The 144,179-nt window shown below is 43.5% G+C and overlaps 2 protein-coding genes across 6 annotated transcripts in view; one reads left to right on the plus strand and one right to left on the minus strand.

The window, feature by feature from the left end:
* Positions 1-20,882: 20,882 nt before the first annotated feature.
* On the minus strand, positions 20,883-63,178 carry fam168b (family with sequence similarity 168 member B). Of its 2 annotated transcripts, none has more exons than XM_070883353.1 (7): positions 63,044-63,178; positions 33,668-33,752; positions 32,923-33,003; positions 31,000-31,142; positions 28,057-28,234; positions 26,258-26,389; positions 20,883-22,695 (listed from the first exon to the last, which is right to left on the minus strand). In XM_070883353.1, exons 2-6 carry the CDS (start codon positions 33,735-33,737, stop codon positions 26,277-26,279), a joined length of 585 nt encoding a protein of 194 aa, XP_070739454.1. In that variant the 5' UTR covers positions 33,738-33,752; positions 63,044-63,178; the 3' UTR covers positions 20,883-22,695; positions 26,258-26,276. The 2 variants fall into 2 exon arrangements, with proteins under 2 accessions (XP_070739454.1, XP_070739453.1); XM_070883352.1 differs by having other exon boundaries at positions 32,923-33,006; positions 63,044-63,177.
* A 51,853-nt stretch (positions 63,179-115,031) lies between these two features.
* Positions 115,032-144,179, plus strand: part of plekhb2 (pleckstrin homology domain containing, family B (evectins) member 2) — a 43,530-nt gene continuing 14,382 nt past the window's right edge. Inside the window, exons 1-9 of one of the 4 annotated variants that reach the window (XR_011593634.1) lie at positions 115,062-115,104; positions 117,272-117,372; positions 119,719-119,775; positions 123,206-123,358; positions 124,832-124,934; positions 126,489-126,528; positions 127,431-127,523; positions 140,096-140,216; positions 140,518-140,730. Coding sequence is in view for 3 of the 4 variants with exons in the window: in XM_070883355.1 (XP_070739456.1) it covers positions 117,315-117,372; positions 119,719-119,775; positions 123,206-123,358; positions 124,832-124,934; positions 126,489-126,528; positions 127,431-127,523; positions 140,096-140,216 (625 nt within the window). In the remaining variant the exon portion in view is untranslated. Of the gene's footprint in view, positions 115,105-117,271; positions 117,373-119,718; positions 119,776-123,205; positions 123,359-124,831; positions 124,935-126,488; positions 126,529-127,430; positions 127,524-140,095; positions 140,217-140,517; positions 140,731-144,179 lie in introns of all 4 variants that reach the window. The other 3 variants (XM_070883355.1, XM_070883354.1, XM_070883356.1) reach the window with 3 other exon arrangements.

A 144,179-nucleotide genomic window follows, 5' to 3' on the forward strand; every position in this document is an offset into this window, starting at 1 on the left:
TACAATTGTTCACTATGCCTTTGGTACCTGAGCTGCAAATTAGTGCAGAATAATGAGGTAAGGATCTCATCTTTCTCTCAGTTAGGGGTTCCAAGTGAAAACATTTCTTAACATAGCTCTTGTTGGCTATGCACTTATAGCTTAAGATTGCACTCACAATGATGTTGTGTGATTTTGTTGTACGGAGAACCTCAGACTGTGCAACAAATCACAAGAACAAGTAATTCTACAAGGTAAATGCAGCATAAAAATGCAACTTCATGTCTCCATAGAGACCCAGGAAATATAACTTGAGGAATGCAGCAGTGGTATCTTCAGCAAGAATTCTCTTGACAGATCGTACAAATCCCTGGGAGAAGGGCCAACACAGACAGAGAGTTGGGCTATTTTCCCAACTTCTGCCCAGCAAATGCCGTGAAATTCTTATGCCTGGTAAAAGCAGGTTTAAGGTCTGCCTTTACCAGCGTAAGAGTTTTAAAAAACATAAACATAAAACATTTTCATTCATTTATACATTGGGATGGCAGGACTGACATATGAGGAGAGACTGGATCAACTGGGCCTTTATACATTGGAATTTAGAAGGATGAGAGGGGATCTCATAGAAACATATAAGATTCTGACAGGACTGGACAGGTTAGATGCGGGAAGAATGTTCCCGATGTTGGGGAGGTCCAGAACCAGGGGACACAGTCTTAGGATAAGGGGTAGGCCATTTAGGACTGAGATGAGGAGAAACTTCTTCACTCAGAGAGTTGTTAACCTGTGGAATTCCCTACCGCAGAGAGTTGTTGATGTCAGTTCATTGGATATATTTAAGAGGGAGTTAGATATGGCCCTTACGGTTAAGGGGATCAAGGGCTATGGAGAGAAAGCAGAAAAGGGGTACTGAGGGAATGATCAGCCATGATCTTATTGAATGGTGGTGCGGGCTCGAAGGGCCGAATGGCCTACTCCTGCATCTATTTTCTATGTTTCTATGCAAACCCTGTGCAATAAGGTAAATTTATTTTTAGCCCCATTAAAACATGTAAAAAAAATCCAAAACATTACATTTTTGTTTTAAATATTTAATTAAATGCCATTATAATTAATTTTAAATATGTAATGTTTTTTTAAAAATGTATTTGATGTGTAGAGGTATTTTTTATGTGATCCCCATTCATACTTATGGGAATTCCATACATACAGAATCCCTATAAGTATGAATGAGGATTCCCTTCTTTGATTGGTTGGGCTGGCCCACGTGATCCTGGGGCGCTTGCAAACCACCTGCACTCCTGAGATATGTGGGCCTCTACACAGGCCTACGCATAGAGACCCAGGAGCGCAAGTCGCTGAACCTCCCGAACCACCAGGTCAGTTCATGGATTTTTTTGCAGCTCGAAGGCATTCGCCCGTGGGAAGCCTCCAACCGCAAATTCAGCCCCATTGTGTAGTGAAATTGTAAATGTGTTCTTCATAAGTGTGTCAAAAACTTAGTTACACCACGTGCATAGAGGAAATGTTCCCCTCATTTAGCACAGAGTTGTTTATAGAGGAAATTACTAATTTATACGTGCATGAACTTTTGTACGTCTTCCATATTCTTTCCAATATGGCTGCTTTAATGAGCAAGGCATTGACTTTATTTTTTACATGGTCATTTTATTTCAATTCAATGATCAAACTGTCCTTTGAAATATGTCAACTTTACTTTAGGAAACAAATGATTTCTCCCAGCATTAGAAGTTTTCAGTGATTTATTTTGACATTCCATCAACCAATACAGCTATAATTTTATCATCTTACCTTCTTGCTCAATTATTAAAGGGACCAAATTTGCTGTTAAGAAACTGGCCTTTGTTAAAATATCCATTTACACGTCCCGCAGATGAACTCATTGAAAAACAGCTACGGCTATTTTGCACACAATGATAAGAAACAGCAATTGACCATTACCGGTGACTGAGAATGGTAACCAAGACTCCTTTGCAACGTCACCAAGACTCGTGCATGAATCTCTTGACCATGAATTGTGAGATGGGCAATCCTGATAAAGGATAATGCAATGAGTTACAAAAAATCTGTTGTATTATTGCCTAGAAGTTAAGTTGCTAATGAAAAGAAACCCAGTGACCAGGAACTATAACATTAATATCAGTCAATGGTTACTCAGGTTCTAGTTACAGGATACCTGTGAATCAATCTCAGAGCTTTTCAGATAGTATATAAAATACTCTTGGTTATGTCGTACAATAGCTCAAACAACACTCAGACTACAGGTATTAAATATAAGACGTGACTGCTGCCAACGACATAAAATCGTTGCGCATGCGCAGTTCCAATGGTCTCTTGGTTAACATAAGAACATAAGAAATAGGAACAGGAGTAGGCCATACGGCCCCTCGAGCCTGCTCCGCCATTTAATAAGATCATGGCTGATCTGATCAGGGACTCAGCTCCACTTCCCCGCCTGCTCCCCATAACCCCTTATCCCCTTATTGTTTGAGAAACTGTCTATTTCTGTCTTAAATTTATTCAATGTCACAGCTTGGTTGTTCTTGTGCCCCCCTGTGTAGCAGAGTCAGCCACGGTGCCATGAACTTGGCTGCTGCTGCTCCCCCCTGATGAGTCATCCCCCTCAACAGTACCCAAAGCTGTGTATCTGTTTTGCAGGGGGATGACCACAGGGGACCCCTGCACTACCTTCCTTGCACTGCTCTTCCTGTTGGTCTTCCATTCCCTATCTGGCTGTGGACCCCACACAGCAGATGAAGTATAATGTGGATAAATGTGAGGTTATCCACTTTGGTGGTAAAAACAGAGAGACAGACTATTATCTGAATGGTGACAGATTAGGAAAAGGGAAGGTGCAACGAGACCTGGGTGTCATGGTACATCAATCATTGAAGGTTGGCATGCAGGTACAGCAGGCGGTTAAGAAAGCAAATGGCATGTTGGCCTTCATAGCGAGGGGATTTGAGTACAGGGGCAGGGAGGTGTTGCTACAGTTGTACAGGGCCTTGGTGAGGCCACACCTGGAGTATTGTGTACAGTTTTGGTCTCCTAACCTGAGGAAGGACATTCTTGCTATTGAGGGAGTGCAGCGAAGGTTCACCAGACTGATTCCCGGGATGGCGGGACTGACCTATCAAGAAAGACTGGATCAACTGGGCTTGTATTCACTGGAGTTCAGAAGAATGAGAGGGTCCTCATACAAACATTTAAAATTCTGATGGCTTTAGACAGGTTAGATGCAGGAAGAATGTTCCCAATGTTGGGAAAGTCCAGAACCAGGGGTCACAGTCTAAAGATAAGGGGTAAGCCATTTAGGACCGAGATAAGGAGAAACTTCTTCATCCAGAGAGTGGTGAACCTGTGGAATTCTCTACCACAGAAAGTTGTTTAGGCCAATTCACTAAATTTATTCAAAAAGGAGTTAGATGAAGTCCTTACCTCTAGGCGGAGCAAGGGGTATGGCGAGAAAGCAGGAATGGGGTACTGAAGTTGCATGTTCAGCCATGAACTCATTGAATGGCGGTGCAGGCTAGAAGGGCCGAATGGCCTACTCCTGCACCTATTTTCTATGTTTCTATGTTTCTAATTCTTCATTAAGATGGAGAGTGACACAGTTAATTCAAAGACTTAAAGAAAGGAAACTTCGACAGTATGAGACATGAATTGGCTAGGATAGACTGGAGAACGATATTTAAAAGGTTGATGTGGATAGGCAATGGCAGACATTTAAATATCACATGGATGAACTACAACAATTGTACATCCCTGTGTGGTGTAAGAATAAAAAAAGCTGGCTCAACTGTGGATAACAAGGGAAATTCGGGAAAGTGTTAAATCCAAGGAAGAGGCATATACATTGGCCAGAAAAAGCAGCAAACCTGAGGACTGGAAAAAATTTAGAATTCAGCAGAGGAGGACTAAGGGTTTAATTAGGAGGGGGAAAATAGATTATGAGAGTAAGCTTGCAGGGAACATAAAAACTGACTTGAAGAGAAAAAGATTAGTGAAGACTAATGTAGGTCCCTTGCAGTCAGAATCAAGTGAATTCATAATGGGGAACAAGGAAACGGCAGACCAATTGAACAAATACTTTGGTTCTGTCTTCACTAAGGAAGACACAAATAACCTCCCGAAAATACTAGGTGACCGAGGATCTAGCGAGAAGGGGGAACTGAGGGAAATCCTCATTAGTCAGGAAATGGTGTTAGGGAAATTGACGGGACTGAAGGCTGATAAATCCCCAGGGCCTGATAGTCTGCATCCCAGAGTACTTAAGGAAGTGGGCCTAGAAATAGTAGATGCATTGGTGGTGATTTTCCAACATTCCATGGACTCTGGTTCAGTTCCTATGGATTGGAGGGTAGCTAATGAAACCCCACTTTTTAAAAAAGGAGGGAGAGAGAAAACAGTGAATTATAGACCGGTCAGCCTGACATTGGTGGTGGGGAAAATGCTGGAATCAATTATTAAAGATGTAATAGCAGCGCATTTGGAAAGCAGTGACAGGATCGAACCAAGTCAGCATGGATTTATGAAAGGGAAATCATGCTTGACAAATCTTCTAGAGTTTTTTGAGGATGTAACTAGTAGAGTGGATAAGGGAGAACCAGTGGATGTGGTGTATTTGGACTTTCAAAAGGCTTTTGACAAGATCCCACATGGGAGATTAGTGTGCAAAAAAAAGGCACATGGTATTGGAGGTAATGTATTGACGTGGATAGAGAACTGGTTGGCAGACAGGAAGCAAAGAGTGGGAATAAACGGGGCCTTTTCAGAATGGCAGGCAGTGACTAGTGGGGTGTCGCAGGGTTCAGTGCTGGGATCCCAGCTATTTATAATATACATTCATGATTTAGGCAAAGGAATTGAATGTAATATCTCCAAGTTTGCAGATGACACTAAGCTGGGTGGCAGTGTGAGCTGCGAGGAGGATGCTAGGAGGCTACAGGGAGATTTGGACAGGTTAGGTGAATGGGCAAATACATAGCAGATGCAGTATGATGTGGATAAGTGTGAGGTTATCCACTTTGGTGGCAAAAACAGGAAGGCAGATTATTATCTGAATGGTGACAGATTAGTAAAAGAGGAGTTCCAACGAGACCTGGGTGTCATGGTACATCAGTCATTGAAGGTAGGCATGCAGGCAGTAAAGAAAGCAAATGGCATGCTGGCCTTCATAGCGAGAGGATTTGAGTATCGGAGCAGGGAGGTCTTACTGCAGTTGTACAGGGCCTTGGTGAGACCACACCTTGAGTATTGTGTGCAGTTTTGGTTTCCTAATCTGAGGAAGGACATTCTTGCTATTGAGGGATTGCAGCGAAGGTTCACCAGACTGAATCCCGGGATGGCAGGCCTGACATATGAAGAAAGACTGGATCGACTAGGCTTATGTTCACTGGAATTTTGAAGAATGAGAGGGGATCTCATAGAAACATATAAAATTCTGACGGGATTGGACAGGTTAGATGCAGGAAGAATGTTCCCGATGTTGGGGAAGTCTAGAACCAGGGGTCGCAGTCTAAGGATAAGGGGTAAGCCATTTAGGACCGAGATGTGGAGAAACTTCTTCACTCAGAGAATTGTGAACCTGTGGAATTCTCTACCACAGAAAGTTGTTGAGGCCAGTTCGTTCGATATATTCAAAAGGGAGTTAGATGTGGCCCTTATGGCTAAAGGGATCAAGGGGTATTGAGAGAAAGCAGGAATGGAGTGTTGAAGTTGCATGATCAGCGATGAAGATATTGAATGGTGGTGCAGGCTTGAAAGGCTGAATGGCCTACTCCTGCACCTATTTTCTATGTTTTTCTGTTTCTATGTAACCTCAGTTTTTCGGCGCAGACCTTAAGCTCCACCCACAGAGCTTAAGGACAATCTGCGATGTTCCAAAATGAATGGTTATGCCGGCGAAACTTGGAACTTTTTTATTTGGTGCAATCGGGCCACTAAATAATCAGATGTACCTCTACAACTGCACCAAAAAAATATCCATGTGGAATTTTGGGCCTTGCGAACTAACCTATTTTTAAAGACTAAGAATTAGCTTAACAGAAAAAAAACACTCAGCCACTACTCACCAATCAGCTACTTCCCTTGTGCTGATGTCATTTTTAAACTCTGACATCCCTTTCGAATGTTGCCTGTTGAGCCTTGCTTTTATCCGCTCCGCCTTGCCTCTGCTCCCGCTGCTGCTCCCACGCAGATCCGCTGCCTTTTCTGTTGGGCCTGTACTCACCATGCTTTCTTTCTCCAGTTTCTCTCCGATCTCCCCTCATGCCCTCTCCAAGTTCATCCTGTCCATGAGACCCATCTCCAGCTCCCTCAACCCTATTCCCACCAAACTGCAGACCACCCAACTTCCCATCCTGGCTCCCATGTTATCTGATGTTGTTAACAATCTCCTCAGGCATTGTTTCCCCCTCCCCATGAAATCTGCCGTCATCACCCCTTTCCTCAAAAACTCCCCACCACCCCATCTCCAAACTCTCTACCCTTTCCAAAGTCCTTGAGCATGTAGTCGCCTCTAAATCCGTGCCCATCTTTCCCACAATTCCATGTTTGCTCCGGTAAAATCATGTATCCACACCTGCCACAGTACTGAAACGGCCTTTATCAAAATCGCAAATTACATCCTACATGCATGTGACCATGATAAACTGTCCCTCCTGATCCTTCTCGGCTTTTCTGCAGCCTTTAACACCTCTCTCCACCCCTCCACTGCCTTTGATACATCACACTGCTTGTCTAACATCCCGTGTTAGATGAGCAGAAATTTCCTCCAACTAAATGTTGGAAAGACTGAAGCCAGCTTTTTCAGTCCCCACCACAAACTGCGTTACCTATCCATAAATTGCACCCCTCTTCCTGGCAATTGTCTTAGTCTGGAGCAGACCGTTCGCAACCTTGGTGTCGTATTTGACACCAAGCTAAGCTTCCGACCACATATCTACTTCATTACCAAGACTGCCTATTTCCACCTCCATAACATCTCCCAACTCCGCCTCTGCCTCAGCTCGTCTGCTGCTGAAACCCTCATCCATGCCTTTGTTATCCCTGGATTTGACTATTCTAATGCTCTCCTGGCTGGCTGCCCAATTTCTACCCTTTGTCAACTGGAGCTCATTCAAAACTCTGTTGCATCTTAACTCACACCAAGTCCCGTTCACCCATCACCCTTGTGCTCGCTGACCTAAATTGACGCTACAATGCCACAATTTAAAATCTTTCATCCTTGTTTTTAAATCCCTCCATAGCCTCACCCCTTCCCATCTCTGTAACCTCCTCCAGCCCTACAAGCCTTTGAGATCTCTGCGCTCCTTCAATGGCATCTTGCGCATCCCCGATTTTAATCGCATGCCTTCAGCTGCCTCCCATAAACCTCTCCACCTCACTCCCTCGATCTCCTCCTTTATAATGCTCCTTAAAACCTCCCTCTTTGATCAAGCATATGGTCACCTGTCTTGATATCTCCTTCTGTGGCTTTGTGCCAAATTTTGATTAATAGTACCCTTGGGGAGTGCAGTGGAATGTTTTGCTACATTAAAGGCACCATATAAATGCAAGTTGTAGTTGTGTGTTTTGCAGTCAGTTTCACAGTTACAATTACAGTTAGTCATATTAAAAAAATCATCATAGGTAGATAGCTTGTATAAATGCAACACTAAAGGAGACTGATGTAAGGAGACTGATGCCACTCTATGAATCACAAACCCTCAATGGATTTTGCACAGTATCATCTTCTGTAGGCATCATTTGTGATGAGGTGATGATGGATTTAAGATAAACGGCTTGTATGCTCTGTAACACAGCTGTTTGCTGACACCCACAGAGCATCAGTAGTACTGCAGCTGAAGCTGTGCAAAAGATACTCTGGCTATTTTACGTTTATGTACATGTAATTGCAGGACAAGGTGCAATCTGAGAGAATTTCAGCTGAAGTTCCCTGAATTAGACGCCCATCGTTGCTGAGAGCAGAGTCACCAGACTGCCGACAATTTTCATCTTCCACAATCCTATCGGCCAGCAAATGACAAATTCATTCAAACTAATGGTGGGGTAATTTCACACATAAGAGAAACACTACGGCTGAGCTTCTAGTATTCTATTGTTTGATCCAACTACAGGAGGTCTTTGAGGCATTAACATGGAAGTCTGACATAACCGCTGTGGACACGTGATGCTACTTCCTGTGAAGATATGGCAGGGCGGCAAAAGCAGATTTTTAGTTGGAGAGTAGATTTTGGTGTTGATTGCATTTGTTGAGTTGATCTTTGTGGAGTATGATTGGGCCATCCACATCCAGTCAACTAACCAATTTGGACTGGTTCAATTGTCCCACATCATGTTTTACTCCTGTTGTTTACTACATGTTGTTCTTGACAAGGCTCTTGCCATCCTTGACCTTAACGTGGACGATTGCATTGATATTCTGGCTTTGACTGAAACGTGTCTCATGGGTGGTGACACCTTACCCCTTGCTGATGCCTCCCCGACCGGCAAAATCTTCCATCACCTTGCCCACCCAAACCTCTGCAGTAGTGTGGACCTCTTCAAGTCACAACTCAGTTTCTCTGCCTATTTCTCTGGTACTTTGTCCTCCTTTGAGCACCTTAACTTGTTGCACTCCTCTTGTAAAATCCACATTATCTACCAAGCCCCACCCCAAGTTTCTCATTAAGATATCCTCCTTCATCAGCCTCTATACTGAGCGATTTCTCATCCTAGGTGACTTCAACCTTCATCTCAGCTCCCCCAGGATGATCAACCACACCATCCCACTCCAACACCTCTTCTCCACCTCATTGAGACTGCCCTATCCAATCATAGCCAGAGCATTTCCTTCTCTTCCCATTCCCCACAAGAATACATCCTTAGTCCCTTCCTTTTCCTCATCAACATGCAGCTTCTTAGTGACATCATCCCAAGACATGGAGTTAGCTTCCACCTGTCCACTGACAACACCCAGCTCTATATCCACCACCTCTGTTGACCTCTGCACTACCTCAATGTTGTCCAGAGTTGGATGAACCGCAATTTCCTTCACTTAAATATTGGGAAACTAAAGCCAGTGTCTTTGTCTCCATACCCTTGCCCCCGATTCCATTCCCCTCCATGATCATTGTCTCAAGCTGAACCAGACTGTTCGCAATCTTGGTATCCTTTTCCACTCTAAGCGGAGTTTCTGACGCCATGTCCTCTCCATTACATAACTTGCCTCCACCTCAATCACTGCTGAAACTCTCATTCATGATTTTGTTACCTTCTGACTCGACTATTCCAATAGTTGCCCGGCCTGCTTCCCATCCTCCACCCTCTGTAAACATCAGCTCATACAAAATTTGGCTGCCCATTTCCTATCTCGCTCATCCATCACACCTGTGCTCACTGACCTACATTCGCTCCCAGTACCCCAATAGCTCAAATTAAACATTTTCATCGTGTTTAAATCCCTTCATGGCCTCACCCTTTCCTATCTCCGTAACCTCCTCCAGCCCTATCCAAACTCTGTTCCTCCAACTCTGGCACATCCTCCCTCCACCCCCACCATTGCCTTCAACTGCCTCAGCCCCACTCTGGAATTATCTCCATAAAGCGCTCCCCTCCCCCCAGGATAAATTCACTCCAATTTATGAAAGAGCTGTCCTATTCCTGCACCAAACAGACACAGACTTGGAGTATTGAAGGTTCTGACAACAATGGGGGCAATATATTAGCATGGATTGAAGATTGGTTAATAGACAGAAAACAGAGTACAAATAAACAGGTCATTTTCAGGTTAGCAGATTGTAACGAGTGGGGTGCTGGAAGGATCAGTGCTTCGGGCTCAGCTATTTACCAACTACGTTAATTCCTTAGATGAGGGGACCGATTGTAATGTATCCAAGTTCGCTGACAATACAAAGATAGGTGGGAAAGTAAGGAAGATGCAAAGAGGTTACCAAAAGGCTATAGACAGGTTAAGTGAGTGGGCAAGAAGGTGTCAGGCAGAATATGTGGGGAAATGTGAAATTATCCATTTTGGTAGAATAGAAAAGCAGAATATTTTGTAAAAGGTGAGATACTAAATGTTTGTATGCAGAGGGATTTAGGTGTCCTTTTACACAAATCACAAAGTTAACATGTAGGTACAGCAAGCAATTAGGAAAACAAATATATTAACTTTTATTGCAAGGGGTTGGAGTACAATAGCAAGGAAGTCTTGCTACAATTACACAGGGCTTTGGTGAGATCACACCTGGAGTACTGTGCAGTTTTGGTCTCCTTACCCAAGGATATGCTTGCCTTAGAGGAATGCAATGAAGGTTCACTAGATTGATCCCTGGGATGAGAGGGGTTTCCTATGAGATATTGAGTAGAATGTGCCTATATTTGCTGAAGTTTAGAAGAATGAGGGGTTAGCTCATTGAAATGTATAAAATTCTTAGAGGACTTGACAGGACAGGTGCAGAGTCTGTTTCCGCTGGCTAGAGAGTCTAGAACGAGGGATCATGGTCTCAAGGTAAGGAATTGGCCATTTAGGACTGACTTGTGGAAAAATTTCTTCTACCCCAGAGGGCTGCAGCTATTCATTCGAAGTATAGTCAGTATCTTTGTGGATACTAACAGAATCAAGGGATTGGGGATAAGGTGGGAAAATAGAATTGAGATAGAAACATAGAAAATAGATGCAGGAGTAGGCCATTCGGCCCTTCAAGCCTGCACCACCATTCAATAAGATCATGGCTGATTATTCCCTCAGTACCCCTTTCCTGCTTTCACTCCATACCCCTTGATCCCTTTAGCCGTAAGGGCCATATCTAACTCCCTCTATATCCAATGAACTGGCATCAACAACTCTCTGCGGAGGGAATTCCACAGGTTAACAACTCTCTGAGTGGAGAATATTCTCCTCATCTCAGTCCTAAATGGCCTTCCCCTTATCCTAAGAGTCCCCTGGTTCTGGACCTCCCCAATATCGGGAACATTCTTCCCGCATCTAACCTGTCCAGTCCAGTCAGAATCTTATACGTTTCTATGAGATCCCCTCTCATCCTTCTAAACTCCAGTGAATAAAGGCCCAGTTGATCCAGTCTCTCCTCATATGACAGTCCAGCCATCCCTGGAATTAGTCTGCTGAACCTTCGTTGTACCCCCTCAACAGCAAGAACGTCCTTCCTCAGATGAGGAGACCAAAACTGCACACAATATTCAAGGTGAGGCCTCACTAAGGCCCTGTACAACTGCAGTAAGAGCTCTGCTCCTATACTCAAATCCCCTAGCTATGAAGGCCAACATACCATTTGCCTTCTTCACCACCTGTTGTACCTGCATGCCAACTTTCAATGACTGATGAACCATAACACCCAGGCGTCGTTGCATCTCCCCTTTTCCTAATCTGCCGCCATTCAGATAATATTCTGCCTACGTGTTTTTGCCCCCAAAATGGATAACCTCACATTTATCCACATTATATTGCATCTGCCATGCATTTGCCCACTCACCTAACCTGTCCAAGTCACCCTGCAGCCTCTTAGCGTCCCCCTCACAGCTCACACCGGCACCCAGTTTAGTGTCATCTGCAAACTTGGAGATATTACACTCAATTCCTTCATCTAAATCATTAATGTATATTGTAAAGAGCTGGGGTCCCAGCACTGAGCCCTGCTGCACTCCACTAGTCACTGCCTGCCATTCTGAAAAGGTCCCATTTATCCCGACTCTCTGCTTCCTGTCTGCCAACCAGTTCTCTATCTACATCAGTACATTACCCCAATACCATGTGCTTTGACTTTGCACACCAATCCCTTGTGCGGGACCTTATCGAAAGCTTTTTGAAAGTCCAAATACACCACATCCACTGGTTCTCCCTTGTCCACTCTGCTTGTTACATCCTCAAATAATTCCAGAAGATTCATCAAGCATGATTTCTATTTCATAAATCCATGCTGACTTGGACCGATCCTGTCACTGCTTTCCAAATGCCCTGCTATTTCATCCTTAATGATTGATTCCAACATTTTCCCCACTACTGATGTCAGGCTAACCGGTCGATAATTACTTGTTTTCTCTCTCACTCCCTTTTTAAAAAGTGGTGCTCCATTAGCTACCCTCCAGTCCATAGGAACTGACCCAGAGTCGATAGACTGTTGGAAAAATGATCACCAATGCATCCACTATTTCTAGGACCACTTCCTTAAGTACTCTGGGATGCAGACTATCAGACCCGGGAATTTATCAGCCTTCAATCCCATCAATTTTCCTAACACAATTTCCCACCTACTAAGGATATCCCTCAGTTCCTCCTTCTCACTAGATCCACTGTCCTAGTACATTCCGAAGGTTATTCACGTCTTCCTTCGTGAAGACAGAACGGAAGTTTTCGTTCAATTATTCTGCCATTTCTTTGTTCCCCATTATAAATTCACCTGAATCCAACTGCAAGGGACCTACATTTGTCTTCACTAATCTTTTTCTCTTCACATATTTATAGAAGCTTTTGCAGTCAGTTTTTATGTTCCCTGCAAGTTTCCACTCATATTCTATTCTCCCCCTCTTAATTAAACCTAGTCCTCCTCTGTTGAATTCTAAATTTCTCCCAGTCCTCAGGTTTGTTACTTTTTCTAACCAATTTATATGCCTCTTCCTTGGTTTTAACACTATCCTTAATTTCTCTTGTTAGCCACTTTCCGAATTTTTACTCCAGACAGGAATGTACAATTGCTGAAACTTATCCATGTGATCTTTAAATGTTTGCCATTGCTTATCCGCCGTCAACCCTTTAAGTGTCCTTGGCCTGTCTATTCTAGCCAATTCACGCCTCATACCGTCGAAGTTCCCTTTCCTTAAGTTCAGGACTCTAGTTTCTGAATTAACTGTGTCACTCTCCATCTTAATATATCAGCCATGATCTGATTGAATAGCAGAGCAGGCTCGAAGGACTAAATGGCCACTCTTGCTCCTATTTCTTATGTTCTGAAGTGTTTCCTAAATTCTCTCCTGAATGGCCTGGCTCTGATTTTAAGAAGATGTCCCCTTGACCAAGATCTTGAATTTGAGTGATATGGGTGTTAGATTCCATCGGTTAATATATCCAGCTACTGTAAAAGAGCAAATAGAATGTTCAGTGACATAGCCAGAGTAGTTCAGAGGATTTTACGCTAAAAGTGTTCGAATCAGACCACACCGAGTACTACGTTCAGTTTTTGTCACACCCAAGCATGCGAAAGACTGAAAACAGGAAAAAAACTTCACCTTATCTATCATACCACATCTACCTTCTCATTGTAAGCTAAACCATTGCATCAAATCACATTGTTACATAGAACTGTTAATGTAATTGTGGAAAAGACAAATGGTATTTACACCATTGCAGTTTATAATCTTCAATTAAATGGCCACTTTAGGTACAATGTTCTGATTTTGGAACTGAATTGCTACAAATAAATTACAGGCAATACATGAATTTAAAGGAAAACTCTTTCCATCCAGCTCTTCCGCATAATGTTTGTGTCTTCCACATTCACAGCAAGAGTGCACTTTGATTAAATGGTTTGCAAAAGACTAAGACAGCTTCCTTTGGTGGAATTTTTTTTCTCTTACAGGGACACAGATGATTCTGTCAGTAAAGACACTTGCACTTTAAAATCTAGCCCACACCAATGGGACAATAGTCTCCTACAGAGTTCACATAAACCGGTAATTTTTTTTCAAATGCTGGCAGACCTGTGGTGCATTGCAACAGTTAGTTTCTGTTTCATACATTCACTGCAGAGATCACTGTTCCAGATTGATGGAACTCATATGTAGGCTAGTGTACAAGAAAATAGCTTTATTCTGAAGTCATTAATATATTTGAATTATAATGTATTGAGAGGTTAAAATGGTTTAGATTAGGTTGTTTCCATGACGCAGGGAAATGTTAAGCAAGCAGGTGATATCAGGCTTATGCAATTTATGCATCAAAAGGTTTGTGTAAGAATTATAGCTAGCTTGGAGCCAACATGTCTATGTTTCAGCTGTTATTCTATTAAAATGTGATGTTTATAATTGTGCAAAATTGCCTTATCTTCTACACAAACCCACATCAGCTTCCAGTTAAGCAACATCTCAATTTCAAGATTCTCATCATTTTCAAACTCCTCCATGGCCTCTCCCTATCTCTAATCTCCTCCAGTAACCTCCCCCCCCCCCCCCCGCTCCTTTTGCCTAGGCCCCAAGCTCAAACTCCCTGCCTAAACCTCTCCGCCCTCCTTAAAACATACCTTTGACCAAGCTTTTGGTCATCTACGCTAATTTCTACTTATGCAGGCTTGGTGTCAAATTTCTCAATATTCTGGTGAAGCACCTGGAGATGTTTCAGTACATTAAAAGGTGCTATATAAATACAAGTTGTTGTATAATTACACTTGCATTCCAGTGAGAATGGAGTGTATGCAGTACAACATTGCCATCTATTGGTGCAACAGCATATGACAAAAAAACATGACAATCTCAGAATTGATAGGTTCAGAGCATGTCATCTGATATTGTCCCTCAGTGTATAAAAAAAACCTCCAAGTGTCCATTTACATCAATACATAGAAACATAGAAAATAGGTGCAGGAGCAGGCCATTCAGCCCTTCTAGCAATTCAATGAGTTCATGGCTGAACATGAAACTTCAGTACCCCCGTCCTGCTTTCTCGCCATACCCCTTGATCCCCCGAGTAGTAAGGACTTCATCTAACTCCCTTTTGAATATATTTAGTGAATTGGCCCCAACCACTTTCTGTGACAGAGAATTCCACAGGTTCACCATTCTCTGGGTGAAGAAGTCTCTCCTCAACTCGGTCCTAAATGGCTTATCCCTTATCCTTAGACTGTGACCCCTGGTTCTGGACTTCCCCAACATTGGGAACATTCTTCCTGCATCTAACCTGTCTAAACCCGTCAGGATTTTAAACGTTTCTATGAGGTCCCCTCTCATTCTTCTGAACGCCAGTGAATACAAGCCCAGTTGATCCAGTCTTTCTTGATAGGTCAGTCCCACCATCCCGGGAATCAGTCTGGTGAATCTTCGCTGCACTCCCTCAATAGCAAGAATGTCCCTCAAGTTAGGAGACCAAAATTGTACACAATACTCCAGGTGTGGCCTCACCAAGGCCCTGTACAACTGTAGCAACACCTCCCTGCCCCTGTACTCAAATCCCCTCGCTATGAAGGCCAACATGCCATTTGCTTTCTTAACCGCCTGCTGTACCTGCATGCCAACCTTCAATGACTGATGTACCATGACCCCCAGGTCTCGTTGCACCTCCCCTTTTCCTAATCTGTCACCATTCAGATAATAGTCTGTCTCTCTGTTTTTACCACCAAAGTGGATAACCTCACATTTATCCACATTATACTTCATCTGCCATGCATTTGCCCACTCACCTAACCTATCCAAGTCACTCTGCAGCCTCATAGCATCCTCCTCGCAGCTCACACTGCCACCCAACTTAGTGTCATTCGCAAATTTGGAGATACTAAATCATTAATGTACAATGTAAACAGCTGGGGCCCCAGCACAGAACCTTGCGGTACCCCACTAGTCACTGCCTGCCATTCTGAAAAGTACCCATTTACTCCTACTCTTTGCTTCCTGTCTGACAACCAGCTCTCAATCCACGTCAGCACACTACCCCCAATCCCATGTGCTTTAACTTTGCACATTAATCTCTTGTGTGGGACCTTGTCGAAAGCCTTCTGAAAGTCCAAATATACCACATCAACTGGTTCTCCTTTGTCCACTTTACTGGAAACATCCTCAAAAATTTCCAGAAGATTTGTCAAACATGATTTCCCCTTCACAAATCCATGCTGACTTGGACCTATCATGTCACCATTTTCCAAATGCGCTGCTATGACATCCTTAAGAATTGATTCCATCATTTTACCCACTACTGAGGTCAGGCTGACCGGTCTATAATTCCGTTTTCTCTCCCTCCTTTTTTAAAAAGTGGGGTTACATTGGCTACCCTCCACTCGATAGGAACTGAGTCAATGGAATGTTGGAAAATGACTGCCAATGCATCCGCTATTTCCAAGGCCACCTCCTTAAGTACTCTGGGATGCAGTCCATCAGGCCCTGGGGATTTATCAGCCTTCAATCCCATCAATTTCCCCAACACAATTTCCCGACTAATAAAGATTTCCCTCAGTTCCTCCTCTCTACTAGACCCTCTGACCCCTTTTATATCCGGAAGGTTGTTTGTGTCCTCCTTAGTGAATACTGAACCAAAGTACTTGTTCAATTGGTCTGCCATTTCTTTGTTCCCAGTTATGACTTCCCCTGATTCTGACTGCAGGGGACCTACGTTTGTCTTTACTAACCTTTTTCTCTTTACATACCTATAGAAACTTTTGCAATCCGCCTTAATGTTCCCTGCAAGCTTCTTCTCGTACTCCATTTTCCCTGCCCTAATCAAACCCTTTGTCCTCCTCTGCTGAGTTCTAAATTTCTCCCAGTCCCCAGGTTCGCTGCTATTTCTGGCCAATTTGTATGCCACTTCCTTGGCTTTAATACTATCCCTGATTTCCCTAGATAGCCACGGTTGAGCCACCTTCCCTTTTTTATTTTTACGCCAGACAAGAATGTACAATTGTTGTAATTCATCCATGCGGTCTCTAAATGTCTGCCATTGCCCATCCACAGTCAACCCCTTAAGTATCATTCGCAATTTATCCTAGCCAATTCACGCCTCATACCTTCAAAGTTACCCTTCTTTAAGTTCTGGACCATTAGAGACATCTCTTCTAACTGCAGCAAACAGAACATGACCGGATCTGCAGCAACTCTCCCGATAAAAGCAGGGCGACTTCTCCAGCAAAATGCTGTGAGTGGATAGCTGCAGAATACATGTGTAAAATCAATCCCAGTCACTTACAGCAATGTGGTCTCCAGGCATGATTGACAGGGAAATTACTCAATCATCTCCACTCTGACCAGGAATACTAATGTCACTATATGCAGCGTAAATCAACTCAGTCATTCTTTGGTTGTCCATGCTGAGAACTTACCAAGATTGGTTAGTAGTTCATAGACTCCAATAGATATCCAATTATAGTAAGTGTAAAGAAGTTGAACTTTTTTCTGTCCATATTAATAAAACAAGTTGATATTTCTGTGGCATCTAAAGCTATATCATGTGGATTAATCTATTCAGTTGATCTAACAATTGGCAATGAGTTATGCTGTCCTCAAACTTCAAATGGCATCTATTGGAGTGAGACATCAGTCTCATGAACCAGAGCATAAATAAATTCACAACACAACAATATAAGCAACACAAGTCAATCTTTATTGAAAACTTAAGTATTAATACATAACAATTCTTGTTACAATAAACATGCCTTGAAGTTTCTTTTTAAATCTGAGCTCATCTACTTGTCAGATTGCTTTTAAAAAAATAACAATGTATGAATTTACACATAATTGAACTGGCTCAGAAAGGAAATGTCAAAATTTCAGGTTTATGTTATCCAATGTAAAATGGTGCTTTAAAACTGATTTTCGGAAGACAACACTGACTTAGACTAAATAAGTACCAAAATAATAGTTTTTTAATTAAGCAGTGTTCAAAAGTCAAATCTTTAAAAAAAAAGTGTGCCTTGAACAAAAAAGGTACATAACTCTCACTGGGGTGATTCTGCTGTGTCTGTGTTGCATACGCTCATTTGATTTTGAACAGAAACGCTGTCATACAGCACTACACTGCACACCAACAAACACAATCTACTCATCCTGTAAAATTCTGCAATTCAAAATCTCAACTTTATTTTTTTTTAATTAAAACAGGGGAATATTTTCAATCACATCCACCTTGACTACTGTTGAGCAGCTGACAGAGTGCATCGACTGACATTGGGCCTGATGAGAATACAAGCACATTGTGGGGGTGGGGGGGGCACGATTCTCAAACAGATGTTAACTCCTTTATGCTTTAATGGTTCTTCAATTCACATTAGGTTTTGTTGTCTGCTTCCCAATTAATGTTCACAATACAAAAGGGAGAGGGGGTGAACACATCCTCTACATCCCTACATAAAGAATACAAGAAAAACAACATCCAATTGCTTAGCAGGGATCCAACGTTTGTGCAGGGTCAGTCAACCCAGTTGTTAACCATTTTAAAAGAACATGCAAGCATACAAAAAATGTATTAAAAGAAATTTTACCCCATGGATCCATGTTGACTGCTGTTATGTTTATTGTACTGTTCTTTTCTTTGTCTCAACCCAATATTTGGAGCAGTATTTAAGTTGTACACTGAACTGCATTAAAGGAGCACAGCCAGTCCGAGTGTGAGAATTGTTGTATTCGGTTAAACACACATTACATACAGTATTCATGAACCATGGTGAATTACACAATTTTTAAACTCAACACAAGATAGTCGTTCTCAATCAGTCCCTGAGCATATGGCATACTTTACCTAAGCAGCTTGGAAATATTCTGAACTGTCAAAGTCCCAAAATTGCATGAGGTGATCAGATTTTGCACTGTATTTTATTAATGTAACTCTACAAATCAGTTAATTACTGTCTCTGAATAGAACCTTGAGGGGAGAACAAATAGAATTAGTCTGCCAAGCTTGCATGTTCCTTTAAAAATGCAACATCAGCCCAGAATTAAGTTGCATGTTTCCCAAAGTGCAGAAAGTTGGATGACCATTTGTGAATGTCAAACTTGGACCCCCAAAAGTTTCAGGATGCTAGAGACTGAAATTTTGGATTCTCTTCCACTCGCCCTTTTAAAAAAAATTGTAATCATCCCAAGTACCCACCCGAAATGCAAAAAGTAACCAGTATGAAGGGGTGGTTAAAGCACCAAATGAGTGATTAGTCATAATTTGTGCAACAAAGCATAATTTGGTCTGCCAAGTTTTTTAATACAAAAAGCAACTAAATTTCAAACTTAACATAAGTTGCTGTATTTTAAATGAGTGCATGTACAGCAGTGTAACATGAAGAAACTCCCAGATTTAAACAGTGCTTTATATTAAACATTGCTCACGACAGGCTTCCATGGTTGATTTTTCTTCACCTCAGTACCCATTATTTTCTCAAGACATACATTAAAGAAAAGGAATTGTGCAAGCTAACTACGAATGCCATCTCAGCAGTTCTGTGCTGTTGACTAAGCGTCCGCTACTTGATCATCCATTAACCACTGTAATGCAACAGTACTACAGAAGTACAACTGATTCCAAGTGACCAAGGAGAGAGTATGGGTTGAATATTTGAAAAGCCACACCGATCAATAAAATGTCCATACTGCACACAGTTATATAGTCCACACTGATGCCACGATAGGAATAAACCTGAAAACATTTCAATACACAGTATAGCAGGTGGGTTGGAGCAGGGAAGAATGTACTAAGATAAGTTTTTAAAAAGAGGAAATTAAAGCAAATAGCATTAGTCCAGTGTACAGTGTTGATTTATAGGCTATTCATTTTAGGTTCACTTTTCCATTCATATCCTGGTTTGTGACTTGAAAATCTTTAAAAGAATCACCACCAAAAACATTTTTCCTTTAGAATTTTTCTATTGTAGTCATATTTGTAACTTGTGTTAAAATTGCAATGCATTTATTTTTGGGAATCTTTCAGAAAGTCAATGTAGTCTGCCACTGTGCAAATTCAAAGATTAAAAAGCCATTTTACAGTACTCCTAAGCATCAGAAATACAGATCACTTCCTGTTTAGTCACACTGGTTTCCAATTCCTGTAAAAGCCAGGTTAGAAAACAGCCTGCAGATATATTGAATACAATTTTACTTGAAAATGAGTGAATAATTCATAATCCAACTCACTTCAAACTGCAAGAGGAATCAATATTGTGAACACTTCCAATTTAAAAACTTTTCTTGTTCATGCCATTTTAATACAGGATTTGTAAAAGACCTCAGAATTCCCTGTCAAAACACACACTGCTATTCTGAAATGGAGCTATTCAGTCAGCCTGCAGAACTCCATTTTCTGTAAAATATCTTTTGCAACACTTCTGTGTTGGGTACACAAATTGCAGTGTGTGCAGATATGTTAAACTTGAGTTTATGTCTAGTAAACAACCCAGTAAGTTTCATACTGCTCCATTTTTTAAAAAGTTAAATGCCTTGACCATTACTAATCCCAGCAGCAATGCTGCTGGCTATCCAGAAATGGGTTGAAAAATTGGTCTTGGGAGTATTTTAAAATGAAATTAACATACATGCTAAATCCATTATAAAAGTTAAATATAGAAAAATGGAATAGGAAAGATACGAATCTAAAAGTTGTGTGCTTGTTCCCCTTGAATATTTCTTTGCTAGCTATCAAAAACAATTCTAATTCATTGACTAATTCCTCTACATTAAATGAAGCGGTTCAATGGTTTCCACAACTACTGCCCTCAATTTGTGCTAATTCAGGTAAAGTTTGACAAGAGTTTGGAAAAAAGTAACAATTGCAGAGAATTTGGATCCTTCCTGCATCATGTATGGTGCCAGCAGCAATCAAATATACTCCCTGCATTTTGAATATTGCAAGCACAGCCAGGAAGGCAGCTGAATGCCCTCAACTGTACTGCAAGACAATCCTAAGCCCCAGACACACCCAATTTCACCACAGATTAGGGGCTATTTCTGCAATGAACTTTCTTGACAATTGAAGGCTTTAACTATCATCAATCTCTAAGCGGAGTTGGAACTCGAGATGGGCAGTGCCTTACTCGGCTTTATTAACTTGCTTCCTATTGTTATAAAAGAATAAGCATCCTATACATTGAAACAATTGTTGCGCAGTTTTTAGGGCCTATGAAATATGAAAGAAAAACTAAAGAAATTCTTAACCAAGATAACCTGGTTGTTTTGAACATAAGTACCAGACAATTTATCCACTTGACTTTTTAGATTTACATCACTGATTTTTTTTTATAGCAATGGACAATTCAAAAAAGAATGCAAGTAGAACATGGGATTTTTACATTGGATACCATAAATCAAACTTCTCAGCTTCTGTTTTCCCTGCAATTCCTCATCCAATACAGAGAGGTCCAGATCTTAACCAAGTCACCTGGGTACAGCAATAAGCCCAAATAGGAAAAGCTGGAGATCAAGTCAAACACACACTATTCACTTGTATCTTCCAACAGCAAGCTCAAGAATGGCATTACCAGGGGCCTGGGAACTAAGAACAACTATTGCTCAATGAACTGCATGTAGAGAAAGCACCCAATATATGCTGAATAAAGAAGCTCTGCCTTTCTTCCTATTTCATCAGCAAAACAATTATTTGACTGTAGCAGTCCGCTGCGCAATTCAAACACGACTGCTGCAGAAACTAAACTATGAAAATCACATTACGGTAGTATGTAATGGACAGATTCTTTAAACCAGCATTAAAAATGTTACCTCCTTTGGTTTTATACTACAGTTTGAATTTTCAGAAGCATTAGTCATAAATGCCTTCAAAAATGTTATTCAACCTTGCTTGACCAATTAAGTCATCCTGTGAGATACACAACCTGGAACAAATCAAAAGTGTGATGAAAATTGTGTGTGGACTTTAAAAACAATGTCATCTATTTTACTTGTGTCCACTAGTGAGCAGCAGCCAAGCATACCTCCAATGCTTTAAAAAAATCAAGGCATAAATTTGAAGAAAATGTTTTATTAGAACTAGTGTCCTCCTTTTGGAAGTGTTACCAGGTACGGAGTGCTTGTCAGGAGCTCGTAATTTAACAGTATATTGTCTATTATCTAAAATGATAACCAGTGATTTGGATTCTACAAAAACCCATGGTGAACGAGACTTGGAAAAAGTGAATATTTAAAGGTTGCCAAATTAAAAGCCTACAAACCATCAAGTGTCATGATTTTAAGTCGGAGGCATTCATAACATGTTACTGCAATATTAAATCAGAGTGTAAAAATACTTATTTTACCCAACAACTACTGGCCATTCCAGACCCATTTAAAAAAATGTCTGCACACTTCCTTCATCCATCTCGTTTTAATCTCCACTGCTGCCTTTCTCTCTAAAATAACATTGAATCTAATGCAGTTTAAAATGAAAAAGGACTGGCAAGTCAATGCCTGCAGACTTGATTTCACGCCTACCTGAACACCACCTCCAGGCGCTGTGCTGTAAATGCATCTGTTACCCAAGAATGTAAATTAATACACTGGCTAAAGAAATTTAACTGTTCTCGTTAAAAAACATCGAGTCCAACAGATCAGCCAGAAGTTTTTTTTCTGGCGAGTAATAGAAATTCACTTGCACAATTCTTTTTTTTAAACATTACATACAATAAGACTCTGCATTATTGAAATTAAGTTGCAAAACATTTTTTGAATTTCAGTTCCTTTGGATTTTGCATATGATGGTTTACATCAGTCATTGCAGGTAGATTTGAGCAAGCATTTTGTAACATGCATTGAACTAGATATGAATCCAAATATACTTGTACTCCCTTTTGTATAATCTATAAAATTGCAAGACAGTCCACAAAACAGGTTTTGCCATAAGACTTGAGTACTGCCGAGTTCCAAGATGCAAGATATGCAGCCATGATAATCTTCCATGATTTTTTTTGGTAGTGTTTGGCAAGTGTTGAGAGCGTTGATGTACTGGAAGGAAGGATCCTGGTTGGAGGCATGTGGGAATCAGCACCAAGTGTTAAGACTTGTTTGATTGCATATCTCCCACCTTTCAACCTGTGAAAAAGAGTGTTTTAAATACTTTGTTTTGATTACTTTTCTTCCACACCGTTGAAGCCAACATTGAACCACATCCACTGCACATAGAAGCCACCTTTCAAACTTAAAAAAAAAAAAATTTTTTAATAAAAGTATTATTTTTGTTCTATATTAAGAGTTCATTGAAAAATTTTCATAGAGCATCAATTATGTGAAATACTGTTCATTCCCAGTGTGGGTGACCCTCCACTTAACTATTCTATGCAAAACCATTCAAGAAAACATGAATTTATCGTTCCACATACTCACACCTACGCTGCATTACTCAAACCATAAGGTACAGTCAGGATACACTATCAATTACAAAACCTGAATTTCTCACTGGAGAACTTCTCACAAACCAGCTCATAAGACCAAACCATGGGGTTTCAATAATTAACCAAGCTGTTCAGTAAACATCACAGGTATCTTAAGTAATGAAAACATCTGACATTTTAGTCAGAAGACTGCCCCAGCAAGTACAAGGGCAGAGGTACCAACGGCAAAATATATTGGCTAAATACGTAAATCTTTGTCCCTCACTGAAAACTTTTTTTCTATACCGATTGATCTCTGCCATCCAAAAGAAACTCTCCTAAAAATGTGTGCAAGTTCAAATAGCTTAATTGAGCAGAGGGCTTAATGAGCAAGAGTGTTCTATCAGCAAAATCCCAGGTTAGATTCCCAGTCTATACTGAATTTAGTTATCTCAGTGGGTGGTAAATTAGAGTTCCATAACTTGCTTAGACACACTTGAGGATTCCCTTGATGTATGCACATTAGCAAACATCAAATTGAAGAGGGACAATGCTTGAGAAGTTCAGAAAGTGCAACAAAGCAATTACACATCTCCTACCTAGCTGGATTATACCGAGTGACATCTGAATTATTTTGAAACTTGATTTTACAATTCCTATGAAACAGTGAAGCCCAGATGGTGGTGATGGGAGTGTGTGTGAGCTGACCATGAAAGAACATTTTGTAATAATCATATATGTACACACTTCCTGTCTACAAACTACTACTTCCTATTGCCATGTACTTGCCACACTTTCGTATCAAATTTCCCCATTATAAGTTCTTATGTCCACATTTATAATGGAAGTGCCTATATAAACTTGTCACGCTGTAATTACACTGCCACCAGTGGCAGTGCTGTGTTAGTTTTGTATCTCCAGGTCTTTAGACTGCACTGTAGAGAAACTCCAATGCTCCAACTGTTGCTCAGAATGTGCCAGTGATTTACTATTTAAGCAAATAATGCAAAATCCAAGTATTATAATAAGACAGAAGGATAGAATTTGCAAGAATAGCAAATCTGGCCCCGAATGCGGTTAGATCGTTGAGCACCCAGAAACTCACTGGTGAATTTGCTGTAGAGCTCATTATAATACACCACAGCGAGTATAGTGGTGATCCGCAAGTGGCATCATTGAGAAATGTTTGCTGTCAATTGCGATTTTGATCATGAACAGTGTCACAGTATTCATCCATTTTTTACCCTGGTTTATAAAAGCGTGTGTTTGACCAGAGTCCTGTTTTGTCAAGTTACCACAAATCTGAAAGTCATGCTGTATATTTTGTTTTCTACAATTGTGTAGATATAACTCCTGGGTTTAATATGGGCAGCACATGTGGCTGCAGGTACTTGAGCTAACTGAAGGCTTCTAAATTGTAATAGTTTCCAGATGTCCTGCATTTTGCAGGGGAAATGTATTAAAAACTCAATGCAAGCTCAAAAGGGAGTAATTATTTAAAGAACTAATTTCTCAGATATTGCTGCCATTAAATTCAGAGCTGCTGCATATTCTCAGTCATCTTAACTCTTTGAATAGATTGATATTCTAAATTAGCTATTGACACTGTTAAGGAACCAGAGATCAGTCAATGGACACATGTTAAATGGCTATCAAAAATTAAATTCCATTTAACGGAACACAGTCCAGTTAGCTAGTATGTCCAAAAGCCAATTATTTTTGAATTAGCTAAATAAATTGGCAACGCCTGGTAAAAAAGACATGCACGTTTAAGAGAAAGCGAGTTTGGAACAATAAATTACATCTCTGACAGGTTCAACAGTGCCGTTCCGGTTCAGTCCGAGTGGCAGCCACAAACAAAGCAGTGTTAATCCAGCAAATTGGACATCGCCATTGATTTTATTGGGGGTGGGGCTATGGAACTCAAACTCTCACCAAAATGGCACGGTTCATAGGGAGCAGAGGGCCCCAGGAAATTTGGGTGTGGCTAGCGCAAGTCAAGACCCAAGTCACTCATGCCACAATTTCCTGGAAAATCGAAGCCAGTCATGCCATAAGCCATAGATGTACCATTATGTCAACGAGGTTTCAGCAAATTCTGGTTCTCAGAATGGAAGACTTAAAAATGGAGACTGAATTTTATCACCCATCCACCCGCTTTCTATCCCGTTTACTTGCTGACTACACTTGGAGATTCTCAGTGCAATGACACAGGAGGTCAACTAATGTACAGGGGAAATGGAATCATTGTCCAGATGCACAGGTGGGAAGCGTTCATTCCCATTTATTATTTAAATGGAGAAAGATTGCAAAGTGCTGCAGTACAGCAGGACCTGGGATACTTGTGCATGAAACACAGAAGGATAGTATGCAGGTACAGCAAGTGATCAGGAAGGCCAATGGAATCTTGGCCTTTATTGCAAAGAGGATGGAGTATAAAAGCAGGGAAGTCTTGTTATAGCTGCACAGGGTATTGGTGAGGCCACACCTGAAATACTGTGTGCAATTTTGGTTTCCATATTTATGAAAAGATATGCTTGCTTTGAAGGCAGTTCAGAGAAGGTTCACTAGGTTGATTCTGGGGATGAGGGGGTTGACTTATATGAGGAAAGGTTGAGTAGGTTGGGCCTCTACTCATTGGAATTCAGATGAATGAGAGGTGACCTTATCAAAACGTATAAGATTATGAGGGCACTTGACAAGATGGATGCAGAGAGGATATTTCCACTGGTGGGAGAGACTAGAACTAGAGGCCACCCATTTAGAACTGAGATGCGAAATTTCCTCCGAGTTGTGAATCTGTGGAATTCGCTGCCTCAGAGCTGTGAAAGCTGGGACATTAAATAAATTTAAGACAGAGATAGTTTCTTAAACGATAAGGAGATAAGGGGTTATGAGGAGCAGGCAGGGAAGTGGAACCGATTACATGATCAGATCAGCCATGATCTTATTGAATGGCAGAGCAGGCTTGAGCGGCCGTTATGGCCTACTCCTGCTCCTATTTCTGATGTTCTTTTCTCCAAAAAAAAAGCCAGACCAACAACTGAAATAGATCTCTCAATTCAATACCCAGGTGCAGTGGCAATTCTGAAAGTTTATTATTCCAGGAATGTACTTTTCTGAATCCACCACAGCACAAATCTGGCTGAATGAGCTGCTCCTAAAGTTGATTTTATCCCCAATTCTTATTTAATATCTAGTATAACCGTGGCATTAGATTTCTTAATCATCTGCTGTTGTAAAGTAATCCTCTCTTAGAACTTGAACAACGAAAGAAGACTTGCATTTCCAGTGACTGGTTGATCACCACTGCGAGGGTACATAGTTGTAGGTAGGTGTTCCTGGAGTCCTATAAGCAGGCATGGAAACGGGATGAGGAGCTACTTGAGTTGGGGAATGAGTCGTCAACAAAGTGCCTGCAAGGAAAATAAATTTATTTAACATGAAATCTCAGTTCAAGCACCAAAAGTGCTCAAAAATATAGACGCCACAAACAAAATCTATATCTTCATAAAATCTGAAGTGATTAATATATTTAAGTAAAACTAAAATACTATTGTACAAGACAGCAGTCATGTCTATACATGTTTTTCCCTCCACAAACTCATAACATAATGGACATCGTACTGACATTGTTGGCCTATAAGTGTGGAAGAGAAGTCTTACATTTAAATCAATTCTGCTTTCCAAAGTAATTGAGAACTGAAGCTCAGGACCCAAGGAAATAGTGATTTGAATGGAAGTCAACTTGTTTTTATAAGTAAGCAATTTCCTAACCATCATTGACCACAATTTTTCAAACAGGAAGTTAAGCTGGTTCAGCTTCCAGAAGCAAGTTGGCCCCGCATCTACAGTCTGACATACCAGAACACAACACCTCAGCAGACTAACTCAAGCAGCTCATACAACTTCATATTAAGGGTTCCAATTACAACAGAGAGACAACAACTTGAATTTATATAGTGCTTTTAACGTAGCAAAACGTCCCAAGGAGTTAGGCGCTGTTGCAGAGATGAACGTAGGCAGTCTTGGTGATGAAGCAGATAGATGGTTGGAAGCTCATGTGTGTCAAATACAACACCAAGGTTGAGAACAGTCTACTTCAGCCTCAGACAACTGTCAGGAAGAGGGATGGAGTCAGTAGCTAGGGAATGGAGCTTGTGGCAGGGTCCAAAGTCAATGGCTTTGGGCTTCCCAATATTTAGTTGGAGGAAATTTCTGCTCATCCATCACTGGATGTTGGACAAGCAACATGACAAATCAGAGACAATGGAGGGAGGTGGTGACGAGGTAGAGTTGAGTGTTGTTCACGTACATGTGGAACCAGAGAGGCAGCATGTAGAAGAGAAATGAGGAAGAAGCCAAGGATAATTGTTGGGGGAAACCAGAGGTCACTGTGGAAGAGCAGGAAGAGAAGCCATTGCAGGTGATTCTCTGGCTATGACTGGAAAGGCAACAATGGAACCAGACGAGGGCAGTCCCATGTAGCTGGAATTTTTGACGAAGGAGGTGCGTTGGAGAAGGATGGTGTGATTAACCGTGTTGAAAGCTGCAGACAGGACAAGAAGGGTGAGGAGAGATAAGTTACCATGGTCACATGGGTTTGTCACTTGTGACTTTGACATGGGCTATTTCAGTACTATGGTAAGGACAGAAACCTGATTGGAGATATTCAAACCTGGAGTTGCAGGAAAGATGGGCACAGATACGGGAGGCGACATCATAAATTTGCAATTAAACTTTATCCAGTATTAGAAGTTGCAAAACAGAGTTGGCAATGTTGCATGTACTGTTAGTTAAAAATGCATTCTTCTGGCTAAGAGTTAAACATTCCCTTGGCTGACTGACACCATCAAGCTGTTGCGCTCCCAACCGCCCCCCCCAAAAAGCTTTTGTTGGACAACCTGAAATATTTAACATTTTTTATGCTGGACTCTCTTATCTAACCCTTTATCATCCATTTCACGCCATCTGCAGCACACTGTGCATAATATAGGGTTGACTGCCAAACCCAAAACACACCCATCTCAAGAGAACTGAAATCCACAGTGCAAGAGTCAGTTTGGCTTATGTAGATACCCACCTGCTGACATTGCCATAGTGGTCCCAGCTACCATTCCCATGGCAACACCATTTGCTCTGGGTGATGGAATTGGTTGTGGGTACATGGCAGCAGGCATTCCATTAGGCTGGACAACTGTGGTGTGATGAATTACATGAGGTGGTGCTGCATACAGTGGCTGTGTGTAGTAAGTGCCTTGCTATGAAGAGGGGAAAAAAATTGAAAGATACTGTTGAGACAATCCAGAGAGTTAGTAAACAAATTAGCCCAACTGGTGGAACTCAAAGAACAAATTCAAATTTCATTCCAGACTATAATTCGCTTTCAAATATCTTGCCATCTCTAGCTGAAATACAGCATTGGTGACAGTGCAGCATGACAAAGTCTATAATCACAACCTGTTCCTCAGTCATATCCTAAGCTGTGATACTCTAACAGCTACTCCAACTTGAGGAAAAAAATATAGCTTTACAGACAGTAAATTCTATTGCCTGGAACATATGGTTTTTTTGAAGGAATGTCTGTATTGACATGTATCTGCAATTTATACCTAAACTTCTCTCACTTGCTTTCATTTGATTTGAATGATTTGAGAAAAGTGGAATGGAGGAGGACAAACCCAATTCTAGGTAAACTTCAGAAGCTAGGAAGTACGTAATTAACTGTACCTGGGTAGGTTTTGGTTCGATGAATGCTGCCATTTCATAATAAACATTTCAATTTTCACTGAAATTCTGTGGAATGTTTTGAGCCTTAATCTGAAGTTATGTGGACCATATCTTAAATATTGCTTCGGCTCTTCCTCAGCAACAGGAAGTAGATGAGAAGTCATTTCTCAACTTGTTCAGTTCTCATCAGAACAATTTACAATTGTAAATTCAGCAGCTACAGTTTGAAATCCAGTTTGCTTTATCATATGTTCATGCTCTTGACCAGTCATGATTGTGGAACTGGATTTCAGAATTTAAAAACTGCTACTAACAGTTTGAAGATTCAGCTTTTATATTGTGATTAGTGCAATCCATGATACAAATCTTACGGTTCAGGTGGATAACTATGCTTGGTTATAGTAAGGTGATTTAGCATCAGCTATTAATCTTGATTTTCTGCTATTTCATGTTCACCATCCTTTTAGGCCCATGACCAGCAGCATGAATTCCTGGCCGACAGGAGACACATGCCTTGATCACTGGCCTTTGCCTAGAGCATTTTCACCAACTCATGTTGCTCCCCAGCACTGTTCAGCATCAGAGAATTTAAGAACCAGGATAGGAACACTGCTAATTCTAAAATACAACGGCTACAACCAACAGTCAATTGTGGTCCTGCACAGGAACATGAAATAGATTGAGCTGCAGCAACTGATTGGACTTTTTTTCTAACTAAGCTGATGCAAAAAAAAAATTAATATTTCTTCGCTGCTGGTGCCTTCAATCTATACAGGAATTCTGCTAACTAGGTACAACCCCAAGGTAGATTTCTTGAAGAAATGCCCAAAGATAAAGGCTTTACCTTAAATCATTTGTTGGAACATAGGCCTGCTACCAAAAAAAAAGCATTCTGAATGGAATTAACAATCTCAAGAAGATGAGGTTGTCCTGGGAATTGAGGGTCTGCAACTGCTCACATTTCTACATCCAGGCCATGAAATGCAAAGGATGATGGCAAGAACACAACCATACATCTCTCAGCAAGCTGAATACATTTTTTTTAAATTAAGTACATTCCTCATCTTTGAATAGTTAAAGCATGTGCCCCTTTCTGGGGTCTACCCTGAAGCATTTTTAAATAAAATGCTGGTTAATCAGCCAACTTTGAAAAAACAATTGTTTGACTCAATAAGTGTGTAATGCATTAACACCATGACGGGTCACCATTTGCTCAGTCTTTAATATACCTGCCTGAAAACCTAGGATTTATTGCCTCAGACTTTAACGATGCACATAAAGGAGGACACATTTATTGATGAATAGTTAAGAAGCACCCGATACCAACTTGGGAAATGTGCTGTAACTGAATTTACAAAGTACAAATGACAGTTCTGACGAAAGGCCATCAACCGAAAACGTTAACTGTTCTCTCTCCATAGATGCTTCCTGACCTGCTGAGTATTCCCAGCATTGTGTGTTTTCATTACAAATTAAATGGTCTGGATTTCTCAAACTCTTCTAAATTGCATAAGGTAAGGCGACAACAACAAGCTTAAGAATAGACCGAACAAATGGTGACCAGTCATGGCGTTAATGCATTACACTTTGAGAGTCAAACAATTGTTTTTTCAAAGTTGGCTGATTAACCAGCATTTTATTTAAAAATACTTCAGGATAGACTCCAGAAAGGGTCACATGCTTTAACTATTCAAAGATGAGGAATGTACTTAATTTAAAAAAAATTTTATTCAGCTTGCTGAGAAGATGTATGGTTGTGTTCTTGCCATCATCCTTTGCATTTCATGGCCTGGATGTAGAAATGTGAGCAGTTGCAGACCCTCAATTCCCAGGACAATCCCATCTTATTGAGATTGTTAACTCCATTCAGGAATGCTTTTTTTTTGGTAGCAGGCCTATGTTCCAACAAATGATTTAAGGTAAAGCCTTTATCTTCGGGCATTTCTTCAAGAAATCTACCTTGGGGTTGTACCTAGTTAGCAGAATTCCTGTAGATTGAAGGCACCAGCAGTGAAGAAAAAAAAAAATCAGATCAGGACTGCTCTAATAATTAATTTGATATCTGTACAACTGAAAACATTGCACATGCATATTTCCTAACTGCAAGTCAAGAGTATCTACATTATAGCAACTGGTAACCAGCTTGCACAAGCCAGTTTGCATTCCACAGCAAAATAATTGGTCCATTATTTAACAGAGATCTTGGCCAGTTACGTTTTAGTGAATTAAGTAGTGTTGACTTTGAAAGTCATGTCATTTCTAATAGGCTTGTTAAGCAGATGGCCTTGCTCCTGACCTGTGCATAAGGGTTCTGCTGTGGATAGGCACTTCGAACCGGGTATACAGCTGTCTGGTAAGGGTTGGGAGAGGAGGAATAAGGTGGCACAGCTCCACTGGTCGGAGAACACGAGACTTTATAAGGTGTGCCTGGTGTATAACCTGAAACAAAACAGAATCCAGTAATATTAGAACAATTGTCAAGCAGGGGTTCACATGTCACTAACAGCAAAATCTGTGGTGGAGATATGATTTTACTTTGCAATGGTTGCAGTTAAACAATGATCCAAGAAGCCACAAGGATGTAATAAATGGAAAAATCTCAACAGTGTTAATGTGGCTCACTGGTTGACCTCTTGTCTTGAGTCAGTAGGCCATGTGTTAAAACTCCAACTTCAGCACATAATCATAGAAAATTACAGCATAGACAGAGACCATTCGGCCCGTCGTGCCTCTGCTGGCTCTTCGAAAGAGCAGTCGTGCTTAGTCCCACTTTTTGTCTGTGACTCAAAGATCTTTATCCTCAAGTACCTGTCCAACTCCCTTTTAAAATTATTTATGAAATCAGCTTCCACCACCTTTTCAGGTAGAGCGATCCAGATCCCAATAACTCACTGGAAAAAAAATGTTCATGTCCTTGATCCATTCGCCAGAGGGAATAGATTTTCTCTATCTACTCATCAAAACCTCTCATCAGCTTGAAAACCTCTATTAGATCACCTCTTAATCTTCTCTGTTCCAAGGAGAACAGTCCTAACTTTTCCAATCTCTCCTTATAACTGAAGTCCCTCACTCTGGTAAACCTCCTCTGTACCCTCGCTCATGCCTTTACATCTTTCCTGCAGTGTGGTGCCCAGAATTGTCCCCAATACTCCAGCTGTGGCCTAACCAGTGATTTATAAAGTTCTAGGCTTACATTTTAGCAAAGTACTAAGGAAGGGGTACATCTATTTGAAGGGCAGCAGTAAGATCGCCCAGTGATCTGGCCAACATTATTGCCCCATCCATGACCATTAAAAATCAAATATACCGGCCATTATCACACATCACTGCTGTTTGCAGGACATGACTATGTAAAATGGCTGCTGCACTTGCCTACATAACAGTTCGTGCACTTCAAACTAATTCTTGCTTTGGAATGTTTGGTGCAAGCTCTTCGTTTCACTCATGAGGTACAAGTGCTCTTGTGCCTTTTGAGCTAAGCTACATGTTAAAGCAGAATAAAGTGAGCTCTGATATCACTCAACTTAACTGGCACATAAATTCACAAACTATGCAGCCTTAAATGATTGGGAGATTTATGACCATTACCTCATCACTTTTAATCTTTTAAGAGCAACAAGACTAAATCTGCATATTCGCAGAATCATCCTGATAGGCAGTCCCTGAAATCGAGGAAGACTTACATCGACTCTAAAAATATGAGTTCTTAGGTGACTGTACAGTCAAATACAGGAAATACAGTGTCACAAGCGGGGCAGACAGTGGTTGAAGGAAAGGATGGGTGGAGAGTCAGGTTTGCCGCACGCTCCTTCTGCTGCTTGCACTTGTTTTCTGCATGCTCTCGGCAACTAGACTTGGTGCTCAGCACCCTCTTCCTCCACTGAGGGCGGTCTCTGGCCAGGGATTCTCAGGTGTAGGTGGGGATGTTGCACTTTATCAAGGAGGCTTTGAGGGTGTCCTCTGCCCACCTGGGGCTCGCTTGCCGTGTAGGAATTCAGAGTAGAGCGCTTGCTTTGGGAGTCTTGTGTCGGGCATGCGGACAATGCGGCCCGCCCAATGGAGCTGGTCGCAGAATAATGTGAATTTCTCAGCACCAGCCCATATTATGATGTTAAGAACATAATTGTGTGCCTTGAAAATGAGTTAGTGCTGCAAGGTTAAAGTTATTTCTGCTGTGTGCGCCCACTTAGAGGTGCATGTAATGATTAAGGTGTGATACCTGTCTGGAAGGCTGGGTTTGTACCAGCGTACATAGTCGGAGAAAAGGCAGGAGCAGCTGCTGCGTATCCCACTGGAAAACCTGCTTCGGTTCAAAAGAGATCAAATAGTCTAATTAGCTCAAAGACAGATTACAAAAAGACAACAGCTCAGCATAAACACAAATTCTTCACAGAAACTGGGTTCCCCATGGAACAAAAATGTAAATATTGTTCAATGTAAAACTAGACTATGCCACCACTAGGACCAACAGTTTTGAGAATCACTGTCTACTGGCAGAAGGAACAAGGCTTTAGACAGGAATGTTATCAGTTCCCCTTCCTAATCACTTCAATGCTCATCGACTAATTATCGTTTTCAAGCAGATTTCTTCAAACCCCAAGTGCTGAGTAGAGCGAGCTTGGAGGAAATGACAAATTGAGAGGAACTTAAACATGACTATGGAAAGGCAAGTCAAAGTGATGAAACTTCACTTCGTTATAGCCAGTCCCAGAAACTACAGTAGTGTTCAAATACACTAGACTATCCAGTCTTTCAAGGGGGCACAGGGGTTTAGTGCTCCTACAGTCAGGCTCTTTAATTGCACCAAGGTATATCCACAGGTAAAGTCACGAGCACTCACTACTTCATTTAATTTTTACCTTCAGTCTCCTCCACCTCTTCCCCCTTTCCCCCCCCCCCACCCCACAACATTAACTATATTCTTCTAAACTAGTCATATTTGAAGCATTAATCTATCCACTTACCTGGGTATCCAATTCCTTTTGCATTTGCATATGGAACCCCTGAAGCGGCTGAACTGTAGACTGGGTTCATGGTGTTTCTCAGGAGCTGTAGAGAAGAAAATACATATTCAGCATCTTTCTGTTCCTACTGGTAAATAATCTAGACACATGACGTATCATTTTTTTTTTTAAATACATTTGGTCAAAATTAAACTTTGGCAGAATAAGGCTTTATTTCTCATTCCTCCTCATATCGCTTCCTGTAAGTTGTTCCTCTACATGAAAAGCCCAAGGCAATTTGAAACCATTTCCAAATGACCTGCAATGGTAAAACAATTGTTTGTAGAGAACTAAAATGATTTTGCCACTAAAAAAGTAAGAGCTGGCATAATGGGGCTTTGGCTAACTCACTTCTCACCATCTGCAGCAAACAACTGGCTCATTAAATAAAACAGAACGTGCTGGAAATACTCAGCAGGGCAAGCAGCATCTACGGAGAGAGAACCACCACTGATGACTGGTTTTTAAAAAAGGCAAAAAAGTACTTGCAAATAACAAAACAGAATGATGAAGGATCCATTTTTGATTTAAGCCTAAAGCTTGATTCACAGACTAAGTAGTCAGAACAGCTTCAAATTCAGTTTGGAAACAGGCCTCGTATTCTAGGGCATACGAGAGGTCTTCACATTTCTCTGTTGCTTGACCAGGGTGTTACTCCAGTTGCTGTATGTCAAGATGTTTTGTTTCTGCAATGCTTTCTTTTAAATACCTGACACTTTTTGAAGTCTCAGACAGGCAGCACCCAGGAGGTGAACAACATTTCCTGGGGATCCTTCAGAGGTTTGAAAACCACTAGTTTCAATTCTATGATGGTGCATTGAAAAGAATCAGGAAGCGAAAACAGGCAAGTCAGTAACTTCATAAATATTTTGGTTCAATTAACTGAAAAGTTTAAACTTCTACACAAAACTTGACGGAAGACTGTGGTTTCCTAATGCATATATTTTCTGACAGAACAAACTGATATTTAACGAACCACCTTTAAATTGAACCAATTGTCACCAGACAATCAGACTCGATCGAACACTCAGTTTTGCAGAAAGTCATGTTCAGGTAAAAATGAAGCAGAATTTCATTGTTGTAATGAGCAATTATGGATCAGGTGTGAGCTCGAAGTAATTTCTAAATCTCTTATTTACTGCATGGATCAGTAAGTTCAAAATTCTGAACGTACATCTACCCGTTTGTGCTATGCTCAGAGCCGGCAAATTGATTAGCTACAGTATTATGGGGAAAAACACAAACCCAGGTTTAATGAACCAGGATTTGCTGTGCCAAGGCTGCGCTAGAAATGCCACTTGCTTCCTTTATACAGAAGGCGGACAATGGCAAGAAGTCTAACATTTGGCAAAAAATTGTTCACATTGAGATAAAAGTTTGGATTGACTACATCAAAACAAATACTAAATGTTCAGCAACAGACTTGGAGACAACATTAAAAGAAATGAAACATTGTATGCCAATTTTCTTGATAATCTTGACCAGTAAGGAAATTCTTTGATTATAAACAACTGAGTTTTGCAACACATCCTTCTCCAAGATAGCACCAATCTGCCACAGTACAACTTGAAGTCTTTTTTAAAATGTAGGTTCCCTTTTATTTTGACAAATAAAATTAAGAAGTAATCCTAATGCATTATTTGCAATTTGGAGCAAATATGAGTCAACTGCTTATTTTCTCTTCATTTCCTGAAGAGCGGGGTGGGGGGCAGGTAGAAGAACAGTTACCAGGCACAAAATTCACATGAAGACCAATTTACATGAGTAATCTTCCCCAGAAGTGTGCTGGCTGCCAATGCCCAAGGCACTCACCCAAAACAAGCATTCGGCTCTTTGAATATGATAATCATGCCCCCGAAAGGGAAGGTGCAACGAGACCTGGGTGTCATGGTACATCAGTCATTGAAGGTTAGCATGCAGGTACAGCAGGCGGTTAAGAAAGCAAATGGCATGTTGGCCTTCATAGCGAGGGGATTTGAATACAGGGGCAGGGAGGTGTTGCTACAGTTGTACAGAGCCTTGGTGAGGCCACACCTGGAGTATTGTGTACAGTTTTGGTCTCCTAACTTGAGGAAGGACATTCTTGCTATTGAGGGAGTGCAGCGAAGGTTCACCAGACTGATTCCCGGGATGGCGGGACTGACCTATCAAGAAAGATTGGATCAACTGGGCTTGTATTCACTGGAGTTCAGAAGAATGAGAGGGGACCTCATAGAAACGTTTAAAATTCTGATGGGTTTAGACAGGTTAGATGCAGAAAGAATGTTCCCAATGTTGGGGAAGTCCAGAACCAGGGGTCACAGTCTGAGGATAAGGGGTAAGCCATTTAGGACCGAGATGAGGAGAAACTTCTTCACCCAGAGAGTGGTGAACCTGTGGAATTCTCTACCACAGAAAGTAGTTGAGGCCAATTCACTAAATATATTCAAAAGGGAGTTAGATGAAGTCCTTACTACTCGGGGGATCAAGGGTTATGGCGAGAAAGCAGGAAGGGGGTACTGAAGTTTCATGTTCAGCCATGAACTCATTGAATGGCGGTGCAGGCTAGAAGGGCTGAATGGCCTGCTCCTGCACCTATTTTCTATGTTTCTATGTTTCTATGACAGAAACTGTGCCGTGCATGGTGCACTCAGTTTTTCCACGATCTACGATGGCCCCTTCAGCGGTTCCGAAAAAGTTAGCCGGTCTGGCCTTTAGGTTTTCATTTACTTCAATGTGGAGTCAGAAGGAAGAATGCTCCTCCCGGATCCTCCTGCAGTCCATCGCAGGAATTACCTGCAGGGCGATATCGGGGAGGACAGGCCGTGAGCTGCTTTGGGATGGCCAATTGACGTTCGCAGCTCGCTGGTACTATGGAAAGGAGGCCAGGTGCTCAATTTGGCACAAGACTCCGAACTCAAGAATTAGGTGCAGGAGTAGGCCATATGGCCCCTCGAGCCTGCTTCACCATTCAATATGATCTTCGACCTCAAATCCACTTAACCGCCCGTATCCTTAAGATTCCCCTAAAGTCCAAAAATCTAGCGATTTCAGCCTCGAATATACTCAACAACCCCTTGGGGTAGAGAATTCCAAAGATTCACAACCCTCTGAGTGAACATCTCAGTCTTAAATGGCCGACCCCTTATTCCAAGACTATGCCCTCTAGTTCTAGACTCTCGAGCCAGAGGAAACAACCTCTCAGCATCTACTCTGTCAATCCTCCTCAGAATGTTACAAGTTTCATTAAGACCACCTCTAATTCTTCTAAACTCCAGAGGAGTATCAGTCTAATCTACTCAATCCCTCCTCATAGGACAACCCTCTCATCCCAGGAATCAATCTAGTGAACCTCTGCTGCAATGCAAATACACCCTTCCTCAGATAAGGAGACCAAAATAAAGCACAGTACTGCACATGTGGTCTCAAGAAAGTGTACAACCATAGTATGACTTTCTTACTCTTGTACATCCTTGCAATAAAGGCCAACATGCCATTTGTCTTCCTAATTGCTTGCTGCGTTTTCTGTATGAGGACCTAAATCTCTCTTTGAACGCCAACATTTAATAGTTTCTCACCATTTAAAAAATACTGTTTTTCTATTCTGCCTACCTTAATTTCCCTTCATTGTACTCCATCTGCCAACTTATTGCCCACTCACTTAACCTGTCTATATCCCTTTACAGACTCTGTCCTCCTCACAGCTTACTTTCCCACCTAGCTTTGTATCAGCAAACTTGGATACATTGCACTTGGTCCAGTCATCCAAGTCATTAATGTAGACTGTAAATGGCTGAGGCCCCAGCACTGATGCTTGTGGCACCCCAGTAGTTACAACCTGCCAACCTGAAAATGACCTGTTTATTGCTACTCTGTTTTCTGTCCATTAACCAATCCTCTATCCATGCCAATATATTATCCCCAACGTCCAAGAGCCCCTATCTTGCGTAAACACTTTATTGAATGCCTTTATCCAAATATCCTAAATCCACTGGTTCCCCTTTATCTGCCCTGCTAGCTCAGGCCTCAATGTGTTCCAAGCAGCTGCCAACTTTGTACCAGTTGCTGGCACAAAACCAATTTCTCCCCCGCTGATTCACGATTTGAAATTTGTGCGGTCACCAGTTGCCTTCTAGCATCGTCCCTCGGAAACCATTCTTCAAGTTAGTACACTAATCTTCATCAGACAGCCACACAAATGCTTTTTCCAGCATCACTGGTTTATCAAGAACACTGACCCTGGCTGATTATTTTTCCCCCTCGATAGCCTAGAGATACCAAAATCAATTACAGTCCTTGCACTGCTGTCGTGGCTAAGATCAGCCGTTTTGCAAATAATGGATTGCTCCTGGGACCTTCCTGGTCGATGTTTTTATATCACATTACACAACAATGCGCTTACATAGTAACCCACTGAAAATGCATCACCATTTATGAACAGAAATGATAGAATACCTATTTTGTATTAGTGATATTCTCGCTGTAGCGCTTGCCGCTGACCTCAAAGAAAGATTCACACAAAGATCGAGTGATCTTTGTGGTGTGAATTTCACCTCTCCTGACCTTCGTTTGAATCTGGCACCAAATCAAGCAAATCCCAGGTGTCCAGCAACAGTGATGTCATCAAGCTGGCTAAGCAGGCTATCACACGGAAGAATTCTCAAACAGCAAACCAATAAGTAAAGTGCACAGATTCTAGTACTCTCTAAATTTTAGAGCAAAATAAATATTTGGACATATTTATGTTGAGGTAGAACCTGAAATAAAAACGTAATTAAAAACTTGTTATTCTTAAATCATATTAATGGAAACAGATATTCTACAAATATAAAAATTAGTTTCTTAGACCAGATTGGTTGTACTGCAGTCAGTATGCCATTAAAAACCCAGTTACACCTTTCAACAAGATGTAAAGTTCGAGGGTTTTTCAAACAGCGATATTCCATTGTTATAGTCCTTGCATGTGATTTCAACTGATTCCATGCTCTGGAGAGCTCAACAGCGCAACCGGTGGAGAAGTGAATGAATGACTGACCCATAATTTCCTCATTTATCTGTGCATGTGCTAAATCCAGAAGCTGAGGTTAGTTTTAGAGGGATAATGACAGCAAACGCTGACAGTTTCGCTGGCAATCCCACCACAATCCAGGCCATGATCGCAACTATCTTACACCAGGGATGCTGCCACAGCTAAATGTTGCCAGTGAATTTGCAACACACAGCAGTGACCAACTTAGAAAGCGATATTACAGGTACAGCGTTGAAAATTCGGAAGCCCCAGGATCGAGGCCATTCTGGATTCTGCATATTTCTAGACTTCGGAACGTCTTTGACATACCGAATCCGGAAATGCCCGAGCCCAGGTTCGGATATTTCCGGACTTCGGAATAAATTTTCCAACGTCCCGAGTCCAGAAACGCCTGGGCCAAGGTGGGGAGGGGAGGGGAGGTCGGGCAGCCAAGGTATTTCTGAGAGTATGGTACTAGATGTATGGAAACTTCCACTCCTTCATATTCCGACTAAAAACAAGCCCAAAACAGGTTAACTTTATTACATTCCCAAACATGTAGCTCATTATTTCAGACTCTTAGTGTTCTTTTTCAATAATCCCCATTCTGGCTAAGTGACAGGTGAAGGTGGTTTTTTTAAAAAAATGGAACAGGTGCCGAGTTTTGTATTTTATTTCCTGAATGTAGCTTGTGCTTTGAGGTGTTGGGGGGGGGGGGGGGGGGGGGGGGGAAAGGGAAGGGAAGAGGGGTGTCGGGCAGCCGAGGTGTAGGGAGGTCAGGCGGCCGAGGGCCAAGGCGGAGGGAGGTTGAGAGAGTCCAGATTTCGGAACATTTTCCGGTTTCCGGACAACCCCGCCACGGATCCACCTGGTGACTGGAGCATTCCGAATTTGGAACTCTGGATTTTCGACACTACCTGTATTCAGTTTCAATCCTTCTGGAAAAATGTGTACAGCATATGAAAATGAAGCCTTAAACAGTTTAATCTGGCCATCAAAGCAAAACAAATTCCTTAATTTATTAAACTGAATGCAAATATGCTTTCTGCCCTATTGGTTAATTTTAAATCCATGTGCCAATCTGAACAATGGAAGTGAAAGAAAATGTTAAAAGCATAGCTGATTACCCAGGAGTAGGCATTGAAGAATTGGAGCTATGCTGCTGATTTTATTGAAAAAATAATCTTCCAAAATTGCCGTGTACAGTCACGTAAAAAGACATTGCATTCATCAGTACAGTGGCTTCAAAACTGAACTCTTGCATGCTGCAGACTCAATTGTAATCCATAGTTAAGGAAGCTGCCCATGCATTGTTAGTATGGGTCTATATTGCAAGTAAAGTCATCCTTATACAGTGTTTACACCTAGATTAAAAAAGTGCAATTAAAAAAGTGGTATTCTCATGCAAGCTGTGACCTTCTAAAACTGCTCAAGCACAAAGTAGGAAAATTTCCCTGCTCAAATTACTGTATTTGAGGCACTAAGGATTAGATTTTTTATCTTGGGTAGTTAGGCTGGTGTCTGCAACTAACAAAAATAAACTGAAACATCATACAAACTAAACACTAGATTGTGAACAAAATTGTAATGACAAACGAATCAAATGAGTCAACTTGCAATCTCCTTTATTCACAAAAGCACACCTCCTGGCCTCAGGAGTTCACATAGTATATATGGATCAGAAACAGGCCGTTTGGCCCAACCAGTCAATGCCAGCGTTTATGTTCCATGCTAGCCTCCCCCCGTCTTTCTTCATCTAAATCTATCAGCATAACCTTCTATTCCCTTCTTCCTCATGTGCTTGTCTAGCCTCCCCTTAAATACATCTATACTATTCGCTTCAACCCTCCCTGTGGTAGCGAGTTCCACATTCTCACCACTCTTTGGGTAAAGAAGTTTCTTCTGAAATCCTTATTTCATTTCTTGGTGACCATCTTAGATTGATGGCCTCTAGTTATGTTCTTCTCCACAAATGGAAACATTCTTTGTATTCACTATCAAACCTTTCATAATTTTAAAGACCTCTATTCGGTCACTCCTCAGCCGCCTTCCCCCCCCCCCCCCCGAGAGGAGACCCCCAGCCTATTCATCCTTTCCTGATCCGTATACCCTCGCATTTCTGGTGTCATCCTTGTAAATCTTCTCTGCGCCTTCTCCAGTGCCTCTATATCCTTTTTATAATATGGCGACCAGAAGTGTGGTCTAACCAAGATTCAATACAAGTTTAGCATAACTTCCCTAGTTTTTAAATTCTATACCTCTAGAAATAAACGTAGTGCTTGGTTTGCTTTTTTTTTTAAAAATGGTCTTGCTAACTTGTGTTGCAACCTTTTGTGAATTGCGTATTTGTACTCCCAAGATCCCTTTGTTCCTCTTCCCCACCTAGATTTGCACCCTCCAAGTAACAAGTGACCCCTATTCTTCCTACCAAATAGTAATACCTCACATTTATCTGTATAAAGACTTTCCCTTTTGAAATCCATGCTGACTATTCATTATTAAATTTTTGGTTTCTAGATGGTCTTCTATTTTCTCCTTTGGTAGGGATTCCATTTTTCCTACCACCAATGTGAAGCTGACTGATCTATAATTCTATCCACCTTCATAAATATAGGTATGATGTTAGCTGTCCATCAGTCCTCCGACAATACACCCTTCTCAAACATATTAAATGTGTAGTAATGCCTCTGCTATCTCGTCCCTAGATTCTTTTAAAATGCGTGAATGCAATCCATCCGGAACAGGGTTTTATTCTCGAGTTTGATTGGTTTATTTAACATATCACTTCTTTTTAAAATGCCCTTATCTCATTGCTAATCTCATCATCCAATGTCATGCCCACCTTTTCTATCTCCCTGGTAAATACTGAAGCAAAATAATTATTTAATATTTCTGCCATCTCTATTGTTACTTGTGGTATTATTCTGTCTATCCCTTAATGGCCCTGCTCCCTTCCTAATCTTTCTCTTTTTAAATTGATGAGCCTGTAAAATATTTTACTATATTTTTGTTTTATGTTTCTCCATGTAACCGACACTCATAATATGCACCAGAATCTAGGTCCATTTTTCAATGGATAATGATATACGTTATGGGCAGATAGACAAACATTAAAATGAAGCTCTGCTGAACTCCTGAACAAGTTTGCACTCCATAAATTTGTATAAGCAGTTACATTTTTTTCAAAAAGCACAGAAATGTCATCTTTTAAACCAATATGTGGCGCATTCTGATACGCAAACATGAGATGGTCATTCACAGTATGAACACAGTGGCAATTCACAGTGCAATGACGTCAGCTAGGGCTCAGTTGGTGACACTCGCCTAGGAGTCAGAAGGTTGTGGGTTTAAGTCCAACTCAAGAGACTTGTGCACAAAAAACTAGACTGACACACCAGTGCAGTACTCCCTCAGTACTGCACTGTTGGAGGTGCCGTCTTTCAGGTGCGACATTAAACCAAGGTCCTGTCTACTTTCTCAGATGGACGCAAAAGAACCTATGGCACTATTTTGAAGAGCGAGAAGTTATCCCCAGTATCCTGGCCAATATTTATCCCAGAATCAACATCACTAAAAAAAAAAACAGATTTTCTGGTCATTATCACATTTTTGAGAGTTGCTGTGCGTAATTTGGCTGCCACGTTTCAACAGTGATTACACTTCAAAAGTACTTCATTGGCTGTAAAGAACTTTGGTAAGTCCTGAGGTCGTTAAAGGGGCTATATAATTGCAAGTCATTCTTTTTTTTCCAGCAAACTGCCGAATATCAGCAAATTACATTCCATGAAACCCATCTCAATACCAAATCGAGAGGGAACAAGCAACAGCCAAGTACTTTCCATTTTGCTCCTCTTAAAATGTAAATAGCAGGGGAACTTAAAGCATAACTGCTACACAATTTGTAAGTCATTCATACCAATGTAATACAAATGACTCACCATTTAGCCCAAGAATTGATGAATATGCTTAATAAAATACGATCACATTATTTCCCGAGATACTTGCAAAGCTGACCTCCAATCACTCAAGGATGTACATACAGCACAACATTAATGCAATGTACACAACTCCATGATTGCTGCATAAAACCCTGCAACTATAACTGCTACCTTGCAGTAACTATGCAGCGCAAAAATATATCCACAGGATGCAATACTTCAAAAGGAAAAAAACACCCTATCTAACATGATTCCGTTTGGCCGTGATCTCAGAAGTAAAGTTACTCCATGCAAGGGGATGGGAAGAAATGAACTGCTTAGGCATAAACATTTTTGAACATGAAATATTTCAAGTTAAAGGATTTTGGAGACCATCATTCATTGCCAGGCAGTGACTCACTGGATAAACACACATGGGGCCCAAGTTTCGGCCTCAGTTGCTCCTGATTTTTTGGAGCAACTGGCGTAGAACGGAGTATCTTAGAAATTCAAATTCTCGGCATTTAGTTTGCTCCAGTTCTAGTCAGTTAGAACAGTTTCACTTTGGAACAGAATTTTTTTTTCCACAAGGGGGCGTGTCCGGCCACTTACGCCTGTTTTTAACATTTCGGCAGTGAAAACTTACTCCAAACTAACTTAGAATGGAGTAAGTGAAGATTTTTGTACGCTCGAAAAAACCTTGTCTACACTTTAGAAAATCAGGCGTAGGTTACAAATCAGGCGTAGGGAATGGGGGGGGGGGGTTTAAAGGGAAGTTTACAAACATTAAAAACACTTCAGTTTTACAAATAAAGAGCCATCATCAATAATAACTATATAGGGTATTGGTAAAGCCGCACCTGGTGTACTGCGTGCAGTTTTGGTCACCTTACTTAAGGAAGGATATACTGGTTTTGGAGGGGGTACAGACACGATTCACTAGGCTGATTCGGGAGATGAGGGGGTTACCTTATGATCATAGATTGAGTAGACTGGGTCTTTACTCGTTGGAGTTCAGAAGGATGAGGGGTGATCTTATAGAAACATTTAAAATCATGAAAGAGATAGACAAGATAGAGGCGGAGAGGTTGTTTCCACTGGTCAGGGAGACTAGAACTAGGGGGCACAGCCTCAAAATACGGGGGAGCCAATTTAAAACCGAGTTGAGAAGGAATTTCTTCTCCCAGAGGGTTGTGAATCTGTGGAATTCTCTGCCCAAGGAAGCAGTTGAGGCTAGCTCATTAAATGTATTCAAGTCACAGATAGATAGATTTTTAACCAATAAGGGAATTAAGGGTTACGGAGAGCGGGCGGGTAAGTGGAGCTGAGTCCACGGCCAGATCAGCCATGATCTTATTGAATGGCGGAGCAGGCTCGAGGGGCTGGATGGCCTACTCCTATTCCTAATTCTTATAAATGATAAAAACATCAATAAGTCAAAAAAAAAAAATCAATAATTTTTTTTTTTAAATCAATAAAACAAAACATTTTCTACTTACCGACTGCAGCGTGCTGGGATGCCTCCCCCCACCAACCCCCTACAGTGTGTCTCTATCGCTCTCAGTGTCTGTGTTTCTGACAGTGAGGGGAGGCAGAAGGGAAAGGAGAAGAAGGGAAAGGGGAAGGGGGAAGGGGGAAGGGGGAAGGGGGAAGGGGGAAGGGGGAAGGGGGAAGGGGGAAGGGGGAAGGGGGAAGGGGGAAGGGGGAAGGGGGAAGGGGGAAGGGGGAAGGGGGAAGGGGGAAGGGAGAAGGGAGAAGGGAGAAGGGAGAAGGGGAAGGGGGGGGGAAAGGAGAAGGGGAAGGGGGGGGGAAAGGAGAAGGGGAAGGGGGGGGGGGAAGGAGAAGGGGAAGGGGGGGGGGAAAGGAGAAGGGGAAGGGGGGGGGGAAAGGAGAAGGGGAAGGGGGGGCGGGGGAAAGGAGAAGGGGAAGGGGGGGCGGGGGAAAGGAGAAGGGGAAGGGGGGGCGGGGGAAGAAGGGGGAAGGGGCGGGCCCGGCAGCCGGGTCCAAGACTTCGTCCCCAGCACCAGATGTACAGGTAGGTGGCGTTGGGTCGGGTTGGGTCCGGGATCTGGGGCGGGGGGGAAAAAAAGAGGGAGGAAGGTGGGAGGTCGGTTCGGGTCGGGTCGTGGGGTGGGGTGGGGGAGGAAGTGGGAGTCGGGTTGGGACAGGAGGAAGCAGGAGCTGGGCGTGGGAGGCAGCCTTTTCCACGCAGCCCCAGTGAGGCCATTCGGCCAGGGCTAGGGGCTGCGTGCTTCGGGCCCCTCCCACACAGTTTTGGGCGCCTGGAGCTACTGCACATGCATGCCCACTGTAGCGCACATGTGCAGAGGTTACAGCACTGTTTTCAGCGCAGGGACCTAGCTCCGCTCCCAACTGCTCATGCTGCGCCGCGCCGAGGGCCAGCAGGGAGCCGGAGAATCTGGAAGTTTTTTTTAGGCGCACTTTGTAGCGCGAAAAACGGGCGTCCAGGTCATGGCTGCGCCGTTCTTGGCGCGGCCCGAAACTTGGGCCCATGATGTGGTCCTGAGCACTGCGGAGTAGAAAGGTTCCCGGTTCAGTCTGTTCTTTGCTCAATTTACCCAGCCAGATCAAGGGTGTTACAAATTAAGCAGCATTTCTGTCTGCTATATATGAGCATTCGTGGACATTTGCCAAAGATAAGACTCAAAACAGTGCTATCACACCTCTCCACCATCACAGCTGAATTACCCGCTGACACTCACGGTCTAGGCTTACATTTGAAGGATGGTCTTTTGCATTAATGGGCTGGCTGCAGTCATCCACTAAACTATAGCCCAGAATCTGTCGTTACAAGAAAGAGAAATTTGAAGAAACCGAATTGTTTAAAAAACTTTCATCTTTATTCCAGAATACTTGAGGAAAAACTGGCCAACAAGCCTTGTAGATTAGAAGACAGAAATACTGCACTGCAGAAAAATATTTAGCAATTCTCAAATTATTACTGCTCCACCCCCAAGAGTCTAACCGACAGATGAAATTCAGTTGAAAACTTCATGAATTATGGTGTCAATATCCACCAAAAATTAAAATCAAAGCTATGATATATATTATGAATATTTTTTATTTAAGTGACATTCATTCTTGTCATGCCAGTGGATCATAACTCAACTGCCTGATCGAAATGGCCAATCATGAGAAGATTTACAAGCGCCATATCCAATAATTTAAGAAATAGAAATCAGAGGCAATCTTAGAGCAATCAATGCAGCACATGACCAAAGAACTCCATCGATTTAATTGAGTTAACAGGCAGTTTGAAGGGCTAATGGCAATTAAACATAGAAAAGTAATGCAAAATACAGTGCCTGTTTCAATTTCATTAAATACATTTTTAAAATTAATACGGTGTTTATATAGCAGTGCAAGGAATTCCAAATTCTGGAGCTAGTCCAGTTATCTAAATAAGTACATTTTCAAATGAGCTTCCAACATATTTTTCCACATTGTTAATACACCCCTATTATTTTTCTGCCCTCATGGGAGTTTACAGCCATAAGTGCTGCATTTAATGGCTCCCAGACATCTACCAAAATCTCCTTACACATTGCCAAGGGTTGTCCACAACTGATTTGATGCCACCCCCTCCCTCCCCCTGCTTCCTACCCCCTCCCCCCCACCCCCCAAACCCCTCCTGGTTTTGCCTGGAAGCTCACATTGGACAACTATTTCCAGTGGATCATTATTGAAACAAGTATATTCCTTGCCACTCAGTTGCCAGAAGCATCAATAGCCACATTCACAATACACTAATTTATTTGAATTTGATTTGTGTATTAAGATTCAAGAAAGAAATAGAAAGTAGTATAGACCACCTACTTCTCATCTATTTCAAAATATGACCAGAGCAGGAGTGTAGGATGAGTTTTGAATTACAGTGCGCCTGCTCTTTACTAGAACAATTCAACTGATAGCTCTCTGCTATGCTGCAAGCTCCAAATGTTCAGACTAAGTTCACAAATTTAAGTGTGTCTGGCAGTCAAGACTAATCTCAGAAGGTGCACCCTTGAATTGTAAGCCATAAATTCACTAAATTTGAATTCTCCAAAATATAAACCCATGAACTCTCATCTAATGTTTTGACAGCATACATTTGCAAAGCATTAACTTTCTCAAACACCTTGAAATTGAGAGTTTACGGTTACAATTCCTTGAGGCATAGCCCTCACCCTACCTGCAGCACAAATATATTTTATCTGAGATGCAGCTTTGTATAACTGCTGATAAATTAAAGGGTAATTCCAGCAAATTTAAATCATAAACCAATTTAGTAGGAAAACAGTAATGCAAATGAAATATTTTTTCTACATTCACCATAGCAAAGTACGTCAGAAATTGCACAACCTTTTATGCTGCAAACATACTCCGACTGTTACAAGTGACTGATGAGCAAGGTGCTAAAACTTACATTTCTGCTGCAAAAAATAAATGGAGCTTCACGAAAAAAATTCTTGTAACACTCAAAATTTTCCCAATGTGGGATATATTGGATAGAGCTTCCACAATTACCTTATACACATAGCACTGGAGACTAAGTGAAGAAACAGCAATTTGAGTTAAGCCCAATAAAAGCCTCCTCTGCCATTAACGAGTAGGATGATCCACAGAGATACTGTATCAACTTGTCTTATTTCAATATGGGGCGTCAAGATTTTAAAATAAATACTCAAGTGGCTGGAAATAAAGTAATTATCAGGTTTTTAAAATATTACTTGCGGATCACCGGTGATATTGCTCACGAGTCCCGGGGGGTGGGGGGGGGATGAGAAAGAGTTGTATTTTCCTTGGCGGGGGTACAGCAGAATGATATGAGGGCTTAAATGTTTAAGTTGAAGACAGGCTGCATAATATTCCCTTGCGTTTAGAAGATTGAGGGATGATCTGATTGAGGTGTTTAAAATATGATTCTACAGGGAAGATAGAGAAGCTATTTCCTCTGGTGGGGCAATCCAGAACAAGAGGGCATATCTTAAAATTAGAGCAAGGCCATTTATAGGTGCAAAATCAGGAAACACTTTTTCCAGCGTGGTAGTGGAAATCTGGAACTTGCTCCCCTAAAGGGGTGTGGGTGCTGGGTCAATTGAAATTTTCAAGACAGATTGATAGTTTTTTATGGGGCAAGGGTATCAAGGGATATAGAGCAAAGGCAAGTGAATGGAGTTGAGGTACAAATCAGCCATGATCTAACTGAATGGTGGAATAGGCCCGAGGGGGTACAGTAGCATAGTGGTTATGTTACTGGTCTAGTAATCCAGAGGCCTGGACTTAATGATCTGGAGACACAAGTTCACATCACGGGAACTGGGGAATTTAAGTTCAACGAAACAAATCTGGAATAAAAAGCTAGCATCAGTAATGGTGACCACAAAACTACCGGATTGTCGTAAAAACTAATGTTCTTTAGAAAAGGAAATCTGCTGTCCTTACATGTGATTCCAGACCCACAGCAATGTGGTTGACTAACTGCCCTCAGATGGCCTGGCAAGCCACTAGCAAACCAGTTGTACAAGGCGACTCACCTGCACCTTTGCAATGGCAATTAGAGATGGGCAATAAATGCTGCCTTGCCAGCGATGAATTAATACATTTTAAAAAGTTGAACGGCCTACTCTTGTGCATCATTGTCACCGATTTACAGCAACAAAGTCAAATTCAGTTTTCACTTTACTGGTGCGCAACTGTGGCATTGCTCAAGGCGAGTCAGAAGTTAAGTTGTTTTGTAGCAGGACCTATAAACAAAATGCAAGCGTCAAGATAAAGCTAGCGTGACATTTAAAAGTGCACCAGGCTTGGGAATTTTATCAACGCAATGAAGATCAAATTCTGCAGCTGACAGTTTTCTTGTTTTAAAAACTGTAAATGAGTGGTCATACATTCACCTATTGTATTTTCTTGAGATTTGGAAGACAACAGCAAAGCCCATTTCTAGGTTTTAAAGGCATTAAAAGTCAACCACCCAAATTTGGCCCCCGGTTTTTTTCGGCACACTCACGTGAGATGTGCTGACTTCCTACGATCCAAACAGCGGCAAAAAGATGTCCCGGGATTCTGGCCCATCTGCAGATTCTCCCGGGGCTTGGCGCGGCATGGCAAGTCCATTTGGGGGGGGGGGGGCCCCAAGAGCTCGGGCCCTGCGCCCAAAAGAATGCCGGCAGTTGTGCGCATGCACAGTAGCTCCTCCCATGATTGATGCCTGCAGCGAGGGATCCAACTCGCCCCGCCCCTATCCCGGGCCGAGTAGCCGGCCGCTGCCTTCCCACGCTGAGGGCTACAAGAAACAGGTTAGTGCAGGGAGACTTGATTTTTTTTTTTTGGGAGGGGGGGGTGGGGGTGCGGGGAAAGGAGAGGAGAGTTTTGATCCAGGAGGAGGAAAGACGAGAGAGGAGTGATAACTGTGTTACCAGTAATTTTTAATGAGCTTACTCAAGACTTTCCTTAACCCTATTAATGAAAATACTTTCCTACGAGCAGGAAGTACTTCTATTTTTTAATTGGATATTTTGAAAAAAATTATGTAAATATAAGTAGTTTAAACTTGAATGCTTCTGTTATATAGTAAATTAACTTTGCAAAGTTTTCAGTCCTGTATAGCTGTTTGATCCTATTCACATTCTTCAGTCAAGTCATTATCTACCCGTGCTGATTTCTTAACTCTCCAAGGGTTTTCTGTGCGGCCTAAGTTAGTTTGAAGCAACTATTAGCTGTGCAAACTGGCTTAAATGGCCAAAACGTGTGTAGGTGGCTGGAAACGTTCTCGTTTGGAAAAAAATACTTTTAAAATCCTAACTAACTCACTTACACTGACGCAAATTAAATGTACAGAGTGGGGATTTTTAAGATACTCCAGAAAAATCAAGTTGCTCCAAAAAAAAGTGGAGCAACTCCTGCGCAAATTTTGGCCCAATGTCTGGAGTCACATGCAAGCCAGGCTGGTAGGGATGACAGGCTCCCTCCCGGTCCTGAAGGACTCTGGTAAACCAGTTGGATTTTTAGCAACATTTCAGCAGTTTTCATTGTACGAGGTAGAAAAAGCTTTAAGGCAGCTTAAAACAACAAGGCTATGGGTGCGGATGGAATCCCTGCTGAGGCATTGAAGTATGGCGGAGACACACTGCTGGTGCGAATACACAATCTCATCTTGCTCATCTGGAGGGAGGAGAGCATGCCGGGGGATCTCAGATGTAGTAATCATGGCCATCTTTGAAAAAGTGGACAAGTCCGACTGCGACAATTACAGAGGAATCTTCCTGCTATCAGCCACTGGGAAAGTCGTCGCTAGAAACTTCCTCAACTGTCTTCTTCCTGTAGCCGAGGAGCTCCTCCCGGAGTCAGTGTGCGGATTTCGTCCCCTACGGGGCACAACGGACATGATTTTTACAGCGCGACAGCTACAGGAAAAATGCAGAAAGCAGCACCAGCCCTTATACATGGCCGCCTTCAACCTTACAAAGGCCTTTGACACTGTCAACTGTGAGGATCGATGGAGCGTCCTCCTCCGTTTTGGATGCCCTGAAAAGTCGTCACCATCCTCCATGACAACATGCAGGCAACGATCCTTACCAACGGATCCATCACAGACCGAATCCATGTCCAGACCGGGGTCAAACAGGGCTGCATCATCGCCCCAACTCTCTTCTCAATCTTTCTCACCGCCATGCTCCGCCTCAGTCAGCAAGCTCCCCGCTGGAGTGGAACTAATCTACAGAACCAGTGGGAACCTGTTCAACCTGCGCTGTCTCCAGGCCAGGTCCAAGACCACCCCAACTTCAGTCGTCGAGCTACTGTGTCTTAATGCAAGGAGTATCCGTAATAAGGTGGATGAATTAACTATGCAAATAGATGTTAACAAATATGATGTGATTGGGATTACAGAGACGTGGCTCCAGGATGATCAGGGCTGGGAACTTAACATCCCGGAGTATTCAACATTTAGGAAGGATAGAATAAAAGGAAAAGGAGGTGGGGTAGCATTGCTGGTTAAGGAGGAGATTAATGCAATAGTTAGGAAGGACATTCGCTTGGATGATGTGGAATCCATATGGGTAGAGCTGCAGAACACCAAAGGACAAAAAACGTTAGTGGGAGTTGTGTACAGACCTCCAAACAGTAGTAATGTTGGGGAGGGCATCAAACAGGAAATTAGGGGTGCATGCAATAAAGGTGCAGCAGTTATAATGGGTGACTTTAATATGCACATAGATTGGGCTAACCAAACTGGAAGCAATGCGGTGGAGGAGGATTTCCTGGAGTGCATAAGGGATGGTTTTCTAGACCAATATGTCGAGGAACCAACTAGGGGGGAGGCCATCTTAGACTGGGTGTTGTGTAATGAGGATTAATTAGTAATCTCGTTGTGCGAGGCCCCTTGGAGAAGAGTGACCATAATATGGTGGAATTCTACATTAGGATGGAGAATGAAACAGTTAATTCAGAGACCATGGTCCAGAACTTAAAGAAGGCTAACTTTGAAGGTATGAGGCGTGAATTGGCTAGGATAGATTGGCGAATGATACTTAAGGGGTTGACTGGATGGGCAATGGCAGACATTTAGAGACCGCATGGATGAACTACAACAATTGTACATTCCTGTCTGGCGTAAAAATAAAAAAGGGAAGGTGGCTCAACCAAGGCTATCAAGGGAAATCAGGGATCGTGTTAAAGCCAAAGAAGTGGCATACAAATTGGCCAGAAATAGCAGCGAACCCGGGGACTGGGAGAAATTTAGAACTCAGCAGAGGAGGACAAAGGGTTTGACTAGGGCAGGGAAAATGGAGTACGAGAAGAAGCTTGCAGGGAACATTAAGACGGATTGCAAAAGTTTCTAGAGATATGTAAAGAGAAAAAGGTTAGTAAAGACTAACGTAGGTCCCCTGCAGTCAATCAGGGGAAGTCATAACGGGGAAACAAAGAAATGGCAGACCAATTGAACAAGTACTTTGGTTCGGTATTCACTAAGGAGGACACAAACAACCTTCCGGATATAAAAGGGATCAGAGGGTCTAGCAAGGAGGAGGAACTGAGGGAATTCCTTATTAGTCGGGAAATTGTGTTGGGGAAATTGATGGGATTGAAGGCCGATAAATCCCCAGGGCCTGATGGACTGCATCCCAGAGTACTTAAGGAGGTGGCCTTGGAAATAGCAGTTGCATTGACAGTCATTTTTCAACATTCCATTGACTCTGGATCAGTTCCTATGGAGTGGAGGGTAGCCAATGTAACCCCACTTTTTAAAAAAAGGAGGGAGAAAACAGGGAATTGTAGACCGGTCAGCCTGACATCAGGTAGTGGGTAAAACGATGGAATCAATTATTAAGGATGTCATAGCACTGCATTTGGAAAGAGGTGACATGATAGGTCCAAGTCAGCATGGATTTGTGAAAGGGAAATCATGCTTGACAAATCTTCTGGAATTTTTTGAGGATGTTTCCAGTAGAGTGGACAAGGGAGAACCAGTTGATGTGGTATATTTGGACTTTCAGAAGGCTTTCGACAAGGTCCTATATAAGAGATTAATGTGCAAAGTTAAAGCACATGGGATTGGGGGTAGTGTGCTGACATGGATTGAGAACTGGTTGTCAGACAGGAAGCAAAGAGTAGGAGTAAATGGGGACTTTTCAGAATGGCAGGCAGTGACTAGTGGGGTACCGCAAGGTTCTGTGCTGGGGCCCCAGCTGTTTACACTGTACATTAATGATTTAGACGAGGGAATTAAATGTAGTATCTCCAAATTTGCGGATGACACTAAGTTAGGTGGCAGTGTGAGCTGCGAGGAGGATGCTATGAGGCTGCAGAGCGACTTGGATAGGTTTGGTGAGTGGGCAAATGCATGGCAGATGAAGTATAATGTGGATAAATGTGAAGTTATCCACTTTGGTGGTAAAAACAGAGACAGACTATTATCTGAATGGTGACAGATTAGGAAAAGGGGAGGTGCAACGAGACCTGGGTGTCATGGTACATCAGTCATTGAAGGTTGGCATGCAGGTACAGCAGGCGGTTAAGAAAGCAAATGGCATGTTGGCCTTCATAGCGAGGGGATTTGAGTACAGGGGCAGGGAGGTGTTGCTACAGTTGTACAGGGCCTTGGTGAGGCCACACCTGGAGTATTGTGTACAGTTTTGGTCTCCTAACTTGAGGAAGGACATTCTTGCTATTGAGGGAGTGCAGCGAAGGTTCACCAGACTGATTCCCGGGATGGTGGGACTGACCTATCAAGAAAGACTGGATCAACTGGGCTTGTATTCACTGGAGTTCAGAAGAATGAGAGGGGACCTCATAGAAACGTTTAAAATTCTGACGGGGTTAGACAGGTTAGATGCAGGAAGAATGTTCCCAATGTTGGGGAAGTCCAGAACCAGGGGACACAGTCCAAGGATACGGAGTAAGCCATTTAGGACCGAAATGAGGAGAAACTTCTTCACCGAGAGTGGTGAACCTGTGGAATTCTCTACCACAGAAAGTTGTTGAGGCCAATTCACTAAATATATTCAAAAAGGAGTGAGATGAAGTCCTTACTACTAGGGGGATCAAGGGGTATGGCGAGAAAGCAGGAATGGGGTACTGAAGTTGCATGTTCAGCCATGAACTCACTGAATGGCAGTGCAGGCTAGAAGAGCCGAATGGCCTACTCCTGCACCTATTTTCTATGTTTCTAAGTACGCGGACAACGCTTGTGTCTGCGCAGAGGCTGAACTCCAGTAAATAGTCGACGTATTTACTGAGTGAGGCGTATGAAAGCATGGGCCTTACGCTAAACATCCGTGACACAAAGGTCCTCCCCACCAGCCTGTCCTCACCGCACAGCACTGCCCCCCAGTCATCAAGATCCAAGGCGCGGCCCTGGACCACTTCCCATATCTCAGGAGCCTCCTATCAACAAGAGCAGGCAACGACAACGAGATCCAACACTGCATCCAGTGCGCCAGTGCAGCCTTCAGCCACCTGAGGAAAAGAGTGTTTGAAGGCCAGGCCCTCAAAACTGCCAAGCTCATGGTCTACAGGGCTGTGGTAATACCCGCCCTCCTGTATGGCTCAGAGACATGGACCATGTACAGCAGTTACCTGAAGTCGCTGGAGAAATCACCAATGATGTCTCCGCAAGATCCTACAAATCCCCTGGGAGGACAGGTGCACCAACATCAGCGTCCTCATCCAGGCCAACATCCCTAGCATTGAAACCCTGACCACACTCGATCAGCTCTGCTGCGCAGGCCACATAGTTCGCATGCCAGACACGAGACTCCCAAAGTAAGTGCTCTACTCAGAGCTCCTTCAGGGCAAATGAGCCAAAGGTGGGCAGCGGAAACATTACAAGGACACCCATAAAGTGAGACATCGCCACTGATATCTGGGAGTCCCTGGCTCAAGACCGCTCTAAGTGGAGGAAGTACATCCGAGAAGGCGCTGAGGAGCTCGAGTCTCAACGCCAGGAGCATGCAGAAATCAAGCGCAGGCAGCGGAAACAAAGAAACATAGAAAATAGGTGCAGGAGTAGGCCATTCAGCCCCTCGAGCCTGCACCACCATTCAATAAGATTATGGCTGATCATTCCCTCAGAACCCCTTTCCTGCTTTCTCTCCATACCCCTTGATCCCTTTAGTCGTAACGGCCATATCGAACTCCCTCTTGAATATATCCAATGAACTGGCATCAACAACTCTCTGCGGTAGGGAATTCCACAGGTTAACAACTCTGAGTGAAGTAGTTTCTCCTCATCTCAGTCCTAAATGGCCTACTCCTCATCCTAAAATTGTGTCCCCTGGTTCTGGACTTGCCCATCATCGGGAACATTCTTCTCGCATCTAACCTGTCCAGTCCCGTCAGAATCTTCTAAGTTTCTATGAGATCCCCTCTCATCCTTCTAAACTCCAATGTATAAAGGCCCAGTTGATCCAGTCTCGCCTCATATGTCAGTCCCGCCTTCCCAGGAATCAGTCTGGTGAATCTTCGCTGCACTCCCCCAAAGAGCGTACGGCAAACCAGTCCCACCCCCATTCCCTCAACGACTATCTGTCCCACCTGTGGCAGAGTCTGTGGCTCTCGTATTGGACTGTTCAGCCACCAAAGAATTCACTTCAGGAGTGGAAGCAAGTCTTCCTCGAGGGATGATGATAATGGTCATTTGAATTTTTTCATCTTTTTCAAATTCCAGGACACACAGGAAGATGATCCACAACAGCTGGAGTTTAGCAACAGCAGGTGCAGGATTGTGGGGTTTTGAAGCTGTTATTGGGAAGCAGTGCCAAGCTTCAGTCGCATTAGTGGGTGGTTCTGGATCTGGCAATGCTGCAGAAAGTAGACTTGTGTAATAAAATGGTGGAAGAAGTGAATAATTTGAGTGGGGTGAGTAGGATACCAAGGTCTATGTGCGCTGGCAGTTTGGGGGTTGGGGGGGTTTGGAGTGAAAGTTGGTGCTTGGATGTGGAGCACAGACGATGGTCTGTGGGAGCATGGCACTGGGGGTTGGGGTAACAATATTGCTATATTGGTGGAAGTGTTGCAGTCTGGTTGCACTAGTGAATTCCAGGGTTTTGGAACATGAGTCGGCCACTCAGCCCTTCGAACCTTTTCAACCAATTAGATCATGCCGATCTGTATATTGACTCCATCTACCCACCTTTATTCCACAACCCTCAATACCCTTGCCCAACAAAAAATCTATCATTCTCAGTTTTGAACTTTTCAATCGACTTAGCCTCAGCAGCTTTTTGGAGATTTTCAGTTTTCCACTACCCTTTGTGTGAGGTGCTTCCTGATATGACCCTGGACAGTCTAGCTCTAATTTTAAGGTTATTCCCCGTTGTTCTGGACTCCATTGGAGGAAACAGTTTCTCTATCGACCTTGTCAACTCCTTTAATCATCTTTAATACCTAAATTAGATCACTTTTTATTTCCAAGCCTAGTCTAGGCAATCTGGTTAACCCTTTAATCCCCGGTATCATTCAGATGAATCTGCGCTGCCCCCTTCTCAATGCCAATATATCCTTCCTGAGGAACAGTTCTCAGAACTGAACGCAGTTTTCTAAATGAGATCAAACTAGAGCTTCATATAGCTAATGTAACTACCACTCTTTGTATTGCAGCCCTGGAGATAAACCTACTAGCTTTGAGATATCTGTACATGGTCTTCTAAATCTCTCTGCTCATCCATATTTCGCAGTTTCACCATTTAGAAAATACTCAGATCCATCTTGGGTCCAAGGTGGATGACCTCACACTACCCCATATTGAACTCCATTTTTGCCCACTCACTTAATCCAATGTCCCTTTGCAACTTTCTGCTCCCATCTACACTATTTATTGACACCTAACTTGGTGTCATCAGCAAACATGGATATACAACTCTACTCCTTCATCCAAGTCATTGATAAATAGTGAAAAGCTGCAGCCCAAGTACCCGAAACGTGCCAATTTGAGTACATACCTATTATCAATACTTCAATCTCCTACCTCCTAACCAATTTCCTACCCAAGTTAATAATGGTTGCCTCCATCCCATACGTTCCCATTTTTGTTAGAAGTCTTTCATGTGGAGCCTTGTTGAATGCCTTCTGGAAATCCATATAAATAACATCCATACACACTCCCATATCCATCACATTAATTAACTTCTCAAAAAATTCAACTAGGCTCATTAAACATGACTTGCCCTTTACAAATCCAATCTCTTTCTCTGATCCGCTCATATTTGAAGTCACACTATCCCCAAACAGATTCCAGTAGCTTCCCCACAACAGATGTTAAGACTAATAGGCCTATCATTTTCTAGTTTATCTCTCCTACCTTTCTTAAATAATTCCTAAATCAAGAGAGTTTTGAAAGATCATGACAAGAACAGCTACGATTTCCTCAACTACTTATTTTAATATTCTGGGGTGGAAACGATCAGGTCCTAGAGATTTGTCTATCTTAAGTCATTATTTTCTCCATTACCTTTTTTTAAAAAAAAACTTGTATTAAGAGTAAAGTCCTCCCTTATTTTTTTTTTAAGTTTTCCTCAATCTCTTGGACTTTATCCTCACTATCTACTGTGAAGACCAATACAAAGCAAGTATTTACCAAGTTTCCCATTTCATAATTTCCAATTACAATTTCACCAATTTACAGTGTCGGTCTGTAAGTGGCCCACATTACTCTTAGCCATCCTCTTTCACTCAACATACTTGTAAAAACCTTTAATGTATCGGCTGTGACTCAGCTAGTAGCACCCTCGCCCGAGTCAGTGGGTTCAAGTTCCACTTCAGAGAATTGACCACAAAAATCTAGGCTGACACTCCAGTGCTGCACTGTCAAAAATGTTATCCTTTGGATGAGATGTTAAACCGAGGCCCCGTCTGCTCTCTTGGGTGGATGTAAAAGGTCTCATGGCATTATTTTGATGCCAGTGTCTTGACCAATATTTAATCCCTCAATCAAAAACAGATTATCTGGTCATTATTGCATTGCTGTTTGTGGGAGCTTGCTGTGCACAAAATGGCTGCCGTGTTTTCTACAGTGACTGCACTTCAAAAAAGTACTTCTTTGGCTGCAAAGCACTTTGGGGAGTCCAATGGACTTAAAAGGGGTTATATAAATGCAAGTTGCTGCTGATGTCTCAAGTTTTTCTCTCATTCCTTTTTGAAACGCTTACAACTTTGCATCCCTTTGCTATTCTTTGTATCTCTCCCAGTCCACGGGATCTCTACCGTTCTTTACATTCGTACAAGCCCTTTCTTTAGGTTTATACTATCACTCACTTCTCTTGACCAAAGTTATTTAATTACGCAAATAGAACTCTTGCCCTTTTGGGGATATACAGGTCTTGTGTTCTACCAATACTTGTTTGAACACCTTCCACTGTTGAACTGTAGTTTTTTTCATTAATACTTCTGCCTAGTCCACTGTGGTCAATTTCTGCCACATCCTGCCAAAATCTGCCTTATCTAAATTCAAAACTTTAGTTTGTTACTCACCCTTCTCCCTCTCAAATCTAATGTCAAATTCAATCATGTTATGTTCATAGTTAGGTATTCACTTACCATTAGATTGTTCACTAATTTAAGAACATAAGAATTAGGAGTGGGATTAGGCTATATGACCCCTTGAGCCTGCTCTGCCAGATGCCATTCAATAAGATCATGGCTGATCTGATCTTGGTCTCAACTTCAATTTCCTGCCTGTTCCCCAGAACCCGCGACTCCCGTGTAGTTCAAAAATCTGTATCTCCACCTTGAATGTATTCAATGATCCAGCCTCCACAGCTCTCTGGGGTAAAGAATTCCAAAGATTCATGACCCTCAGAAAAAATTCCTCCTCATCTCCACTCATTTTGCAACTAACTTTTCTGATCTCTGTAATTATGCATCCGCTGCTTTATCACGGACAGCAAGAGGTCTGTAGACAACTCTCCAAGTCTTAAATCTTTTTTATTACCCAGAGAATGTCTACTGCCTGCTCAACCTGACATCCCCTTTCTAATGCTGTAATAGTTACCGTTAGCAATATTGCAACTCCTCCCCTTTTCCAATTTCCTTGTACTTTCTAAAGACCTTATAGCCTGGTATAATGATCTCTCAGTCCGGCCCAGGTTGCAGCCAGGTCTCAGTGACCTTTTAAGCTGAAATTGTGCTTCTAATGCACTTGTTCCTTATGCTACGTGTATTAGCGTTTGGAGCATCAGAAAGGTTAGCAACCTTAGTATTAAGTGTGGGAAGAGAGGCTTGGTGCCTCTGGGTTAATGCCACTGTAGAGATGGTCCTAGAATTTGGCAAGATTTGATAGGAGGCCCTTGGTTTGGCCATATGCGGGGGCCGGGGGGTGTAGAGAAAAGATGCCGGAGATCTCAGATCACTTTGGGAAAAGGGAAGCTTCAGAGCTTGGCAGAACTAGAATGACAGAGGTCAAAGGGCTTTTGTAGTCTGGCAGTGCTGGGGAGGCACCTAGACAATCACTGCCCTTGCTTAGGTTACTGCACTGTTTGTAAATGCAGTATGAGTTTATAACCAGTGCAGCAGGTAGCTGAAAAGCGCAACCAAAACGATTTAAATTATAATTTTGAATGATTTGATTGGCTACACTTCCATTTTGTGTTGGCAGCTATTGCTGACTGTTGATTTTATTTTAATCCAATCAAAAATCATTGATGGCAAACTCACAGTATGAAAACTCCCAATCATAGACCACTTCTTTAACATTGGAAGGTTAAGAACATTTATATTGCTTTTACTAGTACTCAACAGGCTTTTTAACAACTCCAAATGAAAACAGCATCACCAGTGTAGTACAACTGTTCCTCAGCTGACCCAACTGAATTGGTTCACTTGAAGCCCACCCCCACCCCTCTATTGTGGCCCATTTCAACATTTGCCCATGCATCACATTGTAAAAATCCCAATTTGTAGAATGTTCAGAAGCTCATTTCATGACATTGAGCAAGGAATGGGATAATGGTTAGGGACAGGTTGGAAGTATAGCAATCATAAACTTAGGTATTTCATGTTTGCCCATTAAATGATTTATGCTCGTGCTCCAAGGTCTCCCATAATCCAGCTCACTTCAAACATTGTGAACTGGTGCCATACATACATCCACCACTATTTCAGTACGAAGCAACAACTGAAATGTTTCTGCATGGCTTACAGGTTGTACTTGATGAAATTACATCAATGAGAAAGCAACTGAGTAGCTTTCACCTTTCATAAAAGATGAGACAAGAATGTTAAGAATGCTGAGCAGTGAACAAGAGATTCAAGCCCATCCGCATTTGCACTTGAAAGAAAAACCCATTCCTGATATAATTGTCCACTTCACACCAGTATGGGCGAGATGCTCCAATTGGAAGTCATGCACACATTTTTGGCCACTAATGGAGTTTCCGCTCCTCTTCCTCAGTAACAGACATTCATTTTTGCTTTACTCCTGCCAACTGCACTGTGCAGAACAGACCAAATGCATGCTCAGCATTAACTGGTATTTTCTAGTAAGGAGGCTGCTCTGCAGATTTATAGGATAGTACAACAGGGAAAAACAAATGAATTAATTGCAACAGCTTGTGGTTTTGAGAGCTTGGCCACTTTAACAAATTAGGGCCGCAAATCACTAATGCACAACCCACGTCACTTCTTGTTTCATTAAAACAATATAGAATACTGCAAAGCTTTTCATTTTTTTTGGTAAGTGCTGAAAAGGAAGCTAATATGATGTCTACATCTTTGCGAATATGAAGCCAGTGCCAAGGTAAGGAGGTAATACCCAATGCCATGCTGTATTTTACCAAATATTAAGTGAAGGCTATACTGGTAGCTTGATGAATAAGGCAGCATCAATACTTTGAGGTCCCGTAACCTGATGGGAAAGGCGATTTGCAGACAACTCCAAAATTAGCAGTTCTCCCCTCTAACTGCAATATAAACACTGCCATTGGTGCCAGCTATGCTTTATGCCACTGGGTCACTAAGCCGTGTGCATCAATAACAAATTTGAATCTCAGCTATTGGGGATGCTGAGTCACAATCTAAAACTGTGCAAACCAAACACGGCTCCTTTTCCTGTATCAGTTGCAATCAAGCACACAATATAAATGGAGCACCGAGATGCAGTACAGGGTGCTCCCGCATGCTCTTCCTCCACTTAGGGCAGTCTTTGGCCAGGGATTCCCAGGTGTTAGTGGGGATGTTGCACTTGATCAAGGCAGCTTTGAGGGTGTCCTTGAAACGTTTCCTCTGCCCACCTGGGGATTACTTGCCGGGCAGGAGTTCAGAGTAGAGCGCTTCCTTTGGGAGTCTTGTCTCGGTAATGCGGACGATGAAGGAGGGTGCTGAGCATCAAGTCTAGTCGCCGACAGCATGCAGAAAACAAGCGCAGGCAGCGGAAGGAATGTGCAGAAAACCAGACTCCCCACCCACCCTTTCCTCCAACAACTGCCCCACCTGCAACAGAGACTGTAATTCTCATATTGGACTGTTCAGTCATCCGAGAACTCACTTTTGGAATGGAAACAAGTCTTCCTCGATTTCGAGGGACTGCATATGATGATGACAGCACAAAAAAAAAGATCTAGAGTCCAAAGTAATATCACAAGATCAACCCACCCTTTGCTTTGCCTTCCACGTTACATAAGAAAATGGTCCCAACCCTGACAGTCAAATGATAGGAAAATAAGAACTCTTGTGTCTGTGTCTAACTCAAACTTGCTAATTATGAGAATGAGGGGGGAATTTGAATTTAAAATTGACCACAAATTACATGCATTGCCACTGGAATGTCAGTGCACAATGGTCCATGGCATGTCTAAAACAATTAAAAAAGACCTATAGAATATCTGGAGACAGCAATGTGAATTATATAAGATCGAGGTGAAGTATTGATGGTTAAGTTCTGTCTCCAGTTGTGGCAGAAATGCAAATGATGAATTAAGGGCATCACATAAGCAGCACAATACTAATGCATTGGCATGATAAAATCTAGAATTCTCTCCCCCCAAAAGGCTGTGGTTGCTTGACAAGCAAGTTTCCAAGACTGAGATCAATAGATTTGTGTTAGGTAAGGGTATCAAGGGATATGGAGCTACAGTGTATAGAGTTCAGGTACAGATCAACCATGATCTAACTGAACAGAGCATACCAGCTAAGTTTTCAATTTGTAGTGCCCTTAAGCCTAAGTTTTGGGTACTGATTGGGTGCCATCCATCTTTGTGGAGTGTTTTCATAAAGCAAACATTTGGAACATTCTGAATTTATTTTTCATTACCGTTAGCAATTTTTATCATTTAACTCTCGCAAATGTATTAGTGGCAGATACAACTGTCAAGTCACCATACACTTTCTAAACAAAACAGAAGTGCATTACAAGTTTCTATAAAATAGATAAACCACCACTTTACCTTAAGCAGGACTACATAACAATGAAAATCAATGGTGTAAATATCAAGAATAAAGAGGGGAGCTTCATTACTAAGAGTGAATCAATTTCCATCTACTCAAACGTTCAATTTTTTAAAAAAGTTTAAGAATGCACCTTTTAAAAATATTATTGCAGTTCAATGTTTCCAATTGCTTCTGAGATTTCTATTAATGGAACCCACAGTAGGGCCTACTTTAAAATCAGATGGTCTGATTAGCTACAAGCAATGGATGCTGTATCATATATTGAACAAGTCTATCTGCACTGCACTGTAGTTGTGCACTCAGCAAATTTGATTCACAAATATTCATTTATATGTAAATTTTACTTAAAACCAAAGCAAATATTTACAGTGTAGCAAAGCTATTGACATTAAACCTTTTGTACCATGAGTTTAGCAGCTACATTTCTGATTAAGTATTGCTCAAAACAACAACTTGAAAAGGCTATGGACTCATCAGTATATAATATGCATAACAAGCTCCAGTGCAGTGTTGGCTTAACACTGTTGTACCGCATGTTTAATTTTGTGTACAAGATAATGATGCTCATTTATTAATCATCATCTCATAATTGTCAATGGCAGCTTATATACCAATGCCACTTTCTTCCTCTCAATTGAGAGCTTTTATTAAATACCAGAAGGTAACAAAAAAAATCAGTGTTTTCGCCCAGGAGGCATCTTAAAATACATGATTTGGGGACATTTCCTCATGTCTGTGCTACTTCAGTTATTTCAAACTTAAGTCAGGCTTGCAATGAACATTTTCCTCATCAGTAAATAAAGCGTTGTCCATGTTGCTATAACTAGCACTATGCTTTCAAAACAAAAATAGTGGCAATTTAATTAAACCTTGGCAGTCGAATGTGAGGCTTAAGATCTCAAGAGATGGGACTGATGACAGTAATAAAAAAGTACAAAAAAATTAAGCGGTACCAGTGTTCAAGCAGCCACTATAAGCCCGCTTCAGGTGCCTGCAATATTCATATATATTATTTCAGCTAGCAGCGGGATTGCGGGCCCGATGCCGCGCTGTGTGGAGCCAGTTGTCAGTGGCAGCAAACAGGGGTTCGGGGGAAAGCGGGCGGCGGCTGTAAACTGATAGACGGCGTCGGCGCGGAAACCCCGCCAACCCTCCCTCCTGCGGGTCCGGCCCGATTCAGGCACCTCCCTCCCGAGGGCACAGCGCCGGCAAGGCTTGACGGAGAGGCCTAGCGAGCGCTCAGCCGCCTCCGCCTTACAAACCTAGTGCCGCCTCCGCCTTACAAACCCAGAGCCGCAGCCGCCGACCCCCTCCCCCTCTCGGGGGTGGAAATCGACGCCCGACCAGCGGAGAGAGAGAGGATCAGACCAGATCAGTCCGTCTCCGCAGAGTCCGGGCCCAGCTTTCGAGACCGGGGATGGGCCAGTGCCGAGAATCCCGGCCTTCGCCTGAAATAATACTCAAGCCCGGGGCCCAGCAGGCGCGCCGCGGAATGGTGAGGGTGGGGGTGGGTTAGTGGGAGGCGGGCCCCATCGCCCGCCCCTGACTGACCGATCACAGCGATGTAGCCTCTGCTCTGCGTACCGACGATCCTCACTCTCCGCCGTCCACCGTCGCTCCGCCTCACATCAGCCACACTGCGCACTAAACTTCACCCAGCACACCACTTCCGGCCGGCCGCCCCACCTCACTTCCGCTCCCAAACAAGCAACGGCACGCCAGGAAGCGTGATGATGTCAGGAGAGGAGGCGGTTGTCGAGGTGCTTCTACCTGCAGCAAGGGCATCAGCACACTCGGGGAAAAAGATGTATTTGAGAAATGTTCAGATTAGATTGTTGCATGAATCCCATTGAGACACATGTTATGAACGGGTTCAAAAAGGTTCAACAGGTTGGGCCTAGTTGGAGTTTCGAAGAATGAGAAGTGATCTTATTGAAACATATAAGATTTTGAGGGGGCTTGACAGGGTAGATGCAGAGAGGATGTTTCCCCTCGTGGGGGAATCTAGAACTAGGGGGCATAGTTTCACAATAAGGGGTCTCCCATTTAAGACAGCGACGAGGAGGAATTTATTTTCATTGGGTCATGAATCTTTGGAATTCTCTACCCCAGAGAGCGGTGTAACTGAGTATATTCAAGGCTGAGATAGACAGATTTTTGAACTTTAGGGGAGACAAGGGGTATAGGGAACAGGCAGGGAAGTGGAGTTGAGGCCAAGATCAGCTTAGCTATGATCTTATTGAATGCTGGAGCAGGCTCGAGTGGCCGTATAGCCTACTCCTGCTCCTATTATGTTCTAAAAGACAGTCACCAAGTTATATTCAGCTGGAAAACCTTTGGACTGCTGGAGTTCTGTACCTTCTGCTTTTGGAAATGGGTAGGTGCATTCGTGGACAAGATTCTCAAATAATTAAGTATAACAAATGCTGGTTACAGCTTCAGAAAGTTTACTTGGCATCTGTTTGTCAAAAGGTAGCCACTCTGCCAATCAAAGGAGTTAATTGTGCAATATTAGGGTACCTGTGTCTCTTGTAATGGTATAAATCTTTTGCTCATCTGTGACCAATGTTTTGAGGCCTTTTATTTTAAACGGTTCCAAAAAAAAGTGCACCTCGGAGTCAGAAGGTTCTGGGTTCAAGTCCCACTTCAGAGACTTGAGCCCAAAAATCTAGGCTGGCACTCCAGTGCACTACTGAGTGAGTGCTGCACTGTCGGAGGTGCCGTCTTTCAGATGTTAAACCAGGTACTCTCTCAGATGGTCGTAAAAAATCCCCTCGCACTCTTTCGAAGAAGAGCAGGGGAGTTTTCATCGATGTCCTGGCCAATATTTATCCCTCAATCAACATCACTAAAAAAACAGATTATCTGGTCATTACAACGTTGCTGTTTGTAGGAGTTTGCTGTGCTGCCACGTTTCCTACATTACAACAGTGACTACACTTCAAAAAGTACTTAATTGGCAATAAAGCCCTTTGGGATGCCCAGTAGTTGTGAAAGGCTCTATATAAATGCAAGTCTTCTGGAGTTAGCAAAGGTATGGGGACATGACGAGATAGGTAGGTGGAAACGAACTATGAAAGGTGCTGTAGTTTATTTGCTTCATGGTTCTTTGCTTAAGAATTCATAGCTACACATTAGCTGCAAGAACTAGCTAGTATATTAGCAAAGGTTTAACAATGAAACTGAACACGACCAGTTCATACAGCAGGCTCACAACAGCCCACCACATCATGCCAGAGCTCAATTAACTGGGATTTTATTGCATTTTGTGAATATCACGTGACTGGCTAAGCCACTCACAGTGCAACAGCTCCACAAACCTGGGAGCATGTTCAGAGGTGCATACAATACTGCTCTTTTTCGAAGCAAGGTATTCATTGTTGTAGTTATTTATACAATATTGCAAAAAAATCATCTACATTACGATTACCATTTTACAAATGTGATTGCTGGACCCGAGTGTCCTTATGTAAGCTTTTAGCTTCCTCCTACTCAGCCCTCCATTTCTTTGCAATTGGCTGACCATGCCCATTTTCTATATTCTCCTTTGGCTCAGGAGACCATCGTGAGGAATTTCTGTTTTCAGGGCGTGTATCATAGGATTCTTGACTTTTATCTTCCTGTGTCCTCTTGAGTTTCTGTGAAACCCTTACATCAGTCCTAGTGTTAGCTTTCTTCCTAAGGTTTTGATATTCCCAGTTATTAATGTCCTGATTAGTTGGTTTGCGTTTTCTCATTGATCTTCTCAACTGAACTCGAACTCCACTTTCCCCTCAGAAGATACAGAGTCTCTGCGAGTTTTTCCCATACACGCAGAATCGTCTCCAGTCAGCTGCTTCTGAGTCGGTGGGAATATGGATGTTGTATCCGTTGGATACTTAGCGCTGCCAACACACTCTGATCATCGTCCAGGTCAGACTCAGAATCACATACTCGTGGTACAAAAGGTGCATCACTCGCCAGAAACATTTGATGCACATGAACCTTCCTGATGTAGTCACCAATGTTGACTAAGTACTGCTTGGTGCCACATATCCGAATAAATGTACCAATGTCCCATTTGTGTGGACCTGCCCTTTTTGACAGACTGAGAACTCTGACCTGATCACCCTTCTGGAAGCAATGCTCATTGCTACCGGAATGATAATGACGTTTCTGCACCAATTGTGCTTTCTCTACCTTATCAGACAAGTTCGGTTGCAATAAACTGAGATGCGTCCTCAGCCTACACTTCATCAATAATTCAGCAGGTGTATACCTGTTGCAGAATGGGATGTAGTTCTGTATTTGAGAAGAAAATTCGCCAACCCGTGCTTCATGCTCACTGATGATCCAGTCTGTAGAACTTGTTTCCATAAAGCCTCCTTAACAATCCTGACCGACCTTTTAGCTGCAGCATTCGAAGCAGGATGATATGGTGCTACCAATGTTTGTTTGATGCCATTGTGTCGAGCGAGCCATGGTAAGTAAAAATATCCAATTCATCCAATGTACGCTCTGTAAGAACAGAAGAAAAAGGAACAGGGGTAGGCCATACAGCCCCTCGAGCCTGCTCCGCCATTCAATAAGATCATGGCTGACCTGATCATGGACTCAGCTCCACTTCCCCGCCCGCTCCCCATAACCCCTTATCCCCTTATCATTTAAGAAACTGTCTATTTCTGTCTTAAATTTATTCAATGTCCCAGCTTCCACAGCTCTCTCAGGCAGCGAATTCCACAGATTTACAACCCTCAGAGAAGAAATTTCTCCTCATCTCTGTTTTAAATGGGCGGCCCTTTATTCTAAGATCATGCTCTCTAGTTCTAGTCTCCCCCATCAGTGGAAACATTCTGCATCCACCTTGTCAAGCCCCCTCATTATTGTTATGTTCAGAATAACTTCATAAAATTGTATACAGTAAGCTCAAACTGTTGTGACCTTGGTCTCTTTATTGTAACCCCAGAGTGAGGAAGCAGCATGGTAGACTGCTGTTTATACCTGCTTGCCCGGGGTGTGCAGGTGACCCTTGCAACAGTCTCCAACAGGTGCGCCACCCTGGTGACATGTCTTACACACTAGTAAAGTTTACATACATAACATCACTCCTCGCCGCCCCCTCCCCGCCAAAGTCTCAGATACGAGTTATTTACAAGTTGAGGCGATCCGGGGCTCTACGTTCCTGGGTTGATCACCTGAGTTGAAGTCCTGGCATTGGTGAGTCGGTTGGATCATTGCTGCACTGCAGTGCGACTGGTCTGATCGGACTGTCGGGCATGGTGGGTTCATCCTCGTGGTTGACCGCGAGGTCGATTGCTGGTTGGGTGTGTGTTGGTGGATCAATGATGGTAAGGTCCTCTTCAAACTGTTCCTGGTTGTCGGTGAATCGCAGTTTGGTCTAATCCAAATGCTTTCTGCACGTTTGTCCATTCAAAAGTTTGACCACAAACACTCTATTCCCCTCCTTGGCTAAAATAGTGCCAGTAACCTATTTGAGACCATGACCGTAATTAAGAACAAACACAGGGTCATTAACCTCAATGTCACACGATACAGCCGCGCGATCGTGGTACACGTTATGCCGGTGGCGCCGGGTTTCTACATGATCATTAAGATCCGGGTGGACTAAGGAGAGCCTGGTTTTGAGTGCTCTCTTCATCAACAATTCTGCAGGGGGAACACCAGTAAGTGAGTGGGGTCGCCTCCGGTAGCTGAGCAGGACCCGAGATAACCGGGTCTGCAGGGAACCGTCAGTCATGCGTTTCAAGCTCTGCTTGATAGTTTGGACTGCCCGTTCCGCTTGACCATTGGATGCGGGCTTAAACGGGGCAGACGTGACATGCTTGATGCCATTGCGGGTCATGAACTCGTTGAATTCCGAGCTGGTGAAACATGGTCCATTGTCACTAACAAGGACTTCGGGGAAACCATGGGTGGCGAACATGGCCGGGAGGCTTTCAATGATGGCAGTGGACGTAAATGATGACATTATTATACATTCAATTCATTTAGAGTAAGCGTCCACTGCTACTAGGAACATCTTTCCTAGAAGGGGGCCAGCGAAATCTACGTGGACCCTGGACCATGGTTTGGAGGGCCATGACCACAGACTCAGTGGGGCCTCCCTTGGTGCATTGCTCAACTGTGAGCAAATGTTACATTGGTGTACGCATGACTCCAATTCCGAGTCAATGGTGGGCCACCAAACGTGCGACCTGGCGATAGCCTTCATCGTGACTATGCCTGGGTGGGTACTGTGTAGGTCGCGTATAAATGTTTCCCTGCCTTTTTTTGGCAAAACTGCGCGATTCCCCCATAGGAGTCAATCCAAATGGATGGATATTTCATCCTTGCGATTCCCCCATAGGAGTCAATCCAAATGGATGGATATTTCATCCTTGCGTTGGTAAAGCGGCTTAATTTCGTCTTGCATTTCCCTGGGAACAGCCAACTAGCTCCCATTAAGGACGCAGCTTTTTACTAGTGATAGCACAGGGTCCTGGCTAGTCCAGGTCCTGATCTGGTGAGCCATGACAGGTGACTCCTCGCTCTCAAAAACATTCATTACAAGAAGCAAGTCTGCGGGTTGCACCATTTCCATCCCAGTGGTGGGCAATGGTAGCCGACTGAGGGTATCAGCACAGTTCTCAGTGCCTGGTCTGTGGCGGATTACATAGTCATACGCAGATAATGTTAATGATAATGATAAAGACGAAGCATTGGTGTTAATACCTTTGCTTTCTGAGAACAGCGAAATGAGCGGTTTGTGGTCAGTTTCGAGCTCGAACCGGAGTCCAAATAGGTATTGGTGCATTTTCTTAACCCTGTATACACATGCTAATGCTTCTTTCTCAACCATACTGTAGGCTCTTTCAGCCTTAGATAAACTTCTGGACTCATATGCAACCGGTTGCAATTTGCTTGACACATTGGCTTGCTGTAACACACAACCGATCCCATACGAAGATGCATCAGAAGCTAGTACTAAACGTTTACATGGGTCATACAATATAAGTAACTTGTTAGAACATAGCAGGTTGCTGGCTTTATTAAAGGCTGTCTGTTCAGATTTACCCCAAAGCCAGTCATCACCCTTGGGTAGCAATAAATGCAAAGGTTCCAGCAAAGTGCTCAACCCCGGTAGAAAGTTACCAAAACAGTTGAGGAGTCCCAGGAACGAATGCAGCTCTGTCACATTCTGTGGTCTGGGTGCATTCTTGATGGCCTCCGTCTTGGAGTCCGTGGGTCTGATGCCGTCTGCCGCAATCTTTCTCCCCAAAAATTCGACCTCTGGCGGCAGGAAAACACACTTGGAGTGTTTCAGCCTGAGTCCGCTCCATCCAGTCACTTTATAACCTCTTCCAGGTTGTGCAAGTGTTCAGTGGTGTTGCGACCAGTGATCAGGATGTCATCTTGAAACACCACGGTGCGCGAAATCGATTTCAGCAGACTCTCCGTGTTCCTCTGGAAGATGGCTGCCGCTGAGTGAATCCCAAAAGGGAATCTGTGGTACAAGAACAGTCCTTTGTGCGTGTTGATGCACGTTACCTTGTAGTCCCCGCAAATTCTGATTGTCCCATTGCTTTTCAACACCGATACAATTGGACTGGCCCACTCGTTGAACTTGACTGGCAATATAATTCCCTCTCATTGAAGTCTGTCCAGCTCGATCTCGACTTTCTCTTGCATCATATATGGAACCGCTCGGGCCTTGTGATGAACGGGATGCCTGGCTCAAATAACGATGGGAATTTGTTTAGCACTTGGGTGCACGAGACATCTGTCATATATCTTACATTATTATATATAACTGTATCCTAACATGCTATACATGACTGTAATAAGATATGACCTGTAATCACCAGCATACCTACCACCAGGGGTGCACTTGCAAGAGACAGGTATATAAGGACAGGTCTCAGGCAAGTGCAGCATTCCAGAGCTGTGAAATAAAGGTGCAGGTCCAGAGTGACCTTGACTTCAATACATGCCTCGTGTGAATCTGTACTGAGGGGACAGGACTTTACAGTGGCGACGAGTTATGGGATTACAGAATCCACAGAATGGCGAACAACGGATCAGATGAAAAGTACAATGCGGGAGACAATTGGGAGGACTTTATAGTAAGGCTCCAGCAAAGCTTTGTAACCAAAGACTGGTTAGGCGACGATAAGGCAGACAAGAGAAGAGCCCATCTCTTGACCAGCTGTGGCTCGAAAACATACGCTTTAATGAAGGATCTGTTGGCACCCGAGAAACCAGCAAGCAAGTCGTTTGAAGAATTGAGCACACTGGTAAGAGACCACCTGAAGCCAGCGAGCAGCCTACACATGGCCAGACACTGATTCTACAACTACAGACGCTATGTGGGCCAGAGTATACCCGACTTCGTGGCGGAACTTCGGAGGTTGGCTAGTTTATGTGAGTTCTCCGATGAACTGAGGAGAGAAATGCTGAGACTTTTTCATTGAAGGAATAGGCCACGCAGGCATATTCCAAAAGCTCATAGAGACCAAGAACCTGACCTTAGAGGCAGCAGCACTGGTTGCACAGACATTCTTGGTAGGAGAAGAAGAAACGAGGTTGATTTACAATGCAGGTACGACAACGAACGAAATATCGGAACAAGAAGTTCACAGCACTAAACAAGCTGCTACCCCCACACACAGACAAAACCGGGAGAACAGTCTCCCGACAGCAGGCAGAAGCCATCAAGGGCCACAGGAACTACCGTTCACACCTCATCAACCCACAATGCGAGCAATCAACTACAAACTGAGAGAAGCTCAAGAGAGATCAGCCAGACGCAGCTCATTCTTTGGGAACACTTTAAACAATAGAACAGGTCTGTGCTGGAGGTGTGGGGGTGGGCACTCGTCAAGGGGATGTCGATTTCAGCAGGCCGTTTGCAGAAATTGTGAATATACAGGGCATATGGCCCGCATGTGCAAAAAAACGGCAGCTCGGCTGGTATACGAATCGGATGGGTCAGAAAGCGGACCAAAAGATGGTGGGGACAGTACCCGGGACACCGATGTACAGCGGGTCAACACGATCAATGGCCGTTGCTCCTACAACAGGACGCCTCCTATAATGATGAGGGTCCTACTCAACAGGATATCTGTCAACATGGAGCTGGATACGGGAGCGAGTCAATCTCTCATGGGCGCTCAACAATTTGAACAACTGTGGCTGCATAAAAGAGGCAGGCCAAAACTCACAAGGGTCGACACCAAACTAAGGACCAACACCAAAGAAATCGTACCAGTCCTCGGCAGTGCCATGCTCTCTGTATCACACAAAGGGACAGTAAACCGACTTCCCCTGTGGAGACCCCCCAGCACTGCTGGGGAGAAGCTGGCTGGCAAAACTAAACTGGAAATGGGATGATGTCCATGCCATGTCATTAGAGGAACGGACCTCCTGCTCAACAGTTATAAAGCGATTTGAACATCTCTTTCAGCCAGGTGTGGGCACTTTCAAAGGGGCCAAAGTCAAAATCTACATCACACAGGATGCTAGACCCGTCCATCACGATGCCAGAGCTGAACCATCTGTGATGAGGGAAAAGATTGAACACGAACTAGACAGGCTTCTGCGGGAAGGCATTATATCACCTGTGGAATTTAGCGACTGGGCAAGTCCCATCGTCCCAGTCATGAAGCCTGATGGATCCGTACGAATCTGTGGGGACTACAAATCTACCATAAACAGAGTCTCCCTACAGGACCAGTACCCGCTGCCCAGAGCGGAGGACTTATTTGCCACATTGGCTGGAGGTAAACTTTTCTCAAAATTAGACCTCACATCTGCGTATATGACGCAAGAATTGACCGAGGAATCCAAGCTACTCACCACCATCAACACACAGAGGCCTTTTCATGTACAATCGATGCCCATTCGGCATCAGGTCGGCAGCCGCCATATTCCAGCGCAACATGGAGAGTCTGCTCAAGTCCATCCCGGGGACGGTTGTATTTCAAGACGACATACTTATGATGGGCAGGGACACCGACTCCCATCTCCGTAATTTGGAGGAAGTACTAAAGCGGTTGGATCGGGTAGGCCTACGAGTCAAGAAATTCAAGTGCTTGTTTCTCGCACCCGAGGTTGAATTTTTGGGCAGAAGGATTGCCGCTGATGGAATCCGCCCAACAGAGTCCAAAACAGAAGCAATTCGCCTGGCACCCAGGCCCCGGAATGTCTCAGAACTGTGCGCCTTTCTCAGGCTACTCAATTACTTTGGGAACTTTATGCAGAACTTAAGCACGCTGCTGGAGCCTCTCCACGTGCTACTCAGGAAGGGGTGCGATTGGTTTTGGGGGGACGCCCAGGAACGCGCCTTCAATAAGGCACGCAACCTTCTGTGTTCCAACAGTGTTTTGACTTTCTTTGACCCAGGTAAAAAGCTAGTTCTCACATGCGATGCGTCAGCGTATGGGGTTGGGTGCGTTTTGCAACATGTCAATAGTGCGGGCAAATTACAACCCATAGCTTATGCCTCCAAGCCACTTTCGCGGGCGGAGCGCGGGTACGGAATGGTAGAGAAGGAGGCGCTCGCGTGCGTGTACGGTGTCAAAAAGATGCACCAATATCTTTTCAGGGCCAAGTTCACGTTAGAAACTGACCACAAGCCCCTCACGTCCCTCCTATCCGAGAGCAAGGCAATAAATGGCAACGCCTCGGCGCGAATTCAACGGTGGGCACTCATGCTGGCATCCTACGACTACACAATAAGGCACAGACCAGGCACAGACAACTGTGCCGACGCGCTTAGCAGGCTACCCCTGGCGACCACGGAAGGGTCTGACGAACAGGACTGTGAGATAGTCATGGCAATCAATGCCTTTGAGTCCACAGGTTCGCCCATGACGGCTCACCAAATCAGAGCCTGGACGGCCAGCGACCCCACGTTATCCTTAGTAAAAAGATGTGCCCTAACCGGTGACTGGGCAGAGGCTCGCGATGCCTGCCCCGAGGAATTAAAACTCTTTCACAGGCGCATGCATGAGCTATCACTACAAGCAGATTGCCTGATGTGGGGCAGCCGAGTAGTCATGCCTCTGCGAGGCAGAGAGGCATTTGTCCGGGAGCTCCACCCCGAGCACCCGGGGATCGTTCTCATGAAGGCCATAGCCAGATCCCACGTCTGGTGTCCTGGTATTGACGCGGACCTGGAGCTCTGCGTCCGAAGGTGCACCATTTGTGCCCAACTCAGCAATGCTCCCAGGGAGGCTCCACTGAGCCCCTGGCCTACCAAACCGTGGTCGCGGGTGCACGTAGACTATGCGGGCCTATTTATGGGCAAAATGTTCCTCGTAGTTGTAGATGCATTTTCAAAGTGGATCGAATGCACCATTTTAAACTCGAGCACAACCTCCACCACTGTGGAGAGCCTCGCAACCATGTTTGCAACGCACGTAATCCCTGACATATTGGTCAGTGACAAGGGTCCGTGCTTCACCAGCGCAGAATTCCAAGACTTTATAATTGACCATGGCATCAATCACGTCAAGACGGCACCGTTCAAGCCGGCCTCCAATGGCCAGACGGAGGGAATAGTGCAAATCATTAAACAAGGCATGCTTAAAATCCAAGGTCCCACATTGCAGGGTCACCTGTCGCGACTGCTGCTGGCATACAAATCTCGTCCGCACTCACTGACTGGGATCCCCCCCGCGCAATTGTTGATGACAAGGACTTTAAAAACAAGGCTCTCATTAATCCTCCCAGACATGCACGAAATCGTTGAGGCAAAGCGCCGTAAGCTGACTGAGTACCATGACAGAAATTCGAGGGGTGAGATGGAATGAGATCGGGGACAAAGTGTTTGAACTAAACTATGGCAGGGGTCCCAAATGGCTTGCAGGGACAGTAACGGGCAAGGAAGGAAACAGGCTACTGGTAGTACAAATGGACAATGGCAAAACCTGCCGGAGGCATGTAGACCAAGTCAAAAGCAGATTTACCAACAACACTGCGGAACCAGAGGCTTACTACAAAGTGGAACTCGCACCATACCTGACGGACAGACAGAGGGAACAAACTGAGGACAGGGCAATCCCAACAGACAGCCCAGGCGAGTCAACAACAATCACACCAATCGAAACAGACAGCCCACGCGAGATACCAGCAACCATACCCAAAGAAAAACAGACACCAAGGCAAACAACTGAACCACAACTCAGATGCCTCTACGCGAGAGCGTAGACCACCTGAGAGACTGAACCTATAAAGACAATAAAACCTTGGAGGAGGGTGATGTCATGTATCTTACATTATTATATATAACTGTATCCTAACATGCTATACATGATTGTAATAAGATATGACCTGTAACCGCAAGCATACCTTACCACCAGGGGTGCACTTGCAAGAGACAGGTATATAAGGACAGGTCTCAGGCAAGTGCAGCATTCCAGAGCTGTGAAATAAAGATGCAGGTCCAGAGTGACCTTGACTTCACTACATGCCTCGTGTGAATCTGTACTGAGGGGACAGGACTTTACAGCATCATCCACCGAAGAAAGTGCTTTAATGTCGTCCCAGTTCCATCGGATCTTTCCTGGCCAGCTTCTGCCGAACAGCGTTGGGCCATCGCCTGGTCCAATCCATAGTGATAAATCATGCACAGTTAGAAACATAGAAAATAGGTGCAGGAGTAGGCCATTCAGTCATTCAATGAGTTCATGGCTGAACAGTTCCATCGTACGATACCTTCACTATCGCACAGCCAATGACTGGTATGAGCTCTTTGGTGTAAATGCACAGCTTTGTGTGAATCGGGCTTAGTTTTGGCCTTTGTGCCTTGTTGCCCCACAGTTTCTCAAAAGCCTTCTGGCTCATAATTGCCGTTTAGTTTGACTTTCAACATTATCGGAGGGCTTTTGGTGGTGAAGGTGTGTACCCCATACACTTCCTATCCAGCCTCGGGTTGAGTTGCCTCTCTTACTCGTTCAGCGTGATCCGCGCCGGATAGGTCATCTTCTGCCAACTGTGCCACGTGGTGAGTCGCATCACGTTTGCACATTCTCTGGAGATGCCCATTGTTCCACAGCCCTTGCACATGTCGTGCTTGAATCAACATTGATGGGCTTTGTGATTACCCCCGCAGCGCCAACATGGTGTTAATGGATTCACATTCACGCCCCACAGCGGACTCTGAGTCATCCTAGGTCTGGCCTCTGCAGGCATGTAGGCCCTGCCATGTACAGTTCTGCCTACTGAAGGCATTATTTTATGCACAGTGCTTGTCGGTGAGCTTCGATGCTGCAAAGATATCTATTTAGCGTTATTGTTCATGAACATGAAAGCTTGGGCTATCGTGATGGCCTTGCTCAGATCGAGGGATTCGGCAGACAGCAGTTTGCGAAGAATGACCTTGTGGCCGATTCAAGCATGAAAAAGTCCCGCAACATTTCCCCCACAAATCCAGCAAATAAGCACGGTCCCGCAAGGCGTCTTAGGTCAGTGACATAGCTCGCCACGTCCTGGCCCTCGGAGCGATGGTGCGTATAAAAGCGATACCTGGCCATTAAGATGCTCTCCTTCGGCTTGAGGTGTTCCTGAACCAGCGTGCACAACTCTGCATATGTCTTGTCCATTGGTTTCATTGGTGCTAGCAATGAGGCCATATATTGTGGACCCACAAACGGTGAGGAGAATCGCCCTGCGCTTGACCGCGGTATCTTCCGTATCCAGCTCGTTGGCCATGAAGTACTGGTCAAGACGCTCAATGAAGGCTTCCCAATTATCACCCTCAACAAATCTCTCAAAAAGACCAATGGCAGCCATAACCGCGTGAAAGTTTGTGATCTGTTACGCAATTGTTATGTTTGGAATAACTCTACAAGACTGTATACTGTAAGCTCAAACTGTTGTGACCTTGGTCTCTTTACTTTAACTCCAGAGTGAGGAAGCAGCATGGTAGACTGCCTTTTATACCTGCTTGCCTGGGGTGTGCAGGTAACCCTTGGGTCTCCAACAGGTGCGCCCCCTGCTGGCAAGTCTTACACACTAGTAAAGTTTACATACATAACAATACTTAACATTCATACATATACGTTTCAATAAGATCACCTCTCATTCTTCTGAATTCCAGTGAGTAGAGGCCCAACCTACTCAACCTTTCCTCATAAGTCAACTCCCTCATCCCGGAATCAACCTCGTGAACCTTCTCTGAACTGCTTCCAAAGCAAGTATATCCTTTCGTAAATATGGAAACCAAAACTGCACGCAGTATTCCAGGTGTGGCCTCACCAATACCTTATATAGCTGTAGCAAGACTTCCCTGCTTTTATACTCCATCCTCTTTGCAATAAAGGCCAAGATACCATTGGCCTTCTTGATCACTTGCTGTACCTGCATACTATCTTTTTGTGTTTCATGCACAAGTACCCCCAGATCCCGTTGTACTGCGGTACTTTGCAATCTTTCTCCATTTAAATAATAACTTGCTCTTTCATTTTTTCTGCCAAAGTGCATGACCTCACACTTTCCGACATTATACTCCATCTGCCAAATTTTTGCCCACTCACTTAGCCTGATTATGTCCTTTTGCAGATTGTTTGTGTCCTCCTCACACATTGTTTTTCCTCCCATCTTTGTATCGTCAGCAAACTTGGCTACGTTACATTCAGTCCCTTCTTCCAAGTCGTTAATATAGATTGTAAATAGTTGGGGTCTCAGCACTAATCCCTGTGGCACCCCACTAGTTACTGATTGCCAACCAGAAAATAAAACATTTATCCCGACTCTCTGTTCTCTGTTAGTTCGTCGAAGATGACCCCATGTGCCATACTTCCAGCCATTTTGAATGGCTATTATTTAGAACCAGAAAATTATCATTGCCTCTCTCACAAAAACGAATATGTATTCTTTGGAATGGTCTCGTCGGCCAACTCATTGTTTGCAGCGGCATTTTAGCTGGCATGGCCCTGCAGTCTTGACAGATAGTACACTTACTTACTGATAATTCTAAATCATTATCCAACCCAGGCCAATAAACAAAACTTCGAGTCACCGCTTTCATGCCCACGATGCCAGTATGCTCACCATGCAGTTCCGTCACGATTTTGGCTCATAGTGCACTGGGAATGACAAATCTCAGGCACCATTTCAGACATCCCTGCTCACATGAAAATGCATGTGGACGATGAAAAAAAAGGCTTCATCTCTTCGTCCAAATGCTTCTGATCTTCAGGCCACCCTTGCAGGGTGTGCTCATAGGCCTGCTGTAACGTGACATCTTTCTGTGTGTGCTTTGCAATAACAGAGGTGGTGACTGGAATGTCTTCATCAATGACATTTAGTGTACATTGACTGTTCGCAGCCAATTTCAGAATCTTCATGACGCAACCTTGAAAGGGCATCTGCCACTGCATTCTGCTTCGCTGTACGATACTCGATTTTGTAATCGTACTGAGACAATAAAATAGCCCATCTTTGCATCCTGGAAGCCGTCATAGATGGAATTCCCGTCTTTGGGCCAAGGATAGCTATTCACAGTTTGTGCGGTTACTAGCATGAATTGGCGTCCCAAAAGAAACTGGTGAAATTTTTTAACACCAAATATAATTACCAAAGTCTCTTTCTCAATCTGAGCATAATTTTGTTCTCTTTTGTTGAGCGTACGTGATGCAAAGGCCATCATTCATAACATGGCTGGTCACTGCTCCCACCATACCCAGAGGCATCACATGCTAGTCTTAGTTCACGAGTCAGATTACAATGGATGAGAAGAGCACTACTGCTCAAGTGTTGCTTGCATGTGTTATATGCACTCTGGTGCTCCTTGTCACATATCCAACGCACATCTTCAATAAATAATGGAGTGGTGCAAGCACCGTCGCTAATCCAGGAAGGAAACAAACATAATATTGGACCATACATAAAAAGGATTGCAATTCAGTACCGTTTTTTGGTTCCGGAGCCATCATGATGGCTTGCACTTTCTCCTTAACAGGTTGGAGACCATTTTCATCCAACCACAATCCCAGATAAACCACCTCACGCTATATGAATGCACATTTACTCCTCTTCAGCTTCAGATTATGATCATTGAACCGTCTGAATACTTCTTCTAAGATCTCCAGGTTTTCCTTCTCTGTGCCGGTGGCTATCAACACATCATCTTGATTGTACAAACAGTGATTTATTCCCTGTAAGATCTGATCCATGGTAGCCTGAAATATCTTTGGTGAGGACTTGATACCATAGGGCAACTTAGAGTTGAGCGTTGGTGTGGGAGAGATCCAGCTTTATGAAGACTTTGGCTCCTGCCAGTTCTGCATACAGGCCCTGTGATGTCGGTAAAGAGTACTGTTATCGACTGCTCGATTCAGGGTAATTTTATAGGCCCCACAGAGCCATACCGTTTTGTCTGCTTTCGGAACTACAACTAACAGGGTGGCCCAGTTACTCCTATCAGTCTTTACTAAAACTCAGTTTTTCTCCAAGCTCTCGCTCAACCTGCGATTTCAATGGGTCGGTCGGGTTAATACTGGCACAATCCAAATATGTGCCTTATATCCCTTGATACCCTCGTATGAGTCCTGAAACATATTAGCATATTTCTGCAATAGAGTATCTAGCTGAGACTTAATCATTTCTGTACTGCAGATGCATTACAATCCAAACAAAACACTCTTAGCCAATCTTTTCCCATGAGTGTCAGCCGATTGACGTATTTCATGATACTAATATGTAATCTTGCTGATGAAACCATCAGTGAATACATTGTTGCCATAAGAAAAGTATCTCTAAACTGCATTTTGGAGGATTCCTAGATAAATTTGTATGTGGACTAATGGATGAACGCATCCAGTCAAAATTGTTCGATACGAATTAACTCTCTTTTGAGAAAGCTTGCAAGATAGCCACCGCCATGGAGATGACAGAGAAAAATATTAAGGAATTTCACCCATTACCGGCAGTAGTTGCAGTTCACAGCCACTGGGCTGTAGAAGCAGAGAAGAGGGTGAGTCCTAGTTGGAGGGAGAGTTATGAAACCAAGAAGTATAGGTGTAATGATAGTCATACCACACAACAGTGTCAGTTCAAGTGGGTAAGTGCCAAGTAAGGGGACACATTGCCCCTGGTATTGTACTACACACTCCATTTGTCCAAGCATCTGCAGTTTTTCCCTGAATATGTTTTTAGCTCCACTGAGCTTGGTTTTAATGGTATTCTCCTAAAAGTCTTGTAATACACAACCGACCGCTGTACGTACTGCCATATTAATTCATCGATTATTAATCAGTGCTATCGTTCTGAAATCCTGACTTAAGGAATGTATTGCCTTGCCCTTCACTGCATATACACCAAAACCTACACTGTTCCGATCGGTTTCCACCCAGTGAAGACTTCCATTATTGTTGGGCCTGTCCTTGGATTTACATGCAGCTGCAATGTGTCCCCTTACTTAGCACTTGCCTACTTGAACCGCACTGTTGTGTGATATAACTATCATTACATCTATTCTTCTTGGTGTCTCTCTCCAACTCTCCCTCCAACTAGGGCTCACCCTCTTCTGCGCATCCACAACCCGATGGCTCTGAACTGCAACTACTGCCGGTAATGGGTGAAATTCCTTAATATTTTTCTCTGCCATCTCCATGGAGGTGGCTATCTTGCAAGCTTTCTCAAAAGAGAGATCATCCATACCTAACATTTTTGACTGGATGCGTTTATCCATTAGTCCACATACAAATTTATTTCGAAGAGCCCTATCTCGGAATCCTTACAAAATTGCAATGTAGAGATAATTTTCTTATGGCAACATTGTATTCACTGATGGTTTCATCAGGCCTTTGGTTTCTCATTCTGAACTTATAGCTCTATGCTATTTCTAAAGGCTGCTGATCAAAACGATTCGCCAATATCTGTAGTATGTCGGAGAATGAAGCATCCTTAACCTTTCTTGGGATTAACAGATTCACCAAGATAGAATTTTTTGCTCCAATCATAACTGACAAAATAGCTTTCATCTTCTCCTGAACTGCTTGTCTGCTTAATTGCAATCGTGCCACGCCTGCTGAGACTTCATTGATGTCATTAGCTTTAAAAAAAAACATTTGCAGTCTTTTACTGTAGGATCTAAACAATTCCTTATTCTTGTCAAAAACTCCCAAGTTTCTGACATAACTTGTTGTCACATCCATGTTGCCTTTTTAGCTTAATAGCCATTAATCACTCTCAATAATTTTGAATTCCTTTCCAATGGCTTTCCACAAGCTCTTTTTATCACTTCAATACTCACAAAAAGAATGGTACTACCAGACTCTCATTCGGGAACCATCCTGCCGCTATATCTTCCCACCATGCTCTACTTGCAGTTGCCTTCTCATAAAAGGAAATTCCACCACAATTTCTTCATGAAGAAGATCCCATCCTCATCGCTAATTCTGTAGTGTAGAATTCATAGCTACACATTAGTTGTAAGAACTAGCTGGTTTATTAGCAAAGGTTTAACAATGAAACTGAACACTATCAGTTCATACATCAGGCTCACATCAGCCCATCTCATCATGGGGAGCTTCAGCTCAATTAATTGGGGTTTTATTGCATCTTGTGAACATCTCGTGGTTGGCTAAGCCACTCACAGCTCCACAAACCTGGGAGGTGCATACATTACAGATGCTAATTGTGTTGGGGTTTCATTGCCATTCTTGTTCCCAAACATTCTTTACATCTTATGTAATGAATCAAAGTGTCTCTGATAGACTGCAGAAGGTGGTTTCAGCATAGGATGTTACTGAGTTTCACGAAGCAGTCTACGAGAACAATGCCTGCTTGAATCTTGCACCAAGATCATAGAATCATAGAATGATATAGCACAGAAGGAGGCCATTCAGCTCATTGTGCCTGTGCCAGCTCTTTGATAGAGTGATCCAATTAATCCCACTTCCCTGCTCTTTCTCCATAGCCCTGCACATTTTTTCCCTTCAAGTATTTATCCACTTCTCTTTTGAAAGTTATTATTGAATCTACTTCAGGCAGTGCATTCCAGATCACAACAATAGAGAAGATGAATGCGTGGCTGGAGAGATGGTGCAGATGGGAGGGCTTTAGATTCCTGAGGCATTGGGACCATTGCTGGTGTAGATGGGACCTGTACAAGCCGGACGGGTTGCACCTCAACGGAGCCGGGACTATTATCCTCGTGGGAGGGCTTGCTAGTGCTGTTGGGGAGGGTTTAAACTAGCTTGGCAGGGGGATGGGAACCGGAGAATAGATTCAGTGGGGAGAGAAGCAAAGCTGGAATTGGGCAGCAGAAATGTAGAAAGTGAATTTGGAAAACAGAGGAAACAGGGGCTGGAAAATAGACAACAAGAGAGTTTGGCACCACTAAATGGTATATACTCCAATGCAAGAAGTATAGGGAATAAGGCAGATGAGCTGAGAGCATAGATAGACACTTGGGAGTATGATATTATAGCCATTACTAAGACATGGTTGAAAGAAGGACAGGGTATGGCAGCTCAACATTCCTGGTTACAGGGTTTTCAGATGAGATAGAGAGGGGGGTAAAAAGGAGGGGGGGAAAATCACAGTATTAATTAAACAATTACAGTTGTGAGAAAGGATATGTTAGAGGGGTCATCAAACGAGGCCATATGGGTTGAACTGAAGAACAAAAGCAGGGCAATCACACTACTGGGAGTGTACTATAGACCTCCAAACAGTCAGAGGGAGGTAGAAGAAAAAATATGTGGGCAAATTGCTGCAAAGTGCAAAAACTATAGAGCTGTAATAGTGGGGGATTTCAACTATCCTAATATTAACTGGGAAAAAAGTTATGTGAATGGTACAGAGGATGAGGAATTCCTAAAATGCATTCAGGAGAGCTTCTTTAGCCAGTATGTAACAAGCCCAACAAGGGAGGGGGCAGTTCTGGACTTGGTTTTGGGGAATGAAGAGGGGCAGGTGGAAGGGGTTTCAGTGGGAGAGCATCTTGGTGCTAGCGAGCATAATTTAGTAAGAATTAAGGTAGTTATGGAAAAGAACAAAGGTGGACCAGAAAAAAAAAGTTCTCTATTGGTGTAAAGCCAATTTTGCTGAGCTGAGATACGATTTGGTCAAAGTGGACTGGAAACGGCTACTTGATGGTAAATCAGTGTCAGAGCAAGAGAGGCATTCAAGGAGGATATCCTGAGGGTACAGAGCAAGTATGTTTCTTTAAAGAAAAAATCTAGAGCTGCTTGGCTGTCAAGGGACATACAGGGTAAGACAGAGAAAAATGTTGAATGTTGGGGATATGATTAAAAAAATTGCAGATGACACTGAAATAGGCTGTGTGGTTGATAATGAAGAAGAAAGCTGCAGACTGCAGGAAGATATCAATGTACTGGTCAGGTGGGCAGAACAGTCGCAAATGGAATTCAATCTGGATAAGTGTGAGGTAAAGCATTTGGGGAGGTATAACAAGGCAAGGGAATACACATTAAATGGTATGACACTGAAAAGTGTAGAGGAACAAAGGGACCTGGACTGGAGAATTTTGGCTATAAGGAAAGATTGGAGATGCTGGGTCTGTTTTCTTTGGAACAGAGGAGGCTGAGAGGAGACCTGATTGAGGTGTATAAAATTATGAGGGACCTGGATAGAGTGGATAGGAAGGACCTGTTTCCCTTGGCAGAGGGGTCAACAACCAGGGGGCATAGATTTAAAAGTAAATGGGGGGGGGGGGGGATGTTTAGAGGAGCTATGAGGAGCTATTTTAGAACTCACTGCCTGAAAAGGTGGTAGAGGCAGAAAGCCTCAGCACATTTATAAAATACTTGGATATGCGCTTAAAGTACTATAACCCACAGGGCTACGGACCAAGAGCTGGAAAGTGGGATTCGGCTGGATAGCTGTTGGTCGGCCGGCGCAGACATGATAGGCTGAAATGGCTTTTTTCCGTGCTGTATATTTCTATGATTCTATGAACTCGTTGTGTAAAAAAATGTTTCTTCATGTCGCCTCTGGTTCTTTTACCAATCACCTTAAATCTATGTTTTCTAGTTATCGACCCTTCTGCAACTGGAAACAGTTTGTCCTTATTTATTCTATCAAAACCATTCATGCTTTTGAACATCTCTATCAAATCTTCCCTTAACTTTCTCTGCTCTAAGGAAAATAACTTCAGCTCCTCCAGTCTTTCCACATAACTGAAGTCCCTCATCCCTGGTACCATTCTCGTAAATCTTTTCTGCACCCACTCTAATGCCTTGACAGCCTTCCTAAAGTTTGTTGCCCAGAATTGAATACAAGAGGCCGAACCAGTGTTTTATAAAGATTTAGCATAAGTTCCTCTATGCCTCTATTAATAAACCCAAGGCTTTTTTTTAACAGTCATCTCAACTTGTCCTGCCATCTTGAAAGATTTATGTACATACACCTCTAGGCCTCTCTGTTCCTGCACCCTATTTAAAATTATGGCCTGGAATTTGCGGTCAGCGACAAAGTGACAGCGATCGCCACTGGTCTCGAAGAAAGCTGCCCACAAAGATCTTGCAATCTCTGTGACAAAAACTTTAGCTTTCTCAACCTTAATTTGATTGTAGCTCTGTCAAAAGGGCATCCTAAACATATAGCAGCAATGGTGTCATCAAGCAGTCTAAGCAACCAATCACATTGAAGAATTCTCAGACAGCAAACCAGGAAATAAAAAGCACTGATTATCATTTTACTTTTAAAAACATTTACAAAGAGCAAAATAAAATTGGAACACACACGAGGTTAAGGTAGAAGCTGAAATATAATAAACAAACTTAAATATATATATATATTTTTATTACTTTAAAACTCTAGTAATTTTTTATCATAATGTGGTAGTTTGACATTCCATTCCACAAATATAAAATTAGTTGTTCAGGGCCAGAATAGTTGCTCGGCAGTCAATACACAATTACAACCTCAATTAGACCTATTTCAACATGGCTTAACTTTCTATGGGGTGTTTAACAGCGATATTAGGGTGGAAAAGGGGACATTTCATCAGTTCAACTGATTTCGCTGATTGCCGGCTATGGGGAGTTTCATAGTGCAACCTGTGGCGGAGCAGGGAATGACTGACTGCAACTTCAGAATTTCTGTGTTTATCTGCGTATGTGCAGTTTCAGAGGGGTAATGACAGTGAATGCTGAAAGTTTTGCCGTCATTACCACCGCAAAATCCGGGCCAAAACCGTTTAGTTTATATTGCCTCTCCTCATTCTTCCTTCCAAAATGCATAACTTCACACTCCTTTACATTAAATTTCATCAGTGTCTGCCCATTTTACCAGTTTGTCTATGTCCTTCTGAAGTCTGTTACTATCTTCCTCATTGTTTACTACATTTTCAAGTTTCATATCATCTGCAAACTTTGAAATTATGCCCTGTATATTCAAGTCCTGGTCATTAATATAAATCAATAATCTTAGCACAGAAGCCTTGCTTTATTTGGAATTAAAATACTCTATTTTGATGCATTTTTCTCATTAAAAATTAAATCCACTTGTTTAAACATATTTGCAATCCATCTCATACCAACAATGCATTAGATTTCTATGATACTGCTCTTCAACAGCGAGACACGTAAGGGTGATATACCCAAATGCATATTCCTTGACTGCCGCCAATTAGCAGTTTTAAGTATTAGCTACAGTAAAAAGAGTGAATGAGACACACCAGAAATTGCACAAATATTTCCTTTTATAACATTAACAGGTTTGGGGGAAATTTACCAGAAAAGAATATCCCTCCAAATAATCCACTATTATTTTATTATTTCTACATAATTTTTGATAGTAAAAGTTAAATGTATTTAAAGCAAGTTGGGAAGAGTAAAAGTGCAAAAGTGGTCATCTTTCAACTTGCTTTTGTATCAAACATGGATTGTGCTTGTCACAACTAAATAAGTGCTTCTGTGGAGTTTGTATGTTTTAATGCCCAAGGGTAGCGTGGAATGAGTTTTAAGGAGAGGTTATAATTTGCAGTGGAAATGATTGAAAAACTTTCTATAGACTTTAAATAATCGGTCTGCTTTAGCATTCAGAATCTTAAAGGACTGACAAATTTGCTGAAACAGACTCTCAAGTTTAGAACAATACTGTGCGCGATGGAAATGGTGGTCAGCCTAATTTTCCAGATCTCCTCATGACTACACGTTGGACGATATATCATTGGTACATTATGGTACAAATGGTTTCTGAACCAGTAGTCTATGAGCTACCAGAGGCTCCAAGTCAACACCATGTGGCTTGAAACTTTGGCTTTTATGTGAGGTGTAAGCCACTGACTGAATCATTAATGACATTCAGCATAAATGAGTAAGAAAGATGCATACACAGCTGTGCGCACTGAATGTGCGGGTAGCTTTAACTGAATTTCAATCATTCATGCAGGCTACAAATATAAATAACTTGGCATACCTCTTATTTATGGGGTACACTGAGCAAAACAGACAATAAAATAACCAGTAACATTCATGGTAAAGACTGGAGGTGGCAAAACTGCTACATACATGATTAGGGATCATGGAAGAAAAACTGTGCTTAGAGTGCAATAAATTTAAATGTTTTGCATCCAGCGTTTGACCGATGTGAGAAAAATGTCCAACTTTCATAGGGTAAATAATCTGATGTCGTTTATGGGGTGTAGAGCAGGCTGATTGGTTACTTTAGTCAATATGAAATTTAAGCCAATCAAAAGCACTGAATCTGCTCATTGATTTTTTTCCCCCCTCACAGTTTGGGCTTCTTCCCAACACTTTTGTCTCGTGATCATGAGTGAAAGGCAGTTTCCTATGAATCGGCATTTTGTCTTTTTACATGTTGTGCTTGGGTTCGCATTCTCTGTTTTAGCAAGTAACATCTAATCATGATGGCCCTGAATTCACACTGTTGTGTGTATGTGGGATCACGTGAGACAGGTGTTGCTTCTTTTACTTCTTGATTCTTAGACAATCAAGAAACAGAGGAGACAACTCATCTTAAAAGTCAATTAAAACATGCGTGCCATTCAGTTACAGAAATGAATAGTACTCAGTGCTCAATTCTTTATTTTTACACTTCCAGTTTCTGTTGTTTTAAAATCTTTGCTTCTTTTCAATGTTCACTGTAAGCTTTTTTCTTAATTTTACTTCTTTGTTTCACAAAATGCATGTTTAGAATATTTACAGTTACAGTGGCCCCTATTTTCCACTTTTGGTGCCCGGCACATGTTAACGTACAATGTTTTTGTGTACGTTTGCGCCAGAAAAAAAAAAATCAGGACTTTCGCCAAAGAAATATTTGAATTTGGCGCAGTGCGCTCCGAAATTAGTCTGGGGGGGAGTGGGTGGAGCTTCAAGTCTGCGGCAAAAACTCTCTGGGCATGCGTGAAAAGCTGAAGTTACCAGGGCAATCAGAGACGCTAAAGTAAGCTGAAGCCCACTCCCGAAAAGGATGGCTACCCCACCGCTGCCGAAAGGGCCACAAAGGACCTCCCCCCCCCACTGGACCCGCTACCACCTCTCCCCCATGGCTGGACCCGCTGCAATCCTGGGCCGAATGGTCCTCTAGCTCCTGGACTTCAACTCGCAGGGGGATCAGGACTGAACGTGGGGGGGGGGGGGGGTCGACCATTTGGCCGGGATTGCAGCGGGTCCAGCGAAAGGAGCAGTCCTATGGCCCGGGATTGCAGCGAGGGGAGCAGTCCTTTCTTCCCTTGCTCCAAAAAGGGTTCCCTGTGAACTGTGTATTCTTATTGCCTCACTCCTGTCCTCTTGTGCGCCACGCCGATTCCTTAACGTAACAGGTGTGTTGTTTTGCCGATGCTTCAGGCCACTGGGCGCCTCGCTCAAAAGAAAAATCACACACGGGGAAAATCACTGAACTGTGAAAAAACGGCCAAAAACGGCGCCCGATCCAGTTATGATGTCATCGGGCGGCAAAAAAAATAAAACTGGCGCTGACAGTAGATGCCGGCGCACAAACTTTTGTCAAAGTTGCAAAAGGAGGATTTCACATCAAAAGACGGCACACGCCAAAAAAACGGCACCCAATCGTGGTGAAACTAGAGCCCATAATATGTGCAACATGTTTTATTTCCTCACTTTCAGCCAATCCCCTTAGGTTGTTTCTATCATTCTCACTGATTGTCAAGATGTCAAGATCACCTGTCCTCATCTGTAATTTTCTTTCTGTCACTACTTCTTTTGCTGAATAGAAATGACGTATTTACTCAGACTATTTCTGCCATAAATGCACAGAGAGCTTTTGCCGGGAGCAACTCGTTTCCCCAAGCGGGCACCCTTCAACCATTGGTCGGATAAGGCGGCCCAGTTCAATCCCATCGGACTTCCAAAAGAGGGGAATTTTGACTGTCTCTCCCAGCCATGGCTCACCTCATAATACAATTGTCCATTAATAAAACATAGCGGCGATATTAGTCCCATTCAATTTCCTCCAGCTATTATCAAGATTAGCACTATTTCTTAAAGCAATACACAGCTGGGATAAAGGACACAATCCCTTTCTTTCGGTATGAATAGCCTAATCTGCAGGAACCAAATTTGCTTTTTGTGTGACAGCAGCAATTTTTGCAACAGGTTTGTAATACAGAGAAGTGTGAGGCGATGCATTTTGGCAGAAGGCATAGGGAGAGGGAATATATACATAATTGCACAGTTCTAAAGAGGGACAAAAGAACCTGGGGGTTCATGTGTGTAGATATTTGAATGTGGCAGGACATATTGAGAGAGTAGTTAGCAAAGCATATAGGATCTTGGGTTTCATAAACAGAGGTATTGAGTACAAAAACAGGGAAGTTATGCTGAACCTTTACAAAACTGATTAGGCCACAACTAGAGTATTGCTTTCAGTTCTAGTCACCACACTTTAGGAAGGACATGAAGGTCCTTGAGAGGGTGCAGAGGAGATTTACCAGAATTCCAGGTTCCAGGAATGAAGGATTAGCTACAATGTTAGATTGGAGAAGCTGGGGTTGTTCTCCTTGGAGCAAAGGAGGTTGAGGGGAGATTTGACAGAGGTCTACAAGATTATGACGGGTTTGGATAAGGTACACATAAGGTACACAGAGAACGGCTGCTCCCATTAGCTGATGGTACAAGGACTAGGGGACACGGATTTAAGGTTTTGGGTACGAGATATAGGGGGGAATGTGAGGAAAAACTTTTTTATGCAGTGAGTGGTAAGGTCCTGGAACTTGCTGCCAATGAAGATGGTGGAAGCGGAGACGATCAATGATTTCAAAAGGAAATTGGATAGGCACTTGAGGGAAATAAACTGGCAGGGCTTCGTGGATACAGCGGGGGAATGGGACTGACTGGATTGCTCGACAGAGAGCCAGAATGGACTCAATGGGCCGAATGGCCTCCTTCTGTGCCATAATGACTCTATAACTCTATGAATTTCTCAACCTCAGCCTCCCCTTACACTGTGCACCAGACATAAATATTTTCAGAGTCATTATTTCGCAGTAGTTGGGCAATTAGCCCAACGATTCACCAGCATGTTGATTTAAAGGAGGAAGTCAAGCCTAAGTGCAGTCGGAACTTGACAGATCGCAAGTTCGTGATTTAGCGCACGCCCAAGCACATGTGGAAATTCTGAACTTGCGGTCAATTTCAAAGGTGGTATGACAACGTACTCTGAGAGTTCGCTGTCATACCGACCGTGAATTCAGGGCTAATATATCACTGCTTGAGGCCCAGCATGTTCTCTTGTCTCTTCTCAAAGGCAGAAAATAACATGCCGTCAGATCAATACATGTAGGTTAAAATTACTAAGTCATATTTACTTATAGGTTAAATTATACAAAGACGCACTTAAATGCAGCAAGGTACTGGAACTGTACCATACTTAGAATACAATAAAAGTTGAATCAGTCCTTTCGTAGCACATATTCCCAATAGTGTCTGACAAGCAACATGATTTTCAGTTGAAGCAGACAGATTTGTCTCTTGGTAGATTTTGAAGTTACAATGTTGTATGTGCATGAAGTAAATTCTGGCTTATCTATGGAGCTCAGGTCTCCTGCCAGAACTAAAGATTCGTAACCAGAGCTGAGATATTGGATGGCTTTTATATTATAGTGATGTCTTCAAGGTAAACAAATAGACTGTGAATAATATCTTACACCTTGTGGAGTGAAGTATTAATGTCAGGATATTGCTATTCCTCTGAACATTTTGCCTATTGGTTTAACACTCAGCAAAATTAGAATCTTCCTTTCCATTGTCTGTCAATCTTCATATATTAACTTTTCAAATAAGCTGCTCCAGCTATCATGCAACTTTTGACTTAATTGGTTTCTGAATAAAGGTTTTGAAACAACAAAGAAAACTCATTTAGGACAGGTATTTCCTATTGCATAAGATGACTAGGTCTGATTGCAAACAGCCTCTGCAGGCAGACATTAATGCACTTAAGTAAACAGATTAATGCCTGTCCAAAAATGATGCACAGAAGAATGTAATATAAGCATGTGAAGTGTTCATACAAGCACTTTAAACATTGGTTATACACTGATTGGAAAATATTTCCACACTACCAACTTTGTCATAGCACAAGCGATGCTCACACCACTTCCCCAAGGCTGAAGCTATTTTTCCCCATAAAGTGAGTACAGAAATCTGCCTAATTGTCACAGATGTGTCCTTTAATTTTTTTTATATCTCCATCCCTTGTTCTCTTTCTGGTGGCTTGGTTCAGCTTAAGGATTCACTACGTGAGCAATTGCTGACTCCGGATCCACACACAACACACCACGATGCAGTACATCATCAGTACACGGATATGCAGCACCACCCATCAAACATATGTCTCAAAACTGCAAATAAGGACTTCTTCTCTTGTGGATAAGATCATCATCATAGGCGGTCCCTCGAACGAGGATGACTTGCTTCCAAATCAGTTCACAGATGTTTCAATGAAGGACCCGATGTTCCAGTCCTGAACTCCAATTGAGGGGGTGGAAGATGCCTGTGCGTGGATTTTTTTAACGTGTGGTGACCATTACACACCAGCCACCACATGGGCTTGACAGAGCTAGGTCTTTATCCAGTGGCAAGGGTTAACCGGGACGACTGGAGATCTGCTCTGCTGCATAGACCTAGTGTACACACATATCGCAGTGTGGCAGGCCCATGCTGCCCCTGAGCTCTCGGCTCTTTTGGGCTCCGTACCCTCATTCACCGCACCTCCGCCACGATCTCTCGCCGCTCCCCCGCCACAAAACATTCGCCGCATCTCCGCCCCGATCTCCCGCCGCACCTCCGCACCAAACATTTGCCGAACCTCCATCACAATCACCCACCAAATCTCAGCCATGATCCCTCATCACTCCTCCACCCCGATCACTCGTTGCAAGTCCGCCACAACCTTCCCGCTCCTCTGCTGTACCAGGGCCCTGCCGTAGATAGCCATGAAATGACTCACTTACAAATGAAAATACTGGTCTGAAAAGGTTTTCTTTGCAGCATTGCGGAATCAGATTTGCGAATTTTGTGACATCAATCTCTGCTCTCCACTCACAATTCCTCACCATCATTGGCGGAAATAATCAGTACAGAGCCAATAATACTGTAACCACACAAATCAGATCATTTCTGTGCTCAATCTCTTGACTGAAATATGTACAAAACAAAGTAAAATCACTGATTTTCCTCTTGTGAATACAAATTATTACATTCATTTATTGTAATAGCAGTACTTATAATCTGTCTGGACACATTTCAAATGCTTTCTACTGGGTGGCTGGTAAGAATGCAGAATGAAGGTGTGCCGTCCATATGTCTGCTTATTACTCTGCCTCAGTGTGTACCTGGGTTACTAGAGCAGGAAATCTAGTTCAAACAAATCTAGTCCTTTGCCACATAACTTGTTCTAATTTGAGCCACTTTTGTGGCAGTCAAATTTTTTTTTTAAATCGTAATTAATATTAATATGTATGAGTCAGTGTCAGCTAGCATGCAATGGCAATATGAGATTTTTTACTGTGGAACCATAAGTGTGTGTGGTGGGGTGGGGGGTGGACAGATAATCTTTTTGGTAATTTTAATGTGGCTGTAGCCCAGCGTGTCAATTTATAGTCACACATTGTGAACACATAAGACAGTATCATCTGAATCTTAAGAGAGTGATGCTGCTTAGTTGGTTATGAGGATTGTAGAATTGCAGCAGTCAGAACCAATCTGGCACAAGGAGGTTGAAAGAATAGGCAAATCTGACCAAGCCATGCACAAGTGAATTTGGGTGTCAGGTCTAGAAGTTAGTCAAATACAGAGAATAGCTTTCTCATCATATTTCCTGAGTATTTTATGAATATGGACAGCACGTATTGGAGCTTAGAATGGTTCAATAAATAGAAATAAAAGTGATGTGCTGTTAACAGGGATTAAAATTTGATGATACACTGTGACATTGTAAAAGGTGTGGTGCAAAGTAATCAAAAAGGCCCACATTTTAAATTAGGGCTCTGAGGTTTTACGTGCAGTCACATCATCCACTGTCCATAACATTCAGTCCAATCCCTAGTCATAGTCAACAATCATTCACTGTGCTGTGCTGGATCCCTTCATAGAATTATGAATGTTAAATAAATATCACAATGCAGGTTGTGATAACATGAATATCCAAAAGATTAGCATTCCTGCTTCCTTATCAGAGGAACCATTTTCAATGTGAGTGGGCTGAATAGGCTGCAGTCATTCATTCCCATCCATTCACAGATGGTCTGCCAGCAAATGACAGATAAGATAGATTCAGGCTTGTCTAACACTCTGCCTAAATCAGAGCGATGTGCCTTAGCTTGATTAGATGTATACAGATACAAGTCAAAACAAAACCAGGCTGCAGAAGAACTATGATGTGCAGCAGAAATCATTTTTAAAAAGTGAATAAAACATGGTTAAAATATGGGGTATATGCAAGCACTCTAGTAATGACTCCACGAGGTGAGGGTATTGTACTTGAACTGTAGTGACCTCAGTCCGTTTATTGCAGCTCCTTGAGTATAGACACAATGAGGTGAGCTCCTTTTTAATATTTGGTTACCTGCAGTGTGCAGGTGACCCTTAGATCTCCACCAGTAGCATAGGTATGGTGTATACAGTGTAAAGATACATTCAGTGGTCTAGTGTTACAGTACATACATTATACTTACATAACAACACTCCCCCCTAAGTCTTGTGCCACAGGCTTTTGCACTGTGTGCTCTGGTCCTCGACTTGAGTGCCCAAAGCCCTTGCTTGGGAATGGCTCTCTCTCTGTGGACCCCCAAGTCCTTATTGCCACGACATTGGGAAGTGGTCAGAAGTGGACGGTTGGAGATTGTACTGAGGGTTGTGTGGGTTCTGGGTGTGATCCATGTGTCCATGGCTACATACATCCATTTCCCCCCCCCCCCCCATACAAAGACCATACGTGTGGCTCAACACCCGCATTGGCATACATGTTCAGAGAATCGGATTGGTTATGTCACTGTTTTTGAGTTCAGCAGTGGTGGAGCAAGTACATATTACTTGGTATTGCGGTCTGGCCCCTGAGGTGTGGTTGCAGATGGGTGAGGACGTTTAGTGGTGGGCAGAGCTATAGGAATGTGTGGCCTCCCTGTCCTCCTTTGATGGCATGCTTTGAATCTGGGTGCTAAACATAGGTGACTGCAGGCCGGGGCCATTAGAGGAAGCAGCGTGCAGCAGCCCAGCGATGTCCCGGCCTGCAAGACCATCAGCAGGCTGGGGCCATTGGAGGGAGCAATGTGCTGCGGCATACCACTTCAGGGAGCAGCGTGTGCTGCTGCAGGAAGGCGACGGTTGCGAAGCCAGGTCGCTGATTGCAGTGCAGGAAGGCACAGCAAGAAGGGCGAAGGAGCGGCAAGGGTTTGTAGGAGGTGACTGGGGCCCAGGAGAGGCATGAATCTGGGGCCCGAAGGAGGAGAGGGCCCAAGGGCAGCACGGGCCAGCCCATGCTTCGATATGTGTGCACGCTGGGTCCGTGCAACAGAGCTTGGTCTCCAGTTGTCTTGGGTAATCCTTGCCACCGGAAAAAGGTCTAGCTCTGGGAAGCCCATGTGGTGGCTGGTGTGCAACGGCCACCACACGTTAAAAAAATCCATGCACAGGCATCTTCCACCCTTCAAGGTGTAGTTCGGGATCTGGAATATTAGTTCAGGATCTGAAGCATTGAATCACCTGTGAACTCATCCCTTTTTGGCATGGAAGCAAGTCATCCTCGCTTCGAGGGACTGGCTATGATGATGATGAGGGCTGCAGGGTCTCCCTGCTGCCCTTCAGTGGCGGTGGTGGTCTGATCATCCCAGGTCCCGTCGGGAGGGCTGGAGGGTGCTGGCCTCTTGCTCCTGGTGCTGGCCCTGGTGGCCAGGGAGTAGGGCCGATCTGGGGCAGGCTGCCAGTGATGGTGCCTATGTTGTCCAGTGATCGCTGACCCTACAGTGGGTATGCTCCCACTGTGTGTGTGGCCACCCTCCCTGGGGCATCACATTGGTCCCGGAGGCGCAGGCTACATGATTGGGTAGCCCGCTGGACATGGGTGCTTCCCACGGGAGGTTGTCTTTGGCTTTTTCGCCGTGCATGTAGAACCCGGCGTCATATCTCACTTCATCATTAGCATTCATGATACATTGGCTCCAACCCGCAACCAGCTGACTCGACATTGTTATTTTACTTTACACTTTCGCATTTATCAATTACATCACTTTCCTGTGTGTTATCAGCATCTCGGTGCAAGATTGCGTTTACATACTTGCATTTGTCAATTACATCACTTTCCTGTGTAATTTCAGTATCTCTGTGCAAGGTTAAATTTAGATACCTGCATTTGTTAGTTACAATTTTTTCATTAGTATTACCAGCATCACTGTTCAACAGTACATTTACATACTTAAATTTGTTGATTGCATCTTTTACATTAGTGTCACCAGCATTGCTGTTCAACGGTACATTTATATACTTGCATTCGTTAATCACATCTTTATCATTAGTGTCACTGGCATCGCTGTGCAAAGAGTGGAACTGTCCCTTTAATTGTTCTGGTTGCCGGTCTCCTTTAAAAGGGCCTTGCAATCTTTACCCCAATCCGGATCGCTGCTCGGCATCATGTGTTGCTCCCTCAATGGTGCCCCTTGTGTTCTGGTCACAGCCATCTTGATTTCAGGTGCTTCACCTCGTGGTGTGGGCGTCATCTTCTTTCTCGCCACGAGGAAGGCTGCGATGATCCTTTTTGTTGTGTATGGAGTTAGAGTCAGACTGAACACTGTGAGCTCAAAGTAAAGTGTGACCTTAGTCTTTTATTGCAGGTCTCCAGAGTGCCTCTCCAACCTGTGAAGCCTTCTTATATACCTGTGCTCCCAAGGGATTATGGGATCCCTTGGGACTCCGGGGAATGAGCCCTCTGGTGGCTGTACAGAGTGAATACAAGTCCACATATATAACAACATTCCCCCCAAAGTCAATAGTTAACTATTCACAATGTGAGTCGATCTGAGGCCCTTCTTGCCCTGGTTGATCGTCTCAGTTTGAAAGCTGGTGTTGTTGAATCATTTGTTGGGCCCTCGCTGGGCTGCCTGGTGTGTTGGGCCCTGCAGGGCTGCTGTGGATGATGGGTTCTGCTCCGTGGTCAACCGTGGTATCGGATGCAACTGGTATGTGTGTTGGGGGATCAAAAAAGGTAGGGTCCAAGGTGGGTTGCTGAGGGTAGTTTGATTTAGTCCAAGTGTTTCAGGTGAATGAGTCCATTTGAAAGTTTGACCCGAAACACCCTGCTCCCCTCTTTGGCCACGACAGTGCCGGGAAGCCACTTGGGACCTTGTCCATAATTGAATACAAATACAGGATTATTGACTTCAATCTCGCGTGACACATTTGCGCTATCATGGTATGCACTTTGTTGAAGCCGCCTGTTCTCGACCTGTTCATGTAGATCAGGGTGAACTAACGAGAGCAGTTCAGCAGGTGGGATCCCAGTGAGTGAGTGTGGACTCTTACGGTAGCTAAGCAGGACTCGGGATAGGCGAGTCTGCAGTAAGTCTTCAGTTACCCTCTTCAAGCCTTGCTTGATGGTTTGCACTGCTCTCTCTGCCTGACATTGGACACTGGTTTAAACGGGGCAGATGTGACATGTTTGATCCCGTCACGCGTCATGAATTCTTTGAACTCAGCACTGGTAAAACATGGCCCGTTGTCGCTCACCAGGACATCGGGTAAGCCGTGTGTGGCAAACATGGCCCGCAGGCTTTCAGTGGTGGCAGCGGACGTGCTAGCCGACATTATCTCACATTCAATCCACTTGGAGTATGCGTCTACAACCACAAGGAACATTTTACCCAAGAACGGGCCTGCATAGTCGACGTGTACCCTAGACCACGGTTTGGAGGGCCAAGACCATAAACTTAGCGGCGCCTCCCTGGGTACATTGCTTAACTGTGAGCATGTATTGCATCTGTGAAAGCAGGACTCTTAAGTTCTCATCGATACCGGGCCACCACACGTGGGATCTGGCTATCGCTTTCATCATTACAATGCCTGGGTGGGTACTGTGGAGGTCATTGATGAAGGTGTCTCTGCCCTTCTTGGGGACCATTACTTGATTGCCCCACAGAAGGCAGTCTGCCTGTATAGACATTTCATCTTTGCGCTGCTGGAACGGCTTTATCTCTTCCTGCATTTCCACTGGGACACTGGACGAGCTCCTGTGAAGCACACAGCTTTTGACTAGAGATAATAAGGGGTGCTGGCTTGTCCAGGTTTTGATCTGCCGGGCAGTGATGGGTGATTGCCCACTCTCAAATGCTTCCATAACCATGGCTAGATCTGCCGTCTGCACCATTTCCACCCCCATGGTGGGCAATGGCAGCCTACTGAGGGCATCAGCGCAGTTTTCTGTGCCTGGCCTGTGGCGGATGGCATAGTTTATGCGGACAACGTGAGCGCCCATCTCTGGATGCAGGCCGATGCATTGGTATTTATCCCTTTACTCTCGGACAACAGGGATATAAGTGGCTTATAGTCAGTTTCTAATTCGAATTTTAGCGCAAACAGGTATTGATGCATTTTCTTTACCCCATAGACATACGCTAACGCTTCTTTTTCAATCATGCTGTAGGCTCTCTCGGCCTTAGACAGACTCCTGGATGCATAAGCAACTGGTTGCAGTTTCCCGAAATCATTAGCTTGTTGCAATACACACCCGACGCCATATGACGACGCATCACATGCTAGTATCAAACGCTTACATGGATCATACAACACAAGCAATTTGTTTGAGCATAACAATTTTCTCGCTTATACAAAGGCATTTTCTTGGCTTTTGCCCCAAACCCATTCGCCCCCTTTTCTTGATAAGACATGTAGTGGTTCTAGCAGGGTGCTGAGACCCGGTAAGAAGTTACCAAAGTAGTTCAAGAATCCCAGAAACGATTGCAGTTCTGTCACGTTCTGTGGCCTCGGTGCATTCTCGATTGCTTCCGTCTTCGCGTTGCTGGGCCTGATGTCGTCCGCCGCAATCCTCCTTCCCATGAATTCCACTTCAGGTGCCAGGAAAACGCACTTCGAGCATTTTAGCCTGAGCCCCACGCGGTTGAGTCTGTCATGTATTCAACCAGCATTGTAACCCATGTATAATCTGACCTAAGTTGTACACTGTGAGAACCATGACCACTAGGTGGTGAACTTGTGGGAGACACTCCTAACCTGGACCTTGAGATATAAAAGGGGAAGCTCCACCCACTTCCATCATTATCGGTGGCGTCCTGGGGTATGAACTATATACGTGCTCCACATGAACTCGCTGAACTTCAGCTTCCAGCGATTTCCCCCAGCGTTCATTTCTGCAATTTCTGCAGGTATTTTGCTCATCTCTGCAAACTCCGGCTGAGTTTGTGCCTCCACTCTTCCAACATAAGCTGCTGCTGGAAACAAAAGGTCCCTTGCCAGTCGATCGTCCCTGACTGCCCCTGTAATTGTCCTTGAGTGCACCATTAACAGGTGTTGATGGCCCCATTACTGGCCGCTTTGTCCCTTGCAATGGCGTGAATCGCTGTTCAGCTTGCCATTGTCTCTGTCGAATTCCCCCTCTGGGTTTGACTACATGTTGGGGCATGCCTTACTGCCCTTGTCTGCCTGGAGAACTGTGTGCTGCTTTAACAATGTTGAATCTCTGTCCCAACCATTCCTTAACACAGTACCTCTCATCTGTTCTGCTCGTGGCCATGCTTGCATGGTTTAAATCCCAGTTTCTCGTCGCCATTGATACTGGGATGCCATTGAGGAGCACTTTCATCAGCAGATTTGGTCATTGGTAAGTTTAACTACCAGAATCCTATTTCCCTCTTTGATAACCACAGTGCCTGCGAACCATTTTTGTCCTCAACTACGCTGCAGGGCTCAAATGGCTCACAGGCACTGTGGTTACCAAAGAGGGCAATAGGATTCTGGTAGTTAAACTTACCAATGGAAAAATCTGCCGCAAACATGTGGATCAAACAAAAAGGAGGTTCAGCAACCCATAGAAGAAGCAGAGGAAGAACACGATATAGAGTTCACTCCTCGACCGAACACAGGAACCAAAGGGAGGAGAGCCCAGTCACTGTGGGCAGTCCGGACAGGCCTGAGGCACCGCAAACAGCAGACACTCAATCCAGTGCCCAACAACCGGAGCCCCAACTCAGGCACGCTACAAGAGAGCGTAAACCACCAGAGAGACTCAACCTGAGATCCCAATAAGACTTTGGGGGGGGAGGTGATGTCATGTATTCAACCAGTATTGTAACCCATGTATAATCTGACCTAAGTTGTACACTGTGAGAACAATGACCACTAGGTAGTGAACTTGTGGGAGACACTCATAACCTGGACCTTGAGATATAAAAGGGGAAGCTCCACCCACTTCCATCACTTGAGTGCTATGGAATAAAGGACAGGTCACAGACTGACCTTCTCTCAAGCATGGGCCTCGTGTGCATTTATACTGTATAGTAAGGACGTATCAGAGTCGACTAAGAACCTCCTCCAGGTTCTGCAGGTGCTCGTCTGTGTTCCGAACAGTGACCAAGATGTCGTCCTGGAAGACCACGGTGTGCGGGACCGACTTCAGTAAACTTCCCATGTTTCTCTGGAATATCGCCGCCACTGATCGGATTCCAAACGGGCATCTGTTATAAACAAAAAGACCTTTGTGCGTGTTGATGCAGGTGAGGGCATTCGATGATTCCTCGAGTTGCTGCATCATTTAGGCTGAAGTCAGATCCAGCTTCGTGAATGTCTTTCCTCCCGCCAGCGTTGCAAAGAGGTCGTCGGCTTTTGGCAGTGGGTATTGGTCCTGCAGGGAGAAACGATTGATAGTTACTTTGTAATCGCCACAGATTCTGACGGTGCCATCTCCCTTGACGACTGGGACAATAGGACTGGGCCACTCGCTGAACTCGATCAGTGAAATGATGCCCTCTTGTTGCAGCCGGTCTAGCTTGATCTCTACCCTTTCTCTAATCATGTACGGTATTGCTCTCGCCTTGTGATGGATGGGTCGCGGCCCCGGAATTAGGTGGATCTTCCCTTTTGCTCCTTGGAATTTCCCGATGCCTGGTTTGAACAGCGTCGGAAATCTTTTTACGACCTGGGCACACAAAGTGTCGTCAGCGGGCGAATGCGCTCAGACGTCGTCCCAGTTCCAGCTCCTGCCGAGCAGCGTGGAACCATCGCCCGGTACCACCCAGAGTGCTAGCTTGTGCATTGCTCTATCGTAGGAGACCTTTATGGTAGCACTGCCGATTACAGGAATCAGTTCTTTAGTGTAAGTTCTTAGTCTCGTGCGAACTGGAGTTAAGACTGGTCTTGAGACCTTGTTGCACCACAACCTTTCGAAAGTCTTTTTGCCCATGATGGACTGGCTCGCACCCGTGCCCAGCTCCATTGACACCGGGAGTCCATTTAGTTCTATATTCAGCATTATCGGGGGACAATTCGTGGTGAATGTGTGCACCCCATGTACCTCTGCCTCCTCTATCTGAGACTCTGGTTCGTACTGATCCTCCGTGGATCTGTCCACTCCTCTGCAACGTGGTGGTTTGCAGGTTTAACAGGCTTAGCAGCTCCCCTGCACACTTGTTGGAGGTGTCGCATTGTTCCACAGCCCTTGCAAACGTATCTTTGGAATCGTCATGAATGGAAATGATGATCACTCCCGCAGCGCCAACAAGGTGTTAATGGCCTTGCATTCATCACCCTTGATGGTGGACTCTGAGACATCTGTGGACGTGTAGCTGCAAGTATGTGTGACCTGCTCTGTACATTACGATTCGAAAACAACATCGCTTTGTTCACAGTACTTGTAGCAGCACTTGTGTGCTGAGAGATTTGCTTAGTATTGTCACTGGTGGCAATGAATGTCTGGGCTATCGCTATGGCCTTACTCAAGGTTGGGGTCTCTACAGTTAAAAGCTTGCGAAGTATGGTGTCATGGCCAATGCCAAGTACGAAAAAGTCTCTGAGCATGTGCTCCAAATGTCCTTCAAATTCGCAATGTCCTGTAAGGCGTCTCAGCTCGGCGACATAACTCGCCACTTCCTGGCCTTCAGACCTTTTGTAGGTGTAGAACCAGTACCTCGCCATCAGAACGCTTTCCTTCGGGTTCAAATGCTCTCGGACCAGTGTGCACAAATCCCCGTACGATTTCTCCATGGATTTCGCTGGAGTGAGCATATTCTTCATGAGGCCATACGTTGGTACCCCACAGATGGTGAGGAGGATCGCTCTATGTTTGGCAGCGCTCTCTTCCCCATCCAGCTCATTGGTCACGAAGTATTGGTCGAGTCGCTCCACAAAAGTTTCCCAATCATCTCCCTCCGTAAATTTCTGCAGGATACCCACTGTTCTCTGCATCTTTGGGTTCGCTATCTGTATCTCGTCGCCAGTTGTTGTGTATGGAGAAAGAGTCAGACTGAACACTGTGAGCTCAAAGTAAAGTGTGACCTTAGTCTTTTATTGCAGGTCTCCAGAGTGCCTCTCCAACCTGTGAAGCCTTCTTATATACCTGTGCTCCCAAGGGGTTATGGGATCCCTTGGGACTCTGGGGAATGAGCCCTCTGGTGGCTGTACAGAGTGAATACAAGTCCACATATATAACACTTTTCTCTCCAGGTTCTGCCAAGGAAGCCGGGAATCTACCTTCTGCGCTGATCTTCTTCCCTCGGAGTCCTGCCACTGGAGCCCGGAAGGTGAGGTCTGGTCGTTCAGGTTGGATCATCCCGCCGTTGAGTTGTGCAGTCTGTGTCATCGCCATGCAGTTGAGTTGGATGGTAGGATTTCCAGGTGCTGTCATGGATCCATATTTGGGGCCGCCTAGGACGTTGATCGCCAGGACCTGGAGGCTTTCTCAGCTCCAACAGATTTGGATTTGCTTCATCCATCTTCTTCCCAGCAGCATTGGACCATCACCAGCAACGATACACAAAGGTAGCTTGTGCATTGCGCTGCCATGTGACACCTGGACTTCCATGCTGCCAACGACTGGGATGGTGTGTAAGTGAGCAGCTTCGCCTGGATTGGGAGCATTTTCGGTCGTTCGGCGGGATTGTCCCAGAGTTTCTTGAAGGCCATCTGATTCATCAGTGATTGGCTCGCCCCTGTGTCGATCTCCATCGAGACTGGAACACCGTTGATTTTGACTTCCATTTTCCACGGGGAACTCTCGGTGGAGCAGGTACTCACTCTGTACACCTCTTCCAGACGCTGAGCTGCTTCATAGACTTTCTCTTCATCTTCATCAGCGCTGGAGCCTGGGTGATCGGCCAACTCTTCAGCGACTCTGTGAGTAAAATTTCTCCTATACATTCATTGGAGATGACCTTTAGTGTTACAGCCTTTGCAAGTATAGTCTTTGTATTGGCACTGGTGGGCCCTGTGATTTCCTCCACAGTGCCAGCACGGGGCTAGCTGGTTGGCCCTATGTGGCAGACTCAGGGTTGCGGGACTCGGGGCAGCAGCCTTGCCTCTGAAAGGCGCCATTTGGTTCACTGTACTCATCGGGTTAGAGGGGTGAGTCATTATCCTCTTGGAATCGCAGGCCGAAATCATGAATGCCTGGCTCACTTTAATTGCCTTCTGCAGGGTGACCATAGTGTCTGCAGGGAGCAGCTTTGGAGGAGGCTCTTGTGGCCGATTCCAATAACAAAGATGTCCCTTAGTGCTTCTGTGAGGTGGTCGCCAAAATCACATGGTGCAGCCAATCGTCTCAGGTCTGCAGCATATTTTGCAATTTCTTGGTCTTCGGGCCGCCGGTGGATGTAGAACCGGTGTCTGGCTGTGAGGATGCTCTCTTTAGGTTTGAGCTGTTCCTGTATTATTGTTACGAGCTCCACGTATGTTTTGGTTGTTGTCTTCGCTGGGCCCACAACTGCTGAGCAGGATAGCTCTGCGCTTATCAGCCATCGAGGTCGGGTCGTCTCCTGCTAGGTCATTTGCAATGAAAAAGTGTTCGAGCCTTTCCACAAAGGCATCCCAATCTTCCCCATCAGCGAATTTTTGAAAGTTGCTTAGGTTAGACATGTTGCGCATGGAAATTCGTAATCTCGTCACCAGTTGTGGTATATGCAAGCACTCTAATAATGACTCCACGAGGTGAGGGTATTGTACTTGAACTGTAGTGACCTCAGTCCATTTATTGTAGCTCCTTGAGTGCAGACACAATGAGGTGAGCTCCCTTTTATACTTGGTTACCTACAGTGTGCAGGTGACCCTTAGGTCTCCACTAGTAGCACCCTCTAGTGGTACAGGTATGGTGTATACAGTGTGAAGATACATTCAGTGGTCTAGTGTTACAGTACATACATTATACATACACAACACAATGGTCGATGCTTCAAAACGTCTTGAGAATATCTCCCCTCTGCATCACATAATGTGAATCACCCAACAGGAAAACAAGCACAAGCACATTCATTCCCCATCAGATTGCAAAAACATTGCACTTGACAAAAATAGCAACAGTTTTTAATCCCCATGGATATCAAATCAACCAATGAAGTACGTTTGCCCAGCATTAACCTGATTTGCTGCCCCATTTCACCTGGCTGGGAAATTGTTGCACTCCATTCATACCTTTCTTAAATGCTGTAACACACCAACCTCCTTTGCCTCTGCTCCATTGTCGAGCTGAGTGGGACTGCCCTCACCTGGTTCCACTCTTGCCAAGGATCCAGTCATGGCCACCTTCTATTTCTCATCTACATGCTGCCCTTCAGCGACATTATCTGAAGGCATGGTGGTGGGTTGCACGTGTGTCCTTATGACACCCAGCTCTCTTACACCACCAACTTTTGATACCTTCACTGCCTCTATATCGTCAGAGTGCTTGCCGAACATCCATCCCTGGTGGGGCCATAATTTCCTCCAATTAAATATTGGGAAGACCAAAGTGGTTGTCTACTGCCCCCCTTGCTATCAATTCCATCCTCCTCCCTGACCATTGTTTCTGGCTGAACCAGACTATTCAAAGCCTTGGCGTCCTATTTGACTCCGTGCTGAGTTTCCGACCCCATCCTCCATTTTGTAACATCACACGTCTCTGCCCCAGCCTTTTGTTGCCTCAAAATTTGACTATTCCAATGCTTTCCTGGCTGGCCTCTCACCTCTAACCCTCCATAAACTTGAACTCATTCAAATCTCTACTGCCCGTATTCTATCCTGCACTGTCTTGCTCATTTATCATCCATCCCTATGCTCTCTGACCTACATTGGCTCCTAGTCCATCAAAATTTCACCCTCATGTTGAAATCCCTCCATGGCCTTGTCCATCCATATGCGAGGGTATACATATCATATCAGGAAAGGATGAACAGGCTGGGTCTCCTTTCTCTTGAAAAAAGAAGGTTGAGGGGTGATCTAATAGAGGTCTTTAAATTAACGAAAGGTTTTGATAGAGTGGATACAGAGAGAATGTTTCCACTTGTGGGGAAGAACATCAATATAAGATAGTCACCAAGAAATCCATAGGGAATTCAAAAGAAACCTCTTTACCCAAAGAGTGGTGAGAATGTATAACTCGCTACCACAGGGAGTGGTTGAAGCGAATAGTATAGATGCATTTAAAGGGAGACTAGACAAGTCGGAAAAGGTACTTGGATGTTCACTTAAAGAGCTGTAACCTACAGGGCTATGGACCTCGTGCTGGAAGGTGGGATTAGGCTGGATAACTCTTTTTCGACCAGCACAGACACGATGGGCCGAATGGCCTCCTTCTGTGTCATAATTTTCTATGATTCTATGAAGCATATGAGGGAGAATGGAATAGAGGGTTATTCTGATAGATTTAGATGAGGAAAGAAGGGAGGAGACTCGAGTGGAGCATAAACGCTGGCATGTATTGGTTGGGCCAAATGGACTGTTTCTGTGCCATACATTCCATGTAATACCTGATATTGCTGGTTCATTTCTGGTGCTGGACTCTGCTAAGAATTGAAATCCTTAAGTTTCCAATAAATCTGGAGTTCCCACCTCCAGCATTGAAACCAATCCTGGAAAGAAGCAGGAATCGCAGGTAGAAGCAGCTGTAAGGGGCAGATACTATTGCCTCTACTAACAGGGGGAGAATTGCGTTGGAAGGGGAAGAGTGTCACTGTGAACTGAAGGGAGGCATTGATGGAAGGGAGTGTCTGAACTGAGTGAGTTACAGGGAAAGAGTGGGGGTAAAATATAAAGTCAATGGAAAGGGAAATCAGGCAGGGTGTATAACAGCCGACTGATCCATTACTGCCCATTTTGCAAACCTAGCAAAGTTAAATTTAACCCCCACCATATGAATCGGGATGGGAGGAGGAGAGTATCTTTGTGAACTGGGTAAGAAGTTGGAGGGGGAAAGGGTCTTTGAGCTGGGGAGGGAGTTGGAGAGGTTTCTAGTTTCTCTCCTAACTCCCCTCATGCCCTCTCTGAGCTCATCTTGTCCATGAAATTCACCTCCTGCTGACTCAACCCTAATCCCACCAAACTGCTGACCACCCAACTTCCCTTCTGGGCCACCCTGTCAGCTAATATTGTTAAAGGTTCTCCCTCCTCAGGTACGGTCTGCCTCCCCTTCAAGTCACCCCTCTCCTCAAAACACCCCTCTGTCTTTGCAAACTACCAACCCATCTCCAACTTCCCTTTCCTCACCAAAGTCCTTGAACATGTTGTTGCCTCCCAAATCTGTGCCCATCTTTCCCTGAACTCCATGTTTGAATCCCTCCAATCAGGTTTCTGCCCCTGCCACAGTACTGAAATGACCCTTATCAATGTCACAAATGACATCCTATATGACTGTGATCGTGCTAAACTATCCCCCCTCATTCTTCTCAACATGCTTGCAGCCTTTGACATCCTCCTTCAATACATCTCCTCCGTCACCTAGCTGGGTGGACTGCACTCACCTGGTTCCATTATTATTATTTATCCAATTGTAGCCAGAGAAGCACTTGCAATGGCTTCTCTTCCCACTCCCACGCCTTTACCTCTGGAGTCCCCCCAAGGATCTATCCTTGTCCCTTCTCCTATTTCTAAATATTGGGAAGACTGAAGCCATTGTCTTCAGTCCCCGCCATAAACTCTGTTCCCTAGCCACAGACTCCATCGCTCTTCCTGGCATCTGTCTGAGGCTAAACCAGACCATTCGCAACCTTGGTGTCGTATTTGACCTCGAGATCAGCTTCTGACCACATATCACTAAGAACGCCTACTTCCACCTCTGTAACATCGCCCCACTTCACCCTTACCTTATCTCATCTGCTGCTGAAACCCTCATCCATGCTGTTGTTACCTCTAGACTTGACTATTCCAATGCTCTGCTAGCCAGCCTCCCATCTTGGACCCTCCATACACTTGAGCTCATTCAAAACTTTGCTGCCCTTATCCTAACACGTACCAAGTCCTGTTCACCTATCACCCCTGTGACCTACATTGGCTCCTGGTCTTGCAATGAATCAATTTTAAAATTCTCACCCTTATTTTCAAATCCCTCCATGGTCTTGGCCCTCCTTAACCTCCTCCAGCCCTACAACCCTCCACGATCTCTTCGCTCTTCCAATTCTGGCCTCTTACGCTTCCCCTATTTTAATCGCTTAACCGGCTGTGCCTTCAGCTACCTAGGCCCTAAGCTCTGGAATTCTCTCCCTAAACCTCTCCGCCTCTCTACCTCTGACTCCGCCTTTAAGAGGGTCTTTAAAATCTACCTCTTTGACAAGTTTTTGGTCATCTGACCTAATATCTCCTTATGTGGCTCGGTGTCAAATTATGTTCGATAAAGCTCATGTGAAGCACCTTGGGATGTCCAACTATGTTAAAGGCACTGTATAAGTGCAAGTCATTGTTGAAATGCGATTCTGTAAACTGGGGAGAGGGGAATTAGAAAAAGCGTGTTGCTCTGTGACGGGAGAAGGTGGATTTACGAAGTGCCTCCTTGAGGAGAGGAGTGACATTAAAGTAGCCTTTGGGGGAAATGATCGTCTGTGGTCTAATGAATATAGATAAACCCAAAAGTCATTTACTTTACCTGTAATTTTCTATTTAAACAATTGTCAATTGCTAAGTAAAACGTGTTTTAAATTAAACAGAATATCTTATCTAATGTAAAAATTCATAATATTCTGAGGGATCATGCCCTTGGATCCCATAGAAATGTACCACCAGCGGCGGGGTTTGGGTGGGGTGGGGCTGTGGGAAGCTGCTGGCATATATATCTCTCTCTCTCTATATATATATATATATATATATTATATATGTATGTGTATAGCTGCCTGCAGCTCTTCTCCCTATGTCCTAGAATGCAAAGAAAAACTTCCTGATAAGATGATATAATGTCACCAGGCAAATGGTTATGATGGTTCCTCGCTTGACACATGAGGACTGGACTTCACATTCTGGTCAGGCACTGAATTATTCAAAGGGCCTGTGACTTGAGGATAATTAGCAACCTGGTGTGTTGGATCTTGATTTAACTTGTGTACCAATTAAAAATATAACAACTGTCTTGGTTGTGTTTCCGCTGCTGGAAGAAAACAAACTATTCAGTGATTTTGTTTGTGACATTACACAGGAGGTAACCTTTATCTTTGTGTACATTACAGTCAGCTTTTTGTATTAATGTTTGCCACTGATATTCCAGGTGGCCTTTGGAAAAGGTAAAACATATTTCCCTGGTAATCTGCTCATACCCATTCCTAATTTTTTTAGGTTGCTATTCACATGTATTTATTTCAGTTTGGTTCAATTTCATTTTTTAAGTCCTTAAATTATTCATATGTATTACAGCCTTGATCCTTTGCAAATCTCAAAAAAAAATGCACAACATGATCATTAATAATATAATACATTCAGTGATGCTGAGGGAAGTCCAATCAGCCTGAACATGGCTGAGGAGCTTTTACTACACAATATTATTCGGCTTCATTTTAAATCAAAAAATGTAACTCATGTTTCACAGGGTGCACGACAAGGTTAATGGTCCTAGGTTCTTGTATGAATCCATCAGATGCCAGACTCAATCAGTTAGTGAGTGTGTATCGATTATGTCCTTCAAATGTGCAGTGAGTGAATGAATGTGTTTGAATAAATTTTGAGTGGACCATGGTGGCTCAGTCACCATTTTCTTGAGATGGTTCTTAGAAATTGTCATGCTTGGGTTTACTAGCCACCCAAGTGGTGCCACTGTCGGAGATCTTTGGGCTGTACGCACGTGTGTGCGGCCCAGGTATAAAAGGCCAGCCATCTTGTAATGTGATCACTTTGGGCCCTAATAAAGTAATGCCAGGATTGTACCTGTTCGGAGTTTACAGTATTCAGTCTATTGAGTTATTGCATACACAACAGAAATGGAGCAAGAGACACAAGGGGAAAAATCCGGCTGGGTCAGTTTTTGGGCTCAGACTTGGCGTTGCAGAGGCAGCACCTGTCCCAACCAAGTGGCCTGAGGCCGGCCCGTAATTGGGCCTCGGACCTCAATAACATTTTACGCGCCAGTTGTTGCACCTCCACACGCAGCTCGCGCACTTGAACAGCACTAGTGTCAGGTTACTTGTCTTGCCGGCAGCAGCCCAAAGGTAAATCTCAGGAGAGTGGGTTGGAGTGGGCAGTGGGGGGATGGATGTAGAGGGGTGGAGGTGGCGAGCACAACGATTGTGATGTTTGGGGAGCCACAGGAAGTTTGTTAAACACTCCTTTCTTTGGCAGCCATCAAAGAATCTTGTGCGGGGCAGGACTGATGACTGCCTTGCTCCTTACTCTCCAATTTTAGTGAGGGAACATAAAACAGGCATTATGGCACCTCACTTACATATTTAAGGGCTGTTTTAGGCGGCCGCTAGGGATGCCTTAGAAATGGCTCGCAGTTTTGAGTCGGATGTACTTTAGGCGTTCTTGGGACGCAGGATGTTGGTCCCCGAAATTGGCCCTTGTTATCCCCATTTACACAACGACATCCAATTGCTTCCCTACAATTTTATTTTACTTTTCTATTATGATTCTTCACGGTGGAACAGTGATGTTGTGAACCCGGGGGTATGTTTGGCAAATTACTGTCAACATTAATTGCAGGAATTTTCTCCATTGCATTGACAGCATTCCCACCAGCCATGAGTATTTGATAATTTATACAGATGCAGACCCCATTTTAACAGGCAGAGGAGTACTGCCAAGAGATAATGCTTCACAGAAAATGAGGTGGAGTTATTTTTACAGCAAATGTGGTTTAAAAAATAATGTCACCATAAATATAGACTGACAAAAGGAATTGGTAGCTTTCACCAATAAATGACAGTATCCAGAGAAATAACTGTGGAATGGAGGCAAGAGATCCATTAAAAACTGAAGCACACTCGAGTAACATTCTCTCCCTCCCAAAGTTAGCAGAAGCTGCATTTACATTCAGTCTGAGACGGGGAGCTATTCTCAGTTATAAAATTTTAACTTTCGGAGAATGCAGAAAGGAACAACAATGCTTTAAAAACATTTAAACAACTTTTTAAACCTGCTTTCAATCTCCACACTGGAGTAATAAACGGCTCCGGAATTATACTGTCAGTTTTGCATGATGCAATGCAAAAGTTACACTATAATTGCAACCAGCCTACTAAAGAGCTTTGCACTTTTATGTCTCCAGATGTGATGGAAGGGCTGAGTTTAGCCTGACATTAAGTACAAAAGTAACGTGTCGCAAATGAATAATCACATCGTCTCCACCTGCTTCTGTATAGACGCAGATACCTACAATTCCACAGCAGAATGAACATGTGTATAAGTTAGGCGGGAGAAGGAAACAGTAAATGTGTTCCAGATTCAAATATATCCCAATGTTGTTGTTTCTGTACTTATTTCGATTTGTTTCTATAAAGTAACAGTACAACAATCAAGAACTTGCATGAGTGGTACAAGAAAAGCTATGCAGAATACAGGAACACCTTGATCATGATCTCAGAGTATTATACATGATTAAGTGCCTGTCAAGCCACATGACTGTCCACGAAATACCTTCCTTACTATCTTTTTCATTAGACATAATGCTGTGTTCATGCCAACCATTACTGCTTTAAGCTGAGAATCAACATTTCAACCCCAATGGCCATTTGTCAACGTTTCACAAAAACAACTTTTCTCACTAGGATTGGAGGTGGTCAAAAAAGATTATTTGGAAAGCAAAACTGCAGGCTATGAAAACCAATTTGTTTTATCTCAGGAAGTCCTAAAGTGCTTTACAGCCAATTAAGTACTTTTCAAGTGTAGTCACTGTTTTAATATAGGAAACCAGAGGATAATGGATAAGGCATTTCTTTCTCCCACTGGTGGTTGTGGACAAATTTCAGGCAGGAAAGTTTAAGGCGATCTGATGTTTTCAAAGAGTTATAGTTGCAGGAGTGTTGACATAATGGGTCAGAATTTACTGTAGCCATCGAACGACCGGCGGCCACCGTTCATTAGACTTGCCCTTGCCCGTTTAATTTCCATGAGACTTTGCACAGCAAGTTCTGCCAAGGGGGAGATTGAAACAGCATGGCGCCCTCTACAGGGCATATGGGACATGTATGAACAGGACAAGCAACTGTATATCTCCTTAACCAATCAGACTGAAGGATTAAGGATTGACCAGCGCAGAATCTGAACCAGAAAGCATAAGTTGGAATAGTGAAATAAAGTGAGGGAAATAAATATTTGATTAAGAGAGAGAGAGAGAGAGAAAAGAACAGAAAAACAAAGAAAAATATATATTTTTTTAAATCTCCAACAGCAATTAAAAGAATGAGACTCCACACTTGCAGTAGTTAATTTTCAGTGCCAGAGAGTTTAGCTGTAATTCAGGCTTATCATGCCGTTAAAAAGGGTACTTACACTGAAATGGACAAGCCCTAACTCTGTGGTGAGTTTAGTGCGTATCTATCATGCAAGTACAGGAACTTCATGCTGTTCAATGAATTTCAATGGCGACTCAGACGGTGAGATGCCGTTTTCGGAACGCTAACAATGGAGTGGCGCATCTCGGATAGCAACTTCCGGATATTCAAGTTTAATTGCGCATCTGCCCATGCCTGAAGTTGCTGTGAGATTTGTGCGTAAATGATGGTGAGCACCGTTAGCCTCGCTGTTATTTTGACAGTTAAGTCTGGCCCATTGTTTTGTCCCTAAAGAAGTTACATATAAAAATAAGCAGTTAAAATGCAGCATTTGAAAACTTATTTTCCTCTCAGTAATTTTTTCCAGCACATCTAGCTGTTGTCTAAGGTGAGGATTTGTTTTAAGATAGGGAGGATGTGACTGCATTAACTGGCTTCATTTGAATCTTCCTGTCACTGTGCTTGGGAATTGTCAGAGTTTGGAAACAAAATAGTGAGATTGTGACTGAGATGGTTTTTCTTAATTTTAAAATGACATTGGGATTCTCATATTTAGTATTTTGCTCCATTGTCTGATCGTGATGTGTGAAACAAACCGTTAGCCTGTATGTCGGTGAGTTGTGGAGCCCAATTCTGCTCTATTATTTCGAAACAGTTTTCAGTTTGCTGTGCACTCGTGGTGGAGATCACTTTGTTACCGTACAGTATCCAGGAGACAGCCTACATAGTTAATAAGACAACATCCACGAGGAAATCTGAGGAATAACATTAATAATCAATAAGACAGATTGCAAATCCGGACTAAAGGCTGTCAGCTAAATCTACCTGAGAGCACAAAATTCATGACTGTTAATGCAAATTATATTTTCAGACACCTTAATTTTTTTTCTCTTAATGTTTGCAATCTGTAATGGATTTTATTTCTGGCACAGGAAAATAATCTTTTTCACGGGATCAGGGAATTAGACATAACTGTTGGTGATGAATGCTTAACATGTTTGTATGAGATTTATCTGTCTGTGCTATCCTGTTTCTTTTAAATAGATTAATGTATCTGTTAAAATAGCAGCAGGAAGAACATCATAGCAAGCCGTTAATCACACATCTGCTTTCCCGCCAACTGTAATTTCTAGTTTCATCTGTTGTAAGGTTTTAAAAACAGAAACATTTTGAAATGCATTACAGATTGATCCGCAGAAGAGACAGGTTAATGGTTGGGTGTAAACCTACATCAGAACTCGATTCTGGGGCTTTATTCAATTATACTGACTCATACTTGTCCCTCCAGAAATTATTAAAAAGTTGTTTATCCAAAAGAGTTAAACCAGGATATGCTCAATCACACTAATCCCCCTCTTGCCTCTGGCCGGTTAAGGGGTCCAGCACAGGGACAATGATTATAGTTTTGTTTTAGTTAATGTAGATGTACGCTTGTTGGGACATACTGCATATTATAAAAGGTTCCAGTTCACCAGTGAACGTGATAGGGCTGAGTTTTCTCCCTCACACCACTCCTTCCCTGTATTTCCAGGTTCAGGTAATTTAAATAGGCCAGATGTTCCCCTGGTACAGGGCCCCTAGCCTGGATGCAGAGGAGGAAAATTGGATTCTGCTGCAGGTTTGCATAAATACATACATTATGTATAATGGGCATATAGAGAGAGGTTCATAATTATTAAAGTGCAACCGTGACTGACATTAGGAATAAGTAAGCCTTAAGGGTTCTGACACATTCTGCTTCGAAGATGCAGAACACTTGAAAAAAAGGTACTCTATATAATTGGACATGATGTCCAAATCCCATGATTTGCTTCTTGTCCAAAAAAAGGTATATCAGGACACACTGCACTTCTGGTGGCAGATGGGGCTGACTATGGACCATCCTAGAGACCTTTGAAAACTGGTAAATAGTGTGGGTGTTATAAAGAAATAAGTCCCGATGTGATGTGTTGTGGTTATTGCCCAGAGGAAAGTTGCATTCTTCACCCCTCTTCCCTCCTCTGTAATATGAACCACAGGTGCAATTGGATAAACTTTCCACCCATTGACTATGTTGTTTGAGATTGTGAATCTTCCCTGTTTGCTGGAACCTCTAGTAAGCAAAACTAAGATTATGCACTCGATGTCAGCTATGGCGCGGTGGGTAGCACTCTTACCTCTGTCAGAAGGTTGTGAGTTCAAGTCTCAGTCCAGTGACTAGAGCACAGAATCAAGGCTGACTCTCCAATGCACTACTGAGGGAGTGTTGCACTGTCGAAGATGCTGTCTTTTGGAAGAGATGTTAAACACAGGCGCCATCTGCCCTTGCAGGTGGACATAAAAGATCCCATGGCACTCTTCTTGTTCTTCTTAGGCAGTCCCCTAGAATTCAAGGATGACTTGCTTCCACACTAAAATGAGTTCTAAGGTGACTGATGAGAACAATGCAGGATCGACAGTCTCTGTCACAGGTGGGACAGGTGGTAGTTGGAGGGACGGGTGGGTGGGGTGCTTGGTTTGTCATACACTCCTTCCGCTGTTAGTACTTGGTTTCCGAGTGCTCCTGGCGAAGAGACTCGAAGTGTTCGGCGCCTTCTCGGATGCTTCTCCTCCACTTTGAGCAGTCTTGGGCCAGGGATTCCCAAGAGTCAGTGGGGATGTTATGCTTTTTTTCAAGGCGGCTTTGAGGGTGTCCTTGAAGCATTTTCTCTGCCCTCCTGGGACTCGCCTACCGTGACGTAGCTCAGAGTAGAGTGCTTGTTTCGGGAGTCTAGTATCGGGCATGCGGACAATGTGGCCCGTCCATCGGAGCTGATCAAGTGTGGTCAATGCCTCGATGCTGGGGATGTTGGCCTGAGAGAAAACACTGATGTTGGTGCACCTATCCTGCCAATGAATTTGCAGGATTTTGCGGAGGCAGCATTGGTAGTACTTCTCCAGTGCTATGGCACTATTTGAAGAGGAGCAATGGAGTTCTTTCTCCCTGGTGTCCTGACCAATATTTATCCCTCAACCAACATCACTAAAACAGATTATCTGGTCATTATCACAGGGCTGTTTCTGGGAGCTTGCTGTGTGCAAATTAGCTATGTTACCTATGTTACAACAAGTGACTATACTTTAAAAGTACTTAATTTGGTGTAAAGCATTTTGGGACATAGTGAAAGGTGCTGCAATTCTTTCTCTCTAGATAGCTAAAATGGTCTGAAAAAATAAACCTATGCGATGCTGGCATACATAATAACTGTGATGTAGTTATGCAGTCACAGTTTATACAGACAGTCTAATTCCTTGTTGCACCAGCAGGTGACTCTACTCGTTTGTGACACATTTCTCGCACTTGGGAAGTAAAAAAACCCTGAAGTTGCAATCTTGAACTAAGAGAGAGATAAGAAATTGTTTCTAAGGTAAAGCAGCCAAAAAACAGGCTCACTGTTAGTACATAATACCAACAAATAGATCCAGTTACATTTTCTTAAATAGATAGAGCAGAGCAAAAGTAACTGCCCTGCAGAAGACAACGCAAATTCACTAAGATGCTGCTTAGCAGGAGGAACTACAAATAGAAAGACTTAAAAAATTGCAACTATTTTTATTAAAGCAGAGCAAATTATGGGGTGATTTGAAGCATTTCAAATTATGAAGTGCTCGGACAAGTGGAGATATAGATGTAAGGTTAAATGTAACAGATTTGTCCATGAGTGGAATCATAGCCAAACTTGATCTGTCCTTTCCTGATCTGTCCACTCACCCACACTTCCAACAGCGGTCACTAAACAGTGATAGAACATAGAACATAGAACATAGAAAATAGGTGCAGTAGTAGGCCATTCAGCCCTTCTAGCCTGCACCACCATTCAATGAGTTCATGGCTGAACATCAAATTCAGTACCCCAATCCTGCTTTCTCGCCATACCCCTTGATCCCCCTAGTAGTAAAGACTTCATCTAACTCCCTTTTGAATATATTTAGTGAATTGGCCTCAACTACTTTCTGTGGTAGAGAATTCCACAGGTTCACCACTCTCTGGTAAAGAAGTTTCTCCTCATCTCGGTCCTAAATGGCTTACCTCTTATCCTTAGACTGTGACCCCTGGTTCTGGACTTCCCCAACATTGGGAACATTCTTCCTGCATTTAACCTGTCTAAACCCGTCAGAATTTTAAACGTTTCTATGAGGTCCCCTCTCATTCTTCTGAACTCCAGTGAATACAAGCCCAGTTGATCCAGTCTTTCTTGATAGGTCAGTCCCACCATCCCGGGAATCAGTCTGGTGAATCTTTGCTGCACTCCCTCAATAGCAAGAATGTCCTTCCTCAAGTTAGGAGACCAAAACTGTACACAATACTCCAGGTATGGCCTCACCAAGGCCCTGTACAACTGTAGCAACACCTCCCTGCCCCTGTACTCAAATCCCCTCGCTATGAAGGCCAACATGCCATTTGCTTTCTTAACCGCCTGCTGTACCTGCATGCCAACCTTCAATGACTGATGTACCATGACACCCAGGTCTCGTTGCACCTCCCCTTTTCCTAATCTGTCACCATTCAGATAATAGTCTGTCTCTCTGTTTTTACCACCAAAGTGGATAACCTCACATTTATCCACATTATACTTCATCTGCCATGCATTTGCCCACTCACCTAACCTATCCAAGTCACTCTGCAGCCTCATAGCATCCTCCTCGCAGCTCACACTGCCACCCAACTTAGTGTCATCCGCAAATTTGGAGATACTACATTTAATCCCCTCGTCTAAATCATTAATGTACAATGTAAACAGCTGGGGCCCCAGCACAGAACCTTGCGGTACCCCACTAGTCACTGCCTGCCATTCTGAAAAGTCCCCATTTACTCCTACTCTTTGCTTCCTGTCTACAACCAGTTCTCAATCCACGTCAGCACACTACCCCCAGGCACATTGAACAAATGCTGGGGAAACTCCAGAATATGTGAAACATCACGTAATAAGCTCAGTGGAGCAGTATTGCACAAATTTCTTGCATTTTGTGTTAAAAGCTCCATTAGTATATGTCCCGCAGTAATTAATCAAGGATCTACCAGCACAAACAGAAACCATGATTTAACAGCCATCATCTTTAAGTAACCAGACGGTCAAGTGGAATTACTCCAGGTCGAGATGCAGCATTTGATCCCAATGCGATGGGATCTGCTTATGATGTCCAAAAGCCATGGTTTGAGGGGCTGCTAAGGCATTATCAGTATTACTTTTGAGTATTACTTTTGCTTTGTCTGTTTGCATTTTTTGAACTTCTGATTGGGAACGTTCTGAAGGCAGCACTAGATGAGCAGGTTTCAGTAAAGTGGTTGCATATCAAGTGTCCACAGTGGAGCTTTGTTGCTGGACCTCAGGCTTGGGATCTGTTGAGCCAATTGTCCAAGTCCTGATATATATATAGATCCTGCATGTACTACAACTACTGACAGGTACTTTTGTGAAAACTTAAAAGTACTGGGGATCAGGCAAGGGGGATGCTTTGTACTGATAGTCACCTGAAAAACTTTTGCAAATTGGAAGTATATATCCCATCGCTCTGAGCCACTTCCTGGGTACAACATGAACAATCTGAATACGTGTTTTCTGAGTTTATCCTGCTTCAGAAATTGGATCTTGAGTTCTAACTGAGGCAGAATCCCTGTGAGTTTTGGGAGAACTATAAAATACCTAGAGTGGTAGGATTTTCTCTCCTGATTGAAGTGACATCTTTATATTGCCCCTGACCCTGATGTGAGTAGTTTATTTAAACTGATAACCATCATGTAGGTTGTTTAGTCTTAGCATCCCATGGAATCATGGAGGGGTGCTTGTGAAATGGACAGGGGACTGAATCTGGTCGTATGGAGGTCCCTACGTAACCATGGTGATGCTTCTTCTTGTGACCACAGACACCTGTAAGTAGTCCTTCATCCAGGTTCCAAGTGGGAAGGGCTAAAAAGAACAAATCCTTGATGAAGGCCTCAAATAGGTTCCGCCCCCTCCTTTGGGAGAAATGTGGTTCCGCTATAACCCCTTTCGGAGCCACACCAGGCCAGGGGCGGAGCGAGGCCTGTCCTCGGCCATAAACACTCCTGGCCCCGGCCATAAACACTCCTGGCCCGCCCCGCCCTTCCAGGAAGCGAGCCCCGCGGCGCATGTTGGGAGCTGTAGTCCCACCGTCGCTGACGGCAAGCGCGGAATCTGGCGGGCGGACTACAACTCCCACAGGGCACTGCGAGCCGCGGCTCCGGGAGGCGGCACCTGTCATAAGTCAGGCGTCAGACGTCGAATGTCGTGGTCGGCTTCACTGTGAGAGCGGGGAGTCTGGGGTGAGTGATGGGCAGGGGGCGAGGGATGGGACAGACAGACAGACAGACAGACGGGGCGGAGTAGAGTGAGGGGCAAGAGGTGAGTCAGGGGGTGGAGTGAGGGGCGAGGGATGGGACAGACAGAGGGCGGAGTGAGGGGCAGGGGGCGACAGACAGAAGGGGCGGAGTAAGGGGCAGGAGGTGAGTGAGTGAGGGGCAAGAGGTGAGTCAGGGGGTGGAGTGAGGGGCAGGAGGTGAGTGAGTGAGGGGCAAGAGGTGAGTCAGGGGGTGGAGTGAGGGGCAAGAGGTGAGTCAGGGGGTGGAATGAGGGGCAAGAGGTGAGTCGGAGTGGAGTGAGGGGCAGGGGTGAGTGAGGGGCAGGGGTGAGTGAGAGACAGGGGTTGAGTGAGGACAGGGGTTGAGATGCTCACAGCTGAGTGAGGTGAAGGTCAAGGGATGTTGGGGCACACGTGCCTGCGGGTGTGTGAGGGGCAGGGATTGGGGTTGGATCACCAGGCCTGGGGCAGAGTGAATCTTTCAGCCAGGTCAACATAGTTACCTGGAATTGGGTTTTGCAGCTTTGGCACATAGGCTCTAGGCTTGCCAAAGGGTGGGACCATGGCTTGAGGTTTTTTTTTGAGATTTTCTAGTGATGTTTCCAATATTTTTTTTCCATCTGCACCAATAAGAGGAGATGGGGCAAGATTGGTATATTTTGCTATGCAGACAGCCAACTCAAAGAAACAGGCTTCACTTCTTACACCTGCTAACTGATCCTTTTTTGGATTTACATTTTCTGTGTTTGTTTAAAAATGGTCCAGAACAGGCTCCAGGGACTGAATGGTTTACTCTCCTATATGTTCCTAAAATACTGGCACGGGCTCGATGGGCCTTTTAATATGATGCAAGCAGAAGGAATAAGGCGTTTGTTTGTCTCTTAGTGTGTGGCAGTTGTGAACTGTGACAATGCCATGTGACTTCATACTTTTTCTCCCTGAAACAAGTAAATCTAATTTTACCACCTTTTCTTCTTCACCGCCCCCCCCCCCCCCAAAAAAAAAGTAAATTCAATGTCTAGTGTTTGCCCCTTGTACCACATATTGATGCAGTTGTACAAAAGATGTTTTGTATTTCATGGAATTGATGTGATACGAATCAGACACTCATTGTGAGGAAGGAACAGTTCACAGTGATGTCACTGGGATCAGTTTGCAGTATGATTCCCGGAATGCATAATTGTCAGTCTGGTTTGAATTATTTCATGCATGGTATGAACATTGTGACCATTATTATTATTATTTGTGATGATTAAAGCAACTTGCACATGTTAATCTGGCTAATTGAGTGACGTAGTGGAGTAAGATGGAATACATTTTGATTTTGGGCACCTGGTATCAGCAGGAATCGCTCCTAGATCAAGTGTGATTCAGGCAGATACAGAGTCAAGCTCCCCATCCCCTGTCCCAAACGTGACATCCCCAACTTCAGGAAAGCAAGTACTTTATCACTTCTTACTGCATTCAGTTCCCAGAAATTCCTCACAATACAGTACTCAAAAACAATATATATACTGTTTAGTACAGTGTTACAACACCTGCTATTGTGACTTACTGGCACTGTATGTTAGTACAGATATGGTTTCAAACCTCAGCATTAGTTTGGACAGATCGAAGTGGAGTTGGAGCAAGTGTACCCTTACTGATGGTTGACTCCAAGCTGAATGCTTGCACTGAAAATTAGTTACATATTTTAAATATCAAAAAAAAATAAACCTAAGCAAGCTTGAAATTTCTAATCCAATACTCTCAAATTGAATATGGAGTCTTGGATTTGAATCAGATATACCCTGTACTGGGTCCACAGTGTCAAAATCCACTGATACAAAAAATAGGAGGTTTGGCAAACAGCAAGAAAGACTATAAAATACTTTAGGAGGATGTAGATTGTTGAGCAGATTGTGCAAACAGAAGCTGCATTTTGATGCAGAGAAACTGAGGTTAAAAAATATAATTGAAGTGTACACTCAGTGGGAAAGTGCTGAAGGCTTTTGATTTTCAGAGTCCTTTGAGGTCAGATATATCATTCTTTGAGGGTGCACGTATATAAAACCATAGGCATTTTGAGTTTTATAATTTGGGACATAAGTTTCAGCCTTGGCTCAGTGGTAGCAATCTTGCCTTTGTATCAGAAGGTTGTGGGTTCAAGCCCCACTCCAAAGACTTGAGCACATAATGCCTTTGCTCCGCAATACTGAGGAAGTCCTGCACTGTCGGAGGTGCCATCTTTCAGGTGAGACATTAAACCTCTTAAGTGGATGTAAAAGACCCCACTGTAATATTTGAATAAGAGTGTCCTGGCCAATATTTATTCCTCAATCGACATTACAAAAACAGATTATCTGGTCGTTATCACATTGCTGTTTTTGAGAGCTTGCTGTGTGCGAATTGGCTGCCACGTTTCCTATATTCCAACATTGACAACTTCATTGGCTGTAAAACTCACGGGAGCTCCTGAAATTTTGAAAGATGCTATATAAAGGCAAGTCGTTTACTTTTTAGCAAAGAGGTTAAGTTTGTATTCGGGCACAGTTAATCTCCAGTTAGAACACTCTGTGCAATTTTAGGATCCCCATTCACCAGGGTTGAGAAACTATTATGAGGAGAGACTTCAGATACTTTGGCACTTTCCACTGAACAGAAACAGCTAAGAGGAAACGTAATAGTTTTTTTAAATTTATGAAATGTTTGATAGAGTGAATAGGGAAAGACTAGTTCTTCTGATTTGAGGAACAAGTGAAAAAGGGTCACCAAGTTAAAATTGCCACGGAGATTGAAGAGAGAAGTTGGGGAAATGTATTTGTGCAGATGTTGTTGGAATAAGTAATGCTTTGCCATGGGGAATGTTTCAAGGCAGAAACCATCATATCTTTTATTGGAAAAGTGGATCAATATTTGAACCAGCTGATGAATCAGGATTCTGGGAAGAAAGCAAAGGGAGTGGGAATAGTTTAGAATAGTGTTGACATAATCTTTGAGCAGTAAAACTCTGTGGTTCTAACTTGATTGTTGTTTGGTTGAAGACAATTGTTGAATAAATACGCTTACCATTGGACAACTTCTATCTTTTTAAATAAGATTTTTCACTATTTTTGTTAATAGTCGAATGCTTCCCTAAAGCAACTGGTTTCATCTGTCTCCACCTCGGCTGGAGTGACTGACGTAATATTGGTCCAGATTGCAAGTGTTGGTTGTTGTCTCCGGCCCCAGTGTTATAATTACAATTCGAATCAGTTAAGTTGTACTACTGCTTTCAGTTTTATAAATAGATGAGAATCCCACATAGATCGCTCTGATGACCATTTTGCTTAAAAAGGATAATGCTCAACTTGGAAAATAGTTCTAAGCTAATTGTGGACAATTCTGGAAAAGTCCAACTAAATGCTAAACTTTGTTAAGCAGGGTCTGTGATGTGTGTGACTGCTATTTTCCCTTGTTTCAGAATGATGGGGCAGCAGTGTGTCTAGAGGCTTTCACTTCAGGCTTGTGACCAATACTAAATCACATTCAATGGTTGATCCCTAGGAGGGTGAAGTTAGTTAAAGAAGCTAGTAACTGAAGCCCAGACTTGAATCTGGGCCATCTGGAAGTGGAACTGTAGATGTGTTAATATGCAAATTCATGTAAACAAATGTCGAACTTTGGCCTTTTGTGACTTGATGTGCAATCAGCTTTTTTTTATTTGTAAGTGCATCTTCTGTCTTATTTCATTAGATCATTTTTCAATACAGGCAGAGGCCATTCAAGCCCATTGTGCTGAAAGAGTGGGCACAATAATGTGGTGATTATGGCACTGGACTCGTACCCTAGATGCTGAGTTCAAGTCTCACAGTAGCAAGGTGTACAATTGAATTCAGTAAAATCTGTTCATTTGTGGGTTGGCAGCGGACAGAAATGACCATGAAAGCACCCAACTGGTTCACTCGTGTCCATTCATCAGGGAAGGCAATGCGTCATCCCTACCAGGTCTGGCCTATATATAACTTTAGCCCCACACTACATAATTGATTCTTCATGCCTTCTGTCATGACCTGGCAAGCCACACAGTTGCAAAAATAATTGCTACAGAAGACAGCCAAGGAATAAATGCAGCCTTGCCTGCGTTTCCTGAGTCCCAACTAAAGGCCTCATTCCCATGCCATCAAACAATTTTCAATTAAGTTGGTTTCTTAAAGGCTTTGAAACAAAAGAAAATCCACGTACTGTCGTTATTGAATACACTTCATGGTTTAATTATACAGTCAATATGTGTGTGTTGGTCAGCATTGTCATAAGGGATCCAATTTGTTTTAAGTATATTTGCCCGAAGTAGGTGATGTCGCATAAAGTAAGTCGCACCTCTCTATTTTGTCATGCTCTCTCTCTTTGTACTGTGCACCTCCAGCATCTTGTGTTTTTTCTAACTTCCAGTATTTGCCACTTTTTAACTCCCCTATTGATTGACTCGATGAACCTACAAGTTATTGGTTTGTAGGAATGCATGCTTCTCCCTGCTGTATATTTTCACGTGCCTATTAAACAGTTAAATAACGACGTGGGGCTTTGTTTGTTCTCATTTTAAACCCTTTTCTTTCTGCAGATCATTTTGTGGTTGCAGGCATGGCCTATGTTAAGAGTGGATGGCTGCTTCGGCAGAGTGAGTTACACTTTCTGACCTGTATGATGTAAAGTGATGGTGATGTTTAACTGAAGAGCGTGACCTGTGATAGGAGTGATTGGGTGGGGAGAAATTTAAATCAGATTTAACTGGAACCATCATTCTGAACCAATGAATCGAAATTAGATGTTTAAAAGTTTAAATCTGTTGATTTGACGCTATTCAATACCTAACCATTTCTACAGGAAATTTTTCTTTGTTTCTTTCTCTCTCTCCCTCTAACATTAGACACTTGCACACTTGCGCTGGCACTGGGAGGCAGCACTAATTACAAACCTATGATATCCGAGTGCTGCCGCCTTCTCTCCTGGTGTGCCAACCTTTCCTATTGGGTTCATTGGAGGGCCATTAGAAAGCAACCTAGCTTTTTGTAATTGCCTCTCTTGGAACCTATGGAAAGTATCATTGGATATGAGATAATTATAGTTTGCCAGTGGCAGCTGTGTGATGTATCTGACGCTGGAGGCACACATATTATTATAAAGGCAATTATTATTCTGCACCAAGTAACTGTAGGAATGTCCCCTCATACAAACTTTCTAATGATCCAACAAGCTATTTGTATTTAGTGATGGTATCGTTTTATATTTTGTAATTGGTTTGCAAATTCGTTGCAAGAATGCTGGAGTAGGTGTATTTATTATATTAGTACTACATTCTTGAGAAGGGATATTCAAAAGCTATCCTACATAAGATCATAAGAAATAGTAGCAGGATTAGGCCATTGGTCCCTCGAGCCTGCTCCGCCATTTAATAAGATCATGGCTGATCTGAACTTGGGCTCAGCTCCACTTCGCTGCCCGCTCCCCATAACCCTTCACTCCCTTATCGCTCAAAAATCTGTCCATCTCCACATTAAGTATATTCAATGACCCAGCCTCCACAGCTCTCTGGGGCAGAGAATTCCACAGATTTATGATCCTCGGAGAAGAAATTTCTCATCATCTCCGTTCTAAATTGGCGACCCCTTATTCTTAAACTATATCCCTTAGTTCTAGATTCCTCCACGAGTGGAAACATTCTCAATGTTCCCTCAGCATCTTATACGTTTCGATAAGATCACCTAAACTCCAATGAGTATAGGCTCAACCTGCTCAACCTTTCTTCATAAGTCAAACCCTTCAACTCAGGAATCAATCGAGTGAACCATCTCTGAACTGCCTCCAATGCAAGTATATTAGGGCAGGGAAAATGGAGTACGAGAAGAAGCTTGCAGGGAACATTAAGACGGATTGCAAAAGTTTCTATAGATATGTAAAGAGAAAAAGGTTAGTAAAGACAAACGTAGGTCCCCTGCAGTCAGAATCAGGGGAAGTCATAACGGGGAACAAAGAAATGGCGGACCAATTGAACAAGTACTTTGGTTCGGTATTCACTGAGGAGGACACAAACAACCTTCCGGATATAAAAGGGGTCGGAGGGTCTAGTAAGGAGGAGGAACTGAGGGAAATCCTTATTAGTCGGGAAATTGTGTTGGGGAAATTGATGGGATTGAAGGCCGATAAATCCCCAGGGCCTGATGGACTGCATCCCAGAGTACTTAAGGAGGTGGCCTTGGAAATAGTGGATGCATTGACAGTCATTTTCCAACATTCCATTGACTCTGGATCAGTTCCTATGGAGTGGAGGGTAGCCAATGTAACCCCACTTTTTAAAAAAGGAGGGAGAGAGAAAACGGAATTATAGACCGGTCAGCCTGACATCGGTAGTGGGTAAAATGATGTAATCAATTATTAAGGATGTCATAGCAGTGCATTTGGAAAGAGATAATATGATAGGTCCAAGTCAGCATGGATTTGTGAAAGGGAAATCATGCTTGACAAATCTTCTGGAATTTTTTGAGGATGTTTCCAGTAGAGTGGACAAGGGAGAACCAATTGATGTGGTATATTTGGACTTTCAGAAGGCTTTCGACAAGGTCCCACACAAGAGATTAATGTGCAAAGTTAAAGCACATGGGATTGGGGGTAGTGTGCTGACATGGATTGAGAACTGGTTGTCAGACAGGAAGCAAAGAGTAGGAGTAAATGGGTACTTTTCAGAATGGCAGGCAGTGACTAGTGGGGTACCGCAAGGTTCTGTGCTGGGGCCCCAGCTGTTTACACTGTACATTAATGATTTAGACGAGGGGATTAAATGTAGTATCTCCAAATTTGCGGATGACACTAAGTTGGGTGGCAGTGTGAGCTGCGAGGAGGATGCTATGAGGCTGCAGAGCGACTTGGATAGGCTAGGTGAGTGGGCAAATGCATGGCAGATGAAGTATAATGTGGATAAATGTGAGGTTATCTACTTTGGTGGTAAAAACAGAGAGACAGACTATTATCTGAATGGTGACAGATTAGGAAAAGGGGAGGTGCAAAGAGACCTGGGTGTCATGGTACATCAGTCATTGAAGGTTGGCATGCAGGTACAGCAGGCGGTTAAGAAAGCAAATGGCATGTTGGCCTTCATAGCGAGGGGATTTGAGTACGGGGGCAGGGAGGTGTTGCTACAGTTGTACAGAGCCTTGGTGAGGCCACACCTGGAGTATTGTGTACAGTTTTGGTCTCCTAACCTGAGGAAGGACATTCTTGCTATTGAGGGAGTGCAGCGAAGGTTCACCAGACTGATTCCCGGGATGGCGGGACTGACCTATCAAAAAAGACTGGATCAACTGGGCTTGTATTCACTGGAGTTCAGAAGAATGAGAGGGGACCTCATAGAAACGTTTAAAATTCTGACGGGGTTAGACAGGTTAGATGCAGGAAGAATGTTCCCAATGTTGGGGAAGTCCAGAACCAGGGGACACAGTCTAAGGATAAGGGGGAAGCCATTTAGGACCGAGATGAGGAGGAATTTCTTCACCCAGAGAGTGGTGAACCTGTGGAATTCTCTACCACAGAAAGTTGTTGAGGCCAATTCACTAAATATATTCAAAAAGGAGTTAGATGAAGTCCTTACTACTAGGGGAATCAAGGGGTATGGTGAGAAAGCAGGAATGGGGTACTGAAGTTGCATGTTCAGCCATGAACTCATTGAATGGCGGTGCAGGCTAGAAGTGCCGAATGGCCTACTCCTGCACCTATTTTCTATGTTTCTATGTTTCTATCCCTCCTTAAATAAGGAGATCAAAACTACACGCAGTACTCTAGATGTGGCCTCACCAATACCCTGTACAGTTGTAGCAGGACTTCCCCGCTTTTATACACCATCCCCCTTGCAATAAAGGGGGATGGATAAATCCTCTCTTGTCTTTGATAAGTTGGTTTGGACCATTATTCTTGTGCTTAGGGTGGGGCCATCATTTTTAATGCTTGTTCAGTTTGCTCATGACCTGCTTCATGGCCATTTGTTCCTCAGTAAGCAGCTGTGCATTTTGCTGATAAGAAAAACTTCAACTTGAGTTATCATTTTTGGATTGTTTCAGGTACTATTTTAAAGCGATGGAAGAACAACTGGTTTGACCTGTGGTCCAACGGTCAGCTCCTGTACTATGATGATCAGTTGCGGGAAGACATGGAAGATAAGATCCATCTAAAAGTGGATTGTATTAATATCCGATCTGGATATGAGTGCAGAGGTACTGTGCTTTATACTGTGACTGATTTCTTGCTACTTCAGCATGCCGGAGGTATTAAGTCAGACCTATGCCAAAGTTGCATTTGCCATTAAATTTCCACTTTTATATAAAAAAAGGATGCGACTGCTACTAATAAACTGTAAGTGGACTGCGCATGTGTGCTGCCGATTCGTCACGGGAGCGGGTTTGTTTATTTAAAAAATAAATAATGCCATGAGAGAGCGGGCTCTGAGGAAAAATGCCGGGAGCGAGTGGGCTGCTTCAAAAATATTTTGTGAGGGTAAAGAAAGAAACTTTCGGTTCCAGACTAATGCGCAGTACACTTCTGCGCAGTTTCTGGTCATTGGCAGCAGTCATTCCATAATTTAAAAAAAATCTCCTTAAGAGATAAGTTTATTCAATACTTACCACCTATAGTTGTTTATGCCATGTATCTTTACATATAGCTCTGCATCTCCTTTGACTAACTTTTTGATTTGGTTGTCAACTGCACACAACTTCATCAAGATGTCATGCAATGTAACACAGCCTGTACAATGAGTGTGGCATATTTGCCACATGGTCCAACAGGGGTTTAGCTTCTGTGAAATTTTAAGTTGGTGCTCTTGTAAAGCCTACTTCCTGAGGGTGGATAACTTTGGGACTGGTCCAATTAGACACATGGAAGGAGGTTGTTTCACATTAAAAGCTTACGCTTTGGCTGATTTTAAGTTTAGCCTGAAAAACAGAATAAATAATGTCACCGATAAAAGTCGATTGGGACTGTATGGGCCCAAGTTTCCACAAGAAAAAAAACGGGCGCCCCTCCGAGCTGGGCGCCCGTTTTTCGCGCCTAAAAAAATCCTCGGTATTCTCCACCGACTTACAGGTCCTGTGGCACTCGGCGCAGTCAGCACGAGCTGTGGGGGGGCGGAGCCAGGTCCCTGCGCTGAAAACAGTGCCGGGACCTCTGCACATGCGCGCGACAGTCGGCACGCAAGTGCAGTAGCTCCAGGCACCGAACTGTGTGGGAGGGTTCTACAAAAATCTTCACTGGCTCCATTCTACTTTAGTTTGGAGTACATTTTCACTGTGGAAACTTTGAAATCAGGCGTCAGTGGCCGGACACGCCCCCTTTTGAAGAAAAAATTCTGTTCCAAAGTAGAACTGTTCAACCTGACTAGAACTGCAGAAAAAAAAATGTGGAGAATTGCGATTTCTAAAATAGTTCGTTCTCCACCAGTTGCTCCTAAAAATCAGGCGCGAATCATGTGGAAACTTGGGCCCTATATCCCCAGAGTTTTTGTTGTGCATTTTATACAGATTTGCAATGAAAACAGACTTCAAGCTGTAGTATAAACAGTTAAAGATGAATAGATACCAGGCAGGAAGAGCCTTGAGCCGCCCCCTGTAGCTTTAAGTGAAGCAGTTCAATTCCATTTACTTTTGTTCTGATTGTATGTTGGTTTTAGCTGTTATTTTTTCACAAATTAGATTTCCAGCCTCCAGAAGGAAAACCTAGAGATTGTTTACTCCAGATTGGGTGCAGGGATGGAAGAACTATCAATCTCTGCGCTGAAAGTGCTGATGACTGCTTGTAAGTTTCTTTTTACATTTCCTTCTGTTCTCAACATTTTTGTGAAAAGCTTTATTTGATTCTGGTATTGGAATCTCAAAAGCAAAATCTATTTTTCTGTCTCGTGTTCACTGTCTCTCTCTCTCTCTCTCCCTCTCTCTTGTAGCAATCTCGCCTCTGAGTCAGAAAGTTGTGGGTTCAAGTTCCAATCCAGAAATTTGAACACACAAATCTAGGCTGACTCTCCAGTGCAGTGCTGAGGTAATGCTGCACTGTCAGAAGTGCTGTCTTTCAGATGAGACATTAAACCAGGCCTCGTCCGTTCTCTCAGGTGAAAGTAGAGATCCAATGACACTTTCAAAGAAGAGTAGGGGAGTTATCCCCGGTACCTGGCCAATATTTATCCCTCAATCAACATCATTAAAACAGATTATCTGGTCATTGTCACATTGCTGTTTGTGGGAGCTTGCTATGTGCAAATTGGCTGCTGCATTTCCTACATCATCATCATAGGCAGCCCTCGAAACGAGGATGACTTGCTTCCACGCCAAAAAAGGATAAGTTCACAGGTGTTCCAATGAAGGACTTAAAATTCCAAGTCCTGAACTGCATCCTGAAGGGTGGAAGATGCCTGTGCATGGATTTTTTTAACGTGTGGTGGCAGTTGCACACCAGCCACCACACGGGCTTGACAGCTAGGCCTTGGTCCAGCGTGCTGCCCCTGGCCCCGAACTCGCGCCTCTCCTGGGCCCACCACAGTCTTTCGCCACTCCTTAGCCCCGACCTCGCTGCTCCTGCTATGTCTGCCCATGCTCCAAGCACCGACCTGGACCTTGATGACATCACTTTTTGCTGCGTTTCAGCTCGTGCTGCTCCCTGAAGTGGCATGTCTCCACGCTGCTCCCAGGCCGCTGCTCACTGCTCCTTTTATGGCTCCGACCTGCCGCTGGCGTTCTCGCGCAGGTCGGGGCCTCCACGCTTCCTACATTACAACAGTGACTACACTCCAAAAGTGCTTCATTAGCTGGCTGTAAAGCACTTTGGGAAGTCCAGTGGTTGTGAAAGGCAGTATATAAATGCAAGTTCTTTACTTTTTCTTTTTCTTTTCTCTCTTGCTGATCCCCTTCCCCTTCCCCTCCCTCCCTCCCTCCCTCCCTCCCTCCCTCCCTCCCTCCCTCCCAGAAGAGGGATATTGCAAATTGTGGGTGGGTGACTATTTTGTGACCAGGATTTCAATGGACTTTAACTTGAGCTTTTCTCCATAAGCTGTGCTTATTAGATTTTGTGGCTTTCAAGGGGGACAACTGAGCAGCAGAAGAATGCCTTGCGTTGACTGGTGTAACATTCCGGCCCTGTTATTAAACAGCACACTTTCTGGCTAAATTTGAGCTACGCCACGGGAGATACTCAAGTTAACTTGTGATTTAAAAAAAAATTTGACTATTATACGAATTAATCAGGGGTTTATTCAAATCAGATACTTGAATTTTAGTTTTGCAAGTGAGATAGAAGCTGATAGATTAGGTTCTGAATGTTCCTGAAGTGTGTTCATGCCTGTGTTCATTGTTTATGTAGGGCCTGGAAACTTGCTCTTCAAGACGCACGGACAAACTCGGTAAGTAGAAAATCATTCGGACTTGCGAAAATCTTTTGCCAATTTTGCTTTGGATAATGAAAACCTTTTGAGTAATAATATATGGAGAGCAACAAAGATTTTACCTGTTACGCAACAATACTCCTTAAACCTCTTTTTCAAAGAATTTAGCAGGGGAGCATTGCTTGTGTTGTACATAGGAATGTCGAAGAGTCGAGAAATACTTTTCTCGGTGAATTTTTACCCCTTTTTTGTTTTCCTCTTCTGCCTCCCACACCACTGGCTCCATCATCAATAGCCCTCCCCCCATTACCTTGGCCAAGTGCCTGCAATTCATGGGTGAGGCTAGATGGTGAGTGTCAGCCAGTTATTTCACCACGACAGCTGAACATGAGGCTGTCCTTTCCCAACATCCACACTTTGTAAGCAGGAACGCTGGGCTGTTTCCCCTCCCGAGCACCAAGACTCCGAAGTCAGTCGTAGCCTCAGCTGAGATAAAACAAAATGACATGAGTATTAAAATGAGCGAAACCTATTCTACAAAAGGGAGGTGCTAACACTGGTGTGTGTACGTGGGACTTGTTGGTCATTGAAGGTATGAGTAATTTTATATAGTAGCTCCAATATCTAATACAGCAACACCTCCATTGCATCGTGATCTTCAGGAGATTTGATTCGCCACTATTTGTGTACCATACATCTGTATGGGGTTCATACATGAAACATGCAGTACCTGATGATTGAATTGTCAGTGTCTGTGCGTATTATAGCAGCTGAGGGTTGCAGTTTTTCGGACGATCCTATAGAAGGTTATACATATCATCAGCCTATAGTTTTTTTATATACATTTTTTTAGTAGAATTTGTTGCAGTTTTTGACCTTTTTTAAGAATAAACCTTGTTTTAATATGTGTCTCATTACAGAATCTTGGTGTTGGTCATGAAATTCTCTTGGATGATGCTGTTTTCGGCTCTGCTCCCCCACCCTACACCGCTTATCCCACAGCGCCACCACAGGTAAATACAGCCACTGGACAAACTGATAACGCCCTTTGCATTGGATGCTTGCTCTGTTTCTCAGCCCAGTTCTTATTTGTTTGATGAAGGAGCGGGGTAGGGGTGGGCATTGATGGCCATTCCCCACCCCAGGGCAAGACTTTCCTTCCACTGGTTTTTTAGTTTTGTTCTCAGTGGTTGGGAATACCTTTGGCATTGCAGATGGGGAGTCGAGACCAAGTGCAGTATTCAGGTCAAGCAGGGTTACAGGGTAGGGAGGATAATTGCGCCCAGGCAGGGAATGGTGGCGGAAGGAGAGAGAAAAATTAGAGGGGTAGACATGGGGGAAGGTGAACTGGTGAGGTGAGCGCTGGGGGTAAATAGGAGGATGGGAAAGGTAGACGGGGGGTGGGGGGGTGGTTGGTAGAGGGTGAAACGGGGAGGCGACGATAGTCAGGGCGGTGGAAGGGAAGGGGAGGAAAGTCGGGGCGTCTACCTCAGCAGAGACAGATCTGCAATTTCGTCTATACGTGGGTAAGAGGGTGGTCAACCCTTGACCAGGGCAAACCTTTCCTTCCACCGGGACCTTGATTTTGTTCTCAGTGGGTGGGGGCTTATGCTTTGTCATCCTTTCCTCACCAACTTGCCTTTTGTTCTTGTCTGGGAGGAGGAAAGGGAGATCACCATCATTTGCTGGCTAGCACCAAGTTTGATCTACGGGTTGGGCTGGGGAGGAACAGGGATGTTACCTTTCCCACTCCCCCGACATCAAGTGGCTTGACAGTAATAGTAACTTTTATTTATATAGTGCCGATAATGTAGTAAAACATCCCAAGGCACTTACTTAAACCAGCCTCTTACCCAGTAGGGGAAGAAATGACCTTACTTTCTTCCTCTTGACCAACTTAGGTTTTGACCATAATATGGTAGAATTCTTTATTAAGATGGAGAGTGACAGTTAATTCAGAAACTAGGGTCCTGAACTTAAGGAAAGGTAACTTTGACGGTATGAGGTGTGAATTGGCCAGAATTGACTGGCAAATGATACTTAAAGGGTTGACGGTGGATAGGCAATGGCAAACATTTAAAGATCACATGGATGAACTTCAACAATTAATTGTACATCCCTGTCTGGTGTAAAAATAAAATGGGGAAGGTGGCTCAACTGTGGCTAACAAGGGAAATTAAGGATAGTGTTAAATCCAAGGAAGAGGCATATAAATTGGCCAGAAAAAGCAGCAAACCTGAGAACTGGGAAAAATTTAGAATTCGGCAGAGGAGGACAAAAGGTTTAATTAAGAGGGGGAAAATAGAGTACGAGAGGAAGCTTGCTGGGAACATAAAAACTGACTGCAAAAGCTTTTATAGATATGTGAAGAAAAAAAGATTAGTAAAGATAAACGTAGGTCCCTTGCAGTCGGATTCAGGCGAATTTATAAAGAAATGGCAGATCAATTGAACAAGTATTTTGGTTCTGTCTTCGCGAAGGAAGACACAAATAACCTTCCAGAAGTACTAGGGGACCGAGGATCTAGTGAGAAGGAGGAACTGAAGGATATCCTTATAAAGCGGGAAATTATAGGGAAATTGATGGGATTGAAGGCCGATAAATCCCCGGGGCCTGATAGTCTGCATCCCAGAGTACTTAAGGAAGTGGCCCTAGAAATAGTGGATGCACTGGTGATCATTTTCCAACAGTCTAACGACTCTGGATCAGTTCCTATGGACTGGAGGATAGCTAATGTAACAGCACTTTTTAAAAAGAGAGAGAGAGAGAGAGAAAACGGGTAATTATAGACCAGTTAGCCTGACATCAGTAGTGGGGAAAATGTTGGAATCAATCATTAAGGATAAAATAGCGGTGCATCTGGAAAGCAGTGACAGGATTTATGAAAGGGAAATCTTGCTTGACAAATCTTCTGGAATTTTTTGAGGATGTAACTAGTAGAGTGGACAAGGGAGAACCAGTGGATGTGGTGTATTTGGACTTTCAAAAGGCTTTTGACAAGGTCCCACACAAGAGATTGGTGTGCAAAATCAAAACACATGGTATTGGGGGTAATGTACTGACGTGGATAGAGAACTTGTTGGCAGGCAGGAAGCAAGCAGAGAGTCGGGATAAACGGGTCCTTTTCAGAATGGCAGACAGTGACTAGTGAAGTGCCGTGGGGCTCAGTGCTGGGTCCCCAGCTCTTTACAATATACATTAATGATTTAGATGAAGGAATTGAGTGTAATATCTCCAAGTTTGCGGGTGACACTAAACTGGGTGGCGGTGTGAGCTGTGAGGAGGACGCTAAGAGGCTGCAGGGTGACTTGGACAGGTAGGTGAGTTGGCAAATGCACAGCAGATGCAGTATAATGTGGATAAATGTGAGTTTATCCACTTTGGGGGCAAAAATACGAAAGCAGAATATTATCTGAATGGCGGCAGATTAGGAAAAGGGAAGGTGTAACAAGACCTGGGTGTCATGGTTCATGAGCCATTGAAAGTTGGCCAACAGGTACAGCAGGCGGCAAAGAAGGCAAATGGTATGCTGGCCTTCATAGCTAGGGGATTTGAGTATAGGAGCAGGGAGGTCTCACTGCAGTTGTACAGGGCCTTGGTGAGGCCTCACCTGGAATATTGTGTACAGTTTTGGTCTCCTAATCCTGAGGAAGGACGTTCTTGCTATTGAGGGAGTACAGCGAAGGTTCACCCGACTGATTCCAGGGATGGCTGGACTGACATATGAGGAGAGACTGGATCAACTGGGCCTTTATACACAGGAGTTTAGAAGGATGAGAGGGGATCTCATAGAAACATATAAGATTCTGACGGGACTGGACAAGTTAGATGCGGGAAGAATGTTCCCGTTGGGGAAGTCCAGAACCAGGGGACACAGTCTTTGGATAAAGGGTAGGCCATTTAGGACTGAGATGAGGAGAAATTTCTTCACTCGGAGAGTTGTTAACCTGTGGAATTCTCTGCCGCAGAGAGTTGTTGATGCCAGTTCATTGGATATATTCAAGAGGGAGTTAGATATGGCCCTTACGGCTCGGGGATCAAGGGGTATGGAGAGAAAGCAGGAAAGGGGTACTGAGGAAATGATCAGCCATGATCTTATTGAATGGCGGTGCAGGCTCGAGGGGCCGAATGGCCTACTCCTGCACCTATTTTCTATGTTTTTGCAGAGAGGGCAATTCGTTCCATTCAACGTGCTTTACTCTCCAGTCCCAATGTTGATCACCCCAGGGTGAGGCAGGCTTTTCTTCCATCCAGGGTCCATTGCTGCCTGTGGAGGGAGGGGTGGAAGGGTTCCTTATTCATCCTCCCTATTCCACACTGCCAAACTGGTCCCAGTAGGCTGGAATGTGCACTCATCATCCTTTCCTCACCAGATCTAATTTTCCTCGTTGAAAATCATGGAGAGAGGAATTGAGCAACCACTGACGCTGGGTGTGGATATTCCACACTATCCAGCGTAGTGGTGAGGAACTTGCCGCTTCATTGTGAGGATTGGCACTGCTGATTTGGGGAGCGATGCCTAGGGAATTTTCATTTTGGGTCAGATCAAGCAGCCCAGGGATGGATTCCCGGTCACTGGTTGAGTTTCGCCTCTGTTTCAGTTTGCTTGCAGGTTTCCTGAGACTCCATTCTGTGAGCCTACTCTCTGTAAAGCTTTATTCTGCACTGTCACCCAGTGGGTTGTTTGTGGAGCTGTGTGCCTAGACACCATGCTGAACATTGGACACTTTCAAAATGTTTTTTTTCTATTTGCCAATACGAAAAGCTATTTTTGAAGTTTCAACATTCACCTGTTACGCCTATAATAGTGCTGTAATAATGCATTTGTAATGTTGAAGCACCTGTCTAGTATCATCAGCTCCAAACCTTGCAATGGAACTGTATTTTGAGATGGAATGTTGTGGCCCAGTCAGCATTTTTAATATGGGATAGATGAATATCTTAAGGCGAGTTCTTATAACCTGAGTAGGGATATGTTTAGGTACATAGGCCTGGAATTTGTGGTCAGCCGCTGGCCCTGAAGTAAGCTTCGCACAAAGATCGCGCGATCTCTGAGTCGAGAAATTCAGGTTTTCCCACATGTAATTCAAATTAATGGAGTATCGTGTGAATCCCCAGTGCGAGCTACTGTGACGTTGACAGGCTGTCTAAACAGCCAATCAAAATGCAGAATTCTCACACAGCAGACAAGAAAGTGGGTAGGCTCTTAAAATTCTAACTTTTAAAAAATGTTAGCGAGTGCAAATCCAAGATTGGGGCTCTCAGATGGGGGAAAGGAACATTGGAAATAAAAATGAACAAACTTTTACAAAAAGTTAATTTTTTTTTAAAGTGTTTATTTTTTATTAAAATGGATAAATTTAACACTGCACAAAATTAAAATTAGTTTTTTAGGCCCACAACCTTTGCTTAGCAGTCAATACACTGTTAAAACTCCAGTTGCACCTAATCTCTGAGTGGGGAATTTAATCGTGTAATTACTGTGGAAGTGCCAAAGTTTTCATCAGTTACCCTGATTTGAGAGATTTCACTGATTGCCGGCTCTCTGGATCGGGGGCACAGCACAGCTGTGGAGGAGCAATGAACTTCAGCATTTCCACATTGGGCTGTGCATACTCCAAATCCTGAAGTTGTGGTTAGTTTCAAAGGCGATCACTGCCAGTTCGCCGCAAACACATTTATCCATTGATTCGTTGAGTTTTTTGCTTTGAATGATAGAATAGAATCATAGAAACTTACAGCACAGAAGGTTGCCATTCGGCCCGTTGTGCCTGGGCTGTGTAGGGGGTGGTGTTTTGGTCAGGTTTCTCTGACTCCTTGGTGTTTTCGAGGTGCCCCACACCCTGGATTCTAGACTGTGGACTGATTTGGGGGTTGAGAAACTGAGAGAGTCAGTTGGGTAGGATGCAAAACTGGTTTTATTGTGTTCAAACAGAGTAAAAGGGCACGTTTTTAATAATCACAGTAATCAGGTACAAATAGGGAGAAATGGCAACTCAAATGCTCTATATTTGGGAAGAGCACATAACACATATAACAGATTAAAAGAACACAGTCCTCCCACCTCCCAAAATACTTATGCACTAAACCTGGGAGGGGAAAACACACCAGAACATCAACAGGTAGGAACAGTAAGAAAAACCCAACCTCTCGGACCCACTATCTAGCTAGGTTAGAACTCTGGGCTTTCAGGGACCATGCTCACCAATTCTCTTTTGACAGTTCCAACTCTGGGGTTCGCCTTAGTTGTCCTGGTCTTGTTCCAAACTCTGGGGTTCGCCTTAGTTGTCCGGGTTCTGTAGTCTGTACCCCGGACCTCATTGGGGACTTCAACCTACGTCACTTCTTCAGTTGGGTAGAGTCTGCTGATGCGGTAAGGTGCGTATTGGACTTGTGGGGTGAGTATTCACTTTTCCTTGTTCAGGGTAGTCTTAAAAGTTCCGTTAGGTAATGTTTTACCCCCTTGGTAGCATAGGACCAGCTTGTAGAGTGGAAAAATCTTCGGTTTTGTCGGGTTGGTTCCGGTTGACTGTTTGGTCTCGATGGTCTGAAACTTTCCGATTGTCGTTTTGAAAGCCTGTTTGCTGTCGTGGTTTTAGAGATTCCTTTCGCCGATGTTTCGGGGTCCCACTTTTCAAGGCTGGTGTTAAACTTATGCAACGAGACTGCTACCTTAATAGTGTCTCTAGAAGCACCCCTAACTGCCAGAACAGGCCTTCAATTATACTAAAACAGGCTTCCTTATCTTTGCGCCAAATCAGTTCTTGGGCTTTGTTTAAACTGTTCTGTCCATTGATTTTCAAATGTCTCCTTTGTCAGTATTTTTGGTGGGCTAGTCAGCAGTTACTCGATTAAGGTGTGATATGTGCTATCACTGGTTTTGCATTGTTTTAGGATTGTCCAGTTTCCTGGCCATCTAGTTGGGCCCATGATTTCCATAGTGGTTGATTGGGTAATTGGCTTCTTGCATAATTTGGATGAGTTCTGTAGTTTAGATAATGGCTGGTAATTTGATTATCTCGTAGGGGGTGAATTAGTGCTGCATAGTTCCCCAGATAGTCTGGGATCCTTAATACACGAATTTGCTTCAGAGGTTAGCCCCACCTCCTGTATTCGGTAACTTTTTCGCAGCCAAAATGTTGTAGAATCTTGAAATTGATATGCTCCTTCCCATAGATGTTTAGGGGATCTCGGGCTTCTGTAATTTAGGCCCATTTTGAATTCTCATTTCAAAAAGTCCAAACACTGGGTGGGGAGTGGAGGGTTCCATGAGGTTGGTCCAAGAGGAGCTTTTCTTTAATTTTCAGGGAGAGGGACTCATGGGAATTTTTGGGAACCCTTCAGCTGGCTCTTTGAACAAGCAGTTGTGCTTCGTCCCACATCCCCCGCTAATTGTTCATACCCTGTAAGTTCGTCATCCTCAAGTACTTGTCCAACTCCCTTTTTAAAACTATTTATGGATTCAGCTTCCACACCTTTTCAGGTAGAGCATTCCAGATCCCGACAACTGTCAACGCTCTGCTTCTATAAACAACCATCCTGACAACTCTGAGGGAAGTATATATTAGTGCCTGTATCTGGCCATTTCTAATGCTGGAAATCAGATTATTGCTTTTGTACATCTGGTATTAATGTACAATAAAATTAATTTAACCAGAGAACTGTATCTTGTTAAGACAAAATGATCCAATATTAAGTGATTGCACATGTTTTTGAGTACAGTATTGAATGGTCGTCAAAATTAAAACTGTCAAGTTGAACAGATCTGAAGTTAAGGTTTTGGCCAAATTGACCCCAGCAGAGGTTGTGATTCTTAATGTTCAGCAATTTCTGCAGAACATTCTGCTTCTCGCCATTAGATGGCACCCATCAGCTGCAAGATAGGCATCCTAACAAAGTAGGAGAACACAGCTGCTTGTCTAAAAGGAGGAGCAAATGGATGGAATGTTCTTCACCTTGTTTTAAAGAGGAAGTAGCTTGATGTTTCTTTTTGTGTTTTTCTAAATATTACATGTTTTTAATGATCATTAAATTGGGGTTCATTTCAATGGTGCGACGGAATAATATTTTGTTTCAGTCTTATTTCTCCTCTCAATGCTTTGATTTCTGACTTGACTACAGTTCTACAGGCATCAGGTTGCACTTGACCACTTGGCATCCTGTGAGCCAAGGTGGTGAATGTCAACACAATATTCCACCATGGGGAGCATCACAGATGAGATTACAGGGGTACGGTGGCACATTGGTTATGTTTCTGCATGAGTAATCCAGAGGCTAATAATCTGGAGATGTGAGTTCTAATCCCACCATGGCACTTTGTGAATTTAAATTCAGTTAATTAAATAAATCTGGAATAAAAAGCTAGCATTAGTAATGGTGACTATGAAGCTATCGGAGCGCCGTAAAAACCTATCTGGTTCACTTTTAGCAAAGGAAACCTGCCGTCCTTGCCCAATCTGGCCGATATGTGGCTCCAGACCCACAGCAACTGTAGATGCTTAACTGCCCTCTGAAATGACCTAGCTAAGCCACTCAGTTGTATCAAACCGCTACAAAAAATTACAAGAATAAAAAAAAACGGTCGGACCACATCGACCCAGGCATCAGATTCAGACACGACAAAGGCACACCCAGCCCAGTCGACCCTGCAAAGTCCTCCACTAATATCTGGGGACTTGTGCCAAAGTTGGGAGAACTGTCCCACAGACCAGTGAAGCAACAGTCTGACATAGTCATTCTGACATGGTCATACTCGCACTCTCAGAATCATACCTATCAACCAGCATCTGAGACTTGGGCATACCATGTCCCATTGGCAGGACAGACTCACCAGAGGTGGTGGCACAGTGGTATATAGTTTGGAGGGAGTGGCCCTGGGAGTCCTCAACATTGACTCCAGACCCCATGAAGTCTCATGGCAGCATGGACAAGGAAACCTTCAGCAGATCACTTTCCCTCAGCTGATGAATCAATACTCCTCCATATTGAACACCATCTGGAGGAAGCACTGAGGGGGGAGTAAATGTCCCAAGAGTGGCTGGGCAGCACCACTACTGACTGAGCTGACTGAGTCTTGAAGTACATAGTTGTCAGACTGGGCTTGTGGCAAGTGGTGAGAGAGCCAACCCGAGGGAAAATCCCACTTGACCTCGTCCTCACCAATCTACCTATCGCAGATGCATCTGTCCATTATCGTGTTGGTAGAAGTAACCACCACAAAGTCTTTGTGGAGATGAAGTCCTGACTTCACACTGAGGACACCCTCCATCATCTTGTGTGGCACTATCGCTGTGCTAAATGGGATAGATTCAGAAGAGATCTCGCAGCTCAAAACTGGGCACCCATGAGGCACTGTGGGCCATTAGCAGCAGCAGAATTGTATTCCACCATGATTTGTAACCTCATGTCCCAGCATATCCTATCAGAGATGCCAGTCTTCAGCCAATTTGATTAATTCCACGTGATATCCAGAAACGACTGATCGCACAGGATACAGCAAAAGCTATGGGACTCGACAACATCCCGATTGTCGTGAAGACATGCACTCCAGAACTAGCTATTGCCTTTAGCCAAGCTGTTTCAGTAAGCTACAATACTGGCATCTACCTGACAAAATGGAAAATTGCTCGGGTATGTCCTCTCCACAAAAAGCTAGATAAATCCAATCCAGAAAATTAACGACCCGTCGGTCTACTCTCAATCAGCAAAGTGATGGAAGGTGTCATCAACACTGCTGTCAGGCGGCACTTCTGCACCAATAACCTGCTCACCGATGCTCAATTTGGGTTCTGGCCAGGACCACTTGGCTCCAGATCTCATTACAGCCTTGGTCCAAACATAGACAAAAGAGCTGTTTTCTAGAGGTGTGGTGTGAGTGCGGCATTTGACAGAGTGTGGCATCAAGGAGCCCTAGTAAAATTGAAGTCAATGGGGATCGGGGAGAACTCGCCACCGGCAGGAGTCATTCCTTGCATATGGAAGATGTTTGTGATTGTTGAAGGCCATTCTTCAGCCCCAGGACATCGCTGCAGGAGTTCCTCAAGGCAGTGTCCTCGGCCCAATCATCTGCAGTTCGCTTCATCAATGACCTTCCCTCCATCATAGTGTCAGAACTGGGGATGTTTGCTGGTGATTGCATAGTGTTCAGTTCCATTTGCAACTCCTCAGATAATGAAGCAGTCTGTACCTTCATGCAGCAAGACCTAGATAACATTCAGGTTTGGGCTGATAAGTGACAAGTAACATTTGTGCCACACAAGTGCTAGGCAATCACCATCTCCAACAAGCGAGAGACTTAACCACCCCCCCCATGACATTTAGTGGCATTACTATTGTCAAACCCCCCACCATCTTCGGGTTCATCATTGAGCAGAAACTTAACTGGACCAATCACTTAACTGGATCACACAAATTTTGTGGCTGCAAGAGCTGGTCAAAGGCTGGATGTTCTGCAATGACTGACTCACTTCCTTGCTTTCCAAAACCCTTTCCCACCACCTACAAGTCAGGCGTGTATTGGAATACACTCCACTTAATACTCTCCACTTGGCTGGATGAGTGCAACTTCAACGACACTCGAAGCTCGACAGCATCCAGGACAAAGCAGCGCACTTGATCGGCATCCCATCCACCGCCGTAAACATTCACTCCCTCCATCACTGGCGCAACGTGGCTGCAGTGTGTACCATCTACAAGATACAGTGCAGCAACTCTCGAAAGCATCTTCGACAGCACCTCCCAAACATTAAAGAACTCAAACAAATCAGTCAGACACGCTTTGCCTTTTTAACAAATCCGTGCTGGCTGTCCCTTATAAACCCATGTTTCTCCAAATGAGAATTAATTTTGTCCTTGACAATGGTCTCTGGTACTTTTCACATTATTGACATTAGACTGGTCTGTAGTTACTAGGGTCAATGTGAAAATTTCAAGACTGATCAATAGCTTTTTGTTATGTAATGGTATCAAGGGATATGGAACAAAGGCGGATAGAGTTGAGGTACAGATCAGCATTGATTTTAATTGAATGGAAGAATAGGCTCAAAGGGCTGAATGGCCTGTACCCATGTTCTAAAATGCTTTGTTTAAGGTCTGTGAACACCTTTCAGGAAAGTGATTCGGTTTATGTACAACCCCATGCAGTCAACTGATAAAAGTAATTATTAGAATGTTGACATCGAACCAGAGGTGGCTTCAAAGAATTGGCCAAGTGAGAAAAATCTCTCTTGATCCAGCTTGATTGACAGCCCTGTGCTCCAAGGTCCCTCAGGCTTGAATGCTGTTGGGTACTTTCTGTTCTGTTGAAGACTACCCTTGCTTCCAAGGGAAAGGCAGTACTGCTTCTAGACATGGCTACAAACACCATGGCTGTCTCTTATTTCTTGGTGACCCGAACTGGACACCGTATTCAAAGTGTTGTTTTACTAGAGAATCTACTAAGACCTCTTTCAGCTTCATCCTCTATGATTTCAACATCATTCATGGAGTATGCATGTCATCTATTTTTGTTCCTATGTGTAGCACTTTACACTTTTCTGCATTAAATTTAATCTGATATTACTCTGCCCACTTAGATACTTTGTAGCTTCTAAACTGCCTCCTTGGATTTCATTGCCCTCCTAGTTAGGTATCCTCTGCAAACTTGACCACTGGGTTTTAATAAAAGTATTGATTTTACTTGTTATCTTTGTCATGTTGCTCAACAAAGTCAACAGAATATTGAACTATGCTGTGAAAATACAAGTCAAAGGAGGTAACCATCAAACACCATAGTTCTCTGGTCAGACTACACCTTGAATAGAAAAGCAGAGTATTTTTTAAATGATGAGAGCTTGGGAAATGTTGGTATTCAGAGGAACCTGGGTGTCCTTGTACACAAATCACTGAAAGTTAACATGCAGGTACAGCAAGAAATTAATAGAGCAAATGGTATGTTGACATTTATTATAAGAAAATTTGAATATAAGAGTAAAGGCACCTTACTGCAATTATATAGAGCCCTGGTGAGACCACATTTGGAGTATTGTTTACAGTTTTGGTCTTGCCAAAGGAAGAATATACTTGCCATAGAGGGAGTGCAACAAAGGTTCACCAGACTGATTCCTGGGATTGGGGGGAATTGTCTTATGAGGCGAGATTGAGTAGATTAGGCCTATATTCTCTGGAGTTTAGAAGAATGAGAGGTAATCTCATTGAAACATACAAAATTCTTAAAGAGCTTGACAAGGTAGATGCAGGGAGGATGTTTTCTCTGGCTGGGGAGTCGAGAACCAGAGGTCACAGTCTCAGAATAAGGGATTGGCCATTTAGGACTGAGATGAGGGGAAATTTTTTCACTGAGGGTTGTGAATCTTTGGAATTCTCTACCCCAGAGGGCTGTGGATGCTCAGTTGTTGATTATATTCAAGACCAAGATCAGTAGATTTTTGAATATTAAAGGAATCAAGGGATATGGGTATAGTGCAGGCAAGTGGAGTTGAGGTTGAAGATCAGCCATAATCTCATTGAATGATAGAGCAGGCTCGAGGGGCCAAATGGCCTCCATCTGCTCCTATTTCTTATGTTCCTATGTTCTTATGTCTTCCTTGGTAAATACTTGGAGGAATATTTGCTACTTTATCCTTAGCCTCAGTTTTGCGTTCAATTGTATCTTTTTGCTTCCGTATAACTTTAAATCATGTAAATAAATTCGACTTAACCAGGTTAACGCATTCTGACTGCTATTTTGGTCAAGAGTGTGTATCTGCCTATGGATATTACCTTCTGTGGTGAGTATGGATAAAGAATGTTGGGAAAGAGCTTGAATTTTTGCAAGCACCTCCCTCTCATCTGCACAAAGATCAGATAACCCACTGGAAACTGAACCTGGGGTATTTCTACTCTGGGGTTCAGTTGCACAGTGACCACACGTTTATAAAAAAAAAGATAATAAATCCACGTACAGGCATCTTCCACCCCCTCAATTGGAGTTCAGAACTGGAACATCAGGTCCTTCATTGAAACATCTGTGAATTCTTGTGGAAGCAAGTCATCCTCGTTCAAAGGACTTCCTATGACGATGCTGATGCCTTATCAATCAAGTCATGAGAGCGAAATAGCAATTATGTAACCAGGTAGTTTCCAGTGGTCTCACTGAATAGAGTAACAGAAATATAAAGTACTGTTTTTGCAAACCAGACCCCAACAGTTAACTTGGGTGCCGCCTTCCACGATATAATTTCTTCTTCTGTCCTCTTCAAATGTTTAGAGAAAAAAAAATCATCTATACTCAGTGCCTCATTTGAATGCAGGGGGATGACTGGATGAGAAGCAAATATAGTTATCCGTCTGTGACTTCCTACCTCATCACCATCCCTGCCTTTGAGTACCTAATGGCTTTGCAATGATTTATTGGGTCCAAACCTTGCTTGGAGGGTGGGGATTGAATGAGAAAGAGAGGAGAGAGTTGTGCAAATTGCACTTTATTTGGTAAAGTTGAAAGCATTTGTCTTCTAGTTGAGATACAAGTGTGATCATCTTGAATTTAAGCAGTGCTCTAAGATGTCAAATATTGGAAGTACTAAACAATTGATGTGGAATTTTTCAGGTTTACAGTTACGATTCGTATGGTGGTGCTTACACTGCACAGCATCCTTCTGCCTCACAGCAAGTAATCTACACATCTAATGGACAGCCTTATGCTGTGGCCTATCAGTATCCCTACCAAGGTGAGTCTATATTTGTATCAGCGATTTTTATCTGTTTTTTGTTTGCAAATGTCAAGACCCAACACTGCCTGAAAGATAATCCTGGGGAGAAAGAAAGCTGTTTGATTTGAGAATGAAAATCCCAGACCAAAAGCACAGCTTCCTAGTTCCAGGATATAATCCTTGTTCAATATAACATTTTGTGACTTTTGATATTTCAAACGAAAGCTTTGTTAGGCCACCGGAGGCAGAGAGTTGAAATGTGCTGTAACCATGTGGAAGCTAGTGAATTTCTCCCTGCAATTTCCCCATGTAATTTCAGGAGCTCAGCCAGGTTATGTAGTGAGACAAGACGCAGCTACAAGTTGCTTTTTCTAGCCAGAGGGCAGAAACTGAGGGAAACTACAATTCAGCCTCAACCATCTTCCTATAGCTGATTAGATTTTCTGCCCATCCTCTTGATCATGAAATACGGGTACTGCATTGCTCCAACGGAGGGCAGGTTGTCACCTACCGGGGAACAGAGCCCCTTCAGGTTAGTGAAGATTTAGATGCATCAGTTACATTGCCATAGACTCTATGTACAGAAAGATGTGCGAGAGTGGAGGTCAAAAACGGACATGAGCAACAATTGAAAAAGGATTTCTCCAAGGTTTTGAAAGCGGGGATGGAGGTGGCAAAGTGGAGGGAGTTCCAGAACACTGAGACAATAGGCCCAAATTTCCCCAACCCCTTTTTCCAGCGCCGACTTTGTGCGCTCAAAACGGCGCCAAAAAACTTACGAACAATTCTGGCCGCTCTGTTGTGTGTCCTGAGTCCTGGCGCAGCGTCTCTCATGGAGTGGGGGGGGGCGGAGCTAAAGCCCTGCGCCGAAAACAGTGCCGGCAACTGTCAGCATGCGCAGTAGAGTGTTCGCGCATGCGCAGTAGCTCCCATGATTGTGATGATGATGCCTGCAGCGTGGGATCCAATGCGTCCCGGATCAAGTGGCCTCCCGCACAGGCCGACCGCTGCCTTCCTGCGCTGAGGACTACAAGAAACAGGTTCGTGGGGGGGGGAGAATTTTGGTCGGGGGTGGGTGGGGAGGTGGGGAAAGAATCTTAAGATTTTCCAGTACTTTAATATCTAGCTATTTTTACTAAAAAATTCCCTATCTGTAGTATCTTGCAGCTCACCCACTACTGCATAGAATTCTAAAATATTACTAATTATCAGAGTCACACTCCGCAATGCTGAACACTGAAATTTAAGTTTACATTTTGCCATGCTTATTTTGTTAAGTCTAATGTTTTAAATTTCTAAACATAGTCAGGGCAATTCTTTGGTGCTGTAGAAATCAAAATCCAATGTGTGATGGCGTACACAAATCCATTCGGCGAGAGCGTTAGTGCTCTTGATCTATTATTTACAAAGAAAAAACCCTCCCCTTAAGAGGCCCCTATGCTTCAGCCTTCATTACAAGATCATTTCTATTCTTGTAAAAACCCCATACTCAGTTTAGTCAGGCTGTTAGCACCTATACCCTGTCCAGTCTCGCTGCTTGGGATTTTAAAAAAAAACTAGCATTCCTATCATAACACTGTCATTTGGAGGCTACCTGCGCTGATTTCGTAACTCTCCGCAAGGGTTTTCTGTGCGGCCACAAGTGGCCACGTACGCTGGCCTAAGTTAGTTTGGAGCAACTATTAGCTGTCCAAACTGGCTTAAATGGCCAAAACAGGCTGGTATCGCCCCCTTTTAGGAAAAAAAACGAAACTTAAAAAAAATCCTAACTAACTCACTTACACTGGCGCAAATTAAATGTGCAGAATGGGGATTTTTAAGATATTCCAGAAAAATCAAGTTGCTCCAAAAAAAACTGAGCAACTCCTGGCCAAATTTGGGCCCATAGTGACTGAGTAGCCACCAGTGGTGGAATAGTGGTTGAGGGATAAGCCAGTGTCGGAGGAACAGAGGTTTCACGCAGACACATATCGATTACAGGAGGAAATCATTGTAGGTTGGAGTGAGGGTGAGGAGGATCTTGAAGTCAATGTCTAGGGCAGAGGGAGATAGTAGGCCATGGGACTTTGTGTGGGTGAGAGTGCATGCCACAGCTCTCTGACTGTGTTGTAGTTTGTGGATTCCGGCAAGGAAGAGCATTGGAGAAGTTGAGGCGATGAAGTGGTGCATTCGGTGTTTGGCAGCAGGGTATGAGAAGCTGTGAAGTGGAAGAAAGGAGTCGGTGAAAGATTGGATGTGGAGAGGGAAACAGAGCTAGGGGTTGAACTGTACGCTAAGGTTCCACACATCTGAACGTAGCCTGAAGTATCAGCCAGGGAGCTTGATGGGTTTAAGGCCAGAAGTACATGTGTACAGGTGGGACCCAGACAGCTTGGCTTCAGTTTTTCTAATAATTAATAAGAGGGAAAACTTCTTAATGTTGGAGAGTGCAGCAGTGGAATGGGCTGACCATGCTACATTAAACACTGAACTCCATTAACAAAGCATTTTATCATTAGACATCTAACATTTGCTGTCATTACATTATTGTAGATGGTATTAATGTACATATTTTGATTTAATGGGACTGATGAACATTGCACTAGTAGAGCTCTGATCTTTTTCGATTTGGAATGAAATTTATAAGCAGAATGAGATGGTCTCTCTAACTTCCCAGGCCTTAAATGACAGATTCCCACAGTTTAACTGTCATCATTTAAGTGTTGGAATGAGCTACGGGTAAATTCAGTTTTATTGCAATCAGTGAGTATTCCAGCAGAAGTTGATATAGAAGAGAAGAAATTAAAATGGGTAACATAATATCTTTTTTTTTTGTATTCCGCAATGGAATGGTTAACTCAGTTCAGTGCACTGCCTGTATTCTGTTCTGTAGGATTCACACTTTGGGTCCACAAACCATGCTTACTGTTGTCGCGATTTCCGGTAGCACTTTTCTGTCAACCTTTTATAATTGTAAATTGCTATGTCGACATTTCCAGTTCAATTTCTCGGTCAACTGTTATGTAGTTGGAGGCTATGGCCACATCATGGCACCATTGAGCAAATTTCTGAAGTCCTTTTCCAAATCCATCTTGTAAAAAGAAAATAAAGACTTGCATTTATATAACGCCCTTCATGACCACCGGATGTCCCAAAGTGCTTTACAGCCAATTAAGTACTTTTTTTGTCCATGAACTTGCATTTGTCAGCAGACCTTTGGAAACACTATGTGCAATTCACTATTTTACAAAAACTTCCTATTGTTACGTCACTACGAAAAATGTTTAATCGATGAGAGTTCAGCAGTTATAAAGTGCGAATAAAATTTTGAGGACTTCCTGGTTATATTTGTAATGCAGTCTGTGCCTACAGTTGTGTGGAACTGACCAATTCACTTGAAGAACTTTATTTTAAGGAATTAAACAAATGTCAAAAACCATGCATCTTTCCACTTAATATTAATTTTCATCTGTACTACATTGGCAGACTTGTGCGCAATCCAGAAATGCCATATTGATATGCATATCGATCATCTTGAATATAAACTATACCCAGTGAGAGCTTTCATTTCAATCTCTTGTTCCTTCAACCCTTCCCTGCTTGGGAAGAAGAACAAGCTCTTTACATTTGTGTTTTTCTTTTACAGTTTCAAAGATACCTTTAATTGAAATGTTGTAATGGGAACCACACAATTCACACCTTTCCCTGATGGCTGCTAAAAAAAAAACACCTCCCTACTCCAAACTTTTATATAAAAACCCCTACATTTATGGATTCTGGGATCACTTCTTACCAGAAAACAAGCAAACTGTAGAATTCCGGCCTAATTCCTTTTCCAGGCTTGATAATGAGGTATTATATCTGATGGGCAATCCTCACTTCCATCCACATTGCTGTAGAGCCAACATTTGTTCAAATACCCTTAATAATTGAATCTGCTCTGGACCCAATTTCCATTGCAGGATTTGAAGCTGTCCAGCCTTTTGTAAGTGGTATTAGTTT

This window comes from Pristiophorus japonicus, chromosome 6, assembly GCF_044704955.1.
Source record: "Pristiophorus japonicus isolate sPriJap1 chromosome 6, sPriJap1.hap1, whole genome shotgun sequence".
Taxonomy (NCBI): Eukaryota; Metazoa; Chordata; class Chondrichthyes; family Pristiophoridae; genus Pristiophorus; species Pristiophorus japonicus.

Bases quoted from the DNA above. Each gene is read 5' to 3' on its own strand.
- fam168b (XM_070883352.1), bottom strand. From the start codon at position 33,737: ATGAACCCAGTCTACAGTTCAGCCGCTTCAGGGGTTCCATATGCAAAT. The intron at 33,007-33,667 runs GTAAGTGGATAG...TTTGAACCGAAG, and splicing joins AAAAGGAATTGGATACCCAG to CAGGTTTTCCAGTGGGATAC. The intron at 28,235-30,999 runs GTCAGGAGCAAG...CCCTCTTCATAG, and splicing joins AGCAGAACCCTTATGCACAG to CAAGGCACTTACTACACACA.